This window comes from Pteronotus mesoamericanus, unplaced genomic scaffold (assembly GCF_021234165.1).
Source record: "Pteronotus mesoamericanus isolate MK-2021 breed Mesoamerican mustached bat unplaced genomic scaffold, CSHL_Meso_final contig_101, whole genome shotgun sequence".
NCBI classification, from domain to species: Eukaryota; Metazoa; Chordata; class Mammalia; order Chiroptera; family Mormoopidae; genus Pteronotus; species Pteronotus mesoamericanus.
Window position 1 is genome coordinate 27,235,161 of NW_026555001.1, and position 139,828 is coordinate 27,374,988.

At 53.3% G+C, this 139,828-nt stretch overlaps 2 protein-coding genes across 8 annotated transcripts; one reads left to right on the forward strand and one right to left on the reverse strand.

Annotated features, from left to right (window-relative positions):
- Positions 1 to 6,878: 6,878 nt before the first annotated feature.
- Positions 6,879 to 80,338, forward strand: KIDINS220 (kinase D interacting substrate 220). Of its 7 annotated transcripts, none has more exons than XM_054569908.1 (31): positions 6,879 to 7,034; positions 13,162 to 13,305; positions 14,525 to 14,623; positions 15,618 to 15,716; positions 19,671 to 19,769; positions 20,906 to 21,007; positions 23,427 to 23,525; positions 25,222 to 25,419; positions 27,589 to 27,687; positions 27,955 to 28,053; positions 29,377 to 29,475; positions 30,333 to 30,510; positions 33,071 to 33,235; positions 34,153 to 34,332; positions 35,082 to 35,247; positions 35,740 to 35,891; positions 36,053 to 36,342; positions 37,485 to 37,625; positions 38,322 to 38,565; positions 38,729 to 38,817; positions 40,162 to 40,306; positions 41,405 to 41,567; positions 57,542 to 57,720; positions 58,729 to 58,955; positions 61,545 to 61,658; positions 62,375 to 62,431; positions 67,819 to 67,851; positions 72,274 to 72,402; positions 74,008 to 74,106; positions 75,015 to 75,251; positions 77,497 to 80,338. In XM_054569908.1, exons 2-31 carry the CDS (start codon positions 13,198 to 13,200, stop codon positions 78,742 to 78,744), a joined length of 5,337 nt encoding a protein of 1,778 aa, XP_054425883.1. In that variant the 5' UTR covers positions 6,879 to 7,034; positions 13,162 to 13,197; the 3' UTR covers positions 78,745 to 80,338. The 7 variants fall into 7 exon arrangements, with proteins under 7 accessions (XP_054425883.1, XP_054425891.1, XP_054425900.1 ...); XM_054569916.1 differs by having other exon boundaries at positions 20,909 to 21,007; XM_054569925.1 differs by lacking the exons at positions 62,375 to 62,431; positions 67,819 to 67,851 and adding an exon at positions 66,224 to 66,259.
- A 17,256-nt stretch (positions 80,339 to 97,594) lies between these two features.
- On the reverse strand, positions 97,595 to 99,936 carry ID2 (inhibitor of DNA binding 2). The gene is made up of 3 exons (XM_054569974.1): positions 99,468 to 99,936; positions 99,079 to 99,142; positions 97,595 to 98,333 (listed from the first exon to the last, which is right to left on the reverse strand). The coding sequence occupies exons 1-2, from the start codon at positions 99,813 to 99,815 to the stop codon at positions 99,086 to 99,088; spliced, it is 405 nt and encodes a 134-aa protein (XP_054425949.1). The 5' UTR covers positions 99,816 to 99,936; the 3' UTR covers positions 97,595 to 98,333; positions 99,079 to 99,085.
- Between the last annotated feature and the right edge of the window lie 39,892 nt (positions 99,937 to 139,828).

Consider the following 139,828-nt stretch of genomic DNA (forward strand, 5'->3'; position numbering starts at 1 on the left):
GTCGCCTTTTGCTTGTAGCGTTGCAGAACCTCCCCGCTTCCACTTGGCTGCACTGACAGGCAGCAGGTGGCTTTTCTGAAACAGCCAGCCAGGTCCCTGCTCTGTCAAAGCCTCAGGGAGCTCCCCTCTGCCCTGCAGTGACACCCTCTTCCTTGTGGCTGCAAACGCGCTGCGGCCTGGCCTCTCTGGTCTCATCCCCTCCTGCCCTTGCCCTTGCCCAGGCCCAGGCCACTCCACCTCACCAACGTCCTGCTGTTCCCGGAACACGCCCAGCTCACTCCCACCCTGGGACTTTGATCTGCTGCCCCAGCTGCCCGAACCTTCCCCCTGAGGGCATTGCCGCCTCCCTCGCCCCTTGGCCTTTGCCCCTGGGCTCCTTGCCAGTTACTCCACTTCCTCTTTCTTGGCGGTACAGAGGGCTGCCTGCAGAATACACAGCTTGTTACTCGTCGGGTGGCCGTCTGCCTTGCCCCTTGGGATACAAGCTCCAGGAGGGCAGGTGGCGGGGCCTCACCCCCACTCCTCCCTTGTCCTCACTCCGAGGCCCAGGAGGGCGCTGATTGCACAGTAGGCGCTCAGTCGCTGCTGGCAGAGTGAGCGCGTTCCCTATTTGAGAGGAACTTGGCGCGTGAGGAGGGCTCATCGGTGGGAACATATGGATGAACAAATGAGCGAACGCAGGCTGACCCCGCCGTTGGGGGGCCTCCGCTGGGGCGTCCGTCCTACGGCTTTCCCGTTGTTTTCTCGTGAGCCGCCTCCCGGTGGGGCTCCAGTGGGCTCTCTGTGCTGGGGTCACCGACGCTTTGTGCCACCTGCACCTTGCTTCAGGCTGAGCTCTCAGGTGTCTTGGTGCACTGGTGTCCCACCAGTGTTACCCGCTCTGCTCCCACGCCACTCCCCCCTCCCACACTGTGGTTATACAGTTGCATTCGCCCAATTGTCATTTTTTTGACAATACGTCACTCGCATCGCTGCTTAAGTCAAATGCTTCTGCCCATAGAAAGCTCTGGACAACCTGCAAGGAAGAACCAGCTCAAATCTTATCTTGACCAGAAAGTCCTTCCGGCTTCCTCCAAATGCATTAATCTCTTCCCTTTCAAAGCATGTATCAAAATGTCCAGAGCAAACCATAAGGAGAACATAGAAGAGAGGAAATACGAAAAAGAGAGTAAGAGACATAGAGTGTGTGGTTAAAAGGTCTAGCATGTGAGTGACCGGAGTCCAGAGGGGAGAAGAGAGAGTGTCAGAAAAATGGTGCTGATGATCGGCATCAGTTGCTACGAACCCCGAGAAGGGTCAGCGGTGGAAGTTCAAAGGGCCAAGAAGGATAATCCTGGAGAATTTATTCTAGAAAATATTACAACTGATTATAAAGTGATGGTAATTTGAAGTGTCGTATTGGTTCCAGGATATCCAAATACATTTTTTATATATCTTTATTTTTAACATATCTTTAGGGAGGAAAAGCTGCTTGATAATTTCAAATGCAATAAAATGAAACTAAATTTCATGATCAAGATAGGAAACAGGTGAAATTTCAAAAAACATACCAACTAGCAGATTGGAATTACATAGTTTTTATGGCGCAGTGAAATATCAATTCACAGACTCCTAGAACTGAAGGGTTAAAAAACCAACAGGGGACCCACTGCAACCCCCTCTCTCTGTTCCAGCCCTTCCCCCGTTTATGGAAATCTGTGCCGATGGGTGAACCCAGGCTTCGGAGGCTAATGGGGATTCAAGGTGCCCGCTTAGCCAGAGTGAGGCCTCCCTGGTCATAGGAAGAGTCCCAGATTTTCCAGAAGAGGAGAAAGAATAATCTCTTTTTTTAAAAAAAAAAAAAGATTTTATCTTATTTTTTAGAGAAAGGGGAAGGAAGTGAGGGATAAAGGGGGAGAGAAACATCAATATGTGAGAACTGTATTGATCAGTTGCCTGTTGCATGCCCCCAAGACCTGGCCCACAACCCAGGCATGGGCCCTGACCAGGAATCGAACCGGCTGCCTTTTGGTTCACAGGCCGGCACTCAATCCACTGAGCCACGCCAGCCAGGGTATGAACCTCTTAAAAACTTAATGTTGCCTCCAGAATATTTTTGGTGTAAAACTCTGGACGAGTGTGGTGGTTCAGTCAACTCTCCTGACCATGTGGTGCCCGTTGTCACCTCTTAACATCGTTCCCCTGACCCCAGCTCACCTCTTCCTCTCCTCCAGCGCCTTGCTCAGGTCCGCCCACCCAAGAGGCCCCGTGAGCCAGTGGGTCCTTGGGTCCTAGGCGGTGCCCCCCTGAGCGGTGGTGATTTCTGTTCGGGTATCACCCATTACCTTACCCAGGTCACCCTCTGGCGAAGAGGGGCTCCGCATCTTCAGTGTCCAGCGAAGAGTGAGCAGCTGGCCATGACAGATGCTGGGGCAACGCGGTGGGCGGGCAACGTGGAAACGCACGTGCTCTGCGGGCAGCCTTGTTGGACTCGCACTGAGCCTGCGCTCGAGTGAATCCCAGGTCTTGCCCTGACCGGTGTGGCTCAGTGGGTAATGAAGGGTCGCCAGTTAGACCCCATCCTGGTCAGGGCACGTTCCCAGGATGCAGGGTCTGTCCTCGGTCGGGTGCGTAAGCAACCAATAGATGTTTCTCTCTTTTTATCCCTCCTTTCCCTTCTCTCTAAAAATAAAGTCTTAAACAAACCAACCTGCAGTCCTTTTCACGTAAACTAATGTGAAGTCAGTTACAACTCTCTTCGCTCCACTCTCCCTGCCTCCCTCTCTCCCCGCCCCCACCCGCTCTTGAATCCAGCGTTCCAGGGCTTCCTCTCTCCTGTCACCTCTCCTGTCTGTCCTTACCTCTGTGCTGTCGTGCATCCCTCGTCTTCCCCACGCCGCCCCGGAGATGAGGGAACAGCCCTCCGCGCGTCTTTTCGGCAGAAGGGACATGTGGTCACACGGGGCAGGGGCGAGAGCGGCAACGACGTCATGAGACGTGAGAGTGACGGCCATCATCAACTGGAGCAACGAAGTGACATCTTGGGGGGCCTCCCTGGGACCTTCTCCCCTTTCAGTAATGGATGTTTCAAATAATGGCTTTGGTTAATAAAAAAGTTTGTTTCAGGTCTCCATTTAAGAAGTCAGCGGTGAGAGCGTCGGAGATCGCGCGTCTTCAAATGTTTCTGTACTTTTCAAATATTTCTTAATGAACACGTTAGCCTTTTATAATCCGAGGAAGACACTTTAAAAGCAGGACAGGGAACACGACATCCTAAGGTTTCTACGGAACATCCTACCTGTGATGACATTGAAACCGTGGGAAAGGACCGGCCAGTGGTCACCGCCAGGCCGGCATGTGGCCGCTGCTGGGAAAAGTGGTTCCGGGGTAGTCGGGGGCAGGGGACCGCCGAGGGGAATGGGAGGGTCGCCATGCTTTTCTTTCTACAGGAAACCGCTGGACAGGTAGAAAAGCCAGACTCTTGGAGCGAGTTCAGTGATTGGCTGAAGCAAGAAACCCCGAGGAGGCGTCTGCCAGAAAAACGTAGGCAGGTTGCACCGACCGTGAGAAGCCCGTTGAAGTGCAGGGGTGACCCGTCTGAGCCCAAGCTCAGGAGGAAGCATTTCAGTTCCACAACAGTTACACCACTGCAAGGGAGGAGCCTCAGAGTCCCTCTGGGTGGAAGGAGCAGAGAGCACTTAGCAGGAGTCAGGAACTATTTATCATCAAAATAGATGCAGCTCACTGGATGGAACCGTGCAGTTGGGGGAGGAGAACAGCACACAGTAGGGCTGTAGAGCAGCTCCGTTCCCCTCGGCACTGCTCTTGCACAAGCTCTGTCTCCTCACTTCCCACCCCGATGAGATTTTGAGGACATCTCAATTTTTGTAATGCTTCTCATTGCTCTTAAATCAGAAAATATTATCTAGCCATGTTTGGTCATTAAAATGCCTTATTTTAGCCCTGGCTGGTGTGGCTCAGTGGATCAAGTGCTGGCCTGCGAACCGAAAGGTCACTGGTTCAATTCCCAGTCAGTCAGGGCATACGCCTGGGTTGCGGGCCAGGTCCCTGGTACGGGGCGCGTGAGAGGCAACCACACATTGATGTTTCTCTCCCTCTCTTTCTCCCTCCTTTCCCCTCTCTCTAAAAGTAAATAAATGGAATCTTAAAAAAAAAATCTTTAGACAATAAGGAAGGTCTCATTTTAGTAATTAAATGTCTGGCCTGGCATAACAAAACCCCTGGACGTAAGGCTTCTCCCATCCCCAGTTCAGACCTGCAACAAAGCGCGACCCTCCTGGGAGAACCCATTCTCTGCCCTGGCGCGTCTCCTCGAACCCACCCTGCTGCCCTCCACAAACGCTGCGGATAAGGGAAAGCCTGCTTCTCATAGCTTCTTTCCACGTGTTGTCTGGGCTGCTATAAACCATTTCTAAAAGAACAGCTTGTACCCTACACTGAGCATCTTCAGGGATTTTATTTGGGGGGAAGAGGCAGGGAGGAGGTTCGGGTGGACAGGCGTGTGATACGTCTCCAGGGTCTGGGGCTGAATGTGTCCCGCTCTCGACGGGGCTTTGCAAGGCTCTTGACTGAGAACCCCGCCTCCCCATGCTGTGCAGTGATGCTGGGACCACCTTTGTGCCCCCATTTCCCTTGCTTACTCTTGGGGCCCAGTGCCCCCAGGAGAGGAGTTCTGCTTGTGCGGGGTCACCGCCCCTCAGGGTGGCTCACACCTGCGTAACCCGGTGTCCTGGGCTAGCCTCACACACCAGGCGATGCTGCCGGGATTACAGATAGAGGGTGGAGGGACGGGCACTGGGGGCGCAGGGGGTGAGGCAGGTTGGGAAGAGGAGGATCACCAGGGGACCAGCTCTTCTCAGAACGGTGTTTCTTCAGGGGACAGGTTGAAGACCCTGTCTTCCTGAGCAGTCACCATGTCACTAATCAACATACTGCAGAGAGACCTTCCAGTCTTCTGACCCAACTCTGATGCACAATTCACACTTTCCCTTTGTGTCTACCAACAAACTCGCCCCGAAAACCCATCAAATGCCTTGCTGACTCTTCTGATATAGAGGAACCCCCCCCATCTGCGGTGGACACATTCCAAGACCCCCATTGAACACCTGAAACCTTGGATGGTAATGAACCCTATATATGCTATTTTTTCCTGCACATCCATACCTATGATCAAGTTTATAAAACAGGCACAGTGAGATATTAATGATAAAATAGAACAATTATAACAATATGTCGTAACAGAAGTTAGTGAATGGCTGTAGAGCCATTACCAAGCGAAGTGACTTGAACACAGGCTACCGTGACAGCCAACCTAGCAGCCTAGAGGACGGCCGAGGGTCAGGGCGTGTCTACAGGGTGCGTACGCCGGGCAAAGGGGTGATTCCGGGGTGGCATGGAGCGGGCAGGCTCGAGGGTCGATCCTGCTACTCAGAATGGCGCAGGATTGAATGCTTTTTTGGAATTTTCCATTTAATATTTATGGACCAAGGGTGGTTACCAGTAACTGAAAGCCAGGGAAGTGAAACTGGATCAGGGGGAGCTGCTGTGCTTGGCTTTATCTACAGTACGGGGTCCCATCCTGAGCTGCCCATCCCTGTGGAACCACGCATTCCAACTCCCTGTAGCTCTCAGAATCAGTGGTTGCTGAAAGGCCGCCAGCTAACCCTGCGAGGTCCTCGAGAACGGTTGGACGTTAAAAAGAGATGTTCGTCTTTGAGATCCCTGCTTTGGACCAAATGGGGTCAAAACCCACGTCTGAGGGTGGTGTGTCATTGGAATCAGCTGGGGAGATATTTCAAAATTCCCAACGAGGGTCAAGTGTTGATTTTTATAGAGGTCCACAGATGTTTTTGATGTGCCAAGGTTGGGTCTTGAAAAGCAGCTCCCAATGGAAAAAGGCAGCAACGAGGAGGGCTTCATCAGGTGTCGGTGAGACACCCACGGAACGATGAGAGCACCCCAAGTGCATGACGGGCTGGTAACCGGTGTGGTTTCCGCCTTAAAGGCTTGCCAAGGCCAGACGCTGTTTTAAACAGCGTGAGGGGAATTGGTGTGGAGTGAGCATGGAATGAGCGGGCGAAGGCAAGTAAACAGGTTAAAATCCTCTTTAAGACGTTCTTCTGAGTACCTACTGCATCCTCGGTACGGTGCAGTAAAAGGTGAGTCCAGAAGGTGGAATGACAAATCCGCTTGAGGTCACCCAGGGAGCTCATGGTAGAGGGGACGGTGTAAACTGTATCCTAAAGGACAAAGAGGCTTCATCCGTTGGGATCAGCTGGACGCAGGCAGGGAAGAACGTCCGGGTGGGGGAACAACACTGGAAAAAGTGGAGAGGAGGAGGAAGAGAGCGCATGGCCCAGCGTTGCAGATACTGCTGATGCGGCCAGCCTGCGGGTGGGGCAAGTCGGAGGTCCCCTCTGCAGAGATAGGGGTTGAAGCCACACCCCGGGGGCTCCGAAGGGGGTGGGAGGGAACGGGGAGCTGGCAGGACCTCAGGACCAGGAGTGGGGACCCCACGCGCGTTCAGAGAAGGCAGAGGCTCGCTCTGCGGCCCCGAGGAAGGGATGTGAGCTGGCCTTCATTTGCAATGTCTTCCGAAGTTACAGCTGCGGTGTAAGTACATCTGTGTGCAAGCTTTGGTTCTGATGGTGAATGGGGAATATAATTAACCATGACCAGAAAAGTGACGTTGACAGTGAGGCGAATGTTGCCCGCGGCACTTGCCAAAAACGCACCTGTTGGAGGCCAGAAGGAGGGTGCCGAGGGCGGCAGGGACTCCCGTGGCCCCGCGCCTCGCCCGCGCCTCGCCCGTCTGGGCCGCCGCGCCCTCCGGGGGCGTGGCCACCCGCAGACCCGCCCCACCCAGCCCCGCCGCCACGTGATCTGTCAGCTCGGAGAGACACAGGAAAATGGCCGCCGGGCGTGTGGAGGGCGACGCGCTGGAAGCCGCCGTGTCCCCGTTTCCCGGGGTCTAACAGCGCCTGCGGTAAAACGGGCCCTTTCCGGCCGAGCTCCCCTCGGCCGACTGTGAGACGGTGAGTGTCGAGGTCGGCTTCGCGGGATCGCCGAGCGGGGAGGGGGCGAGGCCGGGGAGCCGGGGGCGGGGGTCCCCGCGAGTCCCCGGGAGCGCCGGGAGGTCTCGGGCTTGAGGCCTCAGGGCTGTCTCTCCGGGGCCGACAGGCTCCTCGGGGCGGGGGCGGGGTGTGAAACAGTTATTTTCCCGGTGCGGAGCCGCCGCCGGCTCCCCGGCCGCCGCCGCGGGGAGTGCCCCGCCCCTGCTCCCCGCAGAGGCGGGCGAGCGGCGCCTGTGCTGGGGCCGCGGGGCCGGGGCCTTGGTTTTCCCTCTGTGCTCTCCTCCCGGGCTCCAAGGCTCCGTGGCTCCATTGTCCTGTGCCGGCCTTCAAACGCCTGGCAGCGGAGTGGCAGGCCATCGATTTTACGCCTTCCTGATTTATTGCCACGGAAACGATCTTTTGGTCGACCACCCACGTGAGATCATTTTTCTTTCAAGCCGTTTTGACACACGGAAACGACGAAGACCATTTTGCTCCTAATAACTGTGTATGCAGCCCCCTTGGCTGGCCGTCAGGGGCGCTGGTTCACAGGGAGCCTTGTCCTTGGAGAGTCCCATTCAGCTGGCCCCGGGTGTGGCCAGGCCTCGCCCCTCCGCACCCGAAGTGGGGTTCGCATGCATTTTGTGGGCGCCCACACTTCGGCAGCACTGGGGGTCAGGCCCCTGAGTGTGTCTGAAAGCGCCGCAGGGCGCCCGGTGCAGAGCGGAGGTCGGGAAACGCCTCGCCAGGGTGGGTTCTTTGTTCTCCAGCCTGGCCGGCTCTGACAGTCAGGTGTCCCTTCTCTTATCAGACTGAGATCCTAGCGGGAGAGACGGCTGCCAAATAAGCATATAGGTAAAGGACAAGTTTAGAAAAGGCTGTGAGGGGAATTACAAAACACCCTAAAGCAAAGGACCCCGTGACAGGTGGAGCCCAGGTGACGGGGCCACAGGGAGAGGGGAGCGAAGAGGTGGTCCCATTCTGTGGGTGTGCGCGGCGGCCCGTGTCCTCCAGTTCACAGGGGCCAGGCCATATTTTAACCCCTTGTCACCTAACTGTGCAGTTACCTAAAGATGGTGAAACTTGGACCCCGAGGCCAAGAAGTGGCCCACGGTGAAAAACATTGAATAGCCCAGTCAGGAGTCCACCCAAGCTGCCCGGTTCCAGGGTCTGTGCCTTTTGCACTGTACTCAGCTGCACTTGCGAAGAAGGCCCTTTTGAAGAGATAACATTGAAATGAAGGTTGGACAAGGCTCATGTTTTTGTCTATGTTCAGATGTGATTTCCAAGTGGCTTTGGTTTTGTCTTGACGTCACGGTCGGAGTTACCTTCTTTGATGTTGGTGTCCTGGGAGGTTGTTTATGTTCCCCGAGGACACAGAGGCCTGACCGGAGGGGCTGCTTTTCTCTTTCTGGCCCCTGCGATGAAGGCGTCCTGCTGGAGGGAAGGTGGGTCCCACGGGAGCCGAGGGCCGATGTGGACAAGGGTGAGTGGCGTGGGAGGCTGGGTGGGGCAGGTAGGAGCAGGCTAAGTTTAGGTGCCCACAGCGGGTGGAGTTGTCCCAGAGGTGGGACCCGGCCCGCCTTCAGGAGACGGTGCTGGAGGGGTGGACGCTGTCCGGGCGTGTGTGGAGGATGGGCGTCCTGGGAGGAGGGGCGGCGAGTGCAAAGGCCCGGGAAGAAGGCGTGGGGCAGCCGCGGCCTGCAAGGGCGTTAGTCTGGCTGCGGCGGGCAGTGTGGCGTGAGTGGGGAGCAGGCTGGGGCACGGGCGGGAGGGGAGAGGTGTGGCCGGGCGGAGGGATGCGGCCACACTGTGTGGGCTGCTTGCCCCGTCACTAGGCAGAGCTGAGCGCGGGAGTCCTCACCGCTGCCGCGGAGCAGAGCTTTCTGGAGGTGGGAATTGTGGGACCGGATCTTCACAGCCGCTCTGAAAGGCTTGTAAGGGCTTCAGGTCCTTGACTAAGGTGGGAATGACGGAGCCATCATCTTCTGGTCTCCGGCATGGATTTGTTGCGGGGGGGGGGGGTACCTAACGGAAGGCCGTTAAGCATGTTTCTGCTTACTCTCGCTTCCGTGTGGCAGCTGGACTGGATGGGGGGAAGGCAGGTGAGCAGGAGGCAGGACACACAAGCTGGGAGACTGTCATGGCGGTGCAGGTGTCGCAGGGGACGCGTTGAGGGCCGGCGCCTAGGCCACAGCAGTTCCTCTTTTCTGGAAACAGTGCCCACACAGTGCGACCTTGTGACGTCTTCCCAGCCCTGTGACTGTGACTGGGCGACTGGTTCTGCGTTGGCGCCTGACACGACCTGGGTAGTCAGAGGCTTTTTGTTTTGGGACTTTGGGATCTGGGAACAGATCCAGACTTTCCAGTTTTAGACACTGTCCGATGTGGGGCTGCCTCGCTGTGGGCGGCCATGTCCCCGTCTGTGTAGAAGTCAGTCTAGGATGAAAGTGGGCTAAGCCATGCAGAGCGAGGGTTCTACTGGCACCCGAGGTCCAGTGGCGCCTGTCGTTCCCACAGTGTGGTTATGGGAAATAAGCCAGAATCCCTAAAATAAATATCCTGCTTTGCTTAAACTAGTTTAACTTTGTCTCTTATGCTGTCAGAGGTCTCAGTGTAGATGGTGAAGGCCCGGAACGAAGGCCCTGAGCGCGGGGCTGGCGGGTGTGGGACACTGGGCGGCAAACTGGACCGAAAACGGTGACCGCTCTGCCTTGGAGAGCGAGCAGATGCTTCGGTAGAGCGGGTGCGAGTGGCTTTCACGGTGGAGGGTGCAGAGGGGCAGGGGCGGGGGCAGACGTGCTGTGCGGAGCCGATGGCAGGCGGGGCCCCTTCGAGCGCTGCCAGCGCTGGGCTGGCTGGGGGGGGGAGGGCTGGTCACAGGGAGCGGTGGGTGGGGCCGGCTGGCGCCTGACTGAGGGGTTAGGCTCGACCCTGCGGGGAGGGCAGGGGGATGAAGGTGGTGCGCGTCGCCGATGAACGGTACCGCAGGTCTCTCGCTGGGTTCCTGGGGAGAAGGAGCACAGTCTAGAAAATCAGGGAACAGGGTTTGGAAGGAAACCAGAAATCACAGTAATGCCATTTCAGATTTAAAGATGTGTATATTTTAAATAGTTGAGAAGCTGTATATGTAGTCTTTTTAGCTATTTTTTTCCTTCCTTGTTAATATATCACAGACCTTTTTCTGTCAGTACATATTTAGGAAAAATTTGATGACTGTATATTTTTCCACTGTGTGAGTGTATCATAATTTCTGTAACCCTCCACCTCTAAGGTTTTTGTACTTAGGACTAAAATTGTGTTGTTTTTAAAATCTTTCTTCATGTTTCTTATGCTTTTGGAGTTGATTCTTAGAATGAAGTTACTGGATCAAATAACATAACTTTTTTGATGATTATTTAAAAGTGAGGTACAGTTTCCATACAGTTCACTCTTTTTAGTGCTCAGCTTCGAATTTTGACAAAGCCAAATAATTGTGTGACTGCCACCACAGGCAGGACACGCAGCAGTCTAACCCCCCAAGTTCTCCTAGGCCCTGTTGTGGCCACCTCCTTTCCCGCCTTTAAGCCTGACAGCTTATGACCTGTCTCGGTCCTACGAGTTTTCCTGTTCTAGAATGTCACGGAAGTGGAATCGCAGTGCAGTGGTTTCTCTCTCCTGGCCCCACGATAGCCCACCCCCCCGCCCCCGAACCACGTTCAGCGCGTCCGCAGGCCGCCCGGAGTCTCAGTGTGCTGCGGGACCAACTTGGCGTTCAAAGTCTCTTTGGAATCTTGTCCGCTTAAAAGTTCTAATTCGCATCATCTAAGTCCGCAGCAGTGAGGCTCTGGGTATATAGTCCATAGCACGGGGACAGGCCCAATTCCTGTCCACCTGCGAGCCTGTGAACCGCAGGACAAAGTTACGCACTGCAGAGTCCAGAGGGGGACAGGCGTGGCACACCAGGCATAGGCCCTCCTGTTCAAGAGTCTCCAGAGGGGAGGAGGCAAGGAAAGTAGGAGTGGAAGAGGAGCCAGGCGGACAGAGGGCCGGTGCGGAGTCCCGGGGTGGGGCAGTGACCCGGGCGAGGAGCGGCAGGAGGTGGGGTCCCAAGGGCAACGCCGGGCCCCTGAGACTAGGAGAGCATGGGACTTGACTTTGAGAGGCCGTCGGAGGGCTGTGAGCCAGGAAGGGCGAAATCGGACTCGGCCACTCGGGGGCGTTCTGCAGCCAGCAGGGGCAGCGGCAGCGGCGGCACCAGGAGCTTGGGAAAGCAGCAGGGTCGGGGCGGGCCCAGACCTGCTGCCCGAACCTCTGGGGGCAGGGCCCGTCGCCTGTGTTCTGCAAGGTCTCTGCGGGATCCTGATGTAGGTTACGGTGTGAGAAGCTCTGGGCCAGCCCCATCGCCCAAGGTCGCTGTGTCTGCCTTGCAGAGGATAGACAGTGGGGAAGGTGAAATGAAGTAGGAAGAGCCGTGGGGATCTAGGTTAAGGTTGCGGTGGCCTGGACCAGCGTGGCTGTGATGGAGGTGGCGAGGTGTGCATTGTATTTCGTAGCTTGTGCTAAGAGAGTGACTCAGTGTGAGAGGACAAGGCAGGTAGGTCTAGACAGGCTTTGGTCTTGGAGGAAGGGAGCTGGAGCCGCCCCGCACTGAGGCGGAGCGGACAGCAGGGGGAGCAGGGGAGCCCTTTCGTTTATTTGGGGCCGGTGTCCTGATGGGTCTAGACGTAGGGGTTGGGAGGAGTTAGATTGACACGAGTGTGCAAGTGTGCGTCTTGGAAAGACAGATGGGATGGGCATTTTGACAGCCTGTAACTGAGCAAATCTGAGCCCGTCCATGTGGCGTTTACTTGGCGCATGACCCTACAGTTAGTGTTGAGGGAAACTGGCTTTTACATACAGGATTCCAGCCTGGCCCCTGGGGACGGGGGTTAGGGGGACGCGTGGGGCGTAGGCTGGGAGCACTCCTGCTGGGAGCCCTGTTTGCCCAGGGGACCCAGCACTTCCCTCCCTCCCCACCAGGCGATAAGCCACAAGCGTGCCCGAAGTTCCCCATGTCCTCATCTGTCCTTAAGCCAGCCGTGTACGGGTTTTTCCACCTCCTCTGGGACGCGCTCCTGTGGGTTTCAGAGTCGCCACCCTCTCGCAGCAGGTCTCCCTTCAGGATCTGGGGTGCGCTGACCTCAGCCTCCGTGTAGTGGTCTGGGAAAACATATGCCGTGTGGCACTGGGTCATGGTGGGGTCCAGGAAGGCAGCGTCCCAGGAGAGCGGCCTCTCCCTGTGCGCTTTGGAGACGCGAGGAGAGTTCAGCACTGCGGGCACCCCCCACAAATCTGCGCCAGGTCAGGCAGGTCCCGGCGTCCCAGCTCCCCAGGCGGACTGCCCGCGGGCCCCTCCCCCCAGCTCCGCCACCTCCCACTGCAGCCCTCGCGTCCCCACCACAGCAGCAGCCCGTGCACGGAGCTGACCGCACCCCGCGCAGCGTCTTGCTGCCCCCTCTCCCAGACCTGGGGGCCCGGATTCGCGGCCCTCCCTCGCAGCCACCCTCCTCCCTACCGGCCACGTGCCCGCTGCGGCTCCCGCTGCTGCGCCCTCCCCAGCTCTTGCCGCCCCCCACCCCCGCCCCAGCCCCCGTCCCAGCCCCCGCCGCCCCCCTAATTTTCAATGCTGGCCGCAGCTTCTGCGTGGCCTAATCTCCGTCCCTCCTGTCCTGGGCGGCTTGTGCTGGTTCCTTGTACTCTTCACCTTCCTTCGGCGGCCTCCTTTAGTCAGGGCAAGAATCCTGCGTGGCACAGGGGCCTCTGCCAGCCTGCCTGTCCTGCTGGCGCTGGAGAAGCTTCCCGCCACCTCCCTGAGGCTCCTAGAGTCGCTTCCCTGTTACCCTGGGGCAGTAGCACGGCCATTAACTTGCCTTTTGTAATGCAGAGTAGCCGTATCATCCGCTCTACACCGCACCCCCATGGGCTGTGGGGAATATGCTCTACTTCGGGGACCCCTTACTGCACCCTGTTACAGGCTGAGCTAGGGCGCCTTGTCTTCCGTGCTGCCTGTGGTGGTGTATCTGTACAAGTTAAGGTTAGACATTTTTTTTTAATCACAAATTATGTGCATTTAATCTGCTTTTAACAGGCATTGGAATAAAGATAACTACAGCTTTCTGCGAAAATGTCAGTTCTGATATCACAGAGTGTAATAAATTATGTAGAAGAAGAAAACATTCCTGCTCTGAAAGCTCTTCTGGAAAAATGCAAAGATGTAGATGAGAGAAACGAGGTAAGACCAAGTTTCTGAAATTCAGATCTTTTCGTAACTGCTGCCTATCCGCCGCTGGGGGCAGGCAGTGAGCCCGGGGTGAAGGCTCAGCGGGAGGGAATACGGGGTTCCCGCTCTTGGTAGTGTTAGCATAGAATTATGACATAGTTTCTTATAGTCAAAGTACTTCAAATTCCATAGTTTGGAATGCACTTGAACTTATGTAAATGATTGTGTATTGCATTTAGGTTTAGGGTTGACTTTTTTGCAGGTGGAATAATGAATATTCAGGAAGTTTGATGGCTAAAATCTAAAATGATTCTAGGAAGCTGTAGAGAGCTTCTAGACCCAATTTTTCTATAAAGAGATTAACCAAACAAAATCAGGAGTTTTTGAAATATTTTCTTTAATGGAGCTCTGGTTTCCTTTCTGAGTTGTTCATTCTACACACCATGGAATTTTAAAGATCCTATCTCTTTAAGAGAGCGTTAAATAGGTCATGTGTTCTGTTTAATAGATAGGGAAGTATAATATATATTTACCACTTTCATTAACTTATATTAGATATTTCTGTTTGACAATACAAGTAAATAAAATGTTGATTTTATTTCATCTTGAATGGCCAAGCTGCAACATTTTATGGACTAATAGACTTTTTATATGAATTTTTAATGGAAAAGTATGTGTTTGATTTATAAAACAGTAAAAATAATTTTGTTTCTTAAAACTGTATTTTCAATGTAGTATAATTCTTTTTTTGCCAGTGGATAATAAGAAATGATTTTAGTTTTCACATATGTATGTATGTGTATATGTGTGAACTTTTCTCTCTTTAGTCCTGATGATTCATCTTATATATATATTATTAAAACCACGTTCTATATCATAATCTAATCGGATTGTTAGAATTTGGTTACCATAGATATCCTAAGATTTTTTTATGTACATTGTGGTAATTCCTTTTCAGAGCCTAGTAATATATTCACTGACTTTGAATGAAATTGCAGTGCCAAAAACATTACTCATGCTGTTGTAAAAAGAAAAAAGTTTTATTTTTTCTTTGACTGTTACGTCATTAGTAAACTGGAAACTTAAGATTTCGAGGGTATTTCTGAATTAAAGAAATTCTGTAAACAGTGCTGAACATCCCTCATGGAAATGTAAGCGTGGTGCACGGAACTGGAGTCGCCGAGCAAGCACCACACCTTTACAAGCTCTTTGTGTCTTTTCTGTCCCCTAGTGTGGCCAGACCCCGCTGATGGTGGCTGCGGAGCAGGGCAGTCTGGAGATAGTGAAGGAGCTAATTAAGAATGGAGCTAATTGCAACCTGGAAGACTTGGTATATGTTGAAATAATTTGTCTTTTTCTTTTCCTTAACTTTGCTGTTTGTTTTACAAAGTGATTGAAAAACAGTAGGTCACAAATTACACTATCAGTTTTAGAGCATCTTTGCCTAAAATATGCTAAGTTAATTTTTTTTAAAAGGAGAGGAGTTTTTACTTTGAAAGAAGGCTCTCAGGACTTTGTGTTTTTATATACAGATGGTGCTGGCTGAATAGGGAGCCCATGCGCATGAATTAAATGCCTGCCCAACGGGGCTCCCTGTAAGGGCGCCTCATGGTCGTGGGTGTCCTTATGTCACCCTTCACCTGCACTGCGGTGGCCTGGAAGCCCTGTTCCCTCCGGGAAGCGCTCCGCTGGGGCGGGCCGCAGTTCACCGGCTCTATTGCCCAGGAATTATTCTTTGGGGTCACACAGCTGAATCTGGCTTTTATCTCCGTTTTAAAATGTTTTTCACATCTCTTTTTAAAAATTTATTATTTTAAATTGATGATTCTTATTGAATGGTCATTTGAATTAAATGACACTCATGAATCAAAGTTAGGAGAGCATTCGCGCGGCCTTCGTTTAAGAAATGAAGAAGGCTGGGTCCCTCACCAGCACGCCGCCTTCCCGCTCACCGCCTCGCTTGCGTCTGGCCGCCGGCGCGCGCCCTGACATCCCGGCAGCGCCGGCGCGCTTCGGCACAGAGCGGTCGCAGGGGTGGCTTTGAGGCTTGGACAGTCGTCTTCTCTCCTGCCCGGAAAACACGCTGTGAGGTTGCGAGTCTGGTGAAAAGACCGAAGCAGCGGCCGTGGCCCACTTCTGCCCCTGTGGTACTGCAGGCAGGCGCGACCTCTCCGGGCCGGGGCGCCCTGTCATTTGGGAGTCGGGAGGCCCAGTCGTGTCAGTTCGGTATGATCGTTTGGTAGGTCCGTTCGACTTTCTTTTTCCTCGGTTTGAAATGTTATTTCTGGTTTTGAAGCGGCAGCATTTGTGTTTGTGTGTTCAAGGATAACTGGACGGCACTCATATCGGCATCCAAAGAAGGGCACGTGCACGTGGTGGAAGAGCTGCTCAGGTGTGGGGCTAACCTGGAGCACCGCGACATGGTACGTGCAGGCCTCGCGCCGCGCCGCCGCTGCGCTGCCCTCGCCCTAACAGCCACCCAGACGTGCGCGCTCTTGGGCTGCGTGCGTGTGGGGTGCTGTCATGATGTTTTTAGGATGTGGGGCTGGGCATTGAAATGACCATCAAGAGTGTCTTAAAACCCAGATGGTATAATACGTCTCGTTTAGAATATTCTTAGTCATCACTTTTAGAGCTTAAAATCCAGAAATCTTGTTAAAAGTTCTCATTACCCTTTAATATGTCACAGTTTTAGAGCTTATGAGAGAATTGTTTCATTTAAGGGGAACTTTAAGAGGGACAAAGAACAGGTTTTAAAATATTTTTTGTCATTTAGTCATAATTTTCATAATGATATTTATAAATTTATTTTTCAAATGTAATTGTGTTCTGTCATGCTAGCTATATACATTATAAGCTTAGCAATATGATTCTTAATTATCTTAGCTCTTTTTGGATCTTGGCATTTGCTTAGAGCACAAAAATAAAGAAAGGGATTATTTCTGGCTTATTTGTTCTGCAAAATGTTTACTCTTTTCAAAAGTTAATTTTAACAGTGGGAGAAAGAAAGGAATTGATCTGCCTTGATATATAAAACATGTATTACTTTGCTGGTGATGTTTTCTGAGTGCGGAGGGTCCGAGTTTTTGAGGAACTGCAGCATTGCACCATCTTGCATGTGACGTTGTATTGTACCTTGTCCTCAAAACAGTCCTGTGGGCCAACGGTGAGTTTTGCGGTCAGCGTACAAGGCTCAGGAGGTTGAGCCCAGAAGGAATGCCCTTTGCCCAGAGTCGCTCAACCACTGAGCAGTCAGGCTGAGTTTTGAACCCATGTGTGCAAGGGAGTTAGGAAGTGTAAAGTATACGTTACAAAGGTGTATGAACTTTGTAAAAAAACTATTCCTTGAACTTTCTAGTTCTTCATATTTCTGTGTCTCCCAAATAATTATCACAACACATTTTAACATTTAAAGAGTCTTTATGTTGGGTTTTAAAACACCAAAAATTGGGGAAACTGAGGACTTTCTCCCTTAGTAGTTCATGTTGAGGGGCCCTGACCTCCAAGGGCTGATGAGTGGCAGGGGCCGCTGGGCTGGAGGGAGGGCTGGCCCCAGGGTGGGCCAAGAGAGGAGGGCCACCAGGCGGGGTGGTCTGGGGTCTGGGAGTTGCCTGGGGCGCAGTGTCAGGACATCGAGTGAGGGTCCTCCCTCGACAGGACCCCAGCGGTTGCCAGACCACAGCTCCTCCTGAAGGCGGCTGGTCCCAGCCTCTTCACTTGGCGAATCGGGGCGTAGTCATCTCAAGGTGGAGTTTGTATCTCCCAGGGTCTTGCAGACGGTAGGACATGGCTCTGCCCAGGAATTCTGCACGTTAAAATATTGGTGTGTGTGAGACCTGGCCCGACTCACATGTCCAGCTCTGCAGTTTGACTGACATTATGTCAGCCTTTTTGTGTCTCTCACAGCATCGGCACTTTTGAAGACGACTTGTCTGGCATTTTTAGAAAGTCTGTCAATTTGGACGGTGTGGCGTTTCTCATGATTAGGTCGAGACTGCTTTGTCGGGAGGGAAGGGTAGGGTGCCACAGAGGGGACAGGCCCTTCTCAGCGCACCACCGCTGGGTACGTGTAGCAGAACGTGTCCCTGGTGATGTTGACCTTCATCTCCTGGTGGAAGCAGTGTCTGCCAGCCTTCTTGCCTGTCACATGACTATTTTTCCCTTCGTGGTTACTAACTGTCTGGGGGAGGACACTTTGATACCATGCGGAATGGCCCGGTTTCGATTAAGCGCTCGGTGATTTGTTGTAGTGCCCAGCAGTGATTCGTGCCTGCGCAGCTGTGCCAGGGGCACCATCCTGGCGGCTTTTCTCTTTCCCTCTGTCCCTCTGCGCTTCCTGACCGCGGTTCTCCTGTGAAGAGGCGCTCCCTCTGTCTCTGTCTCAGTAGATGCGGACTCACGAATATTCCTGTTATTCTGTGAGTTATCATTCAGTTCCCCACCTAGTTTTTGCTCAGGCTGGTCCAGCGTGGGCCATTGTGAGCTTTCGCACCCTTGTAAGATGCCCTGTCCTTTCATTTTTTTACATTTCCCTTAAGCACTTCCTTACTTCCTGGCACTGCAAGGCGCTTCCAGCCCAGGTGCCCGAGTGCTTTCCCTTGCTTGCTTTCCTGAGCGCCAGCCCTGGAATTGGTCTTCCAGGGGAGCTTGGCCCCTGTTACTGGCAGGTGGTGTTCAGAAATCAGCATTGAGGTATTAAGTGTGCTTATGGCTCCTGAGTGGCACTGGTCTCAAAGGAGAGCCATAGGACATGCGCCTAGTTACTGACTCCTGCATGCGCATATGCCTCTGTCTGTGTCTCGCTGTGTGTGTCCGTACGGATACATTTCAAAAAGAGAGCAGGTTGAGCCTGCCAGCTTGGTCCGTTGTAGCCTCCTCCCTTTCCCTAATTTGTGGCTCTTCTCTGATGGTGAGAAACCTGCCTCTCATCATCTACATGATGCATTTGCTTATTTGTTCAACCCTGGAATACAAATAAAGTAGTTTCAGAATTTCTATTCCATATCTGGAGAAAACCAGATTTACCTACTAAGTACAGTGCTTGTGTACGGTTGTTTTTGGTTTTAGCGTTACAGTAGTCAGTTAAAATATCGTTTTCCCAAATTACCTAGGCTCAGCTTCTAAGTAATTACGCAGGGTGTTTGTAGTATCGTTAGATCCATTTGTCCCCGTCTGTATCTTCCCGTGTTCTGGGGGACTTTTTAAAAATTTATATACAGTAGAGTTCACTCTCCGTGGCTTGTGCACTCTCTGGTTCCTGACAAACGCGTGACGTCCTGTGCCCGCCCCCGGCCCCCACGGGTCTGCGCCGAGCAGTGTCGCCTCGTCATCTCGTCACCTTGTCACCTGTGCCCTGTGCTGCTGCCGTGTAGTCAGCCCCTCCGTCCCTCCCCGGCCCCTCGCCGCCACGGATCTGGTTTCCTGTCTGCAGTTTTGCCTTTTTCGTTTTAAATCTCTTTTTTTTTAGTGATGATAAAACAAAATCAGAAGAAGTAAGTGATTTATGTTTCGGAACCAACTGTGAATTCGTCCAAATACTGATTTTAAGAAAACAAAACATTTGTTTCTTACTATAATTTTATTATATTGGTCTCTTTTATTGAATTGCATTATAGCTAAAGAGAAAATTACTCAAAGAAAGAACGTTGCCTCTGTAGCACAGAAAACAGAAAGTTATCATGCCGCTAGTTCACGCTGATGGCTTCGCCTGCCCTGGACGCCCCGCTCCACAGGTCACTCACGGCCTGAGCGCCCTGTGCGGCCCAGGACCCACGCGGAGCGCTGAGTGCGCAAGCTGTGTGCGGTCTCCGGGTCCCTCTCCGGAAGTCTAGACTTGAACAAGGAGCAGACTCTCTCAGGACAGAAACGTTTCTGAAGAAAAATTTTTAAACAGCTAAGATAGATCTTGGAGAAGGTCCGACGTGAATGCTCCACATTTCAGTTTTCATGATAGAGTACTATGTTTGGAGAATTATTTCTGGACTTAAGGGATTGGAGTTCTTTTAGGTACTGTGGTATACAGGGCCCAGCAGACGTAAGGCCTGCTTGAGTGGTTGATAGGGTAATAATATAGGTGTAATAATTCATAGTTTTTCTTTGAACATTTCACCTAAAATGTCATAGGGTATGCTGGAGTGTGATAGTGTTATGTTACAGAATTACATGCTTAAGATTTTATAATAAAAGATTTTGTAATAAGGGGCGTTATTCATGTCGGACCCTGTATTTCTCTGGGGAGCTTGGGAATTTAAAACTACATAGCAGTGCCTTCATAAAGCGGCGGTTTAATAAATAATAGTCACAGAAGGAACTTCAGTAATGGTGTTTCTGTGCTTGGAGACGCTCCAAAATTTCATTCCCGCCACCCTTGGTTTCAGGGAGGATGGACAGCGCTTATGTGGGCGTGCTACAAGGGCCGCACGGGCGTGGCGGAGCTGCTGCTCTCTCAGGGGGCCAACCCCAGTGTCACCGGCCTGGTAAGTGCCCAGAGACGCTCGTCGGTAGGGTGGTGGGGTGCTCTCCCGGGGAGCTGGTTACACCTCAGACCTGACAGTGAGTAGAAATGACCTAGATGGCGGACCTTTTTATTTTTTTTTAAATTATTTATTTATTTTTTTGGTGGGGGAGAGAAAGAGAGGAAGAGAAACATTAATGTGTGATCAATACATCGATCTGTTGCCTCTCACATGCCTCCAACTGGGGATCTGAGCTGCTTCCCAGGCATGTGCCCTGACTGGGAATCGAACCAGTGACCTTTCAGTTTGCAGGCCGGTGCTCAGTCCACTGAGCCACACCAGCCAGGGTGACCTAACTCTTCTTGAAGTGAAGAATGAAGAATGTGATTTTTTTTTTCTTAAGCTCAGCTTATTTCTCAATTTTTATCAGCAAGAAGGAACTCCTAGAGCTTAATGTTAATTATAACCATATAACTTTTCAAAAAGGAGTTTTAAATCCTAAAGTCATCTTACCTGTTTTCTGTGGGCACGTATTCTTAATCTAAACTTTTTAAAAAACAAAATAGACATTTTCTTGTGCCTTCTTACAGACGGTGACATGTACATTACTACTGTGTGTGACACTTGATCTCCCACTGCAGATTAAGAGACTTTTATTGGTGGAATCCTTTTGTGATATATGTATATCAAATCATGTTGTACACTTTAAATATCACGATTTTACCAGACATAGCTTAATAAAGCTGAAAAAAAGAAACGTATCCAAAGTAATGGAAGGATTATGTAAGAAAAGTTTCACATTTCCATTGCTAGACTTGCCTGTTAGCCAGATAATTACATCAGATGTGTTCGGTCTGTAAAAAACTAAACGTGCTAAGAATATTTATTTATTTAAGGTTGAATGCAACTTAGCTGTCAATTACGTATTATGAGTATCTTGTGTTTTTAAAGTAGGGCATGGTCTATAACTTGATTTTTAAAATATTGCTATGTGAATGGTCTGAACTTTGATTTTTAAAATATTACTTTGTATTATCCTATTTGTTATTTACTCTTCTTAGTAAACGCATGCTGCAAATATCCACCTAAAAGATCTTTCCTCCCCTCGTTCCCTGCCCCCCTCCCACCCTTCTCTTTCTGTACCCCCCGCCCCCCAGCAGTACAGCGTCTACCCAATCATTTGGGCTGCAGGGCGAGGCCACGCAGACATAGTGCGTCTTCTCCTGCAAAACGGCGCCAAGGTCAACTGCTCCGATAAGGTAGGTGGGCTGGGCCTTTCCGGTTCCCCTTGTGTGACGGCCACTTGGTGTGTCTCAGCTGCAAGTGTTTTCATACCCCCTCATGAGGCTGTGGGGCACGTCTTCCAGGAGTGCGTATTAATGTGTTTTGTATAGATATATGCACCTCGTAGGTGGGCCCTGCTGTGGTTTTTTCTATCCTGTTCATCGTTCTCAGGAAAATACACAGGGAGGATTCGCTGTCTTCCTTATTTGAAATTTTCTGTTAAAGCTTTTCTTCCTTCCTTTAGTCTTGTCTGCTTTTTGTGTTGTTGCCTGAGTGATCTTTCTAAGATTCAAGTTACCGCTCTCTCATGCTCAACACCGTGAAGACGCCAGCGCCTGGAATGACATGCGAAGACTGGCCCTGCCCCGCTTTCTGCCGCTTCTCTTGCTCGCTGTGCCACACGGCCACCTCATGAGCGGCTTCTTACGAGGGTAGCTTGTTGGAAAAGCTTCCCAGGATGGGAGAGACCTAAACCAGTTTGTAAAAAGGGAGAATAAAGACAAGACTGATGACATGGGAAGAAATCACTGAGTGTGTTTCTAGATGAATCCAGGAAAGTAGGATCCGCAGTACACGTACAGGGATAAATTCATTGGGGTCAGAAGCCAGGATTTGAGGAGAAACGGAGGTGTTGGGGGAGCTCTGAGTACCGTCTGCCAAAGTACCTGCCAGATGTCAGAGCGGGGGAGGCCTTGGCGATGTCCGTCCAGGGGCCTCTGGAGCCTCTGTGGCGATGAGGCTGAGAGGGGCTGGTGAGGAGGGGGAGGGGCCAGGCTGACGAGGTAGAAGTGATAGCGGAGCCGCTGGTGTCGCCCGCCCGGCGCTCTGAGAAGAGGGAAAGCGAAGTGCAGCAGGCGTTCCCAGGGTGGGCGCTCCATCATCTGTCTTTAAAGATGCTGGAGGTTTTTGATTTGTAGACCTAGGGCAGGCGCTTCATTCAGCCAGGGAACACTCTCTCCATGAAGGAAAGAATTTAATTCCGAGGGAAGATAGATGTGAGAACCGGGGAAGCTCCTCCAGGATCCCTTGGTCGGTCCGAGCCTGCTCCAGGGCCGTGGCCTCGACCCCTGCCCACCTCCCGAGTCCCGCCCCGTCGCCAGGCTCCCGCGTGGAGGGCTGTACCGGCAGCCTTGGGTTCCCGCCGTCCGGAGCCCCGTCCAGCGGCCAGGGGCCCAGGGCTGCAGCTTCTCACAGTTTGGTTCCTGGGACGCTTGATGTCCAGGGCTCTCCAGCCTTTTGGCGTCTTGGGGCCATATCAGAGGAAAAAGAATTGTCTTAGGCCACACATTAATACACAATACTAATGAAAACTTACGAGAAAAAAAAAGGATTTACGTAAATTTACGGTTTTGTGTTGGGCTGCATTCCCAGTGGCTGTCCTGGGCTGCACGTGGGCTGCGGGTAGGACTCCCCTGGGCGGGCTGCCTTGGACAGTAACCACCAGCCGCATAAGCTATTTAGACTTAAATCAGTTAAGAAAAATAAAATTACTCAGTTTCCTATTCAGACTTGCCACATTTCAAGGGCTCCAAGGCCGCGGGTGACGGGTGGTGGCTGCTGTGGCCGTCGCAGAATTTCAGAGCCCTCCCGTCAGCACAGGAAGCCCCCTGGCGGGGCCGCTGCAGAGCGGGCTCTCGCGGAGCGTTCCTCCACGTGCAGTCTCCCAGGCAGGAAAGGTCGCTGTGGGCGTGCATCTGCCTCGTGCCTCCCAGGCTCCCCAGAGGTGAAAACAGTGCTGTTTCACGCGCAGTTTATATTCTTTGATGCCTTTTGAATCACATTTCAGCAGAAGGTGCTTTCCAGAGCAACGTCTAGGCTGCAGTTTCCTTTGTCAAGTACAGGGCGGACTTGGGGCGCGGTTAAGCATGCGGCCTCGGCTCCGCATGGTGTCCGGGCCGGGCCGGCTCCAGCTCCTCTGTGCTTCGGGACTTCGCCCGGGACTGACTGCTCAGGGCCTCGTTTGCCTTTGTGGGCAAGTGCGACGCTGCCCCTCTTGCTTATTCTAGCGATAGGGGTCACAGGAGTGCACACGCACAGCTAACTGCTTCCTTTGCGCATAGTCAGGCTGTCGAACTTCCCATTGTATTTCATGAGATGTGGGAAGCAACGAAAGCGTGTTGAAAATTAGAGTGTATGACTTTACGATGGAAAAATTGTCAGTGATTATAAAAGGTAAAGTTGGTTAAAAGATATTTCCTGCTGTGGTCAGTCATCTATTCCGGAGAAATAAAATGCGGAAAATAGGATTCAGCTGCGAGTAGCGAGCGTTATGCTTGGTGTAAGCGGTGATCTAAGAACACTTGATGTATGATTTTCATCAACGTTCGCGTTGAAAGCTAGTTTCTTTTCACATACTTTTGGTCGTAGTTTTAAATGTATCGTTTGTTTTCATAGTATGGGACCACCCCTTTGGTTTGGGCCGCACGGAAGGGCCACCTGGAATGTGTGAAACACTTACTGGCATCCGGAGCTGATGTGGATCAAGAAGGAGCTGTAAGTACCTTTCCTATGTTACCCCTGGTAATAGAGACGTGTTTTTAGTTTTAAGAGAGAGAATATTTTCCTTAGCATATAGCTAGAGAAATGTCCTACAGTTTGTAAATGATACTTAGGAAAACAGGCATTTTCTTGCTGTTATCCTCATGAATATGTTATAGATACTATATACTCTACATTTTTGCTCTTAAGGATCTATTGCTAATGCACACAAATTTTGGGAGGCTAAAATTATAAACAATAGTGTTCAGTGATCTTAGTGTAAATTAAAATGGTCTCAAATAGTTTGAAATACATATATTGTGGAAAAAGTTTTGTATTAAAATTTACATATTTACATTTAAAAAATAATATTGTCTTTTTTTGTATATTTTTAGTTGAGTTATTTTTCTTCTTCAATAGACAGATTTAGAAATCAGTGGTCAAGACCTAGAGAGCTGTAGAATTGGTACAAAAATGCAACCAGCTCACGGTTACTAGTTGCTCCTTGAGCCCCCGCTGTGGAGCCGGCCAAGTGACGGACATGTGGGAGGCTGGAGAAGCTCCCTCCCCCCCCGCCCCACTGCTTATTCCTTGAGATGATAGAGTGTGGTCACAAGAAATGACATTATACATAAGGAACAATGAACACAGACAGTCATTTGTATAACTAAGTATTATGTGGGATGGATTGTAAAGGATTCTGAGAAGAGAGACACCAGATCTCTGGCTGCAACTTTAGAAAAGTGAGCTCCAAATCATCCTTGGCTTTCTAGCACAATGTCAACTAGGTTCTCTTATTCTCCATATTGGCACAAGCTGCCAAATGCTTCACCTTCAAGGAGTAGGTGACATTTTAGTGCCGGGCGGGGACTGTGTGACTCATAGACAGCACGGCAGTCTCGCCGTTGACTTTCTTCCTTTCTGGACGGTTTATCCAGTGGAGGAGCGGCTGGTCTGCTCGGGGAGTGACGGCCTGGGAAAGGCCAGGCTGGCTTTCGGTGCGAGGGGCGGGGGCCGCGCTCTGGGGGCTGAGCGGCCAACTGGACTGGTTCTCTAAGTAAAGGGTGTGACATCCCAAAATAAAGCAAAACCTGAAGAAGTCACTCCGTACTTCTAGTAATGAGGCAGGTTCTTCTATTAGGTGATTCACTGTTGTAAATTAGAAGTGCAGTTTTTAAAAGAACCTCTCAAATAAGAGTTTTTGAAAACAGGGTTTTCAAAACCCTGTAGACGCAGTGAAAGATAGACTGTGTTGTGCTTTTATTCAAATACCCTGTGGCCATCAAGTCGTCGTTCTCAGGTTTTTCTCATAGATTTTATTGTAAACCACTCTTTGGTTGGACCCTGAAAGACCTTACTTGGGATTATTTAGTTTACAGTGAGTTTAATTTGGAATCAGCCTGTCAAATGCCTGATACTTCATTACGTCGCTGAGAGGGTTCATTTGCTGTAAATGAGGCCAAGTTCAGATTGTCATTTAAAAAATTGAAGGTCATGACAGTCCCGTTGACTCAAGAGAATTAATCTCTTATCAAAAATAGAAAATATGCTTCCTGGCCATTTTTGGTATGTTTCTGGTTATTTATATTGACACGTTATTATCAGAAACAACTGCTAATAAGCCACCTTCTTGAAAACATCACTTTATTTTTATGGCATAAATCATGTTTTCTAGAATATACTAATTTTTTGGGCTTGTTTCTATGTTTAGAATTCAATGACTGCACTTATTGTGGCTGTAAAAGGAGGCTACACCCAGTCAGTAAAAGAAATTTTGAAGAGGAATCCAAACGTGAATTTAACAGATAAAGACGGAAACACAGCTTTGATGATCGCCTCGAAGGAGGGCCACACCGAGATCGTGCAGGACCTCCTCGACGCCGGGACTTACGTGAACATACCCGACCGGGTAAGCCGCCCGCCTGCCTGCCCGCCCGTGTGTCTCCCGGTGGCGGCGCTGCTGGAAGAGCGCCGGGACTTCACCGCCCTTCACCGTCCTCCAGCACGGCATGCGTTCCTTTTAACTTGAGTGTTATTTCCACCTTTAGGACTAGTAAGTTAAACACTATTCAGTCATTGTGAAGGATGATCTTTTTGACTTTGTCAAATGCTGTTGTCATCGAGAACGTTACATGTGCTGTCGGTCTGTACTGTCCTTGAAGCGTGTTGCTCCAGGTGTCCTTCATGGCCTCTGGGCTTCCAGTACCCCCTTACACTTAGAATTTCCCAGCTCTAGCCCTTGCTCTAACCTCTTCTCAGAAGCCTGCACTTGTGGACACGACTCCATGTGAACCCTCTGCTTTAGTGGGCTTCTTAAACTTCTGGCAAAAGAGACGTTTTGTTTGTTTCTTCCAAAACCTGCTTTCCCGCGGCCCTTTGCCTCAGTGAGTGGCGCCGCCTCCATCCTGTCCTGAAGCCCGAGTCCTGCGCGCGAGCCTCGGCTTCTCTTCTGACCACACCCAGTTCCCCAGCAGGCTCTGTAGGCTCTGCCTCCAGCGTGTCCTCCGTTTGTCCACGCTCCTTCAGCTCCAGAGCCGCCTCCCTAGGCCAAGCCCCCGTCTCCCATTGTGTCAGCAAAAGGATCTTGACAGGGTTCTCTCGTGGGCTCTGATTTACTCTCCACGCGGCTCTCTTTAAAGCAGTGAGTCCACGCGTACTCCTTTGTTTAAAGTCACCCGGGCTTCCTCTCGCACGTCTGCAGTGTGTAAACCCCATGTGCCGCTGTCCCTGCTGGCCCTCCGCCCTCCCGCTCTGCTGCCCTGCCCGCTCCTCCTGACGCCTGTGCGGCAGCGCGGCCCGGGCGCGTCCGTCCCCGCTCTTGCACGCACTGGGCTTGTGGCTGCTCTGGGGCCTGCGCCTCAGCCGTGCCCTGCAGGGGCGCCGCCCTTCACGGCCACCCCAGGGCTGGCTCCGCCTCGCGACTCCGTCCCAGCCCAGCTAGTACCTCTGCAGAGGGGTCTCCAGCCACCAGTCCACAGGAGCCACCCAGCCGCTTCCTGTCACGGCTCTGTATTTTAACCTATTTCTGTGGTATTCATCTGGTTTTACATTTGTGTTTACTTGGTGTTGCCTGTTTCCTCTGGGCTGTCCATTCTCCCAGAGGTGGGACCTTGCCTTTCTGTGTCCCTAGCCCTAGAGCAGTGCGTGGCACATCGTAAGCAGTGAAGTATCTGTAACCTTTTATTAATTTCTGGTCTGGAACCATTGTAATGATGCTGGCATTCTCCACTAGCATTTGTCTGCCTTGGGTTATTTCTGCTTCTGACGTAGTAGTTAAGATGCTAACCATGGTGCTAAACTTAATAATCCTCACGGACCTGCGTCTTGATTTGGAGCCCATGGGGCCCACTCAGGACCGCGAGGAGCACAGCTCACGGCTTAGCCAGTCCAGTTACAGCTAGCACGTAATTTGGCGGTTAGAAAAATGTCCGTTGCTGAAATAGCCATTCCCATGATTTGAAGCAGTGGGAAGATGTAATTAATAATGATCGTTGCTTGGTGAGTATAATTTCAGGGCAGAGAGGAGCCCTCAGAAGGTAATGGGCACCCCGGAGCCTGTTGTGGGGGGAGCCAGCCTTCCACGCCGTGCCCGCCGCGCCAGGTGGGCCGGGATGCGGCTGCGGGCCCGGGCCTGCCTCCCCCAGGCAGCGCAGCTGCAGGCCCGGGCGGCCCGGCCTCGCGGCTCTGGCTGTAGAAGCCACGGCTTCTGGTGAGCAGCATCGTCCTGGGGGTTTGGGCCGCGTCATTTCTGGAATGTTCTTCTGGTTTCCTGACAGCCGTGGTGTCATTTCTTTAAAGTACATTTGTAACGGAAGGTCACACTCAAAGAGAACAGCTTGTTCTGGGTGACTTGTCTTTCTGAACTTTGGTCCTGGAATTTCAGAGCCTGCACTTTGAGGTTTGTAGTCTTCTGTGTCTCTCTCTAGGGGATTAGCTAAAATTCTTCTTTGCTTAGAGACACGTTTTCTCCAAGAAATTTTCAGGAAAAACCTGTGATACTAGTACACGACTAACCTTAACTTCTCACGGGCGTTCACTTGTTCCCGTCCTCACTTCACCTTGGTTCTTGCCGTCCTAGAGTGGAGACACGGTGCTGATCGGTGCTGTCAGAGGCGGTCACGTGGAGATCGTCCGGGCGCTTCTCCAGAAGTACGCGGACATAGACATTCGGGGGCAGGTACGTGGGACTGGGGGGCCGTCGCCGTGATCTCTGAGCCTAACGGGCAGCGCGTCAGGGCCGCCCTTGAGGCCGTCCTGCCAGCTTGTTTATGGAGAGAGACTTGTAAACCTTAATACGGTTAATAAATGCCTTATCGTTGCGTATCACTGCCATTGCTGTGGGGTTGCTGTATTAATGTTGTTAGATCTTTCATATTTACCGATAGCAGTTTTTAAATACTGTGCCTTGCATGAGGCGATTGTGAACTTTCTCTTTCTGGCGCAGGACAATAAAACCGCTCTGTACTGGGCTGTGGAGAAGGGCAACGCGGCCATGGTGCGGGACATCCTGCAGTGCAGCCCGGACACGGAGATATGCACGACGGTACGGGCGCCCCTGCGGCCCCAGCCCTTCCGGGTGCCGGACGGTGGTCCTGCTCACCTTTCTATTTGTCTTGATATTAGAATTACACTGTTTTTTACTGCTGATGTTCTATATCAAGTTGAGGAACTGTATCCTTTCAGATTTGTATCATATCCTGTGAATACATATTCACAGGAAAACATGGTGTGCAATTTATTACTTTAGGTGACTGTGTTCAGAAAATAGTGTCAGCTGTTGGTCCGCTGTGGACGGGTCACTTGCCCAGGATTCTTCCATGCTCCCGTGCGTGGAATGCAGAACCCATTTGCTCTGCAAAGGCCACTGTGAGTGGCTGTGGGCTCCCAAACCAGCCCCTGCTGGTCCAGTCTGGGTTGCTCAGATCTTGTGAAAAACACAAAACCATGTCAGACTCAGCTGTCAGCTGGCTGTGCTTGGCCTTCTGTCTGTGGAATGGCTTTCTGCGGGGAAGACGTATTTGGAGTTCTACAGTGAGAGACGGCGGGAACGCCTAACGAAGGACGGGAAGGGGCGGGCCACGCCGCCAGTAACACAAGGCTCTAATCTGTGAGAGGTGGGGACAGCGTTTCCTAAGCCAGTGAGAAACCGGTGATGGTGACTCAGTGCCCCGGGGCAGAGAGGTTCCTGGGCCACCTGCTGCTCTGCAGGTGGTTCCTTGATAACCTTTTCTTTCCCCTCGGGTTGTGTGTGTGTGTGGGCCACCGTAACCCCCTGCCGCGTCTGACCAGGCTTCTCTCCTAGTCCAGCTCTGAGCTATGCTCTCCTCTCATTTCCTTTCGTTTTGAAAGGAATCATGAACTCTTGAGATTTTCTAAAAGCACGCTGCTGTGTCAGATTGTTCTCCCTGCCACACGCAGGCATTTCAGAAAATAGAAGCAGCGCAGGTACAGACGTTGCAAAACTCTGGACACTGGCCTGCCCGGACAGGCAGGCGGCTGGGCTGCGGTTGGCGGGGGCGTGGTGAGGAGGGGCGTTGTCTCGGGAGGCGCTGCCCCAGCCGTCGGCGTGGGACTTGGGATGGTGGCGGCAGCAGCAGCGAGGGCCAGGGCCCTGTGGCCGCAAGTGGCCAAGATGGCAAGGGGTCATGTCCCATGCTCAGCTGAGAGACATCAGATTATTTTGATACAGAAGAATGGTTTGAAAGAAAAAGCAGTTTTCTGTTAGTTTTTACAACTGTGTTTTCTTGGGGACATTTCTAACATAGACTGGTACCAGAGGCAGGTAATTGAATCCTTACACATGCGTTTATGTGACTTGAACATTTAGGACACTATCAATCTGGCAAGTTTTCTTGTGTGCCCACAGGATGGTGAAACGCCACTGATAAAGGCCACCAAGATGAGAAATATCGAAGTGGTGGAGCTGCTGCTGGATAAAGGGGCTAAAGTGTCCGCCGTGGACAAGGTGAGGCATCTGTGTGCGGGGCGCTGTTGGAAGGTCGCTGGTAGCCTGGCCTGTACATTCACTGGGCAAGGTGTCAGGCGGCAGTCGTGCAAGGAGACGGTGCTTGCCGGGGCCTCTCCGTCGGATTCTAGCGCCGTGGCACCTCCCTAGCGGCTCCACGGCGTGCGGAGCAGCGGGTGGGCTCTGTGTACCTGCAGGGAAGCTGCTTCAGATGAACCCGTGCTGCTTGTGCAGAGGGGGCTGCCGTGAGCCCCGTATGGGCGGATGTCACTGTGGCTCCAGCTTCTTGCAGATGCACAGCAGGGAAGACCTCAGAGGGGCTGGAGGAGATAGACTCTCAGAGCAGCTGGCAGCACCGTTCCAGCAGGAGAGGGGGTTCTGTCCCGTGTCCCCGCCTCTGACATTAGTGGGGCTGTGGCTTGGGTCGTGAAGCTTCCAGACAGAAGGGGGGAGCCTGTGAGCCAGGACACAGGCTGGCGAGGGAGAGCGGCTGGCGCCCGTGGGCAGTGAGTCCTGCCGTGACAGGTGGTCGCTGGCCTGTGCTGGGAGTGGGCCCGGGCCGGGAGGAGCTGCCGGGAGGATTGTCACGCCTCCCCCTCAGTGGCTTCAGGGGAGGGAGGAGAGTGGCCTGCACTTCCGAGGGCTGCGGGAGAAGCTGCCCGAGGAAAGCTGGGCAAGGAGCAGGAGAAAGGGAGTGCGGGGGAAAGCGGAGATAAAAACCCACATTATTCGTGTACTTCACGTGAAAAATATGAAGAGTTCAGATTTTCCATTATTTTATAGAAACAGGACAGTTGTCACTGCATATTCTGTATTACAAAGTATGAAGGTTCGCGTTTTCTGCCACTGTTTTGCAGAAAGGGGACACTCCCTTGCATATCGCTATTCGTGGGAGGAGTCGGAAACTGGCAGAACTCCTTTTAAGAAATCCCAAGGATGGAAGGTTGCTTTATAGGCCCAACAAAGCAGGCGAGACTCCCTACAACATCGACTGCAGCCATCAGAAAAGCATTTTAACGCAAATATTTGGAGCCAGTAAGTACTGGGTTTTGTTTCTGACCAAGCTTTTAAAAAATGAATGTTCTATGAAAAAATTTGGAGACCAACAGCAATTCTGCATCTGTCACTTAACTGGAAATCACAAAGGCTGAGAAGTCACTGCTTTGTTGTGGACAGATACCCCTTCTGGACTGAGGCTCTTTCGCACATGCTGCACTTTCTCAATGAGGCGCCCAGAGGGGCCCGTCAGCTCGTGAGACCTGAAAACCTAGCCCCTCTCTCCAGACCCCTCCGCGGCAGTCTCCCGCGTAGACCTGGGCTTCCAATAGACGCCGCGGGGCTCCGAGGGTGGCCCAAGCCGCTGCGGTTGTCTGCCTTCGCAGGTGCTGGGCCACCCGTGGCTGGCCTGTTCTGTCCCTGTCCCCGCGAGGCGCTCTCCTGTTCACGTCCTCTCTGTCCCCGGCTCCTGACGCAGCCGCCGCCTCAGGATGCTCTGCCTGACCAGACACAGGCCCTGCCTTATGAATACCTGAGCGTGTGTGTTTACATTTTCTTCTTTAATACGTGCTGTATGTGGCTTGTTATCCTGTTTCTTTTAGAATTTTCTCCCTTCCAGATTCCCAGCTGCTCAGGGCCCTGACTGTTTCTTTTCTTTGCGTCCTCTGGAACATCTAGCATGATGCCTTGACGGTTGGGCTAAAGTCGTTTTTGATAAGAATGCACATGAGAATGCAGGCACTCACATGCGGTCTTTTGAAATATGGGACAACTCTAGTAAAACAATTTTTACTTGAAAATTAAGAAAGAGGTATGTTATCAGTGTATCTAACAAAGAAACCAACAGGCAAGAGCAGAATCCTGCCACCTTCTGCTTTAGCTTCTCACTGCATATTGTTTGTAAAGAGGATTTTTGTATTTTAAAACATTTTTAATTATTATAATACATACTCATTAAAATTCAAGAATGAAGACAAATATAGTGTCAATAGTACAAATTTCCTCACTCCCTATAGCCTGATTCATAATTGTTTGAATGACACTTCAGAATTTTTTTGCATTTCTAAAAATGTTCTATACCATATCTATAAATTTAAAGAAATCAGGTCATACCATATTAGGAAAGTTTTTAATAATGAACTATATCATATTTTAATTGTTGTATAATCTTTCACTTGTATTTTAATAGTTCATTCAGTTCTCTATGGATGAATATTTGGTTTGTTCTCCTGTTAAAAGCTGGTGCTGCAATGAACGTCTTTGTACATACATCCATTAACCCTTATTTTAGGATTATTTCCTTGGAGTAAGCTCCCCGGAGTACAGCTGGCAGGGTGGTGCATGCTCGCAGCTTCAGTAGACTTTTAAAAATGCCCGGCGCCCCCCCCCCCCCATGGCCGTCCGTGCAGGGCTGTGCTCTGCACCCTGCTCGCCAGGCCGGGGAGGAAAACTCAAGTTAGTTTTCACTGTGAGGTTATTGTGAGGGTGCAGCCCTTTAATATGTCCTTGGCTATTTGTAGTTTACCATTTTTCTCTTTGTATCCATGTTTTTCTTGAGTTTTCAGTATTTTTAAAAATGGATTTTACGTGTCTTTGCACGTTATGGATGTTGGTCCTGGATCTAGCCTGCCTGTTGTACCCTCTCCCCGGCTGCTGCGTTATGGCACTGTGTGTGTATTCCCCATCCAAAAGTCGCACGCTTCTTTTTAGTTGGGCAGTCTTTTCCTGCACTTCTCGCTTTAGTATTCTGTTGAGAAAGGCTTTTTCCAGTGGAAGATTTTAAAAGTTTTTTCTCCTAGCATTTTTATGGTTTTACTTTTTACATTTAATTCTTTAATGTTTCAGAAACTTATTTTTATTATACAAGGTACAAAATGTATGGAGTTAAAATTTTATTTTTTAAAAAATGGATGTCTAACTTCTTAACACCACTTACTAATTCATACTTTTCCACTGATTTGAAATGTACTTATGTTCATATCCTATGTGAGTTCTATGGTGTTTTAATTGTTGTATCTTTATGGACAACTACTTTTTGGTCTTCTTTAAATTTTTTTCTAAGCTACTCTTACATGTTCTTGCTTTCCAATTTTTCAAAACCTTCTCATGGTTTTTTTTCTTTTTTATTGGAATTGCCTTAAAGTGATAGATTAATTTGGGGAGAATCGATAACTTTAAGTCCTTGAACCATAGTGTCTCCTTTTCTCTGATTAACTGTGATTTTCTTCAGTAACGTTTTGAAGGTTTATTTCCGTAGCTGTTACACATATTAAACTTGTTCCTGTGGACTGCTTTGTGTTTCAGTCATATTTCACTGATTCTAAAGTCCGCCCTAGTCCACATTTCAACACCTCCGAAATGGGAATCTCTCTTGTAGCCGATGGATAAGAAAGCATGTATCACAACTTGGCATCGTTTTTCTTATTAGTTGTGCATAATCATGATGCACCTTAAGATCAGTGGGTATCTTAAGTCCTGTGACATGTGGTGTTTAAGAATATCCGAACCTGTGTTTACACAGGTCTAACCATTTGGAATAAGTGTTTTCCTCTAATGAAATAAACAGTCGATGAGAACGGACGTCTCTCTCTCATCCCAGGGCACTTGTCTCCCACGGAAACGGACGGGGACATGCTGGGCTACGACCTGTACAGCAGCGCCCTGGCGGACATCCTCAGCGAGCCCACCATGCAGCCGCCCATCTGCGTGGGGCTCTACGCCCAGTGGGGCAGCGGGAAGTCCTTCCTCCTCAAGAAGCTGGAGGGTAAAGGGCCGCCGGCGCAGTCCGGCGGTTGTATTTTTTATGAAGTAAAGAAAAAGAGAGGTTTACTTGTGGGTACATGTGTTGCACAGTTTACTAAATTGAAAGGGGCAGGGCCTGACTCCCCTCGAGCCGACCTCGACGCCCGCCTGAGCCCGCTTTCTACAGCCAAGGCCCGGTTGTGCAGGGGCCCGGTGGGCCCCCGGGGGAGCGGGGCTTCTGCCCCCGCGGCGTGTGGCCCCACGCCCGGCGCCCTCGCCTGCCGGCCGCCCGCCCGCCCTGCCCTCGGGCACAGACCGGGCCCTTTCCCCGGGGCCGTCCTGTACCGGGAGCTCCCTAGACAGCTCCGCGGCCTGCTGCCCGGCACCCACGTGCGTTCCTCGGCGAAACCTCACTTACTCTTCAGGGGCAGGTTCCCGCACTGCCTGTGACGTTTTTACCACGTTTTGTAGACAGAACGACTTGTTTCAGGCTCCTCCGGGCTCAGCACACAGCTGCGAGGGCTGCACCGCTCCGACGTGGCCAGCGGGAGGGGCCGAGGAGGGCGCCTGAGAGAGGGGCGGGGGCGGAGAAGGCGCAGAGCAAAGGCACGACGCCAGTTTTACACCTGGAGACAGTGCCTTGCTGCCTGTATAACGCAAACCGTAACACCTAAGCACCAGCAGAGCCTCCACAGATGGCCGTGTCTGAAAAAGGATTCTGTGCATCTTCCACAGGGAGCCGGAGAGGGGGTCTGACGGGCGGGCGCCCCCAGGGAAGCTTAGGTTGGTGGGAGGAGAGCGTTGGTTCCAGTGGCTGCGGAGCAACGCTTCATCCAGGGGCTTAATGAGGGCCCCTGTTCTAGTGAGGAGAGTTCGGGTCGAGTTGGGAGCTGCACTTCTTAAGGCGGGGGTGGTACTTCCACCCTGTTTCTCCTTCAGATGAAATGAAGACGTTCGCAGGGCAGCAGGTCGAGCCCCTCTTCCAGTTCTCGTGGCTGATCGTGCTGCTGACGCTGCTGCTGTGCGGTGGGCTCGGCCTGCTGTGCGCCTTCGCCGCCGACCCCGCGCTCGGCGTGGCAGTGTCCCTGAGCTGCTTGGCTCTCCTGTACATCTTCTTTAGTAAGTCTCTGCTTTTTATGTCTTTGAGAGATGTGGAAAATGCCAAGACTCGTTGTTTTACTTAAAAGATTCTCTCTCTCAAAACCTGTTTTTCATAATTAAGTTAGATAGTTGATCTTTCTGCTGTTTTATAAGCTGGCCTAAAGGAACATTGCCCACAGCCTGGCTGGAGTAGCTTTAAAAACTAGTGCTCCGCTTGTTAACATTGAAGCAGAACTCTAGTTTATTGTACTTAGCTTTTTATATGTTAATTAATGACTTATATTTAAGTCTTTTTTGAAAATAAGTCTTTATAGCCATCACTGGCATGCTCTTGAACATTTTGACCATGATTGTAATTACTTATTTTATATAAAAGCCAAGTTAAAATACAGTCCCTGTCCTTGGGGTGTCTTCAGTTGTAAGAAAGGGAATAAATTTATGGTGGGAGCAACTGGTGACTTCAGCAGCCGCAAATAGTGATAAAGCCAAATTATTTACATGGAATCTGAACTAGGTGATGTTTCTGTCTAAGGCATTGTCTTCCTTACATCATAGTTTAGTCTGTTGACTTCCCAGTTTTCATACACCTTCTGTGTAGTGGTGGAGGTTAAATAATTGGGGGACTTTTTCAGGTGTAGTTAGGAAATGGCATAGGCCATGAAAAATTATGTAAACCTATCTGTCGTACTTGATATTTGTTTGGAGAAAAGAGGCTGCTTGACTAATGATTCTTTCGGATAATTATTTTTTTAAACTGTGTGTTTTAGTTGTCATTTATTTCGGTGGACGAAGGGAAGGAGAGAGCTGGAACTGGGCCTGGGTCCTCAGCACCACGTTGGCGCGGCACATCGGCTACTTGGAGCTCCTCCTGAAGCTGATGTTTGTGAACCCTCCCGAGTTGCCAGAGCAGACCACAAAGGCTCTGCCCGTGAGGTGAGTTGGTCCTTTCGATGGAAGTAGCTTTTCTTTTTTTTAATCTTCAACCTGAGGATATGTTTACTGATTTTTAGAGAGAGAAGAAGGGAGAGAGGGTAAGAGAGAAACATCGATCAGTCCCTCCCGTACAACACCCTGACCTGACCGGCAGCCTTTTGGGGCGCAGGACCACCTGAGCCACCCAGTCGGGGCTTGGGGCGCTGCCATTTAATCATATTGCGGGGTCTGTCAGGACGTCCGATTCCTGCCTTTCCCCTCTGCCTTTAGTCAGGATTCATATAAATTTGCTACATGTGACTTTTTTATTGTTTTTCCAAAGAAAAGTGTGTGATCAGGTGTTAGAAATGGGGGATACCTAATTTCAAGTTTTTTCCCACCGTAGAATTTTAAGTGCAGTGTTTGGAAGGAGATGTAAGAAAGCACAGGGTGAGTGGTGCATGTTGCGGCAGCTCCCTCAGCGGCTGAGGGACGTCTCTTCCCTTCCCCAAGGTTCTTGTTCACAGATTACAGCCGGCTGTCCAGCGTGGGCGGGGAGACGTCCATGGCCGAGATGATCGCCACCCTCTCAGACGCCTGTGAGAGAGAGTTTGGCTTCTTGGCAACCAGGCTCTTTCGAGTGTTCAAGACTGAAGATTCGCAGGGTAGGACTTCCTGCCTCCTCCTCCTTTGTGTGTGTAGGGGTTCAGGGTGCGCTGCAGACACAAGGTGAACGTCAGGTTGTCATATGCTGTCCCTGCAGTGATTAGGGCTTTCTAGGGACTTGCTATGTCAGTAACTGTTATGACCATTTGTTGTGTTACAGGGAAAAAGAAGTGGAAGAAGACGTGCTGCCTCCCATCCTTTGTCATCTTCCTCTTTGTATTTGGCTGCATTATCGCCGGGATCACTCTGCTGGCGATATTCAGAGTCGACCGCAAGCATCAGACGGTGAACGCCGTGCTCATATCTATTGCATCTGTGGTGGGCTTGGCCTGCGTGCTGAACTGTCGTACCTGGTGGCAGGTGCTGGACTCGCTCCTGAATTCTCAGAGGAAGCGCCTGCACAGCGCCGCTTCCAAGCTGCACAAACTGAAAAGTGAAGGATTCATGAAAGTAAGCGTCCTGTGGCTGTTAGAGAAGAGCTATGCGGTGACCGTGCGCCCGCCTGCGTCCGTGGCCACTCGGGCTTGAGGGCCTGTCCTCTCTGAGCGTCAGAGTGTGCGTTTGTTTTTCGTGTCAGTCCAGATTTTTCCTGTGGAAATACGTATCTGAAGTGGGAAAGGTTATAACAAGGACGTGTGCTTCGTAGGTGGTAATTCCTACCTGGTAATAGAGGCTCCCCCGGAGCAGCGATGTTCAGCTGCGGGGCTACAAGAACTTTGTGACCATGCAGTGCCCGACTGCTCAGCCAGGGGCACCGGCCTCTTTCCCTCAGACTGTCAAATGAAACATAGCAACAGCCAACACAGTAGCCATCCAGTGGGAAGCCCTGTCTTGAATCATAAACGTATTGGTCACGTAATAAAGCTGCATCTTACTGGTCTCATTGCATAATAAGACTGCATCTGATTGGTTAGTTCTTGGTATCAGAAATCCTAATATACAAGTTTAGGCTCCTGTTTTTTTTAAAAACTCACTTGTGAGCAAAAAGAGTAGGTAATTACTATTATTTTTGTGTAAATCAATCAAAGTTATACTATTTTTGTCAGATTGGCCAAAAAGTATGTATTTTTTCGTGTGCCACAGAATTTAGTAATTAGTTTATGTGTGCCATGAGATGAAAGGGTTAAAAATCACTCCTCTGGAGCTTGGTAGAGTGGGCATATTGAGCCACTAAGGCAGAGAACGGCTGTACTGCCAGAGCCGCAGGGCTGAGTCCAGCATCTGCAGCGCCTGCCTTTGACTAAGGTCACGTCCCATCGGGAGCCAGCTGCAGTTTGATCCTTGGGATTTGCATTCAAATCTCAGACATCAGACATTCAGCGCATGTGATCTTGGGAAGAAGTCACTCAACCCAGTTTAATTTTTAAAGAAAAGGATACGACAGGACCTACCTCGTTGTAAGACTAAATTACTCTGATTTACGTGGAGTCGCTTTGGAAATTGTGAGGCACTCACTATGGTTTAAGGGGAACCGGGACCGGCAGTGAGGTCTGTGGGTTCCTTTCCTTCCCAGCAGACGATGTCCATCAGGCTTCTCAGGGCATGTGCTGCGCTCCCCCGTGTCTTCAGGGCTGTCTGTCCTCTTCCGCCAGGTCCTGAAGTGCGAGGTGGAATTGATGGCCAGGATGGCGAAGACCATCGACAGCTTCACTCAGAACCAGACACGGCTGGTGGTCATCATTGACGGGCTGGACGCCTGCGAGCAGGACAGAGTGCTCCAGATGCTGGACACCGTACGTCTCCCCACCTTGAGCTGTGTAACCGTCACCTGTGGCAGCTGGGGAGTGACTTCAGGAGTAGCTCACATGGAACCAGAATAGCACTTTTTCTTTTGTAATAATAACCATTTTCATGCCGAAACATAGCAAGAGTAAATATTTCATCCCAAACAGATTGAAATAATTTTAACTTAATGGCAGAGTGAAGAGAAAAACTGCACGGAAGGGCTCTGAAGGTCATCGCGTGGCCCCAGCGTTTTCTTGCCAATGGTTAGAGTTCAAGTGGGAGGGAGGGCAGGGAGCCCGCAGAACCTGCGGGTTCTTAAGGCCGGGCATGCCAGGCCTCTGTAGGTATGTTGTAAGCGCCAGTGTGGGACTGGGCAGAGCCGGTGTGCCCCATGCCTTGTGTGTGTTCACAGGTATCTTTCACGTGTGTTCATCTTGCCTGTTATGTGGACCACACATGTCTAAAATAGGGCAGGGTTCACTGTTTTCCTTGGAGGTTTTACTACTGTCCAGTGGTGAGAAAGCGTTGGATGGTTAAAAACCGGACTGAGACTTCAGTGACATTTGTTTTCACGTAGAATAATACTTTGATAAAAAATAGTTTTTAAACAACATAGTCATCAAAGGGTAACAGATTTTGAGGAGACTTTTTATTACTTTGGGTAATTTAAAATTTGTCATGATCATACATGTCTCCTACCACAGGTCCGAGTTCTGTTTTCAAAAGGCCCATTTATTGCCATTTTTGCAAGTGACCCACACATCATCATAAAGGCAATTAACCAGAACCTCAACAGCGTGCTCCGGGACTCCAACATCAACGGGCACGACTACATGCGCAACATCGTCCACCTGCCCGTCTTCCTCAACAGCCGCGGGCTGAGCAACGCGAGAAAGTACCTCGTAACTTCAACCACAAATGGAGACATTCCGTGCTCGGATGCTGCAGGTAAAGGTCGAGTTCTTCGGGTCCTTTGGGAGGTACATAGGTCAGTAGTTTTTTATGGCGACTCCCCTTTTACCTTGACAAACCTAGCTGGCCCTTCACTTCCCTTGCGCCGTTGCATGCGACAGCGTGCTGGTGCAGACGGTGCTCTGGTCTGTTGTTGAAGGGACACAGGACGACGCTGACAGGCGGGTCTCACAGAATAGCCTTGGCGAGATGACGAAGCTCGGTAGCAAGACCGCCCTCAACCGACGGGTAAGACGCTGTTGGCTTTGAGCCACGTGCTTGTGTTGCTGTTACTCGGATAGAGTGAAGGTGATGTCACTTGGCAGTCTTCTGTAAACTCAACTCATCAAGTAAATTTTGTCACTGAATTTCCTTTCCACTTCACTGGTTCTCAGGGAGTGTCTGAACCTACCGCCATAACAGCTATAAATTATACAGCAGCCCTGTCCTCTCCCCGCCTGTTCTCAGCTGTGTGCTGCTACAGACCCAGCCTGGTGGCACCCGAGTCCCCGAGGGGGGGTCCCACGGCCCTGCCGAAGGTGCCACCCAGTGGGAGAGCCTGCATCCACCCTGCGTGCCGCGGCCCCGCAGCTGTGGGGGAGGAGGCCGCTCGCGGCAGGCAGGCCCCGGTCCAGCTTCCTGCTGGCCTCCCTCTCCCCGCGTGTGTGCGGGCGTGGCTGTCTGCCGTCCCCGCGCAGTGGTTGTGTGCCCTTCCCGGCCACCTCATTTTCCAGGGAACGCTCTAGTTGTCCCTATCGTATCCCATTCCTTGATTGGCACTGTTGTTGGGTTTGTTCGGGGTTTTTTTCCTTTTGGTTCTAAGTTTGTTATCAGTAAATTTGGATATTTTACATTTAAAAATGTGTCTTCAGTGACACTTTGACATTCTGACTTTACGTCTCCCCCCATGCAAGCATGGGCGCACAGTTAGTGTTACAAATGAGAGCCGATGACGCGGGCTCCAGAGCAGCGTGTGGCCGACCGATTGGAAGTTCTGTCCTGAGAGTGTGCGCCCTCGCGCTCCCTGTGGTGCGTGCACTGTCCGTGGTCCACGGCCTTTGGTGAGAAGGCACCTTGTTGTACCTCTTCCTCCTCTCGTAGTGGCATTCCTCGCCCCGCCCTGCCCGGAGGAGCCCCTTTAATTTATTTAGTTACTTTAATTTGGTGCCTTTAATGCAGATGTGAGGATAGCTAGAGCAGCCATGCCTGTTAGATAGTTGTCACACATTAAAAAATAAAAAAATGCTGAGTCCTTTAAACAAGGAGTTATTTGCTTTATAATTTCAGGATTCCTATAAATCCTGAGCTCCTACAAGAGTTCGAATCGAATTCTCTTCGTATAATTCTGCTTGCCTACAACCTTCAGGGCACTGAGCTTTCTTCCGCTGTGCGGCCATGAGCGCCCCCCGCTGTGCCCGCCCCGCAACAGCTGTGCCTTGGCTGCGGCGCTGCGGGGGACTGGGGAGCTTCCCCCTCGGGCAGTAAGGACGCTACCTGATCAGTGTACAGACTTTTTGGTGGTGGTGTCATAAACACACATGGCCTTCTCAGGACACCAGGTGGGCTCACTCTCCCTGATGGTGGCTGTTCCAGGACACTTATCGGCGGAGGCAGATGCAGCGCACCATCACCCGGCAGATGTCGTTCGATCTCACCAAGCTGCTGGTGACGGAGGACTGGTTCAGTGACATAAGCCCGCAGACCATGAGAAGGTTACTGAACATTGTTTCTGTGACAGGTGACTTGTTTCCTACTGTCTTCTTGTAGAGAATAAGCTTTCATGTTACCAGAAACAAAGGCACATGCTGTGCTTATCTGTTGCCATGGCTGAATTCCAGTTTTATTTGCATTAAGTATATTTAGTAAAACCAGTGTTAGTTTTGACAACAAAAGTCAACTGTCAGTTGTGCACTGTTATTTTACAACTTGACGATTTAAAAAACCTTTTCTGCCACCTCAAGTTGCCTTGGGTACCAGGTAAAGGACCCTGTCCCCGACCTAGCAGGCCAGACGCCCTCCGAGGAAAAGGCGTCCGGCAAGGGTCGTGTGTTTGTGTGAATGAGCCGAGAGGCTGGAGGGTACGGGAATAGCTGGGAGAGGCAGGCGTCTGTCGGGAGTAGGGAGAGGGATCGAGCCAAAGCAGCCCGGTCTTAACATAGAAACAAGCTGAACTGACAACGATCAAGTAAAACCGACAGTGTGTAGAATTAAAAAGCAATGATATCTGCAGTTTAGAATCCCAACAAAGCAGGGGTGACAGAGGCTGCGAAATGAGGTGTTGGCTCTAAAAGCTTGAGGGTTGCAGCTGCCACGTGTAGGTCTGCCCCTGTCGGGGCGCTGACGGGGTGCTCAGAAAGCCCTGGGGAAAGGCTGCACGTTTGGGGACTACGTAAACGAGGTTTGTAAACATGTGGGAACTCGCCTAAACTGAAGGTGTGTGGGGTTGCACGTGCATATTTGGTTCCTTTACGATCCAGCGGTGAGCCCGCCCCAGGTGCTCCGTGTCCTGCCGGGCGGCCGTGGGTACCGGCACGGCCGTCTGACGCACGGCGCTGCGTGTGTGTGGTCAGAGCTGTGTGGTCAGTGCGACACCAGCAGGAAATCACCCCAAAATTACGTTAGAAATAAAGAGAACTGGGTTGAAGCCCCAGAAGCTTCCCAGGAGAGCTTTTGGATTATAGAAGCTATATATATATAGTTGGTTTGAATTTGTTGTGTAAATTAAGTGGCAAATTTTAAAGATTTAAAGTTAAATTATTTGCAAATATGCGATACGTTTTGTTTAGCACAGCATTACACATCTACTAACTTTCAGATGTCCTTGCACACCCTGCAGGGAGGTTGCTGAGAGCCAATCAGATCAGTTTCAACTGGGACAGACTTGCTAGTTGGATCAACCTGACCGAGCAGTGGCCGTACCGAACCTCATGGCTCATACTGTACTTGGAAGAGACTGAAGGTGTTCCGGATCAGATGACGCTGAAAGCCATCTACGAAAGGTACTCTGATCTCTTCATAGTTCACTGTATCTTAGATTGAGGTGACCTTTCAGGAAAATGTTAATGCATTTAAAGCAAAATGAGTACAAAATGCTATGTATAAAATGGACGCTTCCAAATTCAACTCATGATTCTCACTCATTCTGTTATACTTCTGGACTTGTATTAGTACAAGTATATATTACATCATACAGCTCTGTCCTGGCTGGTTGTGGCTCAGTGGATTGAGCACTGGCCTGTGGACTGAAAGGTCGCCGGTTCCATGCCCAGTCAGGGCACATGCTTGGGTTGTCGTCCAGGTCCCCAGTGGGGACATGTGAGAGGCAGCAAATCAATGTATCTCTCGCACATCAATGTTTCCCTCTCTCTCTGAAAACAAATAAATAAAGTATTTAAAAAAATAGAATTTATAGCCTTATTTGGATATATTTTTCGTTTTTCATTGTAAGCTATGTGATCAAATGTTTAATAGTTCTATTGGCTTTCTGAATTTATATATAAGAAATGCAATGCTTAAAACATTATTATTTGTTTCCATTTTATTTTTTTATTCTATGTGTCTTCATAGAATATTAAGGAAGTTACATTTTCCAAATCATTAGTACAAGTAGTTTCTCAGCTTTATATCTTAAGAGTTTTACGAACTGTGAATACTGATTGGAAAACATTCTTTGTCATGGCTGGTCTAGCTCAGTGGACTGAGTGCCGGTCTGTGAACTGGCGGGGGGGGTCTCTGGTTCGATTCCCAGTAGGGACACAGGTCTGGGGTGCAGGTGGGTCCCCGGTGGGGGGTGCTCGAAAGGCAACCACACATTGATGTTTCTTTCCCTCTTTCTCCTTCCCTTCCCCTCTTTCTAAAAATAAATAAATAAAATCTTTCAAAAAATTATTTGCATTACATCATAAAGGAATTTATTACTCTTTATATTCAGACACTTGAAGTACTTTTAAAATTTCTACTTTTGCTAAATTGATTACATTTGCGTGAAAGACATGCAGTAAGGCTAAGTGAAATGTCAAGTATGTAAAGTTTTAAGAGTTACCAATTTATTACCAAATTCAGAACTAAAATTATAATCCTTTTTGTTCACCAGAACACTTAATACATTCGAAGTTTTCAATTACTACTCTAAATAAACCATCTCTTAGAAAAACTATAATACGAAGTAACTATACAATTTTATAAAACCCAGTAAAATTGAAACTACTATTTTGTAAATGAAGTATTAAATCTGACAAAGCGTTTAGTGCATAGTTCACGTATTAAAAAAGATTTCACAGTTTTCTTTCCTCAGGATATTGTCAGCATGTGGTTTTCCTTGTTTTCCAACCCTGTTTTCCACTCCGTGGCTCGTTCAGCGTGTCTCACCTAGATGACTAGTCCGGAATGACGGGACGCGGGGCGGCAGGGCGAGGCTGCGGGCGTGCCAGCAGGCGCAGTGACCCGCCGTGGCCGCGGCCGCAGGCCCCCAGCGCGGCGCCTGCCCCGTGACGGCTTAGGAATCTCGTGGGAGGCGCGCCTGGTGTGTAGCAAAGCTTTGCTTTATTTCCTAAGCAGACATTTGCGTCTTAACGCAGATACTGTGTAATTATGAACGTTTGCTAGAGGAGCACAGGTATTATCAAACAGTTAAAATAACTTTTTAAAAGTTTTAACTTAATAATAATTCACACCAACATACTGGGATTTATTTTTCACATGGCAGTTTTTATATAAAGCTCTAATTAGCGTGGACAGGTCATCTTTGACACCTTATTTTTTCCCCCTGAGAAGGTGGTGTTATTTTTGCATAAATAGATTAGAGAAAACGGCAAGGCTCCATTTGGGAACGAGGAGCTGGGTTCTCAGATTTCGTTTTGCCTGAATCGGTGTTGTTCTGAGAGCCACGTACTTGGTTTCAAGACATTTGAAGACGCGGGCAGGAGAGCTGGCTGTGGCCCTGGGCCCTCGCCGGAGGCGGAGGGCGGGTGCGTAGCACCGGCGTCGTCCCCTTGCGCTGCGTGTGCCTCGGCCGGCCTTCCCCAGCGCCAGGTCCTCCGTGAGGCGCCTTGCAGTCCTCCAGAGTCTTTGTGAAGCTCAGGGAGGCGCTCAGAGTGGCTCCCTGTTGTAACAAGGAAAGCGGGGTGCGGAAAGTTTAAGGCGCTCATGGCCACTCAGCTCCCGAGTAGCAGAGCTCTTCCCGTCAGGCCCTGGGAGCACCCGCACCCGCCCTGTAGCTCTGCCGGCCTGCGGGGCGGGCGGGCCCGGGAGAGGGGCGTCCGTGTGGGAGGGGAGCATCGACAGGCTGCCCCAGCGCGGGGCCAGGCCCGCTGCCCCGGCACGCGCGCTGACCGGGGATTGAACCGGTGACCTTTCAGTTTGCAGGACGACGCCCAACCTACTGAGCCACCCCGGGAAGGGCTGTGTTTATTTTTTTCTGGGATGATGGCAAGAAGACAGATACAAAGAGAATGAGGACTAATTTGATCTCGTTTTAGAAATTATCCTTTGAATATAACATGTCTTCCTGAAATCTTGTTTCTTTTTAAAGAAACCAATAAATTTAATAGAAGATTGAACAATAAAAAGATAGCTTAGAGTGAATTTCTGTAGGGGAAGTACTTTGTTCAAGTAAACGTAGGTTATTGGGTGTTGGCTGGATAACGAGATGGCGGCCTCGCCGGCCGCGTACTCAGTCTGCCGTTGCGGACCCTGGCCCGTGGTGGGCCTGCCATCGCCAGGTGGGCTGGGGGCGGCGGGAGGTACCTTTTTTTTTTTTTTTGACAAGTGAGTATGTCTTATATGCCTGCAAATACTTATATAGAATGTTTTGTGGATACTCTAAGGAAGAGAAAAAGACAATGTAGTAAGAACCTTTGAGCATTCATGAAGAAATTGACTCAATTAAATTTAAGATAATTTGAATGAAAAACTATGGGAAGACAATTGGATCAACATACTGAAAAATCATATATTGGAATATATTAAAATAATATCAATGACTATTTCTATTAACTAGTTCTTTAATGCTATTGTCTGTCATTTGAATAATAAAAAGTGTTATTTACAGCAGACAAAAGCAGTGGTATGTAATTGATACTCGTTTATTTTATTAAAGAAGTCTGATTTGCTAAAAACAATCAGAAAATAGTATTTTTAACATTGGTAGTAAAATTTTTTAATCCATAAAAAGCCTCATTTATTTTTATAGCAATTTGATGACACATCTGCACGCTTTATTCGGCTGAAAAAGACAGTGTTGGTTCTTGGTGTTTGGTAAAATTGCTTTGTTAAATTGTTTTCTAAATTGTTCAACTTTTAACAAATGACATTTGATACTAACACTGGAAAGCAATTTCAGCTAATTTAGTAGATCCCTCTATAAACCACTGGAACATTAAGATGACATACTGTTCATTCAAGATTATTTTAATTGGTACAATTATTGTAATTTTCTTGCAATTATGTGTTGAGCTAAAAGCTTTTGTCTAGATCATTTGAGGGGTTTTTTTTTTGTGTTAACATACATTTAGTAAGAAAAAAGGGAGTAAAATAAAAATTGTAGATAAAGATTTTGTCTACTTTGTATTATATAGCATTTTAGGCAACCATTGAAATATTTTAGCTGTGAAACTTTATTTCCTGTATTTTTCAGTAAGCATTTTAAGCATTGATAGAGGTTTTGAAAAGATCAATTTTAAGTTTTCTTGAAGATAATGCTTAACATTTTTGTTTTGACACTGCACAAGAAATCTTTTACTCGGGATGAATGGTCAGAAGTGTTTTGTGATAAGGGTAATGCCAACCTTTATTGTGGTATTTCATTTTGATTTTCAAAACAATTGAATAAGCTTTGAGAGAGCCTGAGAGAGGTAGCCATCTTTCATTTCATTGAAATAGCTATTTGTTGAATAGACACTTCAGTATCTTTAAATTATTCAAGTGGTGGTATTTCCGCACAGGAGACACTTTTATAATAGAACATCATCTCATGGTATTTCTTCCTCACAGTCAGCCAGAGTTTCGGTGGGTTTAATTCGACCCCTTCTAGGTTATCTCGTGCCTCCCCTAGCTCTCACTAACCACCTTCCTGTTTTCTGCATGCTCTGCATGGTGACTCGTGGGCCCCCCATCATGGGAATAATCGGGGCCAAGCGAATAGCATGAAAAACTGGGCACTCGTTAGTTTACATTGGTGAAGAAGTTACCTCCTTTGCAGTACAAACTGTATCCTTTGTACTGATGGCTTTTCTCTTAATTTACGTTTTGAGATACTGTAAATATTTATTCCAAACACTGTTTCATGCATGCTGTTTTGTTTTTTATATATAGTTGGGATCTTAATGCAGTTCTGTCTTCTTGATGTGCTGTGCCTTCTCTGTAGGCAGTCATGTTGTCATCAGTCAACATTAATTACATTACTGTCTTGTGTGTAAATACTGGTTTCATCTTTAGTCCCAAAATACACTTATCCTAATGTATATGTAATGTAAGTACTTTCTTCAGGGGTTCAATGTTTTTTCAGTGGCTTTGTCTCTTGATAATGATGATCTGATCTTTGCAAATCATGAGCTAATTGTCCATGTAGAAAACTAAACAGGTTTGTGGAAAAAAATATCTGAAATAGAAATCGCATTTTATTTGGATAGACATAGGTAGCATTTGTATATTTGTCAAGTTTAATATGAAGATTGAGCCTTCGAACCATGAACAAAGACGCCTGTAATTAGATGTAATGTTGACAATTCAAAGCGTGCATTTCTGGTTGGTCATTGTTTATTTTTATTTATTGTCTTTGTGGAATGTAATTGGAAAATCCAGGTTCCTAAAGATAAAGAAGAAGGGCGGGATGTTTTAGTTTATTTTGATGTAGCTACAAAGCAGGCCTGCTTTTGTTTTGGAGGAAAAAAATGGAGCAGGTTACACTAGACCTGTTTCCCTGGTCATCTCTCTTGCCACGTCTCCGCTTTGTTGTGGCTGCCAGGCTGATGGGGGAGCTCGGTGTGCGAGGGAAAGTCGCGGCAGGCGGAGCTCCGTGTGCACCCGTTTGCTTGGCGCGGAGGCGCAGAACCCCTGTTGTGGGCCAGGCGCCATTTCAGGAATGTGGCTGCATCCACGGACAGACAGACAGGCACGAGGCCCTGCCCTCTGGAGTAAACGCTGCGTGGAGTGATGGGTAATGACGTCTCCCACACAGGACTCGACAGCACATCAGAGGATGACAGGCACCGTGGGGACATGGAAAGGGGACCAGAGTCAGGGAGCGAGGAGCACAGAGTCCGCGCTCCACAGAGGCTTAGGACAGCCCTCCCCGTGGAGGGCGGTGTCCAGCAGGGTCGAGCAGCGGGCGGCAGAACCAGCTGTGCAGCTGCCTCGGGGAGGCGTGTGTCGGGAGGGGCGCGTTGGACAGCTTCTGGGCCCGTGAGGGGGGAGGGGCGGGGCATCGACAGCTTTGGGGCCACCGTTGTCAAGACTTGGGCTTTGGCCCTGAGGAAGATGGAGGCCCGCTGCGGGGTCTTGGAAAAACTGCGTCTATGCGCAGAGCGCTCTCGGTTGCCCGTCACTCGCCCTGGCACATGCCGGTTCTGGTTGGGGACCCCATTGATGGGCCCGTGGGAGCGGGTCGCGAGGCTCGTGTGCTGGGAGGGCGTGGGGGCGGACCTGGGCGGGAAGGAGCGTCCGTGGGAGCTGTGCGGGGAGTCGGCGGCAGGCCCGCGGCGCGGCGGCGTGCGTGGCGGAGGCCGCGCAGCAGCGGTCCGGGGACACCAGGCGGCTGGGGGACGTGGCGCGGCTGAAGGAGGCAGGTCCCGAGTCCTGCTGCAGGTCTGAGAGGAAGCCAGCCGTCCTCCGCTCCTGCAGGAATTCAGGGCTCATGCCCTGGGCCTTCATGATGGTTTTTGATTTCTAAAGGTTACTTCGTCTTTATTTTCTAATAAAATGATAGCTTTGTAAGCCTGCTCTTTGGGTCATTTTTTAAAAAAGATTTTATTTCTTTATTTTTAGAGAGAGGAAGGGAAGGAGAGAGGGAAACATGAATGTGTGGTTGCCTTGCATGTGCCCCCCACTGGGGACCTGGGCCGCAACCCAGGCCTGTGCCCTGACTGGGAATCCAACAGGCGACCCTTTGGTTTGCAGGCTGGTGCTCAGTCCACTGAGTCACACCAGCTGGGGCTGAATCTTTTTTTTTTTTTTTTTAATTGCCTTTTTTCCCCCTTGGGCTTGCCAAAGAAATACTGAATTTGATTTCTGAGTGGTAGAAGAGGGAAATGATGATCTTTGCATACCGAAAGGATAAGGAGCAAGGATTGGTCAGAATTCTGTGTCCGGGAGCCAGGTCTACCTGGGGTCCCAGAGTCCAAGCGTGGGTCCCGCCCCTGCCCACGCCTTCTCCCTGGAGCTCCAGCCGCCTCCCCGCACTTATCTCTGGCCCCCTGCCACCCCCTCCCACCCCATCCTTCTGGCCTCATCCAACAGGCCGCCGCGCCTGGAAGCCTTTGTCACCAGGCACGCCCTGTCCTGTAAAGTCCCTTTAGATGTGCTCCTTGTGCACTGGTTTGTTCTCTCACTGCACTTACCATAGCTACTCTGCTATAAATATTTGCATTGCTCTTCCTTTAATATTTGTTTCCTGAACCAGACTGTTCACTTCATGGACTGTAACTTCCTTAAACCTTGCTGAGCTCCTTTCTTCTAGACATTGCTGGCCCGGAGCAGTCAGTGGTGGGTATTTCTGGAAGAATAAGAAACATGACGCGGACACTTGTGCTGAGAAAAGCCCGCGCCAGGGAGGTGGCTGTGGCTGAGAAGCCACGTGTCGTTTTGCAAGGCTGCTGTTCACACAGGCACTTACTCTTTGGCTCTCAGCGCGGTGGGCTGTCCCCTGTGTCATTGTGCCAGCATGTCCCTGGCTGGGCCCACGGTGAACTTCTAGCACACGGGGTTGGATGGAGATCACGTATTTCAGCAAACACCTGATAGTTTCTGCCTTGCCGCAGGTGACTCCAAAATCAGTGTGTTCATGGGCCCTGCCCTGTGACTTTGTTTAGTTATATTTTTTAAGGTTTCTTAGTTACCATCCTTTTGTTAAGGCCATCGTTCGGAGTTGCTTCGCATCAGCACGCCTTCACGCGGGTCCCCCTCTCTCCAGTCTCTGTCATAGGTGGTTGTCAGTATTGTTTAAACAGACTGTGTGACAGAGCTGGACTCCATTTTAGCTGCGTTAAACATTTCGACTGTGTTCACGAAACAAACATTTATGAAGTTGATTGTGTGCCGGGCGCATACTAATGAGCCCGGGCTGGTGTTCCTTCCGCCCGCAGCGCACACCAGGCGTTGGGTTTCACCCCCCCGAGGTTCCTCCGTGGCCTTGGGAGGCGAAGAGCAGGGGGTCACGGGGTCCCACCGGGGGCCAGGGAGCTTCCCCCGGGGACGGCCTGTGTGTCCCTGCACAGCGTTCAGGGAGGCAGACCTACACTGCTTTTATTTTTATTTCCAGATATTTTTGTTAATTTTCAAATGAAATCTTGCAGTCATTTATTATGTATCAGTGGGAACGTAAGAGCAGATAGAAATTTTTCCAGAGGATTGAATTTTTCTTTTCTATAAAATACAAAGCCTCTTACCAACATATGTAAGACCCCAAACAAACGCTGTATTCAGTTCTGATTGTTTCTGGTAACTGCAGTGGGTTTGTGTGGAAAGCGTACGCTCCGTGGCGCAGCTAGCACTGACACAGCGGGCGCGCTCGCCAGTCCCAGCCTCCATGCTGTTCTCATGGGTGCCTAGTGGCTGTAATTCTTTCCTAGGGAGCGTTCAATAGCTTTTCATAGTATACAATTCATTTTTAAAATATATTCTCATCTAGCCCTGGCTAGTGTGGCTCCGTGGACTGAGAGCCAGCTTGCAAACCAAGGGTCACTGGTTCAATTCCCAGTCAGGGCACATGCCTGGGTTGCGGGCCAGGTCCCCAGTAGGGGGCGCATGAGAGGTAACCACACAGTGATGTTTCTCTCCCTCTCTGCCTCCTTTTCCCTCTCTCTAAAAATAAATAAATTAAATCTTTAAAAAATATATATTCTCATTTAAACTTGTCATGATGCCATTTAGTATTTTATGCTAATGTAGAACAAAGAAAGAATTTTAAATTTTCCAAAGTTGTGTTTCTAACTTCAGCATGAAAATCTCAAGACTATTTGAAAACAGAAATAGCAAAATCAGTTTCTCTAATATATGTATTTTAATGTTAAAAAAATTACCCTGGAGATTTATAGTTTATTTTCTACTACAGTAAGAGCATTATGCATGTTTACATTTAAAAAATAAATTTGATTATTGAAGGATTCAAACGTACCAAAAATTTAAATATGCCATTAAAGATCAAGTAGAGATTGAATTTTTTCCTGATATTTTTTCAACAGAGGTTTGTGATCTCAGAATTTCAAGTCAACATATTTTTAGATTTTTCACAATATAAGACTAAGCAAAAGTAACGTACAACAAAAACGGCAGCCAAGGGACACGCCAAGATGAGGCGCTGCGTGAAGCTGGCTGCCCGAGGCCCCCAGTAGCAGTGCCCTAGAAATCCACAAGGTGGCAGCCTTTCCCTACGAACATCGCTGGCACCGGCCGCCGGGGAATGAGACCTAATGCATTTTGCGTTCTCCATTTCATCAGAAAAGAACAGAGGAAACATGAGTTTAATGAATATTTTAAACTCTAAACTTCAATTTTCATTTCTATTTTTTTTAAATGGCTTCATAGGACATTTATAAGCATTGAGAATCAAGATTATAGGCAAAGGAATAATTATCCTATGGCTTAGTTTTTATTTAATAGTACCTTTTCGTCCTACAATTATTTTAAATTAACTTTTGGGAAAAGGGTGAATATGAAAAAAGAGGAGTTTTTAAAATTGATCTTGCAGATTTGTATTTACATTTAGAAATATTGAATCCTAAACATTGTAGAATTGGGGTTCTATACTTATTAGTCTTTAAGATAACTTGTGGAATGTTTCACTTTCCCCCGAGACACACTCATGGGCCGCGTTTGTGTTCAGTGCCTTCATTCTCTATGCCTGTTACTCAGTTTTATCTAAAAATGTTTGCTTTCTCTACATAAGTAATGTAAAACTTACAAAGACCTGTTAAAGGCAACAATAACATGCATTTATTATCATTTGTTAGCACCTTGTGATACCATTAGTGCTTCTCGAACAGCTCTGGAAGTTGGATTCCATTTACTTTCATTGGGCTATCTCTAATACCGTACCACAGTGCAAACTCCTGGTAGAAGACAATGGGCTTTGCTTTTTTCTTTTTTTTAAATGACAGCTACTGTTTCCGTATTGAGGCAGCTGTGAGTTATTTTGCGTCTCTTAACCTCTTTGCTGAGTCTTCGTTGCTGGGGCTTGACGTGATTGCTTGTTGTTCTGAAGCACTATGACCGGAGCCTTTGCACACTCGCAACTGGGCAGGCTTCCTGCTGCAGGTCACTGTTGTTCAGGCTTTTCCCTAAAGCAGAATGACTATCAATTAATTGACTTAAATTATAACATTTCTTAATAAATTCCGTTAATGAGAAAAATGAGCCGTTCTGAAGAGTATTAAAGTTAAAGCGTGTGCATGATTTGCAATGCTGCATTGGCTTAGACATCTCTTTATTTCTCTACTTAGGTTCAGTAATAAAATATCAAGAAAATTTTAAATCCTAACTACATGCAAATGTTCCCAGTTTTTAAACTTGCTTTGCATGGTAGGATGTTTGCAGCTAATCTGATGCAGAAACTTGAAAGATTAGTTGGGGATTTTGCTTCGCAGGGGAATCACCAAGATACTCTTAGAGCTGCGTCTATTTCTCATCATTAGCTGACGCGTTGGGCCTGCCTCTCAACTTGGCCCCGCCAGCTGGGTCACTAGCTGTCGTGCGGTTTCTAACTGGTCGTTGCAGTTGCGCTCCTTGCTCTGGCATGCAGGGTGGAGTGGTGTGCTTGCTTGCGTGGTTTTGTGGACAGAAAAGTGTTGGTTTGGATTAAAAGAAAACCAGTAAAGGAACTGACATTTGCACATGAAGGCAGAGAGAAACTATTTCTAAGCCTGCAAAAAACTGATACAGAAAACCAGGTGACCTGGTAACACAGGCTTATTGTGTGTTGGTCTTCTTCAATGTCTTAAAATGTAGCAACATTGTATTTCATTATGTGTAAATTTTTTTATTTTTCAATTACAGCTGACATTCAATAGTATTTTATATTAGTCTCAGGTGTGCAGCATAATGGTTAGACATTTATGTAATTTACAAATAAGCCTAGTCCCCACCTGGCCCCAGACATAGTTATTATTATATTATTGACTGAATTCCCTAGGCTGTACTTCACATTCCCCTGGGTATTTTGTAACAGGTTAGCTCTGCCAATGATTTCTGTGGTAACTTAGACCCCCCTGCTCTCAAGGTTTGCGTTCTTTAACCCTAATTAGGCCGTCTTTGAACACCTAAGCCAAACACGTTAAGTACCTGACACCAGGAGCAAGTGAACCTGACCATCAGGCACGATTATACACTCAGCGTGCGTGTTGCTTCGTTGCTCCCTTGCGTCGTCGCTGAGCGGAATGCTTAGAAAATGCAACCTTTTGTCGGCCTCGAAAGCAGGTGTTAGGGCAGACACCTGACCCCACGCACCGCTGCCTGGAGAACCAGCTCTGACCACCCAGGCAGAAGCCTCTTTGTTTTCTCTTCTACCAAGTTCTTTGCCCTGTGAGTGCAGTCGCGCGCTCAGCCCCGCCTTCTGTAAGTGCAGCGCTGGCTTCGTGACTCAGGTACTTGTGTATCTGTGGCCACAGCGAGGAGCGTGCCCATCTCCCCGCCCTCCCAGGCTGACGTCCTTCCCAGCACGGCGTGAAAGGTGACTCATGGGACCGTTGTCCAGCCCCTTCTAGAAGGATCTTAGGGGTGATGAGAATGTGTGCGATGCCGCAAAGGCAGCGCTCAGAGAGGGGGGTACGCCTGGAAATACCTACATTAGAAAAGGTGTGTTTTCCGTCCACAGCCGAACCTTACACCTTTGAGGAACCAGAAAGAGAACAAATCTTAGGCGTTTCAAAGCTAGCAGAAGGAAGGGAATGAAGATTAGAGCGGAGGCCAGTAAAATAGGACTATAGTGACAATGGTAAGAATCAATTAAACCAAAAGTTGTTTCTTTGCAAAGATCAGCGATGTTGACAAAACTTTTGCTAGACTGAAATAAAAGAGAAGACCACAAATAACTACAGTCAGAAAGTATAGACATTATCATCACTCTTACAGAAATAGAAAGGAGTGCAAGAGAACGCTCAGTGAATGCAGAAAGGCATCCCACGAAACACAGCGCCCTGTCCAGGTGAAAACACTCAGAAAACTGGGCATGGAAGGAGCTGCACACGCGATAAAGGGCATTCATAGCAGATGCGCAGCCACCGCCGTGCCCGGCGGTGAAAGGCTTTGTTCCCCGCCAAAGACAGGAACAAGACAAGGAGGCCTTGTCTGCCTTGGATGTGTTGCCCCTCAATTCGTATGTTGAGACACCCTCGCCCCCGCATGGTGATGGTGTTCGGAGGCGGGGCCTCTTGGAGGTGAGTAGCTGTAGACGAGGCCAGGAGGGTAGAGTCCCCCCGAGGGGCTTACCTTGTCAGAAGAGCCGTGTGCCAGCTGCACACTTGGAAGAGGGTTCCCATTGGATCCCGGCCCTGCCGGCAGCCAGGTTTGGGATGTCCCGACTGTGAGAACTGCGGGAGGTCAGTGCTGTTGTGGCCACGCAGCCTGGGGTGTTCTGTCGCCGCAGTCTGAGCGCGTCGAGCCACTCGCTTCCGCAGCTGCTTCTTGGCATTGCGCTAGAAGCTCAAGCCGGCGCAGCCAGACAAGAAACACACCAAGCTGGAAAGGGCAAACTAAAGTTACCTCTCATAGCAAACGGCATGGTCCTGTATATAGAAAGTCCCAAAAATCCACAAGAAAAAATTCTAAGCAGCAAGGTTAAATATTTGCACACTGCAAACTACAAAAATGGACAGGTTAAAAATCTGAAGAAGTGGAAAGACTTCCTGTGTTCATGGATAGAAGACTAAATATGAAGATGTCAGTATTACCCAAAGTGGTCTACCGATGCAGTGCAACCCCTGTCAAAGGTTCAGTAGACTTTAGACAGAAACAGAAACCTGGTCTTCAAATTCCAGTAAATTACAAGGGAACCCAAACAGCTGAAACAATCTCAAAAGGAAGACCAAGTTGGAGAACTCTCAACTTCAAAACTTACCACAAAGCAACAGTAGTCCAAGCAGTGCGGCGCCGGCAGAAGGGTACCGACCAACGGGACGGGCGAGAGGGTCCAGAATAAACCTGTCTGTCTGTGGCCAGTCGGCTTCGATGGGGGTGCCAGCTCCGTTCGGCGGACAAAGATGGGCCTCTTCAGCAGGTGCTGCGGGACCCCTGGGCAGCCCCACGCAGAAAGGGTGCATGCAGTCGGACCCATTTCACAAAAGTTAACTCAGTCATCCTGCACCCTCCCAAGTTCAAGGGTTTTTTTCCCCCTCTTATCAGAAAGAATTGAAGTGAGAATTATTTTAGAAGGGTAAGTTCATTGGGACCGATATATTTTCACGTGTAGTTTACTTACTCCGCAAGTGTTTATTAGCCCAAAGAAACAAGGTAGCGGCCGGCACAGGGCACCAGAGGTACAACGGCAAACAAAGCCATGCTGCTCCCAACTTGACTGGAATTAAGGGCATTTACAGCCAAGACGAGGAGGCAGACAGTACCGAAGCAATTCCTCTAACGAATATCGCGTTCCCGTTGTGACTTGTGGGCCGCGTGAAAGCGTCTGGCCTACGAGGCTCGTAAGAGGGAGGCGCCTCCGGGCTCGGGCAGGGCTGCGCTGCAGAGGGGGAGCGGCGCCAACCACCCGGTGAGACGGCGGAGCGGGCCCCTGTGTGGGCTTTGCTTGTCTTCCCACAGGTGCTGCGGGCTCGCCAGGGGTGCCATTCTGTCTGCTGCTGCCGGCCCTTCGGCAGCAGAGCAGGGTGGCCGTTTGCTGTCTATCCCGTCGGTCCCCGAGGACTCCAGACGGGCTCTGTGCACAGCGCGTATTTAATGAACGGGCATCCACTTTGGAGGATCTGAAAGTCTACCAGAAGTTAAATTTGTTTCATGGTGATAAAATTCTGAGACAGTTAAGAGTTTTTCCTGTTCAAAATTTTTAGGAAAATTTATCTTAATTTTTAACCTCTTATGATTAAATAATGACATTTTAGGCAGCGACTTTTAGATAAAGTGTGATAAGTGATGCCATCTCCATAAATGATGCTCTTAGAACCTGTTTATATTTTGATTTTAAATAGAATTTTTTTCCCATGTAATTTAAAACCTCATTTTGAATGGAAGTAATAGGAATGGCTTATGTAATTTCTGCCAAGGCATTAATATGGACTTTCTATAAACCACTGTCATTTATAATCAAAATGCTTTTAATTTACACTGATCTTGGCATTAACAAGTACTGCTGGATTGCTTTTAAGCTGACTGGGAACCCACTCATGCCTGAGGCTTTATAAAGCTTTCTGTGGGCCCTTTAGCTGCTGGCAACTTTAATTCACGTGACTCATAATACTGAGAATTTAAATTCACTCTTAATTGAAAAGTGAAGTTACTTAAATTCTTTAAATACTAACCTTTGGAAAAAATATCTGGAAAAAAAATAAAGGCACATATGATTTTGGTGACGCACTGCCAAAAGATTATCATTTGCATAAATGCCTCTTTCAGTAGAAGAGTTCGCCGTACTAAGCTCAAAGGTCAGAGTAGAGCCCCGGTCTGGACCGCGGTGGCAGACGGCCGGCTTGGGGACAGCGGGGTTGTTCTCCATGTTGAGAGCACTGTTCACATTCAGGCGTAAGCAGAGCTGGCATCGAAACTCGGTTAATTTGCTTCATGTGATTTGTCAGCTGTGTGTTTTTATCTAAATCTTTCTAGCTTCTCTTCTTAGTATTTTATGTTAAACTCCTGAAATAGACGAACTACCTTAACTGTTTATGCTCTGATTTTTGTACACTTCTGCAAATGATCCTGTGCAACCGTTCTGCACGGCTACCATCTCATTTTAAATACACTTAGCCATCAGGTTCAGTGCCATTTTATTGAGAGGTGATCCCATTTCAGAGGGTATTTCTACTTTGTGCACGTGTGCCTGAGTCTGTAGAAGGGACGTCTCGAAATTTATTAAGAAAAAGTTGCCACCCCTTGCTTCCCACCAGTTCCCTAGTTTTTTCTCGTTTGCTAATTGTGTTCTCTGGATTTTCCCTTGTAATATTGGGCTCCTAGCCAAATGCGGGGTCTCGGCAGCACAGTCCTAGTCCCAGGGAAAGAATGTGGCTGTGACTGGCGTCAGGGCAAAGTCCCATCCCGCTCGAGAAAGAGCTTGAGAAATGTAACTGCTCCTCTGGAACTGTGCTCAGTAAAATCCAACAGGTGATATTCTTGACTAACTGGGAGTGGAGCATTTTGCAGATAGCTCCAAATGCACAGTGATTTTTAAGTAGCTTTATGAGGTACAAGTGACATAAAATTGTACAACTCCACGAGTTTTGACATGTTTGTATTTACCCACAAAACCATCGCCGCCATCAGGAGAGGGGGTGCATCTGTCACTCACAGAAGTCTCCTCCTGTTCCCTGGGTGTCCCTTCCTGTTTGCTCTCTCCCCGCACCGGGCCTCACAGGGAGCCCTCTCTGTGCTCCTTCGGTCACTGCAGGCTGGCTCCCGCCTCTGGTTGCAGGTGGCGAAGACCTGCAGCTTTGCGCTCTCTGGGGGCTGTATCCTTTCCCTCCGTGTGATTTATCAGGACTCTGATGCACGTTGACAGCTCACCCCTTTTTTCTGCGACATCCATTATGTGGATGGACTGCAAGTGAGTCATCTCTTCCTCTGTTAGCGGACATTGGGGTTGTTTCCGGTTTTCTCCTCTGCCTCCTTGTCTTCTCAGCTGTCTTTCATATTTTCTACCTTTATTTCTCTGTGGTGCACTTTCGCCTATTGCCTCAGATTGGCACCTGACCTTGCGTGTGGCAGGTTGAACCACATGGGATTGTCAGTATTTGACCATTTTGACTGAAAAAATGGCAGTTTTATATAGTTGGACAGAATGAAGTATTTCCTAAGTATTTAAAAAATTTTATTTAAATTTTTTCCCATTACCGTTTACCCTTCTATACCCTCCCACCTGCACACACCCCACGCTGACGTGCCTACCACACTGTGGCCCATGTCCAAGGACGTCCTTTTTATGTTTACAGACGCAGCCTGATACAAAGTTACATAGAGACTCAACCATGTAAAAAACTCTGCATAATGACTGTTATTATGATATTTAATTACTAAGTGGCACACTTTAGTAGTTATGTCTAATTTCACTATTTTTCTGTACTTCTCTGCCCTATGAATATGCTTAAGGAGTAAGCATATATTACTTTTGCAATAGAAGATAAAGACTTTTTCTTTTTTTTTTTAAAAGGAGAAACCCGTGCTAACTTTCTTCTGGTTTGTGTACTTTGTTTAAGTAGCATTCTTTTGTTTCCCCTTTGCAAAGGCATGGTGCGCCGCGATGCACACAGCGCTCGAGCCATCCGGGTCTCTCGTGGCTGCAGGCGGCTGTGCACGCGGCTGGAGCCCACAGCCCCCGCGCGGAGGGGCAGCTCGCTGCCTTTCCCCCAGAGGGTCGCTGGCGCGGGCGGCGCCTTGCGTTCGTGGGACTCCCCCTCCTTCGTTCCCGGCCCAGGTCCGGCCTCTGTTACCTTAGGAGTTACCTTAGTTGTACTATGCCACTTACTTTGTGTCTTTTTCTTTGAAAAAAATTCAAGGACCCCAAAGCATGTAATGTGTTATTTCTTTTTATAACGAATTTTGTTATATACTGATTTTGCCTTTCTTCGGGTGACATTAATGACCTTTTTCACTTGTTTCTTGTTTGAAGAATATCAAAGAATATTCCAACAACTAAAGATGTGGAGCCACTGCTTGAAATCGATGGCGATATCAGAAACTTCGAGGTGTTTCTGTCTTCAAGGACCCCAGTCCTTGTGGCGCGAGATGTGAAAACGTTTCTGCCGTGCACTGTGAACCTGGACCCCAAGCTACGGGAAATCATTGCTGGTGGGTAGCGGCGGCAAATCTCGTTTTTCTCCTCTCAAGCCCTCAAACATTCTCCTGTTTTTAATTTAGCTACGTTAAGTTTCCCCGCTCCCGCTCCGTGAAAAACCAAGAAGCGCTGAGCCCCGCGCTGCGCAGGAGGATTAGCACCGAGGATTAGCGTCGGGGTCCTGGGGTCCGGGCGTCCTTTCGGGGCTGTCGGGAAAGTGCCGCTTGTTCTGCGCACTTTCCTGGGGCCGCGCCCACACACCCGAGGCCCTGCCCCCAGTAAGAGGCCCTTTACCGTTAGTCCCGTTAGTCCCGCTGTGACATGCCAGCCTCCTGTGGTCTCTGTGTCACCAGTCCTCTGTTCGGAAGGAGGCCTTCCCCCGAGAGGTACGGAGCGCTCTAGCCCCCTCTCGAACCTTGAGCCGGCGGGACTCTGGGCCGCGGCGCGAAGCTCTGCGGCTGTCGCGAAGCTCTGCGGCTGTCGCGAAGCTCTGCAGGTGTCGCGGGCCGTTCCAGCGGCGCACGCACGCCTGCCTGTGCTGACGCTCAGGGCTTCGGTGTGGTCGGGCAGGGCTGGCCACCGTGGAGCCCCGCGTTGGGAGCGCCCCTCCAGCCCGCGCTCTGTGCTAGGCTCCCGCTCGCTCGGCGGCGGCCGGCGCAGCCCCGGCGGGCTCTGCGCTCGCTGACCCTAGACGGCGCGGGCTCTCGGCGTGGCCAGCGTGTCGCAATCTCGGGCCTTGTCAGAGCAGCCCAGCGCGCCTTACAGGGCCCAAGGAAGACGTGCAGTGTCGCTCACTGAAGCGGGGCGTCCAGGCGCCGGCGGCCCCCCGTGCGGCGGAAGCAGCCGCTGTGCCTGGGAGCTGCGCGCCTTGGGGTGGGTCCGCGGCCGCGAGGGTCCTGCGCGCCGCTTTACCCGGGGCTCCCTGGCGGAGAGACAGCTCCTGCCGCCGGCAGCGGTGGCAGCGGGGCTGACCGCCAGCGTCCTGTTTTCTCCCGCCTGCTGGCGATCCCTCCGTCTTTCAGACGTCCGAGCCGCGAGAGACCAGATGAACATCGGTGGGCTTGCCTACCCCGCGCTCCCTCTGCACGAAGCGCCCCCCAGACCGCCGTCGGGCTACAGCCAGGCTCCGTCCGTCTGCTCTTCCTCCACGTCCTTCAATGGGCCGTTCGGAGGCGGGGTGCTCTCCCCGCAGCCGCACAGCAGCTACTACAGCGGCATGACGGGGCCCCAGCACCCGTTCTACAACAGGGTAAGGACGGCGAGGACTCTTCCATGGCGCGACTTGTGCTTATGGAGCCTGTTATTTTGAAACTATACTTAAGCTTTAAAGTTGGGAAAAAGTTAAATTTGAATTCAGTATACAAGGGGGGACCCCAAAACCCTGGAATTACCTCCTGGAGGGCGGGCCCCTTGTAGTCCAGGCTTCCACCGATAGGAGGAGCCCATCTGCCTCAGTGCACCAGCTGGCGTTGTTGTAAGAGGCTGCGTTCAGCTTCAGTGAAGTTTTTTGAAGACTCTTTCAAAAAAGTGTATTTGCCCACTTCATGATGGGTGACTTATGAGCGCCCCTGCCCACACCACGCTGAGTGTTCAGCAGTTTTGGGCCCAAATCGGCAGGACCCCCGTGCCCTACCCTCCCTAGTCACCCAGTCTCACCTTGGATGACTTTTTTTTTTATTTTCTTGGATGAAAAAAACCTTCAAAGGGAAACGTTTTGCCGATGTGGAAGAGGGGAAACAAAAAATGGCAGAAACCCTAAAAAGCATCTAAATTGATGAGTTCAAAAATCGTTTCGAGCAGTGGAAAAGGTATCTCAGTAGGTGTATTGCATCAGATGGAGAGGACTTGGGAAGTGACTAAAGTTTAAAAACATGTAAGAATAAATACACAACTTTTTTGTAAATAAATTCCAGGGTTTTATTGGGTCCCTGCCTCGTGCATGTTTTAAAAATCAAAAGAATTTCAGTGGGTTCTAGATGTCGGTTGAATCTGAATATTAGCACGCTTTTTGCTTTTATTTATTATCTTGATAAGGAAGTGAACTCTTCAGAGTCAGCAGAGACTGGCCTGTGCTTCAGAGGGATCTATTTGTTGATAAAAGTTTGATTTGTTATGTTTTGTATAATAACTTATATTGGCATTTAAAATAATGATAAACACAAATTTCTACAGTTCAATAAACCTATATTTACTATATATTATAGTTTTTAAACGTGAGATAAGAACAGAAAACACACTTGTGGGACTCAGATGTTATTACCAAATGAGAGCACTGTAGCCCGTTTCTAGAGTCTCATTTCAAGTGATCCTCAGTCACATGTAACGGTTTACTTAGTGTAAGTGTGATAATTTCTGTCTGAAAGATGAAAGTGCAGCTCATTGCCACAGTGTGTGGGCCTTGCCAGGCTCCGCAGGCCTGTACTGCCCGCGCGGTCCTGGGAACACGGGTGTCTCCGACGGGAGAACGGAGCGGGGACAGAGCCTGGTGTCAGGCTTCCTGGGACTCCTTCTTTGGTCCACTGCAGTTTCTTTTTCTTTTCTTTTTTGTTTTTGTTTTTGTTTTGTTTTTGTTTTGTTGGTCGTCTCCCTTTTTAGTCTAATTTGAGAAAACATAGGGACTAATAATCTAGAAGCCAAGTGCATGCCTGTGTAAAGTTCATATGAGCTAGGAAGAAAGAGAAGTTTAGAATATAGCAAAGAAGGAATTCCAGAATTTAAACTAAATTTTCAGTTTGAGAAATGTTGGCCATATAAGTAATTAATTACACGGTTCTAAGAGGTCCTCAAAATGTTTTCCCATTCTTTTACTCTGACAAGGAGAAGAAAGTGCAACAATAGCATTTTATAATGTATCCCATCCCTGTGAACTTTAACTGCGTGGTAGACCGTTTGAAATGCAGGTTTTGTTTACCAGTCTTAAAATCTGCTGTAATTTTATTTAAAAGGCCTTCACTTATCTTTAAATAACAGTTAATCTTTTGAGACCATGAACCATCTAGGCTGGGACCTTGTGTTCACTAATTTTACAGGAATGACAGTCACTGCTACTTTAATAACTTACTATTTTCAAAATACTTAAATTTTTCTCATGTTTTTAGGGCTAGTTGTTTTTTTGCTCTAGTTATTTGAGGTTTTTAGTCTGAAAGTAAAAGCAGAATAATTTCCTTAAAATAGCAGGAGTAATAAAGGTGTTACTTCAGTGTAATGAACCTTGGGGAATTTTAATCATTTTTTTTTAGCCTGTGTAATCTGATAGTGCCTGTTACCAAGAAGCTTGTTGCAAATAAATGCTGTAGTTATAAATCTCACCTGGACAGTGGACTCCCCATTTAAAAATACGCTGTTCTTCAGGAGACAGAATAAACTCTAGGAACCTAGGTTAACAAAGATTCTTGGAGTCCATGTGAGGGTGCCTTCATATAATCAAGACTTTTTTTTATCTTAAGGCTTAATTTTTTTTTTTTGTAAAGAATAGCTTTCTATTAAGATTCTATTTTGCTTTTTTAAAAAAGAGATTGCGAGTTAATATTTACAAATCACTTAGAGCCTGACACACAGTAACAAGCCCATAAAAGAAACTCTTATGTCAACTTACCAGGTGTAAAACTTTTGTTGCTTAAAAAAAATGCTTTTATTATGTCAACAATATAAAAATTTAAACAATATGTCAAGTTTGGGTTTCATAGCTTATAGAATATGAGTACGGCTTTTTTCTTTTGTCATTTGCATTAAAAATCTGGAGTCGTATTTCATTGGTCAGTTTCATTCGATAACTCTCATCACATTTTGATTTCTGTGATTGTTCACCCCATTCTTTTGTTACGTGTTTTCTCCATAGCCGTTCTTTGCCCCACACCTTTACACGCCACGGTATTACCCTGGCGGTTCCCAACACCTCATCTCACGTCCGTCCGTAAAATCGAATTTGCCCAGAGATCAAAGCAGTGGCCTAGTAAGTATAAAAAAGGGTAACTAAAGTATTAATCTAATAACAAACATTAGAACATTAGCGTTATTTCCTTTCTGTAGTGAAAGAGTGCAACTTATTTTATAAATAATTTTAAGAAACATAAGCTGTTACTAACGTAAAATGTATTTTGCTTTCATATCTGTGAAATATCTGCGGAAGGAAGGGACTAGCAGCCTCAGTGGGGATATGCTGAGTTGTTTACAACCAGTGTTTCTAGTTGATAATGTAGTGTTTCTTATCAGACTTGAGCGCTAAACCTTTACCTCTCCTAATTTCAAATATCTTTTTAAAGGATATACGTATATGGTATCTTTATCTGTGTTATCTCTATGATGTAAAAATTAAATGATATATTGAAAGAACATTTTAAGCTAATGGCAGAAATTAAATAGGATAAGGAGATTATTCAGGTGTACTATTGATCCTAATTCAAAACCAAATACATTCGTTTCTAACACTTTAGGTGTTCCTAATGATAAAGTTAGTTTAATAATTTAAAAAAAAGAAAGTCCCTGTTAATATATTTTTCTAAATTAGGAGGCAAAAGCTATAGGCCCTAACCTTCTGCGTGAATTTTTAAATGCCGCCACCGGTCCCCCCCAGGTGTCCGTGTTTTCTGTTGTTGTTGACCCCTGTGCCGCCCTCCCCCGTGTGGCCCGCCCCTCGCCGTTCACCCACACCCTCTTCTGTGTTGGTAGGAGGTTATCCAGGAGGACGCGGCGGAGGGGCCGGCCTCGCCCACAGCCTCCTCGAGGGTAATGTGCTGTCTGCGGTGTGGCGCGCGTGGGCTTTGCGGCAGGAGCGCCTGCCCGTCTGCCGTGGCCGCAGTCACTAACTCTGCGTCCGGGGTGTGGCGGCTGCTGGGCAGAGTAGCTGCTACTAACCGTCGTGCTCCTGGATTAACTAAGAGGTTAATGCCCCTTCCAGCTGCTCCGCGCTTCCCGTTCTCAGTGACGTGCGGTGGGTTTCACTGTCCGGTCAGGGAGGACCTTTGCAGCCGCTGTTGGGGCCTTCGGTTGGTGGTGTTTGCTCCTTGGTGGTTGGCTGTTTCCACCTTGGCCTGTTTTTCGTGAGCCTGCATTTAGTGCTCCCCATGGAGGCTGTTTCTGAAAACACTCCAGATCACCCTTCAGACTGCAAAATGGGATTGTGAGCTAGGTGGTGCTGACCGGAAGTGGGTGGTTAGTGACTCAGTCTTCATTCCGGCGTCCGTGGCTTTTGAAGCCTTAGTGTGAGTGTAGCACCACTTTTTTTTTTAACTGTATATGCATATTTATTAAAATAAAACTTCCGATAAACACAGCTAGTTTGAAGGGGATTATTTAACCGCCCCTCTTTTCCCCTAAACACCTTAAAGTGGATTTAAAAAAATAAGCGAACAAACTTGTATAGGAGGTCACTTTGTATAGTTCTTATTCAAGACTTTATACTTAATAAATACATTTAATGTGATGAGCCTTAAAAATCTTCATTTATTCAATGTGGAATTTAAGAACCCAAGTTGTATTTTAACTTCTACTGATACATTTACTGGACTATTATGCCCATGTGAACACGATCAATTTAATCTGAAGCTGTGCTGAGCTGAGGCGTAGCTGTTGAATTAATGGGGTAAAACACTGCTTTCTTAGCTTATCCATAATGTTTTAACTTAAAACATGCATTCGGATAGACAATAGTTTTTTTTTAACTTTAATTTTGAGTTAATGTTAGAGAGAGAAAGAGAACCATTTTGGTGTCTTCACTGAAGGGCTGATGATTCTTTTTAAACCATTAACATTTTAGCTGAAGTATGTGAGTGAATTCACTCATCCATGAGTGACAGACACAATAAAACATAATGGTTCTGTTTGGGTGTTGGAGGAATCTTTAATCCGTGGATCATTGCCGCCATATGCAAGAATGACTTTTAGTTCAGTCAGAGAGTCGTTGATACATGGATTCATGCATGCAGTGCAACTCTCTGAGCTGAAACTCCGCAGCAAACTTTTGATGAAAATCAGATACCGAAGAGCGTAGCGGCCTGGCGACCCAGACGTGCTGACCGGCGGTTACCCCCGTGCCGGGAGTGCGCGCAGCCACGCCGGGTAGGGGCGGCGGCGGCGGCGTCTTCGGGGCCCAGTGAGGGCGCGTTAGGCGAGGCTGACGTGAGCCTTGGGGAAGGAGAGGAGGGCCGTCCTCAGGTGGGTTCAGAAGCCCGTGACCGCAGAGAGGTCTAAATGGAGCCGTGCCTTTGTTTAGTGGAATAACCATTGTTTGCTTTTTTAAATACTGAAATAGAATTTTGTGGTCTGTTTAGTGAATAATAGACACTTACAGAGCTTTATTTGCTTTTAAGAAATTAACAATGACAACAGCTTGTAAAATGTGTTTTGTAGAAGACTAGTAAAAGTAGACACTTAGTTTAAGGCCGAAGTCAAAGCAGTGGTGGAAATGTGGACAACCGTCTGTCTGTCGGAACATGGTCCGGGATCTCCGTAGTTCGGAACCAGCCTGGACGTGGTTGAAATTGTTTCGCCGTCACACCTCACGGAGCCTCCCAGTCCCGCAGCAGGAAGCTCCCTTGCTTCCGGGGCAGCGGGACTGCAGACCTGGCCTGCGTCTCCTCGCCCCCTGTCACGCAGATGGGACACTGGACAGGAGCCGCTTGCGCGGAAGTCAGGAGCCGCGTGCACAGTTTTTGACAGATTGTCATTACAGACACAGAATAATGAGTTTTAAAAAATGGCAAAAAGGCCAGACCATAAAGTGTTAACCAGCTATGGTCTTTTCAGTATGGGTGGTCCCATCTTTGTCACCACGGGGCAGCTCCGATACACCTGTATGAGGTAGGGCCTTATGAGAGTCACAGGGTTTTCTCACATGAGGGAATATTGTAATGGTTGTCTCTTGGGAAGGCCAGCCGAGACTTACCCGATAAGTTACAGATACGCCCGACTGTTTCACGGAGGTGAAGATGTGACATATAAGCCTCTGTGCTAGCTTTTTTCCCCTGTAATTTTATAATAGAGAAAATACATGCCAAATCTTACAGAACCAGAAAAAAATAACATTGGATGCAAAATGTGTTCCCCAGAATATTAGAGCTGGAAAGAAGCAGTTTTTTTTTCCCCCTCTTTCAAAGCAGAGAAACCTTTTTTGGAAACGAAACCTTAGCCAGAACTCTGGTTTATAAAACCAGTAAAAGGAGAGCCCAGGCCCCTGCCTCGTACTTGGCCTTCTCCCCTAGGCGCTCTGAGGGCCCCAGTGCCCCGGGCGCGGGCCTGTCTGTGGTCCGACACTCAGCCGAGGCCCGGGCTGGGTGACCGACCGTGCCCCGGGAGCGCCGGGAAGCCACGGGGCCCGTGCGGTGCTGTCCTCTGTGCGCCTGCGCGGCGACCCTGGCCGGCTGGTTGCCCCCCAGCCTCCCCGCGGCCCTGTGCTGGGGCGCACAGACCGTGCATGCTCTAGGCACCGAGTAGTTGTTCTTACTGCCGCCCCAGGCCAGATTCTTCGCAAGGAGCTCTGCAGACTCAGAAACCAAAACTGTTTCATGTTTGAGAATCTCTGTCTCAGCACAAGCGCTCCAGTCAGCTTAGGCAAGCTCAGCCTTTTACCTGCTCGGGCTTCCCTTGCTGGGAAGGCGTCAGCCGCCCGTCTTCTCAGGCTCCGCAGGGCTCTTGGTGGTTTGTGTGCCCCAAGTCTTTCTGCACTGTGAGCGCTTCCCAGGCGTCTGCCTGGTGCCTTCCTCCAGCCCAGTTCCCTGGGAGTGCGTGGCATTTGGCCTGCTTGGGGACCCCTACCAGAGGGCCGCCAAAGAGGTCCGGCTCCAGCCAGGCCTCCTCGGGGCGCTTTGTCTAGGGCTTCAAAGAGTCACTCTTAGGAGTATTGTGGTCCGCATGCATTTTCTTAAGGTGGCATGTGTGATTCCCCGAGAAACGCTTTTCCAGTGAAGGAATGACAGGCCTTTCTTTAGCCTTTTGTCAACCTGCTCGGTGGAGCACAGTGCTCTTCCGGTGCCTGTGTGGCGGTCTGGCTCAGCGGCGTCCAGGGTGTCTGGCAGGCACTGTCCTGGGGTGCAGCAGGGAATGGGGCTGATGAAGCCCCGCCCTTGGGGTGGGGGTGGTGGGGGGCAGGCACGGGCACGTGCGGGAGAGCGCTCAGCCCCGCTCACCCGGCCTTCTCGGCGCAGGGCGACCCTAGGCCTTGGTCAGCGCTGTGTGTTTAGGCCACTGTTCTACCTTATTGAAAAGCCGTGAGAGTAAGTGGCACAAAGTGCAATTGTACAGAACTTCAGAATTGCACAGGCGGTGTTAAAACTGTGTCCCAGTTTCCTGTGGGCCATCACTTTTAGAGATTTATGAAAATTACTGAATTAATTAATAAAAGTACTAAAAATGAAGGTCTCGGTTTTCATTAAAACGATCTAGCCAGTGGAGTGACCGAGCACAAAGTAAAGAAAGACGGGGCTCCGCTGTAGATCATCCCTATTTCCACCACTGGTTTAGAGCTTGTAGCCTGTTTTCAGACAAATGCATGTCCCTATTAAGCTGTCTCTCGTTGTCCAGAAGCAGACTTGGACGGGAACGTTAAAGATGCCACAGGTGAGGCGCGGGCGCGGGTGCGGGCCAGGGGCACGGGCGTGGGCCAGGGGCGCTCGGCGGAGGCCCAGGACAGGCCTCCCTGTCCTCCGCTCCCCACACGCCTCCCACAAGGCTCTCGCCCTTCCTGAGTGGTTCAGTTCTTATTGTTCTGTTACAGTTTGGGAAAGAATTAACTCTTTTTTTTTTTTTATAATATAGTGAAAAAATTATATTCACTTCCAAGTGGAAAGCCCTTGTGCCAGACTTCAACTCAAAGAAAACTTTTTCCTAAACAATAAATCACAACTAAGTTGACTGAGATATCTTCAAGGAAATATGATATTGTAGTAATGATGTTAAATTCCTAAAATATAGTTAAACGTTAAAAAAATAACAAAATCATGCTCATTGCAGTTGTTTAATACTTTTGTTTTTTAAAACATTGCCCTTAAAATGTGGCATTAACCCTCATCCGTCAACCTTGACCTAATTATTATGTCTCATGTATTTGAAGAGTTAAGTTACATTTTCCAACTAGGTTAACAATAGCTTTCTTCTGCGTTTTGGGTTTTTTGTAGTAAACTGTATTTCCCTTAGCACTCCTTTCTTCATATTTTTCCTACTCTCCACAGACAGGCATAAGAGCTCCCTAAAAAGCCTCCTTATCACAGGTCGATACGTAAACTAGCAACGAGGTTCCCACGCAGGGCTGGGATAGTGACTACGCAGGGAGACGCACACCCGACGTTAGCCAGCGGAGCGCCGCCTGCCTCCTGCGAAGGCAGCGCTCCGGGGCAACCGAGTCAGCACTGTCTGTCCTCTCGGTGGTTTTCACTCTTGTAGGAATGTTTGCCATCCGCCTGATAGGTAAGGAGAGCAGTTCCTCGCACTGGGTCTGCTTGGAATGAGAGTTTTTACACTACTGCCGCCTCCAGCCCGCAGCCAGGACAGCGACGTTAAGCGCGGAGGGAAGGCCGGTGCTTTTCGCCGGCGTGGCTGTGCCGTCTCCAGCTGCCAGGCTCTGAGGCCCTTTCTTTTTAAAGGGCATTTTGGTGCACGTGTATGTACCTCCTGCCTCATGAAACAAACCCCAAATTTAAAAAGTGTGTTTTTGAGCATTAACTATAGTGTAGCTAGAGAATATTTCATTTTATGAAGTGATCCTGTGAATTCCAAGTATTTAGGTCTTATTAAATTGGTCTGCAATAAATCACTGCAATTTTAAATCAGAATGCTTAACAATTAACTTTGGATTTGTATGTAGTAGGATTATTGACTTTTCGTAACAGATTTGATTTACCAGGCTTTCTTGTTGAATGCATGGCAATGATTTATTCTTTTAATAGAATATAAATTTTGAGAGTGCAGTTTAAAAATTACCAAGCACGTGTTAACGAAATTAGGCGGCTGTGTGCGTGTGTGTGGGTGTTCCCTGCCTCGTGCAGCTGTGGGGGTGGTTTGTTCAAAGTTCGGGGGAAATAGAAGGGATGGCAAAATGCTGATTATGTTTATTACATATATTTGTATGTGATGTTTTCCTCAAAGCTGTGTCCTTCATTCTGTTTTATTCTTTTTTAAAGCCGTGTGACTCTGGGTTTAACAAACAGAGACAGGTACCGAAACTTTCAGTGAAATCTTCGCTATCACACCACTAGAGGCAGTCGTGGGCAACCTCGTGCGGGCTGTGCGTAATAACCTGCGCTCGTAGCTGTGCCCTGGGTGGGTGGGACTAGCTGCATTCAGCCTTTGCATGGCACTCATTTCTGGCTACTTAGTCCTAACTGTCCTTAATAAATCTACCAAAGATGATGCTTCAGAGTATAGTTTTAATCTACTTACACTATAAAATTACATTGTCACATCAAGGTAATTTTAGTCTGTTTTGTTAGTTTTGCCTGGAGAAATTTTGACTTGTGTGCATTTTGGAATTTATATTTAACAGTTTAAACACACTAACATCTTCTGCATTCAATTTTGTGTGTTAGGAAATTTTTAAAAAATATGTTGCGGTATATGCCGAAATTATATGTTTTCAACTTGTAACAGGTAATTTTCAAATCAGAATGCATGATGAACTTTAAAGTGTTACCATTCTATGCCAAAGTATTTACCTGTAGAATTATTGCATATGCCTTTTCCTTATCACTTTTGTACTCTTTCTCCTTCCTTTGATTGGATTTCCACCAAAATTCATTATTTTGGTTACTTTCATTTGGTACCAGAATAATTCTATTATATATGATTATTTTAGAAAAGACCTGGCAGGTAATGACCATTTCTCCTTTTTTTCAAAGAAGCATATTATAAAACTTTAATGTATTGATAATTTACCCTTTATCTTGATAAAGCTCAACTTACAAGTACCACCTGAGTCAGATTATAGCTTTGATGGAATTACAGGGATCCATGTGTGTGTCTGTTTTTCTCTTAAAAAGCTTCTAAAAATCATTCAGAGGTAATACACATTTTTAATATAATCTTCAACAATAGAGAAAATATATTTTAAAATAATTGATGAAATGTAAGTTTTAAAGGAAATCATGAAAGTTAACTTATGTGAAGGTTTTTGTTCTAAAGAAGAAGTCCTATTGCCCAACCCTCAGGCAGGCTCCCCACGCAAAGCACGCAGCCCAGCGTCCCGCCACGCCCCGCCCCGGCTGACAGTCCGTGTGTGTCACGTCTGTTCTGCTGGCCCCTCTCAGCGCAATCAGAAATGGAGCTCTTTTGTGATTTAAAGAAAACTTCTTACTCTAACATAATTTCAGACTTAACTATAGTATATTTTCAAGAGCAGACATTAAAGTTGATACAATACTGTAACTAAACTACAGGTTTTATTTGAATTTCACCATTTTTTCCACTAATGCCCTTTTTCTCATCCAGGCCCCAATTCAGTTGAGTTTTGTTGTCTCTCCTGAGTTCTCTACTCTGTGATAATTCCTCAGTCTTTCCTTGTCTTTCATGACCTTAATTAATACTTTCGAAGGACGCTGGTCAGATGTTTAGTGGACCATCCCTGTATATGAGTTTAGCTGCCATTTCCTCATGATTCAAAGAAGCTGGACCCCTAAATTCAAGATGCTCACAGAACACATAATTATCTCCGCACAAGGAGACTCGTCCATGACACATTATCTCAAAACTATCAAAAGTTAATGGCAAATAAATTCTGTATTCTGGGGGGGAAAAGACTGTATCCTACAAAGAACACCCCATTAGAGTATCATCAGACTTTTCAGCAAAAGCCTTAGAAGCCAGTAGAGAATGGAATGGAATACTTGTAATATTGGAGGAGAAACCACCAGCCAAGAATAACACATTACCATACATCATGATCAAGTGGGGCTCATTCTGGGGGCACAAGGGTGGTTCACACATGCAGATCAATCCATATCATATACGACATTAACAAAATGAAAGCTAAAAATCTTATGATTGTAACAATAGAAAAAAGCATTTGATAAGATACAACCCATTCATGATTAAAACAGTCAATAAAATGGGTTAGAAGGGAAGTACCTGAGCATACTGAAGGCCGTATAAGACAGACTCTCAATATCACACGCAGTGGGGAGATCCTGAAAGCATTTCCTCTGCATGAGGACCGAGACAAGGATGCCCACTCTTGCACTATTCTTCAGCATAGCACTGGGATTCCTAGCCAGGGCAGTCAGACAAGAGAAAGAAATGAAAAGCATCTAAATTGGGAATGAAGAAGTAAAACCGTTACTATTTGCAGATGACATGATTCCATATATAGAAAACTCGAAAGACTCCACCAAAAGACTTTTAGAAGCAACAGACAAATACAGTAAAGTGGCAGGATACAAAATCGGCACAGAGAAATCTGTTGTGTTTCTACTTACCAACAACGAAAGAAGAAATGAAGAAAACAGTCCCATTTACAGTTACAGCAATGAGGATGGAGTACCGAGGAATGAACTTACCAAGGGGAGTGGAAGACCTGTGTTTAAAAAACAGTTACTTATAAAGACATCCGCACCCCTGTGTTCACTGCAGCAGTATCCACGGTGGCACAGACATGGAGCAGCCTGAACACCCTTTGGTGGATGGCTGGATGCGGGAGTGGTGCACGTCTGCAGTGGAATTCCACTCAGAGTGGTGACAATGTGGTAGGATTTTGAGAGCATTGTGCTAAGTGAAATTAGTCGGGGGAGAAGGGACAAGAACCGTTGGTGTCACTCATATGTGGGATACATTTAAAAAGCAACAAACTGAGTGATACACCAGGATGGTAGTTACCAGTGGGGGGCGGGGAGGCAAGAGTAAAGGGGGTCAGATACATGGCGGCGGAAGGAGATGAGGCTTCGGGAGGTGGGCTCCCAGCGCAGTGTGCAGAGGGCCCGTTAGGAAGTTCGGCACCTGGAGTTCATAGAATGTTCCTCACCAGGGTTGCCCCGATGGATTTAAAAATGCATAGAAAGCATTGAAAATGTTCATAGTGCGTAACTGACATTGAGTGTTGGCTGTATGCATCCAGGCTGAAAATGGAGCCCTGCATAGGTATGAAGACTAAATTATTGAAGTAGCGTGTTTTGCTGTTAGTATTTTTGAAGCAATTTAACCTTGGACTACATAATATGCAGCATATTTTGAATTTATATTTAATAAAAACAAACGGAATAAATGTGTTTGATACAATGTACTCCAAGTCATTAATTTCCAAACTTTTGTAGGCCTATCTCCTTGTCAACTTGCTAAGACTCCCTGACTCTCGTAAAATCACTACCCCAACTGTCTGTTCAATATGGTCTCATTCCCTAGCTATATTTATATTTACATGTAGTATAGAGATATGCTCTGTATATACTATATGTTTGTAGATTTATCAGCTCATAATAGAATAATGTGTTATGCTTTTATATGACAAATAACATTGAGCAACTGGCTGAAAATGTTTAATGACAGGTAGTTTTGGCTGTTATAGTCTAATTTTGTCCTGAAAATGATAAAAGAGGCAGTAGAAAATATAAATTTACATATCCTTAAGGATAAGATAAATTTTATCATTTTAAGATTAGATTGAATGGTAAACAGGATAGATCACTTGGGAAAATGTCTTTATCCTCTCTCCTGGTTGGTTTCTCTCTCTCTCGTGGTTATCATTTATATAAACTTCTCAAAAATAGAGCAAGGAACTTAGGAAGTTAAGACCTGCTCTGCCAGGGTTCTGGTCCAGATCCACCACTAACTAGTTCTCCATTCTGTGACTTTGAAGATAAAACGAGTCCTTCTAGACCTCAGTGTCCCTACCTGTCATTGAGGAGGTTCTTGTGTAACCGACCTCAGGCAAATACTTGTTTAGTACGTCACCACATTCCGAAGAGGGTTTCCTTCTAAGTCAGTACTAGAAATACTGGTTATTTTGACTTTTCTTTTGAATGAGACCAAATGTTAATGGGTCGTGCTTGCTTTCACATGTTAAGAAGTAATTCTGCTATTTTATGTTTACGTGGTTATTGTATAGATTCTTGAGGGGAGGTTTTAGATCCCTTGGATTTAAAATATGATCAGGATCTGAAAACATCAGCTGCAGGAGACTATGAAGTTAGTCTGTAGAGAGACTGAAAGCCGTTTAGGTACTTTTTAAATTACTTCACTGATTTGCCTAATGTATTTTTATATGGAGGCATCAGTAATTTCCCCCCTTTATTCCTGTTAATTAAAAAAAAAAAAAAGCCCTGTCACCAAGGGCTGCCCCATTCTCTCCAGAGGTTAGGCTGTGACCGTTTAAGTTAGCCTAGGCTTGGTCCATGGAATGTTCCGCGTTCTCGGGAAGTGTTCTGGGTCAGGCTGTGTGCTGTGATAAAAGCTGCTCCTTAAGGTGTAACGGCAGACAACTCCATTCCCCAACGACACTTCCCACACTACCCACCTTGGTTTGTACTGCAGTGGAAACGTCATTGTGAATCAGAACATTTCACAGTGTCACTTCCTGAGCGTTGTGGCCACGTGACTGCCCGTGTCTGACCTTGCGTGCCGCTCATACGTGTGTCCTCCCATGGCTGTTGCAGGGGCCGGGCCCCGCCTCGGGAATGGTGTCGCTGAGCTCCATGACGGTGGACGCCGTGTGCGAGAAGCTGAAGCAGATAGAGGGGCTGGAGCCGAGCCTGCTGCCGCAGTACTGCGCCACCATCCGGAAGGTGCGTGCCCCGCCCTGCCCGCCGGCCAGCGCTGCCAGACCCGGAGCTCCGACCCGGAGCTCTGAGGGGCAGCCCACGGTGTCCTGTGATCCCTTCACTTGTTAATGGAGGAAAGAATCAAGTGGCTGTGTTACCATGGTGCTTTATCAATGACCTGATACAAGTAAGAAATGCCTGACTGAGGACTGAGAGCTCTAGGGATTTCACTCTCAGATAAACAGGAACTCCTCTTTCTCACATGCAGCCCAGGACACTTAAAGGCCTGTTGTGTTCCATTTCCTTTCATTGTAGTTACTTATTTGTGGCTTAACAATTACGAAAGCAAGCCGCACTGGCTTCATTTCCCCCAGATTCTCATTTTTCTGCCTTGCAGGACTTCTGATCACATCCAGTTTGGCCAAGCCCCACAGGTTTGGGGTTGCCAGGCTGAGACACTGGAGGAGGCTTACATTCCCTAGATCTGACTCTTGCGGTGCTAGCGCTGCCGCGGGATGGGAGAGCGATGCCGGCCTTTTAGAGGACGGCTTCCTGTTCCCCAGGCCGACAGAGCGCCCGGTCGTCCAGAGTCGCTCTCCCGCCGAGGTGCCCTCCGTCTGTGGAGAAGCAGAGGGAAGGCGGACACGGGTAGCGGGCCTCGGTGGTTCCGCGCATTAGAGAACACCGTGTTGGGGGCGCCGTCATACTCACTGCCCCCTCCGTCCTGCCTGAGCTGTTTGGGGAGTGGCCCTGTCCTCGCAGACCTGATTAGTGCTGACCCCCGTTTGCAAAAGCGTCCAGCTCCGCCCCTCGGAGGGCAAGACCGACTGCTCTCCACTGGGCCAGTGTCAGGACGCAGCGAGGCCCCCGCGGGAGCCCCGGCTGGGGGCTCTGTTCCTGTCATGGCGGCGTCCCCCCGCTCAGCACTGAATTGTGGGGCAGCTGGCTTCTCTCTGCGACGGGCTTGGGTCCTGTCGCGGGGCCTGGGCACGGGCCTGCTCCTGCAGCTCTAGGCGCAGGTGCTCCGCAGCTCACCAGGCCAGAATCAGTAAGCCACCCGTTACCAATAAGGGACCTTCCATCGTTTCTTACTGGGGGGAGGCTAGAATTGCAGACACTGGCTCGGGACGATCATTCTGTGTGAATTTAGTAGAGTGGGTGGACATGTTATATGTCTGAAGCTATCTGCTGTGACGGACAGGTTTGACAGCGCCTGCTTGATGTAGAACTTGGTCAGGGGCCGACACACAGAGGGACAGACAGCTTTGCCCCCGCCCAGCAACTAGCATTGGCGTTCACAAGGTTAGGGGAGAAAAACTAACAGCTCTGTTGTTACTCCTGGCAGGGGACGCAGTTCCGGAAATAACTGGGGGGCTGGCTCTTGGGTTGGTCCTGAAGAGCAACGTGTTTCCCTTGAGTGCCTGAGACACTCGGGAACAGGGAGGTGGCTTACGTTGTTCAAACGCACTGTGTTTGTTACGTTATTAAGATGGGACGAAACCTCTTTCGGTCAAGTTTTCTAGTCTCTAATGGTTTTCTTAATGCTATATATAAAAATGTACTTTTAAACCACTAGTAATGTAGAATATGTTGCATTTCTTCTGTTTATTTGTCTTTGTTTTTATTCAGGCAAACATAAATGGCCGTGTGCTAGCTCAGTGTAATATTGATGAACTGAAGAAAGAAATGAATATGAATTTTGGAGACTGGCATCTTTTTAGAAGCGCAGTAAGATATTTTATATTTACAACACTGTATAAAACATGCGCCAGTAAGTGTTGGTCTAAATTGATAGATTTCCGTGTTTTTAAAAAGCACATGGAAATTGCACTTTACACGGCCGCCCAACCCTCATGTGTTCTGTTGGGCGGAACATCCACAGCAGCACGTGGCAGCCGTGGCCTTCAGGCGTTGCACCGGGAATTTTGGGAGAGAGGCCCCTGCTCGTTCTGCCCGCTTTTGACAAAGACCCTGTCCTTGACCTGCCTCTAGCCAGGCTCCTCTCGGCCTTGGTGTCTGTCCTCGTCTGGCCCACGTTGCCCGGTTACAGCAGGAACCATGTTCGGTCGGTTTAGAAAGAACCGGCACTCGGGTCTGCTCACCTCCGCGTGGGATCAGATTCCTTGCGGCCCACCTGCCCCTGGCCCCGCCTCGCCCGGCCCCGCTGTCCCCCCCCCGCCCCCGCCCCGGCAGTTTCCATCCGCGGGCCCCGCCCTGCCCCCCGCCACCGTGCCCCTGCCCCCACGTCTGTGTCGCTTTCTGCCTGAGGCCTCTGCGCCCCTGTTGCCCTGGCTCCGGAGCACGGCCTGCCTCCCCCGCCTCAGCCACTGCCCAGCCCTGGCTGTCTTGGACACCTCCTGGTGGCTTCTGTCCTTAGGTTAAATTTTAAACTAATATAAGAGCGTAGTGGTCAAATCAGTGTGATTACAGTAGGGTGGTCACTGCGGTTACTTCTTTCAGTGGCAAAGTGAACGATGGGCAGACGGCGTGGACATTCACTGGCGGAGAGTGTGCCTTCTCATGGCCGTTGCAATAACGTTTTAATGTTGTAATGTTTTAGTTTTGAATAATTTCTGGACCTTCTAAAATGTCACTTGTCAGTGTGGATGTAAGTGGTACTTCTCTCCTTTGTGAAGGTACTAGAAATGAGAAGCGCGGAGAGCCAGCTGGTCCCTGAAGACCCCCGGCTGCTCACCGAGAGCAGCAGCGGCCCCGTGCCCCCGGGCGACGCTGCCCGCCGGGCCTCGCACAGCGAGCTGCCGCACACCGAGCTGGCCGGCCAGACGCCCTACACGCTCAACTTCAGCTTCGAGGAGCTGAACACGCTCGGCCTGGACGAGGGTGCCCCGCGTCACAGCAACCTCAGCTGGCAGGCAAGTGCGGCGCCGTTCTCCCGTTACCGCAGGATAAGGGCGAGATTTGTTACCAGGACTGTGTCAGCGCGTTAACGTCATCACTCAGAAACGGTGCTTCCCAAGCGCCTGCGTGGATAAGACGGAGAACTCCGTGTTCTCAGGGAGCTGTGAGGAAAAACAAGGCTACTTTAGAAACTGATAAGGACTGCGAAAACAACGAAATAGGTAGTGGCACGGAGAGCGAGCAGGGGCCGGGCTGCCTCAGTTCGGGCCGTTAGCGGGGGTCAGTCTCTGGCCTGCTGCGTTCCTGTTAGAGTCGTTAATTCTTGGTTAAAACACACCTTTCCTGGAAAATGTGCCACATACTGTGCCTTTGAGCACCATATTTTGGTTTTTCGGTACACAAAGAGAGCGCTCACAGGTATTCACCTTTTTATTACCCGATGTTCAGCTGCGTGAGCTCGTTCTTTGGACGCTCTTAGAAGAGGGCGAACAGGTGGGATCGGGAGTAGAACCAAAAGGGAGAGGCCGTGGGACAGTGTCGGGGAGACGCGGGGGCAGAAAAGAGAGAAGGCAAGCGCGGGAGGAGAACAGCAAGCAGCCGCCAAGGAGCGCCAGTAAGAGCGCTGTTTGGGGAAAGCCGCGCTTGCTGGGTCTGCTGTTTTTAAGGATGGTTTGTTTAGTTCAGTAGTAAAAGTGTTTTCTGTTGTTACTGTCTTTTCCTACATGCTATCTACCTTATTTCTGTAAGCTGGGAAACCATTATATTGCTGGGTGTTGGCAAAAATGAAAAAACCCCGTCATTCCACATTGTGACAGATCCACTCGCGCCCTTCGGCCTCTGTGTCTCGGCAGCAGTGGCTCCTCCTTTCCTGCCCGGACTCCCTTGCACGTGTCCCTGCTTCTCCACACTGGTGTTTCCTGCCGTGGCCTGGAGACTCCGCCTTCCTGTTAATGCGGCAGTTTTCAAACTGTTTTCTGAAAAAGAAATTTTGGAAACCTTTTACACTTTTAAAAATTATTGAAGACCCTAAAAAGTTTTTGTTCATATAAGTTTTATCTGTCAGTATTTACTATACTAGAAATAGAAATGGAGAAACTTTAAAAATATTCCTTTATTTAAATATTAATTGCCTATTAACATTTGTATGAAAAATGACAATATTTTCTAAGACAAAACAAAACTTAGCAGAAACGTTACTGTTTTGCAAACCTTTATCATGCCTGGCTGAGTAGGAAGCAGCTCAGTGTCCACATCTGGCCCTGTGCTCAGGCTCTCGTGACGGCGCCCGCCACGGAGAGCGGAGAGGCAGGCGACGCCTCCGTGCCGTGGGGAGGGGGTCCAGACCTGCTGGGCCCCCCTGGCGGGGTGGGGGGGTTGGGGAGGGGGCGCAGCGCACAGCCCGGGGCCGCCACAGGCCGAGTCGGGGGCTGGCCCTCTGCCCCGGCCAGGACCCTCCGCCTCGCTCCTTGCTTCCTCCTTTGCTCATGTCCCTGCAGCTCTTGTGATTCTTTTTCTTCCAGTTCCCTCTTCTTTTTCCTAATCTGTACTTTTTACTCCTCATTTGTTAGCTTTTCTGGGATCAAAAACCCGTCTAAGCATAAAACTTCACATTGTAAATCAACCTTTTAAAAATACCCCCGGCCTGTTTGCTGGGGCCTGGCCGTCCACCCCGGCCGGCCCGCCTCCTGCCGCGTGCGCGGCCCGTGGTCGCCTCCCCGCTCTCTGTGGCTCTCCCCGCTCTGCTCCTCTTCATGGGTTGGGTTTTTTTTGGCATCTTGAGCACATTTTTTTTTACTATGAATTGAAATTTGACAGAACTGTTATATCTTACAAATTGAAAAAGATTCTTTTTAACATACATTGTAGATATGAGTATTTTGTTTTTGAGATACAGCTTAAATCTAATCTTTCTGTGGTCTAAAGGGAATTTTTCCATTTTCTCAATGAGGGTTACTTTTTCCTTAAAGAAAAGGTAAAAGTTTGAAGTTATAAAAACAAGTGCTAAGATATATTTGTTAATACAACCTTTAATTATACTTAAATATTAATCTAATTTTATTAAAATTTGTATAATGCTATTTAGAGTAAAATTGTCTAGTTCACAGCTTTTGTTCACCTGTATTATGCAGGATTCTTTTAAAAGAATTTGGTGGGTTGAAGACTCTAAAAATTACTAAGCGGATATTTGGGGGGGGGTTTTGTTTGTTTGTATTTTTGCTTGCTTCAATTCCCAAATTATTTTTTTTTCTGTCTTCACAGTCACAGACTCGCAGAACCCCAAGTCTTTCGAGTCTCAATTCCCAGGACTCCAGCATTGAAATCTCAAAGCTCACTGACAAGGTGCAGGCTGAGTATAGAGACGCGTATAGAGAGTACATTGCTCAGATGTCACAGCTAGAGGGGGGCCCGGGCTCCGCGACTGTCAGCGGCAGATCCTCCCCACACAGCGCCTATTACCTGGGTCAGAGTTCATCGGGGGGCTCCGTTCACTCCAACCCGGAGGCAGAGAAGGGGAAGGACGGGGAGCCCAGGCAGGACGACGGGAGGAAGTCGTTCTTACTGAAGAGGGGGGACGTCGTGGATTACTCCTCGTCGGGGGTCTCCACGAACGACGCCTCGCCCCTGGACCCCATCACCGAAGAGGATGAGAAATCCGACCAGTCAGGCAGTAAGCTCCTCCCGGGCAGGAAGTCCTTGGAAAGGTCAAGCCTCTTCCAGACAGACTTGAAGCTCAAGGGAGGGGGCCTGCGCTACCAGAAACTTCCGAGCGACGAAGACGAGTCTGGGCCCGAGGAGTCCGACCACACCCCGCTGCTCAGAGACGACAAAGGGAAGAGGGCGGAAGGGAAGGCGGAGAGAGTGCCCCGGTCCCCGGAGCGTGGCGCCGAGCCCGCCAGAGCCTTCATCAAGGCGAAGGACTGCCTGTCCGACGCCCTCCTGGACAAGAAGGACTCCTCTGACTCCGGGGTGAGGTCCAGCGAGAGCTCCCCCAACCACTCGGAAGCCGCCGACGACGCCCAGCTGGAGAAGGCCAACCTCATCGAGCTTGAGGAGGACGGCCGCAGCGGGCCCCGGGGCGTCCCGCACAGCCTGAGCGGTCTGCCGGACCCCGTCGTGGCGCGCATGTCCATCTGCTCGGAGGACAGGAAGAGCCCTTCTGAGTGCAGCCTGCTCGCCAGCAGCCCCGAGGAGAGCTGGCCCTCCTGCCAGAAAGCCTACAACCTGAACCGCACGCCCAGCACCGTGACCCTGAACAACAACAGCGCCCCGGCCAACAGGGCCCTGCAGCACTTCGACGACAGGGAGGGCACCCGGGAGGCCCCCCAGGTCATCCTGAGGCCTGCTTCCAGCTCGGCGGCCATTCAGAATGAAAACCTGAAAAGCATGGCGCATAAGCGAGGCCAGCGCTCAAGCTACACGCGGCTCTCGAAGGACTCCTCTGAGCTCCTCGCGGCGGCCTCCTCCGAGAGCACAGGCTTTGGGGAGGAGCGAGAAAGCATCCTTTAAGGTGGGCACGCCCGGCGGGACAGCAGTGCCGTGCCCGTGACGGAGTCGGCTCCTGTGCTCGTCGTTGCTCTTCGCGTCATTCGCAAACAAGGAACGGCGAGGCGGCGTGTGGTGACGGACACGCCGCACGGCCGGGAAGTGTCGGAAGGCTGGTGGGCCTGTCCACCGCCACCGGCTTTGTAACTAGAAGCTTAAAAACGCACTGTTACACTTGTCATTGGAACAGACCCCATCAAAATTTTTGAGACAAGATCTGAGCATAAAGATAGGTCAGATTTTTTATTATATGGAAAGGGTTTAATTGGCTAAATAAAGGCAGCTCGAGGCCCTTGTGTAGCACTTTCACTCATCAAATGTTTGCGGGAAGGCCCGGTGTTGGGTGAAGCAGAAGCCGGTTTTGCTTGTAAAGGATAAGAGATAGGAACTGACAAAAGATTGAGAACCAGAGTTCCACTATATAAATAGGCAAATTGCTTATCAGAGGGTTTTTAAATTTTGAGTAGAAAGTAGAGGGTAAAGAGGGCTTTAAAAATGGATGAGAAAGTGAGTTGAAAGTGCGCAGAGCGGCGCCCGAGGCCCTGAGCTGTCCTGAGCTGCAGGGAGGGAGGCCCACGGGCGGGCCCGTAACCTCCCTGGCCCGGGCACTGCTCGCCATCCCAGAGCGGCCCCGCCACCGCCGCCTGCCTGGGAGCCTGCCCCAGACTGCACCCGAACCTTCGAACTGGTTCTCAGCGGCCCGGCGGGGAGAGCAGAAACACTGCGTGTCCTTTTCTGGAGGGCCAAGGAGGGCGTGCGCAGCACTGGGCCCGGCTACATGCCTACGGAGGGAGAGAATGGGCAGCCAGTGCGATCCAGAAGGTCAGCGGCAGATCAAGTGAATCCAGAGCTTTGCCAGCCGCGCCCAGGGCACTGTGACCAGCCTCGTTTGTCCCCAAGTCAGCATGTGAATGCCCGCGGGGGAGCGGGAGAAGGGAAGGAGGAGTTTTTTTTAAGTTTAAAAACATGTACCAGTGAGGGTAACAGAGTAAAGGCGATCCCATATAAGTTTCCTGTGGACCGGGAACAGACCCCATTGCTCTCTGCCGTTGTCCTGCCGTTTTAACGTAGCTGATTCACATGGAGTCAGTTCTGGCTGCGTGTCGTCAGATTATAGATGGTGCGATTGTAGATGTCGATTCTCTAAATCTAGTGATACATTTGCGATGTTCTTCACTTCATGGATTTTTATTTATGTGCTGGATAAATTATTCCTTGACCAGTCATTGCACTAATAGTTGCTCCTTGGGGTTTCGTTGCCTTGGTATTGGGGTGCAACCACCCTCACAAAGCGTTCCTTCAGCATGACCTTGACAAATGTCCCAGCCAGTTGAAAAACCACAGGATGTTATTGACATTGTGTATTGGAACGGTGACACTTTAGTATTCATAGTGTTTATTCATTTGCAGTGTTGTGTGGTTAGTGATTATTTCGGGGCAATATTTTGTTTCTTTCTGGGTAGGTAGATGCACCCTAATGTCATTACAGTACATTTATACTGTTTGTGAAGTTAACACTATAATATTGTGTACAAATAGATTTAGAAAACAATAAAAAATTGCATGCTCTTCTGATTCATGAATTTTTATTCACTGCAGCGATAATGCTTCACATTTTGATTAAAAATAAAGTAATGGGGTGTGTGTTATTTCCGATGTCCCCAGTCTGCTAAGGATGCTCAGGTTCAGGTGCCAGGCGCGCGGCCAGCCCGCTGTTCTCAGCTCCCCCTCCAGCCCCCGGGGCTCCGGGTTGTGCGTTCCTGGGCCTGCAAGAACTAGGTTGCCCACCTCCTGGGAGGGTATCAGTTGCTACATGAACATCCTGGAAAAGGGTGCTTTTCCACACTTACTGTTGTCACACCGTCCTGCCCTTGAACCTGTGTCTGTCTGTAGCGGACAGCGCAGTCTGGTTCTCACGTCCGCGGAACTGCGCCCCGCTGGGCAGAAAGTGGCAGAAAAGAGAATCTCCGCTCTGTTGTGTGAGTCCTTTAGGTCCTGTGGCATTCAGACCCTGACCCCACTTCAGAAGCCATCATACAACCTTCACCCGGAGTGGCTCGTTCTGTCCGCAGAGTGACACGAAGCCAGACCCGGGGCGCGTTTCCGCCAGAGGGACCGGAAACGCAGCGGCGCCGTGGCTCTCGATGGGCCCTTTCACAGAGCTGGGGGTGTGAGGACCAGCTCCAAATTCTGGGAAATCGAAGCAGTCATAACTAACATTTCCATTATTAATGGGAGAATTTGTTTTGGTGTTATATTTTACTTACATGAGTTTCATACAGCAGTCACGATAATTTTAATTGCCTAGCCAAATAATTTTAGGACCTTATTTGCTACAATTCTTAACATTGAGAACTTCACACTATTTGCATGTTGTCGTGCTGCAGTAAAATATATTTGTAATCATGATCCATTTTCTGACAAATACTAACCATTAGAACATTTTTTTGGATGAAATCAAATCCTTATTCTAGTGGCTAAAATACTAAATTTAAACCGTATTAAGACTGCATAATTTTTGGTAACACTAGGAATTCTCAGCCTATTTAGAAGTATCCCAGAGCTGAGAAATCCCTGAATTCCTGGCTAGTTTTGAGTAAGTCAACATAACTACCAGGAAAAGAGGACCATTGGGCACTGTCCTTTTACTTGATGGGTAAGCGAGGCTGCGGGACTACGTGGGTAACAGGAACCGTGCAATACAATTAACTCCTTTGGCCAGCGGGCTCCTTGAGTCCCACCTGTGCTTCTGGGCGGGGGCTGGCACCTGCAGAAGGGAAGGGACGGGGTGGGGGGAGGCGCGTCTGCTGGGCTGGGGAGGCTACATGAAATGACAGCATTTCTAATCTCCAGCTTGCGGTGGGCCCTATTCTTCCCTACCTCGGCGTTTTAAGCATAGACCATGACTAGGCAAGTGAGCTGAAAACCAGAAATTTCTCTAGCACTGAGCCCACACTGGGTGGACTTTTCAATGCCTTGTCACTTCAGAAAGGCTGAGAATCCTTGGCTGAGACTGATTAGCTAGAGAGAGTTTAAAATCTTACGTAATTGTAAACCCTTTCATGCCTAGGAAAAAGTTGCCACCCTTGAGATAGATAGATCTTCAGAGGACCCCGTTTAAACCAAGGTATGTAAAAAATCAGTTCTCAAAGTCCAGTTTTAAGCCAGCTGTTGGAAACAGTTCTCACCAATGAGATTTCTGTTCTCTCCATTTTAAGAAATAGAGTTATGTGAGAACTTCTAGAATAAGGGCTGGAAGTCCAGCACTTCCACGGCCGGGCCGGGCCAGGGCAATGACCGGTGGGTGAGGCCCAGGCTCGGTGAGCGGTCCGCAGAGCAGCAGGCTCCCGGCCGCCCTGGCGCGGGCTCCACCCTGATTCCCAGAGACAGGGAGGCGGGAGGAAAGCAAGGAATTGATCAGAATAAAGGGTTATCCCCACACTAAGGTCAGTGATTTGACCTTGCTGGAGTGAATGAAGACTGACCAAAATTGGGAAAAGCACGAATTTTGTGATAGTGTAAAATAAAGGTTATTTTAAAGCCCACAGAATATTTTGAGTCTGTCTGTGGAGTACAACTAGCAGTCTTTTTTTTTTTTAAATCCTCACCCTAGGATGTGTTTATTGATTAGAGAGAGAGAGGAAGCGGGGGTGGGGGGAGAAACCGATCGCTCGCCCGGGGCACACATCCCAACTAAGGACCGAACCCACCACCCAGGCATGTGCCCCGCCAGGAGACGAAGCCCCAGCCTTTTGGTGCGAGGGAGCCAGGGAGCCACCGGCCAGGGCCAGTCGTTTGTTTATAAAGAGGCTTAAGTCTTCTCCGAGGCCAAGCGTACTTCCTACAGTTCTTCACGCTGGTGCTGTGTGTTAGGAGCCCTTTCTTAGTTTTTCCAGGATTTTGGCAAAACACAATGTATCAAACTGGTTTAGTAGAACCTGAATAAACTACATTTCACTTGTAAAAAGAATGTAGAACTGCGTGCTGCATAGTACTCAATTTAAGAAGCTGTTGGGAATAATTAGGACCACCTGGCTTCCTCACTGTCGTTTTCTAATTTTAACCAATACTTTATGCTTATTTACCTCATTTTCTTTCAAGGCAGCGGGGCTCTAGGTCCTAGCGCCCCGATGGTTCGGTGAACTCTTACAGTGGCCCCTCACCAACCCCACGGGGGCGAGGAGGACGCAGCCGCCACGCAGGGACCTGCAGCCGCGCATGGGAGGAGACCCGCTCGCCTCGCCGGTCGTCTTGGCTCCCAGCAGGCTTCACGTTCGCATCCGTTGTGATGAGATGTGCCTTTTCTAAGATTTTAGGTAAAAGCCCAAAGGTAGAGCAAAAAGCACGTAGATAAACGCACATAACCCGGCAGCCTGATCTTAGAGCACGTTGGGCGAATGTGGAATAAAAAGTTAGGCGGTTTTCAGAATTATCGTTCCTGACACGTGCACTTTTAAAACTGTTTCTGAGAGTTTGTAGACGGCACATTGTTATACGTAATGCAGATTAAACTTTATTTTTAAAGAAAGTATTTTATTTTTGAGTTCTTTTGTTTGTCTTCCTCTTTCACCTGGGTTCTTTCCACTCTTTTTGTGTCTTAAGTTTTTGTTATGTTGTGCGTTCGTCCCACAACGTTTTTACCATAAAACACCCTTAGAGCAGCAGGAGAGGAAAGACCCTCGTGACGGCACTCAGACCCGGCTGGGCCTCATGTGGTCAGGAGGCCACGCCGTGACCGCCGCCCTTGCGCGCGGCGCAGTGGGCCTGCGTGGAGAGGCTGCCCGCACCCCGCGCCGAGGCTCTGCCCTGGCCCGCCCCTCCCTGTCGCCCCGGGAAGGCTCTCTGCCTGGAACTCTGGGACTCTGGAGACGCCCCGCGTGGCTCTAAGCTCCCAGGGGAGGCACCCCCCGCCTGGGCGGGCGCTGTGATTTGGAGGGGGAGGCTGTTCGCTCCCCAGGCCGGACCCCAAACACCTCGTGGCCCGTCAGCCCCTCGTCCAGCCCTGCGTGGGGACGCCATCTTAAAAAGGCATGCGATTGCGGGGTCAAAAGTAAAATGGTTTGGCTCCATGTTTTATTTCAGGGCATTAAAAATATTTTCAGGTACAGCAGCGATGGGATATGTTGTCATGTTACATGTATCTTTCATGTCCTTTAGTAACTTAGGGATGAGCCAATTCTTACATTTTCCACGCTATGTTTTCATTTTCGCTTTATTTGCTGTACAGTCATTGTCTGCATGTTCTAGGGTAGAGCTGGGGTCTCCGAACGTGCTGCCCATGTAAGAAAGCTGAAAGGCTTTTTAAAAATCTGTATAGCCATGTGAGTTATATTTATAGAGGAAACGCCCTTTTTCTTTAAACATCAAACGTATTTGTCCCTACTCATTATTCTGGGACAGCATTTGATGTTTGGTTAAAAATCCATTGACCCTTTTTTAAGCGTCCTCTATCCCGTGGGTACCCGCGGGCTAGGCCGCTGCGTTGCCTCGGTGCTCACCGCTGCCGGCGCGGTCCGTGGGCGGCCTCGGTCGCGTGGCTTCCACGCACTCACCCTTCTGCCAGTGCTGGGCTATCGTCCCAGATGGCACTACATTTTTATTCATATTCTATTGAACAGAATTGATGCTTAATGAATGGTCATGGGTAAGTATTGTGTGTCTGTTTTAAAAAGTCACTACTGCAGGGAATTTTATTTTTTTAGTGACTCTGGTCGCTGCCTCTTAAGGAGAGAAGAAAAGAGAACAACAGGCAGAGTGAGGCTGTTTGCCTTTCTCAGTGGCAGCCGGTCACTGAAGGCAGAAGCCCTTGGACACATCAGCGCGGGCGGAGGCCGCGGACTGAGGCGGCCAGGCCACGGTCGTGGTCTGCACGATTTCCTGCCTGATGATTTGAGTGCTCGCTTGAGCCAGGCGTGGTCAGAAGCGCGTCACATGGATTAACTCGTAAAATCCCGACGGTAGTACCACTGTGACCTCTAGCGTACAGCTGAGGAGACAGCACATGCGTTAGATTTTCATAGCTGCCCCCTGCAACCCTGGAACTGTGTTACCTTTATTTCGGAGAAAACTGAAGAGTGGGAGTTGGAGCCGAGCCCCGCCCCGCCCCGCCCCGCCCCGCCCCTCGGTCCACAGCCGTAGCCCGAAGAGAAGCGCAGCCCCGGCGCTGACGGCTCTGCCGCAGCTCTGGTCCTGCCTGCAGGGCCTGGGACGCTTCCCGGGGCCTGTCGCTGCCACGTCGGCCCTGTGCAGCAGCTTCCACGCCCCTGGCCACAGAGGATGTCGGTGGAGTGTATGGAGCACGCCCGAGCCTCCCTGTGCAACGGCCCCTGGACCACGGCCGCCTGGCACCTGGGCAGCTCGGGGGCCCAGACCGGCGGCCGGCCTGCGCCCTGGCGTCCCCGTGCCCTAGAACGAGTCTCCTGGCCGCCGCGGCCTCACCGCCGGGCGCTGCTGACCCGGGCTCCGTCCAGCGGAGCCGGGGGCTGACACCGGAGCGGGCCCTGCGCCCCGGCTGTGCCTCCTGCCTCTCCCCGGAGGCACATGGGCACGTTGGCAGGCCCTGGGGGGCCCTGGGGGGGCTCCGCGGCTCGTGGGCTGAGAAGGAGACAGGGGCCATGCAGTCCAGCCCCGCGTTCACCGGCGAGGGGTTTTACGAAGCGGTCGTACCATCACCGATGGTCTTGTGCTGCACCGAATGCTCTGCTCTCGCACCACCTGAAGCTCCGTCCTGGAGCTTCACCTTCGTCCTGGCTCCGGCCGCTGTCACCAAGTGCCACAGACAGGGTGGCTGGTGAACAACCGACGTCCGTGTCCCGCAGCCCTGGAGGCCGGGCATCCGAGGCCGCGGGCGGCGGGTCTGAGGCAGACCTTGGAACCGCCCCACCAAACCGACTCCCCACGCTGGGCTGCCCCCCTGGTTGGTGTCCCCGCTGCCGCCCGCTCCCCGCCCCTCGGCCCGCCAGTCACAGGCCCTGCACTCTCCTCCGGAGCGTCTGTCCGTCCGCCCCCCAGGGTCCCTCTGCGGGAATCCAGCCGTCCTGCCTCCTGCCCTCCCCCTCTTCATTCCAGTCCGCGCACACGTGCCCACGGAGCCTCCTCAAGCGCGAGTCCGTCCTTTCCCACTCACTAGTGGTGATGACTCTCCCGTCACTCAAGGTAACCAGCTCTAGTGACCTCTGAGGGACATTCAAGGACCTTGAAAACATGGCCCCAGTTTCCCCCCCGGGCAAATCAATTTCCAAGCCAAAGCCTTGCACTTCCCTCGGTTTCCCTGAATGCTACGAAGACCTCCGCGGCGTGGACTTCCCAGCCGGTCTTTATTTTTGTGAGTTTGTCCTCAGCCCCCTGCCCTCGTGCCCCAGGCTGGCTCCCCTCGTCCGCCCAGGCTGGAAAGCTGTTGCTTCTGGCACCGCATCTCCCACTGAAATGCAGTTGTCTGGGGTGTCCCTTAAAGTGCAGGAACTCCTCACAACCCCACGGTGTGCCCCCCGCGCCTCCCTGCCTGCAGCTGCTGGGCCAAGGGGAGACGTGAACTTGGTGTGCGGCCAGTTAGCAGACTTTATTACTACAAGAGCTGCAGTTCAGGTGAAAAATAATCACATCTCACGAATTTTAGGTAAATGTAATGCACAATAAGTGATTAAGCGTATTGTTGTGTAACTATGGCAACAGCAGGGTCCTGAGTGTGGTGACATACAGAAGCATTAAGGTCTTCATAGAGACCTCGGAAGAGTCACGTCTAACACCCTTAATCTGTAAATTAAAAATCGGCCTCCGGGCGTCTGCCCGCACGTCGCAACTTGCTTGGACGTGCTGCAGCATTAATCTCAGCATTGTCTAAATTAATCTTGTTCCGGCAGCCTTAAAAAATAAAAGAGTGAATCATTACGCAGTGGCTTACGTGGAACCCAATGTTATTTGGAGCGAAGAATTACCGTCAAAGGGGAGGTAAAGACAAACGGTCATGTGAAACGTGAGCACATTGAAAAGGGGTTTGATGGGGTTGAAATGAACTAAAAGTGCGAGCGTGGCCTTGAAAATAGAAGACATCGATGACCAGCCACGTAAACCACCCCTCGACCATGAAAAAGCTCAGAGCTGCCATTCCAGCCGAGCAACAGGCCCTGGGAGGAGGGTCAGCATCTGAGGACGAATGGCGCCCTGAAGGGCACCTTGAACACAAGGAAAGACTTTCCTAAATCTGCGCCGGGAACCCGAGTGACGAGAGGAGAAATCCGAGGCGTAGCAAACTCCGGCCTTTCTAGGGAAACTGAGCCAAAACAGCATGGATTTGAGGGGAGCAGCCGCTGGTGACGAAGGCGGCATTTCCTCTGAGACCCAGAAAAGAAGCGTCCAAGTTTGCACCGGAAACTCACAGCGTTCCCAGGAGGCCCAGAGGCGCACACGGCAAAAGCGCAGCCCGCGGGTGGCTCTGTTTCTCCGCCACCTGCCGGACTGTCAAACCCCGGGGTTGGAAGTCCGCTGCGTCGTCATACACACAAGCTGAGGCTACAAAGGGTGCGTCACTGAGCAGAGCGCCACCTGGAGTCCAAGGCCGCGGCCCCGCCACACCCGGGCCCGGCAGAAAGCGGGCTGTGTGGCAGGCAGCTTCCCGCGAAATCCCTCGCCAGGTTTAACACTTGGCTCGGCCGTTCCCTGGCTGTGTGAGGACGTAAGCACGAGCTACACGAAATCAGGTCCGCGGTGCCTGCGTTTAGAGATCCAGCCAAGTGGGTTTCTCTGTTACATGATTTATCGGAACCGAATGTCTATTTTGAAACTCCAAGAAGAGAAAGCGTCCTGTGATCCCTTCCGAACCCACCCCGCCCAGAAGCCCGCTTCCCCGGAGCAGCGCGGAGGGCAACACGCCCTGGAAGAGCCCGCAAAGGGCCAGGGAAACCCCAAAGGAGCCGGGGTTGTATTAGCCAAGCACCCCCACCACCGAGCAGGCTTACAAACTGGGGAGACACCGAACGGTTCCCGGCAGCAGAGCCCCGCGGGCCCTGGAGTGCGGGACACTTACGGGGGGCGCGGCGGGGGGAGTCCTTGTCCTCCCCGCCCCCCAGGCGCTTCGCCAGGCACGGGAGGGGCGGGGCCCCGGGCGTCTCCGTCCTCCCCGCCCTCACAGGCACAGGGGAGGTGACATCGGCAGGTGAGCAGGCCCAGCAAACACTGTCATCCAGGAAGCAGGTGGGGGAGGTGACACCCAGGGCCCGGTGCTCCTGGGGGGGCACAGACACCCTTCCCTGAACAATGGGGGCTCGTCCTCCCGGCCGCCTCCCCCAGAGAAGGCGGCCCTGTCGGGCGGGGACAAGTCACCAAGTGTGAGACGCGGCAGCGGAGGCCCTGGCCCACGGAACTGCACACGCAACAAGGTTCAGGTGGCGCCCCGCCGTCAGGCGTGTCCTGCCCCAGTCTGAAGCGCTCACGGGAGAGAGACGTGAAGCTGAGGACACCCTCCCCTGTGCGGGGGCCCGACGCAGAGGTGGCAGCGGTGCCCTCCGCCAGCCGTCTGTCCGGGGACCCACCGCTCTCGCATCCCGAGGGGGTCTGTCCTCCGCAGCGGCCGGCCCTCAGCTCGGCCTTCGCTGCACGCAGGCGGGGGGGGGGCGGGCTCCCGTGTCAGGGGGAGGCCCTCCGGGGTGAGGCGTGACCGGTCCCAAGGGCAGGGGCGGTGTGGAGGCCGCGCTCCTCCGCCCTGTCTCCTGCCAAGGGCGGGGGTGGGGAGTGGTACGCGGACACCAACTGAGAATGTAAAAGCCCACCACGGAGACGCTGAACGGTTTCCCGTTTGAATCTGTGACAAGATCTAGGACGAGTCTCGAAAAGAGGGGGGCGCTGCCTGGTTAGACATCATCTGTGTCGTTCTAACCCAGATGACCTCATGCCATAATCACAGGCCTGCTCGGTCCCTTGGAGACAGCTAGGGCGCTGGGGCGCTCTCCCCGCCCGCCAGGCTTCACGCTGGCGACCTCGGCCGCCGTGGCCGCCCTCAGGGGCACAAAACGGCAGAGCGCGGGGACAGGCAGCCGCTGTCCCACCCGTGTCTCCGCCTGAGAGCACGTGCGCCGCGGTCCCTGAGCGCCAAGCTGGGGTGTCGAGCAAAGACACGGGCCCTCTGCGCCAGGGTGCTGTCAGTGTGGGGACCGCCACCACCACACCGGAGGCCCACACCCACACTCGTGCACACACTGAGTGCCGGTCATTGCGCCCCTCGCGGTTTACCCGGAGGAGCTGAAAACTTACACCCAGGAGAGGCTGGCACGTGGGTGTTTCTAGCAGCTTTATTCATAGTTTCCAACATGGGTGACTGTGACTATCAAATTGTGTGACGTCCCAGTGGGTGCACTGAAGAGAACACCGTGATAATTTTGTGTGAACTTGTATTCTGCTGTCATTCAAAGTTATAACAAAAAATACCGTGGCCACTTGAAAGTGAGCAAATACGTGGTTCTTCAAAATCATTTCAGGAGCTGACACCAACACAGTGTTTGAAGGTGTGATTCTTAAACCGTGTGATGCCCCACCTTTCAGACCACGCACGTCCAGGCAGCCGGCTGGGCGTCCCGGTCCGAGGGCACGCGCCCTGAGGCGCAGAGGGAGAGGCAGGCGCAAGCAGTGCCGCCTCTTGGGACCCGGCCTCGCAATCCACGGTGCGTCCCTTCTGTGGATTTCGCGTGGTCCAGCCCGGGTTCAAGGCTGGGAGACAGACTCCGCCCCTTGTTGCAGAGGAGCACGTGGGACCAGAAAGAAATGTTGTTATCGGCCACGTTTGGAACATGAAACCTGCCACACATCACGGCAAGAATAAGCAGGACAGGAAATGCTTTCCTATCGTCCCACCGAGGCAAAGAATGGATGGAAAAGAGCGCTGCTCCGCGCCGAGGCGTCCAGCCCGATCTTGGAGAACGGCTCCTTTGCAGGTGAGCACTCCGTGCGGGAGCCCCGCAGAACTAGGGACGTGGCGGGGCTGGAGGGGCCCCCCGCTTCTGGGGACCGTGCGCTGCGGAGGCAGCCCGGAGGGCCTGGCGAGCCTGGGGGCCCTGATCCACGGGCGGCCCCCGGCGGGGGGGTTCCTGTGGGGCCGAGAACCAACCATCTTGGTTGAAAATATTTGAGATCAAGTAGATACTCTCCCTCAACACTGAAGCCTTCGACGCACTTTCAGCCTGTAATTGTCTCCACGCCTCGCCCGCTGCCCGCCCCCCCGGAAAGATTTTCACTTAGTTGGAAAATGTCAGTTAAAATTTGCACCCTTACTATATTGAAAAAGATGTAAAAAATAGAAATGGCTTTCTTTTCCGACGCTGTCACCATCTCTCTCCTGCATATGGCTTCCAGTGAGAGTGGGGCTTTTTTCCCTTCTATTTCACTGCTGATTTGGCTTTGGAGTCTCACAAAACTTGGGCTCCTGCCTGTAGCTAAGAATATAAAGGCCTTGCACAGAAACGCTGAAGTGTATAAAAACCTGCCACGCGGGCCGTCCTCAGATCGCACGCCAGTGTGAGGTCTGGGCTCCAGCTCCCCGTCTCTGCCCAGCTAGGCGTCCCCGCCACCCTCCCGGTTCCGGGCGTGTGGAAGCGGTCCTCTTGTCTGCTCCACCGGTCACTGGGACGGGGCGGCGCCGCCTCCAGTCGCGAGGATGAAGACCGTTATGGACACTGTGTGTAAGTTTCCAACAACGGACATACTCCCCCCTGACAAGCTGCGGGGGGGGGGTCAGGGTGGGAAGGGGTCCTGAGCTTTATCCTTGGTTATTATACTTTGTTACTGCATTTACTGTTAGCATAACCATTTCAGGTCCAAAACATTCCGGAGTATGGCTTGCTCGCTCTCGCTCTCTCTCTCTCTCTCTCTAACCTTTGACATATGCCAAAATTATCCCAGACACCGTGGAAGTGGAAATATTATTTGCCTTAGTTCAAGCTTCCATTTATAGCCAGATACTTATTCGTCTGGAAGTAAAATTTGGGAAAAGTAAAATGATCCCATGAGCTGGGATGTTCTATGGTATGTGGTTTCTTAATATGCTACTTCTTTCTCGGGTTAAGAAAACCAAGCCAATTGCGGCCCAGTTAGTAAGTTCGAAACACACTGGCCGTAACTAAAAGGGGCCCATACAAGGCGCTGGCATCTAGGCATCTCAGCCACAGGAGGAAATGCCGACAGGGTTCCCTAACGGAGAGTTTCATGACAAAGCAGGACTCGCCTGGAGGAGTAACGGAGCCCACAGCACCCCGCCGCTTCTGGGGGCTTCGGAGCGGCGGGGGGCGACGCCGGCCGCAGGAAGCCAGCCCTTCCCCGGGAGATGGGCCTGCAGGGGGCAGCTCCTGCTCAGAGCGCAGGGTCTGTCCTGACCGTCACCAGCGGTGGACACCGCGCTGGCTCTGACCCCGGCTGCCGCCCTAGCCCCAAGCTCCTAAGAAAGAGGCCCCGCGTGGCCTCCTGGTGTTCCCGCCCCACACCCTTGTGGTCCCCGCCCGCGCTGTACCGCGGTTGGTCGTGGACACCCAGGTGGTAGCACGTCACCTTGCAGACGCGTTTATAAAGTGACTTCTGCCTTTGCTTGGACATCCTCTGCCTCGCTCTGGGGGACGCCGCTGCTGTGCTGCGAGCAGCCCCGCGGAGGGGCCCGCGTGTCACGGAAAGCGAGCCCTCTGGGCAGCGGCCCGTGGGGACCGGAGGCCTGCCCGCCGCCCAGCGCGGGGCTGGGAGCAGGTTCCCCGGCGGGGACAGCCTGGGGGCAGCCTGAGCCCGGGCCTCCCAAGCAGGCGGCTTCTCACCCGTGACCCTCGGAAAGGGCCAGGTAATGAACGTCGCTGTCTGAGGCCGCTCCGTTTTGGGATCCTGCGCAACGAGCTACCTAGACTGATACCGAACTGAATCTCTGTTCAATTCGAGTCTCGGGGCGCCTCGAGTGGAGTCCCCCTGAGCCGTAAGGGTTTCCCGTCACACACGAGGAGTCAAGGCGGCGGCAAGCCCGGCGTGGGGGCCGTCCAGAGTGGTAGCGGAGTGACGCGGCCAGCGAGGTGTGAGGCGCTCAGGGGGCCGCTTCTGGAAGGGTCTCCCCAGGCACGGTCGGGCCCACGCCGGGCCTGACACACTCGGCCAGGAAACCTTCCCAGTCAGGACATTTTTAAATCAGAGGGACTCAACCAGTTTGGATTAAATTTAAATTTGAGATTTCTCGCTCCTTCAAATATTTCACTTGAGGGGATTAAAGTTCCAGCTGACATTTTTATGAGTATTTTTTCCCCCGGGGAGGCCTTGGCGAAACCTGCTAAAATTAGAGCCGTGAGCGTGGCCTTTCCTGCCCGTGGCTGGCGAGCTTCCGTGGGATGTATTTTCTTTCTTTCTTTCTTTCTTTCTTTCTTTCTTTCTTTCTTTCTTTCTTTCTTTCTTTCTTTCTTTCTTTCTTTCTTTCTTTCTTTCTCTCTTTCTCTCTTTCTTTTTCTTTCTTTCTTTCTCTTTTTTTTTTTGAGACATAAGAACTTTGAAGGAATGTGTGAGTTTTAAGAACTTTCTTCCAGAACTGGTGAAACTTACTTAGAAGACTCTATTTGTCAAATAAACTGTATGGCATTGGCCCTGGGTAGAAAAGCCTTTGAACCTCGGATCATATTCTAAAAGGCTGGAGCAGGGACTCGTCTGCCCTCACCCAGTTTCCCTTTTCTGGAGTATTCTTTAGCAGATACCAGCTCTCACGCTGCTTCGCCTGTAAACACTCAGTAGGCATCTCCAAAGCACAGCCATTTTCTTACATAACAGCAGGCTCGCACCAAGCAAAACTCATCAACACCATCGAAGGCCGATTCCTTGCTCCCGTTTCTCCGGCGCTGAAAGTCACTGTCCTTTTAGAGCTTAGGGACTCAAAGGAGGTTCACTGTATCGGGCTTTTTTCTTTTTCCTGGCATCTCTTTAGGGTGATTTAATCCAGGGCGGCCTCGAAGCCTTTGGTGTGGGGGCGGAGCCGCCCGACAGGGAGTCCCCGTTCAGGGCTTGTCTGCGGCTTCCATGCGTTTCACCTGCCTCCCCGCAGACAAGATGCTAGGAAATGTCACAGTATTTCAAACCCAATTATTTAAAAACTTCTTTCCTGAACACACTTCGAGAGTGATGCTCCGCCTGCCGTGCGCCGGGGGCCCTAAGCGCCCGTGGTTTTAGTGACTGACCCCTGGGTCAAGTAATTGCTCTCGCTCTCTCTTTAAAAATGTATTTTTGATTTATTTGCCAAAGTGCTAAAAATTGTATGAGGACATTGTGAAGGGTAAGGAGAAAAGATGGTAATAGTCTAGAATAAATGCTTCTTCTAACAAGGACTGCTTCTCTTTTATCTGTAAAAGATGTTTCTCAAATGGAGAATACTATGATTCATTGGTTAACCCTTTAGACAGACTCTGTGCCCAATGTCAGAGATGACAGGACATCGAAGGAGCGGCACGGTTCTCACCTCCGGGATGTTTGCAGCCTCCGTGGACAGGTCCCCGTCGCTGACCTTGGACACTTGGCAGCCCATCAGCGCGAGCTCGAGGGATCGGATGACAACAGAAGTATTTCCATGGCTTTTTCACAGGCGTGACCTTGGCTCACCGGCATAAGACGCTGTGAGAGGACTGTCCCCGCCGTGGGCGGGGGACCCGCCGAAGCTCAGAGCGCCTGAGACGCGCCCTTCCCGCCAGGGCGCCGGATGCCCAGCCTGAGCACCCATCCCCCATCAGGCGCGGACAGGCACCTATTCCCTCCCGTTCCCGGGGCGCCTCCCTGCTCTGCAAACAGTGTCCAGGGACGCACAGCGTTTGAAATGGTCGTGAAGTCCAGCTTTTCTGTTTTAATTTTTGTCGCCTGTGTCTTTGGCGTCGCATCTAAGAAATCACCAACAAGTCCAATGTCATAAAGCGTATGCCATCTGCTTTCCTCTGAAGGTTTAATAGTTTTGGCTATTACACGTAGGTATTTGATGCATTTTGAGTTCATTTTTGTGTACAGTGTTAGGTAAGGGTCCAACTTCATTCTTCTGCATGTGAACATCCAGTTTTTCCAGCACCATGTGCTGAAAAGCCTGTCTTTCTCTATTGAATGGTCTGGTTATCCTTGTCAAAAATCATGTAACCACACATGTGAGGGTTTATTTCTGGGTTCTCTGGTCTATTCCATTGGTCAATATGTCTGTCCTTATGCTGACACCATGCTGCTTTGATTAATGTAGCTTTGTAGTAAAGTTTGAAATCAAGAAGTGTAAGGTCCCTGACTTGGTTTTGTTTTTTTTTCCCCCAAGATCGTTGTTGCTACACGGGGTCCCTTGAGAGTCCGTGCATAGTTTAAATGGACGTTTCTATTTCTGCGACAACAACAAAAAAAGTATGGATTTTGACAGGGATTGCACGGACTCCGTAGACCGCTCTGGGTGGTATTGACATTTTAACAATATTAAATTCTACAATTCATGAACATGGGATAGCTTTCCATTTATTTATGTCTTCTTTAACTTTTTTCAGCAATGTTTTATCATTTTTATTGCACATCTTTCATCTCCTTGGTCAATTCCTAGTATTTTATTCTTTTCGATGCCATTGTAAATGGATTGTTTTCTTAATATTATTTTCAGATTGTTCCTTGTTAGTGTATAAAATGCTCTAGTAGGTTTTAATGTGGGTTTTAACCATTTCATTTAGTTTTCAATTCCAGTAGCTTGTGATTTTCTTATGCTTTCAATTAGTTTTTTGATCTCTTTAATCATTTTATCCATCCTTATTTATAGCTTTTATAGTGGTTCTTTGGTTTCTAATCTGTCTTCATTGTCTCTACTGATTTTCTCATGGCACACTGTTTTTCAGAAGCTTAGGAAAATTTTAAGTTTTAAACTTACTTTCAGCAAGCCACTAAGTAAGAGAATTTGGGGTGGGCTGCGTTGAGGGCTCCTTTCTCCAGGAAGTTTCGTGTTTGCTGCTTGCCCAACACCCCAGGGACACCACCAGCCAGGAACCCATTTTTATGTTAATTTGTCAGCTTTAGAAATTCTCAGACGAACCCCCTCCTCAGGAAGGCAGCCCCAGGGTGCTTGGTTTTCGAGGCGGCCATTTTTTCCCCCGCCTGAGCTCAGGCAGACACAGCTGAGGTCGCCGGCCCTGCGCGTCCTGCGTGCTGGTCTCGGCTCCCATGCACGTCCTGCTCCACGTGGCTGCGAAACCTTGCCTCCCGCTCCCGTGGGGCCGTCCCCACGAGCTCAGGCCACAGCCTCGGCGCCCGTGCCCGCTCCTCTCGCCCTGACTCCGAGTTCTCTCTCCGCTGGCCTGACGTCCTGGCCGTCTCAGGCCGGCGCCCCACAGACCCTCACGCCCCCTCCATCTCTGTGCCCTCCCAGAGGCCCCTTCTCCGGGGCCCAGGGCCCGGACCCCGACGGCTGCGCCCCTGGTCGCTCGCTTCTCGTCTCCGCGCCCAGGTTTGTGGCAACGGAGAGACCGCATGCCTGCCTGCCTTTGAGCCTCTGTCTATGCTCTGTGCTGGGAACCCAGATGAAATGTGAACTGGCCTGCACGTTTGTTTGAGGTTAGTGTGACCTTGATTCCAAAACCAGGTGAGGACAGGAAAGCAACGACGGTTCTATTTCTAGTAAAAGATTGGCTAACAGAACTCAACAGTGTTGGCTTGTTCAAGCAGGGTTTATCAGAGGCACGCAAGGAAAAATCAGGGTACTACGCTAATATCAGTGCAGTAAAAATATTTACCAAACTCACGCCCATATTTTGTTTTACGATTTTCAAAAACAAACAGCTTCGGAAGCCTAGCAGTGAAGGGTTCCTCCTAGAGCCATGCCATGCAGAATGGAGAAAGCTGGGCCTATTTTCCTTAAATCTGGAGGAACTTAAGGACACCCCTGCTCCTTTACCATTATCTTGGAAGTCATGGTGAATGTTGTGAAGCAGCTCAGAAAAAAACTAAACAGAAAGTTAAGGAAAAAGGAGAGAAACGGTCTGGCTTTCATTTGACTTCACAACTCATTTTTCTCCACAACTCATTTTTCTCCACAATGCAGGGTCACCCCTTGGAGGCCAGAGGTCGTGTCTGATGCATTTATTAAAATCCAGGTCAGCAACCCAGTCCTGAGTTGGTGGTAGATGCTAGTTTACAGCAAGGATATGAAGTAGTGACGATGAAATAAGGTTCACCTGTGGGAACGACTTGCACGTGCTAGAGAGGTCATCTTTCATGACATCATCCTTCATTTCAAAAGACTGTGCGGCTGCTCGGGCGCCCAAGCCCCCTCCCCCGCTCCGCGGACCCCCCCCCCCGCCGCTCCCGGGCCGCCTTCCTCGCTCCCGCCAGCAGGTGGCGCTCGGCCTCCACCGGCCGGGCCCCACAGGCGGCCCGGCTCCGCCGAGGCGCGTCCCTTCCGAAAGGTGCCGCTCTTCCTCGACGCTGCTGGGCTCCTCGGGGTCCCCGGCTCCCGGCGACCGCGCGGGTGCTCGAAGCGGCCCCGCCCCGACCGCGCGGCTTCCCCGAGAAAGTCAAGGGCCCCTGCAGGAAACCGTCCGCCAGGGCAGCCCTCTCTCCTGTCCGCGCGCAGGTCACCCAGCTGGTGTCTGCGTTCTCCTCCCTACTGTCCCCAGAGCAGAGGACCGGGCTGGGGGCGGTGACTGGGGCCCGGGCTCCCGGCCCTTGCCCCGCGGCGGCCCAGCCCGGCGCACGGGGCAGGCTGACGTCAGTCGACCCGAGCCCTGGTGCCGGGTCCGAAGGGCGGCCTGTGTCGGGGTGACCCTCTGGGCCAGGTGCCGTAGCCGAGCCCGCCCCCGCCCCCGCCCCAGAAGCACGAGTGTCAACAACGCCGAAGGCCCGGGGCTGCGTCTGTTCGCCGCGCAGCGGGGTCCTCGGCTAGGGGATGGATTCCGTGTCCGGGCCCGGAAGCGCCGCCGGCGGGGCGGCGGGGTCAGACTCAGCAGGGCCACCCACGCATCTGCGCGGCTGGGCCCAGAGGGCGGCCCCAGGTGAGACGCCACCTCTCCCTGCCGTCGGCCGCCCTGCCCCGTCCCTTCCCCAGGTCAGCCCGCCTCGGACTGGCCTTCCAGAACCTACTACCCGACCGTCGCACCCCTAGGGGAGTGTCTCCCAGTTTGAGAACATAATATAAATACATGAGTACCTGTGAATTTTAAACACGCATCTGGATTAACTGCCCATTTTAAAGCAGGGTCCGAATACTGCCACGTGAGGGCCGCTGCGGCCACGGCACGTGTGCACTTTCCTCCCCTCCCTCCCCCGTCTCCGGCCCTGGGAGGCCAGGAGCGCAGCCAGGGGTGAAGGGCGCTCGCGGAGCCACCTGCGCTGCGAAGTGCGCCAGGCCCTGCTCTGCCTCCCGGCAGCGCCCGGCGGGCCGCGGGTGCAGGCAGGCGGCACCGGGAAGCCGGGAGGCCAGTGCGTCCAGTGCTCGCGCCCCGCAGCACACGGGTATCCCGGCCCTTCCCCTCAATCTTCTATCGCGTTGTGAAGGTTATGGAGCCTTTTCTGTTCTGATGAGCAAGCGTCTCCTTTACTCGGTAAGCGTCTTAGCACCTATCCGCACAGGTAGCCCTATTTTGAATGAGCAACTCCTCCTTAGTTTGAAACTCAGCCACAAGGCCCAGGACTAATTTTCCCTGGGGAACTATGAGAAGCTGGTGTGCGTCTAACCTTCCCAGCCCTGAGCACCCATCAGGTAGGAGTCTCAGTCCCCGAGCTACAAGGCCCAGACGGTGGCGGAAGGGGTGAAGGGATCCAGTAAAATGGGGGTGAGGTGGGGGGAAGAGATCTGAAAAATCATCCAGAATTCAGATATTGACTCCAGACATGTTTTATTATAATCTTACACAGTCTACATAGATTTGAACTGGTATTGATTCGGGTTCAGTTATAACATAGCATGATAAAAATCAAAGCGCTGGTCGTCTGAAATAAAGCAAGCAATCACCATTCAATACACACACTTGATTTATTTTGTATAAAAGGTTAAGTTTACAACTAAACTTTTATAAAAAGTTTAGCATGAATAAGTACATCATTACACTTTGTATGCAGAAATAGACCATCTCTGCCACTGTACAAGAAAACTCTAATTAAAGAGTTCACAAGGTTTCACTCAATATATATATATTTATATATAAATATATACACAGCATTCAGTAGGCTTGCGTCAAAAAGGTAATTTCTGACAGAAAGACTTCATTTAAGTAACTGAATACTGGATCCTTCTGATATTCACGCTCCACCTTTGAAAAAAGGCAAAGTCTGCTTCAATTGGGCAATTCCTTGTGATTTTTAACGTTTTTCGCTCCCCATGGTGGGAATAGTATATAAAGAAAACCTTCCAACTGCAGAAAGGGCATTAAGAGTCTTTTTCATAAATAGCTACTATCACAGTCCAGGTCAGAGACACCCTGGGAAGGATGATCTGATCCTTCTTAGTTTTGCTTCCATTTTTTAAAAAGGTCCATTCAACTTGTTGTCCGCCTTGCGAAATGGTTGAAAAATAAGTTCTTGTGGATTTGTTGTTGTGCAAAGGGGGGGGAAAAAGTCATGAACACCTGCAAAAGATTGCGAGAGAAAGGCGAGTTTAGGAGAATGCAACCTAAGGGCAGAGGCGGCAGACTGGCGCCAGGGAGGAAGCCGCAGTTTGAACATTTAACCAAACACTCAAAGATTGGGCAAACCCTGGCGTCCAGATGCGACACACACACTCAGCCTCGACAGCGCAAATTAAACATTAAAATAGCAGAGGCTCAAGGGAAAAACTTCCCAACGCAATCTCCTATTTGGATCTCCAGCAGCAGTGCTCGCAGGCGCCAGTCTGCTTCTTGTAACAATTATTTGATTGAAAACAGCCCTTTAGTTAACAGATAGGGAAGCCGGATCCCACATCACAGGGCTGGCTGAGGTGCAGGGTAGCAGTGCCCGCCTAGCCGGGTCCCACAGGGCTCCAGTTTGGGGAAGGAGGATCCCTGTGGAATTTGTGGCGATAAGATTAATTATACGGAGGTTAGTACCTCATAGTACCAGAGCGGCCAAGGCATTACATTCCAGACAGAAGCCAACACACAGTTTGTTCCACCACCTTCATAGCGAGTTATTGGCTTTTTTTTTTTTTTTTTTTTTTAAGGAAAATGTTCTGGGATCTTGAGTAACCAGGGCTAGAAGCTCCTACATGCAGCCCCTGTCCTCACATTCATCTACTAAATCAAAATTTTTTACTGATACACAAGTATCCCTGCACCCACGAAAACACACTCCGAGGGGCCGTTTATCCAACGGGAGCCACGAGCAAACACTCACCGTTTATTCAGCCACAGAGTGCTTTGCTGTCGTTTGACATGAACTCAGAAGGGAATTCAGAAGCCTGCGAGAGAAAGGGGATAAAAGGCACGATGTTAGACAATCCTACGGAGAAAGGGCCTCTCTTTTTTAAAGTAGCCCACAGAACAGCAAGTTCCGTTAAATGTGTTTATGCTAGAATTCAGATCAGAGATATACTAACATGTCAGAACTTAAGAGCAATTTCACGCACGGCTCAATCTACAGCAGATTTGTAAGAAAAATAAAGTTAATTAGCTTAGCTGTTAAGTCACCGACTACAGTCGTCTGGACAATGGGGTATGCCGGCGGCAGCCCAGGCGACAGCCGGGACGCGCAGCAGCGAGCCGGGGGAGCGGGGCAGGTCTTACCTGCAAGGACAGGATGCTGATGTCCGTGTTTAGGGTGGTCAGCGGCGTCCTGGACGCCTGACTCTGCCCGGGTCGCTGGTGGTGCAGGCTGACAATAGTGGGGTGCGAGTCCAGGGCGATCTGCAGGTCCAAGATGTAGTCGATGACGTGCTGCAGGATTTCCATCTTGCTCACCTTCTTGTTCTGGGGGATGCTGGGCACCAGCTCCTTGAGCTTGGAGTAGCAGTCGTTCATGTTGTACAGCAGGCTCATCGGGTCGTCCACCGGGGTTTTGCTCCGGGAGATGCCCAGGCTGTGGTCCGAAAGGCTGTTTTTCCTAACGGACCTCACTGGACTGAAGGCTTTCATGCTGGCCGCGGGGAAGGAAGGAGAAACCTGGAGGGAGCAGGCTGCCCTGGAACTCAGGCCGCCGCTGCCGCCGCCTGCTGAGCTTCCAGCGCTCGGCACCGGGCTCGGCTCAGAATGAAGCCGGGAGCGCGGCGGGGCGGCTTTTATCTGCATTAGCCGGGGCCACACGATCCAGCTTCCCGGCGTCCCCATTGGTGAAAGGAGACGCGTCCATCAGACCGGGCGAGCGCCCCCATTGGCGAGCGCGGGCGCGGGGCAAGAGCTCGGTCCTTCCGCGTTTGCAGCCAATCCTCGCGGGGTGGGCGGGGCGGGCGCGAGCCCAGCTGGGGTGGTAAATAGAGTACAGTACGCGCGGGGCGGGAGGGGGCAGGGGCACTGGGAGGAGTGGAGGGGCCTGGGAGGAGAGAGGGAAGGGCGGGGAAGCCGGGGAGAGAACGGGGTCAGTAAGAAGAGGAGGTGGGGGAGGGGGCGATCTAAGTGTGCATCTCAATTCTAATTCCAACGACGAGGCAGGACCCTCGCCCCAGGGTGTACCCGGGCTCCTGGGTGCTCTCGGCAGCCCTGGATTCGCGGCGCCCCGGGCAAGTTCTGCGCGGGCGAGGCAAAGCCGCAGTTCCCGGCGACCCAGGGAATGTCATCTAGATAAAAAGCATTTCTGCACAAAGGAAAAACGCAAATAAGTTTGGCATTGGCAGTGACGTTTGTAGAGTGACTTCGGGCTTTTAAGGAAAAGCTTTGTGGAAAAAATAATCCCCGCGGGCATTCGAGGACAGGTTTGGTGCCCGACCTTGCAGCCGAGCGACGCGGGGAGCGTTATGGTAAACTCGGTAGGATTGGTGCGTGCTTGGGGCAACGGAGCTGAGCGCTCAGGAGCTCTGAGATGCAGGACGCTCTGGGGTGCCGTTTCCAGAACTGGGCAGAACTATTATAATGACCCTACTAATCGGAAATCATTAGGATAATTTGCATATTGAAGCTGTATTTACATACACTGCCCTTGAGGCTGCGGGTCTGTGTCCTGCAGTGTAGGTGGCAAAGTAATGTAATTAATTATGCACAAATGGTGATTGCGGGTGTCACATTCCAGCACCTACAGTATTTTTAAAGCTTTGTGACAGGTAGGTGGCCCTTGCCATTGACCGACATCTTCTATTTTTTTTTTAAATTCTGTTATGTATGAGGTTTGGAATCTTTTCAGCAGTAGTAATGAATGCAGCTTAAGGATATTTTCCTTCTTTTTTTTCCCCCCTGTAAATCTTTAAAAACTCATTCCTGCGGTCTACATTTTAATAAAAGTTTGCAGTTCTTTATTCGAATACTTTTCAGTTAATTCACACATAATTCCGGCATAGCTGAAGACCACAGTAAATTAGTTCTGTATTTCGAGCGTGCTACTCCAGGATACAGTCAACTGGAAAGCCCGTGAGCATGTGGTTTATTTTTTTGTCACGGTCCCCACCTTTTTTTGTCCTGATCCGCACCTCCTTTGCATTTAAAAAGAGGAAGGGGACAGAGCTGGAGAAACAGCAGAGCTTAACAATGGGGAACCAGTATTTTCTCCTTCAATTAATGATTAATTCCTCAGCTGGCGGGCCAGCCCTGAGCCTGCCCCAGCGCTTCTCCTTCGGGAGGCCGGGGCGGGAGTGGGGGCTGGCGGGGGCGGGGGGGCGCTGAGGTGGATGTCACTTGCGGAAAACCCAGCCCCTCGGTTTTGCAGGATGGAGGTGGGCGGTTTCCTGACCAGCGGCGAAATCAGCGGAGGGCCTGGCCCGGGCCAGCGCCGCCTGCCTCTGCTTCCTGGCCGCGGTCGACGGACAACCTCCCCTCCGACACTGAGTCTGGAAGTGATTGAACGCCCGAGGCCCCCGCAGCTCCAGCCTTTGATGGACGTCGTGTGCATGTGTTTCTGTCACAGACGTGCCACGGGAACAGATTTTGTTTTGACACTATTTGGGTTCGTGATGTTATACTTTGACTATTTTACAACAATAGCCAATGTAAACAAACATCTTTGGGATTCTCAGATCATGGCTTGGGATTCTTGGACCTTGCAGCTCCGGGACACCGACGCGTCCCGAGCCCTTCGCGAGGTCTCCGTTGGCGCCCCACCCGCCCCCGCCCCCCACGGCCAGGCTCCGCTGGGGGCCACGGAGAGCCTTGGGGCGGCGTGACGCGACACACTTGCGAGGTTGATTAGGGCAGTGCCTTCTCCCGTGGCCGTTTTTGTGCCCTGATGCAGTAAAATTGCTAAACAGGGTGAAAGTTTTCTGGCGCTTCTTTCTTTAGCTGCCCTGTCAGAGGCCAGGCAGCCCGGTGGTGTCGACTCCGACTCCACGGGCAGGCTCCCCGGCCCCGCATTCACGTAAAGATCATTGAAAGGGGATTATGAGGCTGTAGAAGTTAATGATTTAAAAAAGACCCGAGTCACGGGACTGTCTGCCTCGGCAAGCCCAGGACGGACGGAATTACCTTTAAAATTAGGTCTTGGTGGGGAAAATGGGGCCGGGGCACTTCGGGGTGGGGACAAGGCCGTGAAAGACCTGCCAATGGCTGTCCCGGCGGATTTGCATGGAGGCCTCTCAAGTTCAAATGGTCCCAGCTGCAGAGAGGGCCCTGGATCTGCGAGATCCGTGGGTGGTGGGAAGGTGTGAAGGGCTTCCTGTGGGGGCGGGGTGAGGTGGAGACACCGCCCCCCCATTTAAAGCCACACACCGGCCCTGGGAGTCCCCCCAGCAGGCTGGCGGGCCCCCACGGACGCCCCTGTTTCCAGCCAGGCCCGGCGCACTCGCGGCGAGTCCAGCCCCACGCGTTAATCAGAAGCAGCCCCGGCCCGGCGCGCGTGATGCAACGGGGGGCGGGAGGGGCCTGCGGGGGGAGGGGCGGCCTCAGGTCCTCCCCGCACATCTGGCCCGATTGGGAGCGCTCGCCTTTCTTCCCCCCGGTTTTGTTCTCACAGCTGTGTCCATTCCGCCCGTGACCCCCCGAGTGATCCCTGACAGGTGATGAATTGGCAGCGGCGGCGGCGGCGGCGGCGCGCGGGCCAGGCCGCGGCGGGGCCGGAGCCCGAGCCCCGGAGCAGACTCTCTGGCGCCAGGCGCGTGACGCCGCCCATTCACGCCGCCCGGCAGCCTTGTCCTCGCGGCGCCGCTCAGGCGGCTGCCATGGCAACCGCGCCGTCACTCAGCGCGCGCGCCCAGCTGATCAATGCCTGGGAGGCCCGGCGGTCCCAGGCTCGCCCCGGCCCGGCCGCCCGCCCGCGCGCACCTGCAGCCGCTGCACGTCTTAAGTTTCCAGCGATTTGGGGAAAGGAAGAACGCAGAGGAAAAGAAAAGGGGGGCCAGGGGGAGAAGAAGAAGGGGAAAAAAAAAAAAGCCGGGAGAGGGAGAAGAAAGAAATCTTCCTTTTGCCGAAGGAGGCATAATGGGGCGTAGAGGTTGCCAAAGCAAAAGGTTTTGCTTTAGTTTGTTTTTGCAACCGAGGTCTGCAGGGCGGGGCTGGCGCGAGGGAAGGGCGGATGGGCAGAAGGTGGCTGCCCTAGCGGATGGCGAGATTTATTTACTGCTTTGGGTCCTAGCGGGGATGACCGTGAGGCTGGGCTCCTAAAAATACCTTCCAAAGATCCCCCTCGCCCCCACTGTCCCCCGTCTTTCTTCTCGGAGCCCTCGAGGTTGCACTAAACAGCACCGGACTTTTCCAGAACAGCCTCCCTCCACCGCGGGCTCGGGGGAGGCAGGAGGGCGCCCCGGGCGCTCCGCGTCCGCGCCGTCGTTACCACTGCAATGCGGGCGGGCGTCTCAGCCCCTTTCTGATGCCGCGTTTCGACCGAGGACAGCAAGAGGCCAGGAAGGTCCGAGGCAGCCCACGACGCAGACGCCGCCTCCGTCCGGGCTTTATCTCTAGGGAAAGTCGCCGCGGAGGGCCAGGTGCCAACCTTCCCGACAGTTCCTGGCGCTCGCGTCCCTCCAGGGGGCCCCTGGGCAGGCGGAGTGCTAGCAGTCACTGCCTGTCGTGGGTCCCGGGGAGGCGTTCCTGAGGCTGGCTGTCCTCCGCTGGCTCCGAGTCAGGGAGGAGGGCACGCCTGTTCCCGACCCTGTTATCTGGCTTAGCAGAGTGTGTGGTGGTTTTCGAGGAAACAGCATGTGGATTACAAGAGGAATCAAGTTTTTGCTTGCCTTGTTTATTTAATATCTTGGCAAGAGGGAGCCCTTGCCCTCAAACCAGATAACCGAATTTGGGCTTAAAACAGCCTCAGACAGGGGCAACGAGAGGGGAGGAAAATGAGCAAAGCCACAAAAAGCAAACAAGGGGATGTTTATTTTTCTCCCTCTGGGTGTTTTTGAAGACCTGCCTAAACTCTTACTTCTTGTCTCGCACAGCTAATTGCGTGAACCAAGCGCTTCGGCCACGGCCAAGGCTTAGCGGTCCTGTAGCCCGAGCCCCGGCCCCGGCCCCTCGAGGATTCGCAGGGTCCTGGCCGCCCGCAACCTCAAGACACCCGGGAAAACGCGAGCCGAATCCAGTTCCGTTCAGGCGTACGCTCTCCGCCCGGGGAGATCGCCTTTCAACTCCCCGCGTTCAAAGAAAGCAAAGTTGGGGGAGTTTGGCGGAGGGGCCCAGTTAACTACCAGCACAGCAAATATTTAGTTACAAATGCTGTGAAGTGCCCCGGTTTGTGGCTGTGTTTGGCTTCCACAAAGGATTTTCCGGGGACTTTTGTTCCGGTCACCAAATGAAAAAAGAAAATTAACTTGAACGAGAGATAACGTCTTGGAAAACAATCCAGGGCCGCCCGCGAGCTGGCGGGCGCGGGGCTGGCGTCACCAAGTCTGCACCCCCGGGGCGCGCGGCTCGGGTCCATCCCCGTGGGGAGCCCGGGTCACCGGGGTCCCGGCTGCACACACATCCCCTCCCTGCCTCTTATGCACCCAGGTTCCTGGGGCTAACCACTGTCCTGTGGGAACCTGCGGCCGCCCTCCCCAGCCCGCCTCAAGGGCCGGCTTGTCCGGAATCGAGCTGCATCCTAATATTCTAACGCGGCACCAAAAGCAAAACCCGAGGCCCTGGCCTCTGAGTCTCTAACAAGAAACACATTGTGCTTTTTGGCCGAAACCACGTTAGCGCGCCACGCGGATGCCTCGCGCCAAGTCCATGACTTCAGTGGGGAGGAACCCGCCCGCCCCGCAGCCCCCTCCTCGCCGCCGCGCCGCGCCGCGCCCCGGCCCCCACCCCCCGTCCCTCTGCCTGATCCGGGGCTCAGGTCAGGGCCGGGGTGGGGGTGCGCTCCGTGGACACGCGTCCTGCGCCCTGGGCGCTCCCAGCGTCATCAGCGCGTGAATTCTAATCACTGCCCCTAAGGTGGGCTGGCAGCGAGACTTTTGTTTTTAAAGTAGCCTGACACCCTTCTCTTTCCCCCGCCCAGGTCTTTGAGGCTTTCCCTCCCAGATACTGGCCAGCCCCCACCGCGCCTCGCGACTAGTCGCTGACCTCCTATCCCAGTTAGAAATCCCTGAGGGTTCTGCCAGCCGCACGCCTGTCACCCCCGTCACAGCTACCCTGTGTCCAGGGAGGGCGGGAGACCTCGGGCTGCATCCCCTGGGAGGTGAGCGCGGCCCCGGGGCGTCCCTGGTCAGCGCTGCGGCGGGGCGGGGGCCGGGGGCTGGGCGCTCTGGCCATCTTCCCAGTGCGCCGACCCTCCGAAGCCAGGTGCCTTCCGCCTGTTTTGACACCGCGCTGACCGTCAGCCGGACCCGGAGGACAGGCCGTGTGACTTCAGTCAGACGTTTTGTTTCAACCGTGCCCTCTCCCAGTCTGTGGGAAGGACACAGACATTCCGTTTCAAAGGTAAAGGAGCAACACAGCGGCCCTCTTCACGGGGAGGTTAAACATTCACACTGGCTGAGACTAACCGTTCACAAGCCCGCTCACCGTGCATCCAGAGTGCTCTTCCCTTTGACCCCTCCCCCTCCTGCGGGGTTGGGAAAGGCGGGAGCGGTTCTCATCCTACGGGGAAGAAACTGAGGCACAGGTGAACGGCAGGTCCCTCTGGGGCCCACACTCCCTAGGACAACACCCTGTGATGCTGCGTAGCGGTGTGGCCTCTGCCCCAGGTAGTGGGATTGATTGCTTTTTTATTTTGAAATTTGTTCCAGTCCTGCTGGCGGGATTGCTCAGAGCCAGGAATTTGTAAAACACTTTGTTCTCACCTTCCTCAGAGTTCACATTGAGCAACTGGGCTTGACCCTTCTTTAACAAAAGGTCAGCTGAGATCCGTGGACTTTTCAAACCTTAGTGGGTGCAAGAGTCACCTTTCCACAGTCCCAGGGCCACCTCTAGAGTCTTGGATTCAGGGAACAGCCTCGGGGCGGGCCTCATGGGGAGATGCTGGTGCAGCCCTGCAGGGGCTGGGGCGCATCCCCTCCTCCAGACGCCCCGCCCCCGCACCGCACCCCCGCAGTTGCTGTGGTTGCCCGCTGGGTGATGATGAGCCATCTGGGACCCCTTGAGGAGCCAGACATCCGTTTTTGAAAACCTCAATAGGACAAGGACAATTTATTTACCCCCATTTTCCCTTTTTCTTCCTGCCTGTTGTCCCGGTACTCTCTCTGATGAATTTCCTTGCTGTTTCAAGAGCACCCTTTAGACCTTCTTTTAGGGTAGGTGGGTTGTTGACGAGTTCTCTTTTAGTCTTCCTGCATCTGAGAAAGTCGTTTTCTCTCTTTGAGTCCTAAAGGCTATTTCTGCTGGATCTAGACTTCTAGGATTTCACATCTCTTCCTTCAGCCTTTGATGTGTGTACCATTTCCTCCAGCCACCATTGCTCCTGATGAGAAATCGGCTGTCATTTGAATTGCATTTTCCTCTTCGAATGAGGAGCTCCTTCTTTCTGTGCTTCCTTTATTTTCAGTTTTCAGAAATTTGCCCTTGATATAGCGTGGTGTGGATTGATTTGTGTCTTTCCAGTTTAGGATTCTCTCAGTTTCTTGACTCTGTAGGTTTATGTGTTTTGCCAAATTTGGAAAGTTTTCAGCCATTATTTCTTCACATATTTTTTCACCTCCACTCTCTTTTTCCTCTCCTTCTAGGGCACTGATGATGCGGAATGTTAGATCTTTTGCTACAGGCTCACAGGCTACGCTCTTTTTTTTAAAATTAAGTTTACTTTCCGTTGCTCAGAATAGGTATTTCTAATGTTCTATCTCCAAGTTCACTGATTCTCTTCTCTGTCCTCTCCGTTTGCCTTCTGAGCCCATCCAGGGAGTTTGTTTGTTTGTTTATGTTGGGCTATATTTTGCAGTTCTAAAATCTCCATTAGCTTTTTCTTTATGTCTTTTCCTTTGCTGAGATTTTTTTTTGTCATGTTCATAATTGCTCATTGAAAGACTTTTCTGATAGCTGCTATAAAAACCTTATCAGTTAATTCCAACTTTATGTCAACTCAGTGTTGGCAGCTGTTGGTTGCCTTTTCTCGTCTGAGTGAACTTTTCCTGGTTCTTGGTATGACATGACAAGGGGTTTTTGATTGAGACCTGGAACTCTGAGTGCTGGGGTATGAGAGTCTGGCCTGACTTCAGCTGCTATCAGGGCAGGTGGCTGCAGACAGCACTCTGGCTGAGGGGGCGAGGTGCCTCCTGACCGCTCCCCGCGCAGCCTCTGCAGATGTGGTGGAGGCAGAGGCCTCTTACCTCGGGAAGGTGGCGAGCCCTCTCTGAGCCACCCTGTGAGCAAGGAGGATGGTGCCTGGTTCCCGTGGGCGAGGGTGGAAGTCCAGGGTCCCACGTGGTCTCCTGGATGCTGTTGACGGGGCTCATTGCCCGCGAGCGGAGATGAAGTCCTGTGCTCCCCACTCCCCCCTGCGACCAGCCCACTGCGGTGGGGGACGAGCAGAAGCTGCATGTGGAGGCGCAGGCTCCGCCTGGCCTCTGCGGGTGGGGGGTTAGGGCCGCGGCTTCCTTGGTGGGGCTCGGTTAGGAGGGCTGCTGTCTGCGGTTCTTTTGTCTTGCCAGGCTGCCTCTTTCCCGGTCCCTTGGCTGTCCCTTGGTGTCTGGGTGCCTGTATCTCCAGGCTCGGGCCCAGGATACCTGAAGAACAAGCAAAACCCAGAGAAAACACCACCACGACGTTTCTAGGGTGCCATCGTCGCTAGCCTGTCTGCCGTTCTCCCTGTCTTCTAGAGTCTTCTGCTGCTCATTGCATATCTAACATTCAGGGCTTTTGGCTCTGCTTAGCAGGGCAAAGAGGGAGAAGCACGTTGACTCTGTCTTGTCCAGGACTGGAAGTTCCTCTATGTTCGTTGTTAAATAAAACAAAAATACAGAGCAGTGATGCTTGTCTCAGAAAAATGAATCACATGTCTCTGCTTTGAATGTGCCTGGCACTTCTGCATTCACCTCATACCGTCAAGTCCTGGGTGTTAAAAGGTACCACTTATCTGATGTCTTAGGGGACCTGCCGGCCATGGGGTCCCCGGCGATACGAGGGCCATCCTCGCTTTTGGCTGGAAGGGCTGGTTTGAGCTCTCCTGGTCCAGGTATGGCTCATCCCACGAGCAGCTTTTAGGGGAGCCAGAGAAATCATCCCTCCCGCCCCCCGATGGCAGGGTCCTCTCGTGCAGCCGCCTGCTGCTCTGGCCTCCCCCCGTGGCACCGCCCACTCGTGGCCAGGCCACCCAGGCACTTGCGTGCAGGGAGGGCGCCTTGTCAGAGGGAGGCAGCTTTGGTGTCTTTGTCTTACCTGAGGAGCCTTGAACTATGCAGAAAGCAGGGCAGACGGGGGTTAGGAGGGGAAACGTAAAAATCAGGTATTGGGGTGTCTTCCTGGGGAGGCATTGTCACTGGGAGGCGCAGTCACGGGGGTTGGTCCACGGGCACAGAAAGTGTGTTATACGCATGTATCGTTATCCCCAAACGGAAGCGAGAGGAAACATGCAGGACGCTGTTCTCGTAGGGCTTTTATTAACGCTTACATGAGTTAATGAATGCGCAGGCAGAGCGGGTGAAAATGTGTCAGTAGTAAAACAACAAAGTTGGTCTTAAAAAGCCACCAACTTGTGAGCAACCAGAACTTGCCTCAGCTGGGTGAGAAGATAGGTTTTCCAAGCTCCCGAAGGGCAGCCAGCGTGCGCGGAGCGCGGGTGAGAGAGGCCTCAAGGTCAGCGTCTGCCCGAGAAGGGTTTACTGACCGCCCGGCTGCCCCGAGCAGGCTTCTAGGAGCGTAGGAATCATCAGTGAACAAAAAGGACACCCGCCTCCCGCCGCCCAGCAGGATGCTACCTTGCGGTGGGAAGACACAAAAAGACAAAGTTGGTAACCCACGCAGGGTGTTAGGTGAGGAAGCTGAAGGCAGGGAATCTGGAAGGGGTGGGGCAGTGCGGGGAGCAAAGGTGGTGCCGGTCTTGAACAGGGCGGCCCCGGTCGGCGGCATCGCGGCGGCGGCGGTGGCGGAGCGGAGACCCGAGAGGCGCGCCTCACAGCTCACACTGCTCGGAGGGCAAGGGCAGCCCAGGAGGGGAGGCGGGCGGGTGCCCCGGGACTGCCGAGGGCGGAGGGGCGCAGCGGCAGCGCCCGGGGGCCGGGGAGGGCGAGTAAGAAGCTGAGACTCGGAGAGGTTGAATAACAGGTCGGAGGCCACAGAGCCTCCCAGTGTCCAGAGCCGGGCAGAGCCGGGGCGGGCGTGTCTGCTCTCTGCGCTCCTTTCAGTCTAAGATAGGGACACCAGCGAGGGAAGCTATTCTCACGTGGAGCAGAGTGACACCCACAGACAGCACTTCCTGTCTGCTCAGGACCCGAACGTCATTGGGGCAGCAGTGGGACTTGGCTCTTTTATTCTTGAAAGCACTGCCCAGGAAAACCTGGCTAGAATGATCTGGAAGCTCCTGGACAAGGTGCATGTGCAGAGCCTGACCCCTAAGAAGCTGGGGGTGCGGTGAGGAACAGGGCCCGGGATGTGGCATTTTTCACACAGTCCCTGGGGAGTCCCAGCCCCCAGCTGTCTAGCAGAGGAAGCAGGCAACCCCAGATCCTGGGTTTCAGGAGAGCGCTCCAGGGGGTGAGCAGAGTGGCCCTTTTCTGGTACAGCGGAGGCTCTGACTTCTGGGGACATCGGAGGAACCACAGGAACGAGCCGCTCAGGCCCCACTCACGGTCCACTTAAAAACATAATTCCTTACCATTGAAATAAATGAGATCCTTCCCTCTCGAATGTACGCCATACAATGGCGAGATCAAGCACAAACCTTGGAAACAGCCAAATTTAAGTGATCTTTGCATTCTGATGGCGATAGAGGCCTGCTTTTCGTTGTTTTTGCTGAATTCCAGGGTCTTCGGTCCGGCTCCTCGCTCGGTGGTTACCTCAGCCACCCGCCCCTGCGGGAAACGTCCTAGGAAATGCACAGCAACACGACGTTGTGATTTGCGGGGGCCGCGGTGGTTCGCCCCGAGTGGAGCCCTCAGCTCTGCCGTCCGCCCTATCCCTCCGCCCTCCCCGGGGCCAGCCGTGCCCCAGCCGGTGTAGGTGGCCCTCCCCCGCCGGGATTCCTCCAGGTGACTGACTCACATGACTCAGCAACCTGACCTTTTCGGGGAGCCAGGATAGTTGGCCACACAACCAACATATGGTAAACATTCACAGTTTAGCAAAATCATTGTAAATTAAACACACCAGGAGGAAAAGAGAAAGGCCCCGATTTGCTCACAGCCGAACTGGAGAGATGAGTTCAAGGACGCAGAGGACAAGGTGAAAAGCCATTTTCTCCCCGAGGCCGCAGTCTCCACTGTGGGTCCTGAGGGGCAGGGGCCGGAGGGGGCTCCTCTCCGAAAATAAAATCACGCGGAGAAGGTAACAGCTCGGCTGTTGGATGTCACGGCCCCCATGGCTGTAACAGCTTCACGTGCTTGGGGAGAAGGCACAGTTTCTCCCAAGTTTTTAAGCCAGTCGGCCTTCAGCTCCTCCTCTTTTCAGTGGCAGGAAAGGAAGGCCGTGCAGAGGCTGGGGCGGTGCTGACGCGGGGCCGCATCCCGGGCAGGTCTGAAGGCGTGGGTCCCCGTGGTGAGGCCCCCCCGGCCCCCAGGGTGTCGGGGTCCCTGTGTGAAGCCGTGGCTCGCAGGCAGCCCCTGTGAAGCCGCTGGCCGTGCCGGCAGGCCTCCCTCCGCTCGGCGCCCCCGTACCCCAGCAGCCCCCGCAGGGCCTGGCTGTCGTGAAAATGCTCCACGTTGAAGTCTGTTCGCTGAGCCCTGTGTGAAAATGAAAGGCTGGCGCCCCCAGTTCTGCCCAGATCAGCGGGAACGGGGTGACAGACGTCCGTGTGTGTTTGGGAAACATTCGGCTGAGCAAGGAGCCCGGCCCCCGCGCCGCGTGCAGACTGATGTGGCCGTTTACAGATGGATGTTGACCACCAGGGACTGGAACCCAATGTGACTTGATCCTGCAGGGTTTCAAGAGAAACCCAGTAACTGATCGCCTCTTACAAAACTGTGATGCTCACGCGGCCTGAGTTTCATTTTGTTGTTTAATTTTTAACTGACAGTAACTCCTCTGAGGTTGCACCTTTGGTTTTTGCCCAGTTCTTGGGCAAAGGGGAAATTTGCTCTCAGCGCCCATGGCGCGTGTGTGCTGAGACAGGGAACACAAGGTGCAGCCTGTCTCGGCTCCCCTGTGGGGCTCACCAGCAAGGCCACGTGGGTGCCACACACCCGAAGTGCGTACCTCACTCCACCCGCCCCAGCGTAAGATGATGATGAACAAAAGACAGGCATGTCCTCGACATCGTAAGAAACAAGACTTGGATGCATATCCTTCTTTCTCTGGAATGAAGGCTGATGCCAAATTCTGAGGGACCGGCCTGACACAAATCTCCTTCCTCTAGGAGACTCTGCGCTGGGCTTGAGGGAGACACCAGGCTGCTGGCTGGGTGGTGCCGCTGGGCCGCAGGAGGGCCTGGCCCAAAAGGCAGGGAGAGGAAGGGGCCAGCGCGACCGCTTGTAACCTGCTGAGGACAAGGCTGGAGGATGGCAGGCTGGGCCTGCCGTCACACTCCGGACGAGCGCGCGCCCCACGGCCGGCAGGGGAGCAGGAGCGTGGGGGCCGTCGCCCGGCCGGGCCGCTGCGGGAGCCCTTCCCGCTACCTTGCCCAGAGGTCCTACATGTCCAGAAACCCTAACTTGGGATGTCATCGCTGCCGTTTCCAAACGGCAGGGGAGAACTCGTTTCCCTTCTCATTAGTGTTAATGTCAGCCCTTTGAAAGTTTATTCCCAGGGAGCATCCTACGATGCGCTGAAATTTCTGATTTATCAGCCAATTCAAATCGGCATTTTTTGGAGCTAGTAGGCGGGTCCACAGTTGCTCTGGGAGCTGGAAACTGGCTCCTGCAGGGATGCCAAATGCAAAACGGTAAGTTCCAGGGCACAGGTGAGCCTGGGGAGCGTGGGGCACGGGATGCTGCTGGAACTGGCACAAAAACGAAGACCTGAGCGTTTAGCTCCCCGTGTGCCTCTAAGACAGCTCTACTCTCCACTCCTACAGGCTCCTCATCCAGCCAGGACAGGGTTGGTTCCTCCCTCGCCTTCTCAATGCCATGAACGTTCCTCTTGCTGAGCTAATGATCTTCTAAAGCAAGATTAAGAGATTGCGGTGATTTCATCAGAGGAAAGGTTGGGAGGGATCGAGGAGCATCTTTCAGGGCTCTCGGGGGTTACGGAGGTGTCAGCCGGCTCGCTCATCTTTTCCGCACAAAACCGCCCAACTTCAATCCAAAAAACCAGTGTGGTGGGCAGCAGTGCATTACAGGACATTTCAGCCCACGTGCAAGGAAACAAACCAGGTCACAAAGCCAAGATGCTAGGCTGAGCTGTGACCAGCAGATTCAGACCAAGCCCCCTTCCTGAAGGGGACACACGCTAAGACAGCATCTGTGGAGGAACCGCGCCCTCCTCTTTCTGAACGCGCTGGCGGGAATGGTCAGGACGGGGCGTGCTGAGCAGTTGGTGTTCCGGGTACACAGAGAGTCCAAAGCTGGTGCCACACAGTCAGCGTTCCACCCTGCTTTTGGCTGAAGACGGGGTGAGTGAAAGCGGTGGCAGAGAAGATGCAGATGGACAAAGAGTAATTCTCGTGACAATCAGAGCCTCTGCGCCTAGGGCAGCAGGCGGCTGAGTTATGTCATTGTCACACAGCTTTAAGAAAAGACTCATCAATAAACTTAGCACCTGGTGCCCCTTGGGGGACAGATGTGTTCGTTCATTCATTCACTCACTCATTCATTCATTCATTCATTCATTCAACTTGAGCATCAGGGCTGTGGCAACTACTGAATAGGAGCCTAGGAAGCAAAGATGAAAGGTACAAATTTGTAGCTGAGTCAAATGAACCAAGGGGTAGGTTGTAATGCAAAATGGTACGTTGCAGGGGACAGGTGAGCCTGGGGAGCGTGGGGCATGGGAGGCAAGATTTCCTGGGAGGCGGGCCTTGCCAGGTGGCAGGTGTGGCGGGGGTTCTAACCTAACGGTGAGGTTAGGTAACAGGTGACACCCAGCATGCCAGGGGCTGTCGGAAATGCCTCAGGTAGTTACCTCACTTGTTCCTTCCTCCAGAGGCGGGCACTGCTGTTTTCCCTTCGGCTGTGTGAGCGTTGGGTAGGGAATTCAAGAAAAGAAGTGGGGAGGGGGTCCCAGTTGGGGGCATTCAAGAGCCTGCTCCGACAGGTGGGAGCTCAGGACAGGCCACGTGTGGAGTGATCCTGGGGGCCGTGAAGCTCCTCACACGAAGCACTCGACGTAGGTAGGTAGTGGTGATTTTGAACAGGTGGGTAACAAGGCAGGCGTCGGTCTTCATGGAGCTCCCTGGAGTCTGCATGGCGGTTCCCCGGAGCGGGTGGAGGAGGAGAAACTGGTCAGCAAGTGAAGACTGCAGTGAACGGGAGGGAGGGTGCATCAGAACACTCCATCAGCTCTGCCCTTGTTTCAATGAACAGGCTGAGGCTCAGACTGGACCTCAGAAACGCAGCGGGTACGTTGCGTGATTCTAACGCAGCTTTCTTCACTCCGAGGTGAGCAGGCCTCTCCCACACCACAGAAACTGAGTGCCGTCTTTGGTCTTCCCGCTTCTCTGATTTTTGTCTAAATCTTTCCACCCAGCCCTGTAGGCTACAATTGGGTCTCTCTCAGGGTTGCGGGAGGGACAAACTCTTGTCTCTGAACTCGTCCCTATGTGTTCTGCTTCAGCAGGCATTTGTGGGCTGAGCAGAGACCAAGGCGCCTGGCTCACAGCTCACAGTTAACCAGTGGCTCTGGGAGCGAAGCGTGGAGTAGTGCGCCCGTGGCCAGCCACCGTGGCTGCTGTGGGGTCTCCGGAGAACACTGTGGCCAAAGCGGACAGCAGGCCCCCGCCGGTTGGTAGGATCTCGGGGCAGAGCAGCTCCCCGCAAACCCGTGTCCTCGGTGTTGTACGGCCAGGCCCACGAATTTTAAGCAAAATTCACCGTAAGCAACTAGGTATTTAAAAGGTGTAATTCGGTCACTTCACTTCTACCGAACTACACCTTTTAAATACTTAGTTGCTTACGGTAAGTTTTGTTTAAAATTAGTTGAAAATCGGAACCTACAAGAGAACTTTGAAAAAGAAGTTCACTTCCTGGCCGGGATCCAAGAGTCAGAAACTCCAAGAGCCAAGATAATTATCTTGACAAGTGAAGGAGGAGTCAGTGGTGGCAGAAGGGGAAGGGGCTCGACCCTAACTCGCGACGTCCTGGGAGGGTGCAAAGAGGGACGGAGGTCGCCGAAAGCTGTGTGTCTGTGTTTGTGGAGGGGGGATGCTCCCTGTCCAAAGACGGGGCCGGGGCGCAAGCTGCGAGGGACCCCAGGGGCTCCTGGCGGCCGCTAGTCCCACCCCCGCCTGTGCCTTTAAGGAAAAGCGCTGGGCACCCCCAAAGCCGGCGCTGCTTCCATCCTCTTCCTTCGCAACGTGCAATCTAATTAATTCCCACGTTCAGCCGCATCCAGCGCCGTTCGAGACGCCAGGCGTCCCGGTCCGCCGCGCTCCGCTCGGCGAAGCCCCGCCCCCGCGATTGCGCCTTCCTGCCCGCGGACGGCCGCTTCCGGCAGGGCGCGCGCGCTTCCGCCTCGGGCGGCGGAGGCAGGGGCGCTGGACAGCGTTCGAGGTGACTGGAGGCGCGCAGCGGCTGCAGCGACCTGCGGAGTGGGACGCGCCGACTCTGCGGAAGCGGGGCGCCCCGGGGCCGTGCGCCGGCGGCGGCCGAGCCAGGGTGCAGGAGCTGGGGGCGCAGCCTGTGTCCCTGCGCCGTCGTCTTCCTTGCCTTCGCCCCAGGAGTGAAGGGGATTACTGGTTAAAAAACAACAACACGTGCACAAATACCCCCAGCAGTGGACACATAAAAGGTTGCCTTTTAACAGCGGCAAAAGGCGAAATCAGCAATACTGGTCCTGTCTTAATGGGAGAAATGCAGTGTTCTGTTCACCACAGATTTTTGCGTTACTTTGGGTTTCTTAGGTATTGGCATTGGCATTGAAGCCGGGTTTGTCGTCATCACCGAGCTGTTGGACGCCCCCTTTGATTTTGCGCTCACACCCTCCCTGCGGCCTCAGCCCCGGGGCTGACCTGCTGAGCCCCCACCTCCTCGGCGTTACCTTAGCGCAGGCTTATTCCTGGAGGTAGAGAAATAGCCTCGCTCTGGCCTCCCCGGCCCTCCGCGCGACCCCCCTCTCCATTCTTTGTCTGACAAAGGCTCATCCTTCAATGACCTGCTCAAAAGTGCCTGTCACTGTTAAGCCTTCATAGTGCCTCCCCCCCTGGGAGCGCCCGCCTCCCCGGCTCGGACAGCACCCACAGCACCCGTGCTCCCCGGCCCTCGCCTGTGCGCTCACCCCCATCTCCCTGTGGGTAAGTTTTCCCCTTGCCTGCACCCAGATGGGGGGCTCTTCAAGGTCGGGCATCTCTCCCTCTCTCTCTGTTTTCGTAGGATGTGGTCGATGGGCACCCACGGAACGTTAAAGTGGAATTATTGGGTACTAAGATGGTTTTTCTTGGTATTAACCGGAGTTTGAAAAAAGTAACTGATCCAGTGTGAGCCCTGGGCTCTGTTCCTGTGCCCGTGGGACCCTTTCACTGGCCTTGGCCATGCGGTCCAGTGATGGGCAGTCTCTGGTTGGTGGGTGTGGGGTGGGGCCGGGGCAGGAAAGGGGGTTGCACCTGGGAGTACAGGCATTTGGAACCTGGAGAATGCCATCGTAGCAGGAAGTCCAGCAGCCGGCTGGGGAGGTGTTTGGGAGGGCAGCCACTGTGTGCCGCTCACTCAGCAAGCGCTGGCCGGCCAGCTAGCGATTTGATGGATAATGGGGCCGGTGGTGGGATGGGTAGGAGGGAGGGGCTGTCAGGGAAGCTGGTGAGCCGTGCCGGGGGCGGGGGGCGGGGGTGGGCAGCGGGGGAATGAGAGGCATCGTGTGGGCACTAGAAGAGGGAAAGTGATGAAAATGTGACATTTTCCCCAAAATGGAATCTTCCGAGTGATCTGAACATACGTTTTCTCTTTAAACTCAGGTCAAAGAAAGGAGGAAGTGTTGTGGAAAGGCTATGGGTAACTCCAGCCAAAATAACTTGATCATGTTTTTAGTTTTACTGCTCTGGGATATTTAAGGAAGACAAATAGGTTTTGTAATGAGGCTGCGGTGCACAGACTGTTTGGCTATTAAAAGCTGGACTTCCGGAGAAGCCATGATTTAGGAAGGTCATAAAAAGGAAAAAGCAAAAAACAAAAACAACAGCGGTAAATCAGAATCCAAGAAACAGGTCAGGCCCAACATGATGGCCCCACATGATGGCCCCACGCAGCGCCCACGGCCGCTACCACCAGTGGGCACGGGTCTGGGGTCTGGGATTGGTGGGGCCTACAGGGACGGAGGTCCTGGTGCCCGCGCTGAGGCCTGGCCCCCGGCTGGGCACTGTCTCCTCCGTGTGGCCTCTCCGTGACTCCCCCACCACCTGGTCACCTACCCTGAGTTTCTTTGGGGGCCATCTGCAGCCCAGCGGGCCCCGTCCTCCTTGGGGGCCAGCAAGTCACCTGCTGGTGAAAGGGCAGGTGGGACGGGCGTGAGGCTTTTGTGGAAGGAACACATCTGTGAGGCCCCTGAGGGGCAGGGGTGAGGGGGGACCGGAGCAGGAGCTGCGGGGCAGGAAGGCTGTGGGGGGGATGCGTTGGCCTGGGAATGACAGCCCAGAGGAGCCGTGTCCTGGGGGCCCGCCGCCTGGGGTTTGGGAAGGGCAGGTAGTCCTGTGCGCTGCTGCTGCGGCTGCTGCGGCTGCTGCCGGAGGGGTGGGTGGGGGGAGGGGCAGGGGAGGCAGGCCACCTGCAGGTGGAGGGGCCAGCCCAGGTGAGTCAGGGCTGGCTGAGACCCAGAGCTCCCTGTGACCTCGGAGGAGGCCCCCCTGGCGAGGCCTGCCTGGGACCAGCCCCGTCTGGCGGTGTCCGGGCTGAGGTGGAGCCGGGTGAGAGCGCAGCTCCCAGCTCCCAGCGCCCAGCAGCTGCGGCTGCAGAGCCCGTGCCGTGGCTGGCGCTGGGAGCACTTGGCAGTGGGGGCGCAGCTCCAAGGAAGAGGCTGTGTTTCAGGCTCTGGGGGCGCTGCACTCCGGGTCGTGCCCCCATGTCACACACAGGGGCAGCTCCGGCCACCCTGCTGCCGGCTGGGCAGGGCCGCCCCCCCCCCCGCCGCCCCGACACCTGGGGCCCCCACTGGAGCCTGGACCGGAAGGGCCGTTTGCCTGGGGCAGGCTGAGGTGTGAGGGAAAGGAAGTTCTGAGTCGGTAATGAACCCCAGGGAGTGTTGGGGAAATTAAAGAACAGGGGTGTTGTCCTAGGTCCAGAGTTTCTTGTCATCTTGGGAAGAACCCCCGAGGCTGGGGACACAGGCGGACTTCCCCTGCATCCACCCTGCCCCTCGGTGCTCTTGCCGTGAGGAGGGCCACAGACGTGCTGGGAGCACGGGGTGAGGGGCGGGGCACGGGACCACTTCTGGGGCTCGTGGGGCCCTGGGCAAGGGCACAGCCAGGGTCCTGCCCTGCAGTCTTCCCTTTTGCCTCCCACCTCTGCATCCACATGGCGCCGTGAAAGGGTCTGTGAGTGGCCTGTGGACCCCGAGCCCTTGAACCCAAGCCCCTTCCTGATGCCCTGGAGAAAGCTGGCGCTCGGAACTTGGGGTGTCCTCTCAGGGTGTGGCTCCCCGGGCGATGTGCCCAGGGAAGAGGCCTGCTCACGGCCTGGAATTGGGTCAGGCCCTATGGGCGGGGATTTCCGGAGTCCCCGGTCCCCAGGGCGCGGTTCGGAGGGAGGGGCGTGTGCCCGCGGGTGTGGGTGGACCCTGCACTGGTGCCGCAGCTTGAGCGGTGGAATAGAACTGCGTCCCGTCCCGCAGCCCCCGTGCAGGCACAGCGGGGCGGCTCCTTCCGGGCCCTGAGGGAGAACCTGCTCCCGCCTCCCTCCTTGGCTTGGAGACAGCACTTCCTGTTCACGAGGCGCTCCCCCCGCATGTGTCGGTGTCCCAATTCCCCTTTTCTACAAGGACACCGGTCCTGGTGGGTTACGGCCCACCCTCAGGGCCTCCCTTTAACTTTTTACCTGCAGAAAGACCCTGTCCCCAGAGGGGGTCCCCCCCACCCCCGAGTTCCTGAGGGCTAGGGCTCCCATGAGAATTTTGGGGGAAACAGTTCAACCCACAACATACCTGTAGCCCAGCGGGGGAGAGCCCAGCCAGGTAAGAGTGAGAGTGGGTCCCTTGAAAACTCAGGGTCCAGGACAGGCTCCGGATTCTAACGACGGATGGAAAGAGGTGGCACCACTTAGGAAGGGCAGCGGGGCAGCTCTGAAGAGCCACTGAGCGTGGGTGTTCCAGCAGCCAGACTGGCTTCAGAGCCCAGCTTCCCGGCCCGGGCTGTACCCGCACCAGCAACTCCAACCCTGGGGGGAGCCATGAGCCTTCCACATGTAGTGAGTCTGCGGGGCACCACGCCGGGAACCTGGCTGGGCTGCGGCGGGAGGCCGAGGGGGCGGGCTCCGCGCGTCTGGGTAGGGAGTTGCGGCAGGTTCCCAGGTGGGCCACACCGGGGGCCTGAGCCCAGGGTGTGGCTCGGGGGACAGGAGGCGGAGGAGACCCACTTAGGAGACGTTTCTGTGGGGCTCGTCCCCACGGTCTGGTGGGCGTCCCAGAGGTAGTCTCGTCGCCCAGGCCTCCGCCGTCTGCTTTGGGTCCCCTGAGCCCCCAGCCCCTGGTCGTTGGCACGCAAGAGCCGCTTTTTCAGGGGGGCTAAGGGAAGAAGACCTGCCAGGGGCGCGCTCCCAGGTCCCGGGATGGCAGAACAGCTCATGCGCGACCCGGCAGCTTTGCAAAGGTGTTGAAAGAGAGAAGGGGGTGCTCACAAAAGGCTGGGGCCACGCTGGCCTTGCCTCTGCGTTGCCCTATAGTCTGAGCCTGTGGCTTCCCACTGCCTGTGTGAACCGGCCCTCCGGGGCCTCAGGCTGGCGGCCAGAGTCCGTCTCGTGCCCAGCCAGGAACACTGCATCCAAACCATCATCTGATCTTGGACGTGGGAGAGAAAATGAAAAAAAGCGAGAGCGCCCAGAGCCCAGACAGGCCTGCGCTCTGCCAGGGGAGTGTTCCTGGAACCGCCGCTTCCCGCCCGGCTGCGGGTGGCCCCCAACCGCTTGCAGCGAATGCAGTGCCTACTCTCCTTGGCTGTGTGCAGAGTCAGGGGAGGTCATTGCCTATAGAATAGAGAGACATTCATCTGTCCTCCCAAACAGGGCTCTGCAACCTCAAATCCGATGAAATGAGACCCTGTACCGAGCGGGACACACGCAAGTTGCAGATGGTGACGTCTCCGGATCCCCCCAACCTCTCCACTTCCCCTCCGGGGTGACTGGCCCGGGCCAGTTTAAACAAAGTTCAAACACACTTCTTAGTTGAGCAAATGAGCAAAATTCATGAGCTAAGCCCCCTCCCTGTTTTTTGTGGGGCTGCCCTTGCCGGACTAATTATAAGGCTCTCGGGCAGCAAGCTGCCAGGACCTGGCCGAGCTCTGTGGCCCACCGTTAGCACAGGATCAAACACCACGGGTGCCGGCACCCAGGCCTCGGCATCTGGGGTGAGGCATCTGGGGTGAAGCGGCGGGACAGGGCAGGGAGGGGGAGCCCCAAGGCTGTGGGCGGAGAGGGAGGGAAGGCGCCAGGAGGCTGGGAGCCCACCGCGGGGAGCGATGAGCCGCTGGGGGGAGAGGCGTGGCGGGTGCCGAGCGTGGCCAGCTCCAGACGGCAGGTGCCTGTGCAGAGAGGCTGCAAGGCTCTGAGATGACGTCGGGCCCCGGGGGGTGGGGGTGTGGGCCTGCTGGAGGGGGGCACCCCGAGGGCGCCTTCCCCGCGGCAGGCAGCCCCGGGACCAGGAGGCCCTGACTGAGCGCAGCGGTGGCTGCAGGCATGTGGGGCGGATGGACCCTGAAGGAACAGCGCCCGGGAAACCGGCTGGAGTCGGCCTCCGGTGCTGTTCTGTTCGGGGATGGCTGGCGGTTGGAGGAGGCTCTGTGTCCTGTCGCTTGCCGGTCCCTCCGTATCCGTGTACCTGTTTCAGCGCTCACCCAGTCGGCTCCAGTCCTCACCCCCTGAAACTCGACTTCGCTTTGGGGAATTAGAGATGGAAGAGCGTAAGCAGCCATGAACATGTACAGTTCCCGCCCTCCACAAAACTGGAGTTTCAGATTGTTTCGTGAGGCGTCGAAGTAGTTGCTAATGGAATTAAGGAATCATGAAAAGGACCATGAAAGGTTTGGATGGCACATTCGATGTCGCTTCTGGGCCCTCCCCTGGGTGAAAGGGGGGTGGATTCTCGCGCCCGGCGGGAGCCGGGCAGCCTCCCACGGCGAGCGCTGCAGGTCAAAGCAGCCTGCATTATCCAGTTTCCTTTCTGGCTTTAAAAGTTAGAACAGATGTCACCAGAGAGGACAAAGTGGGCTTCGTCCACCAGGAGGGGCTTTCCTGCCCTCCGTCCCAGGAAGCGCCTTGAAATGCTAATGCATACAGTTGCGCTGCTGGGTTTACACCGAGACGTGGGAAAACAGCTCTGATCCCAACGAAACCTTTTGTTATTAATCAAGAAAACTGGGTCTTCCGAAGCAGAAAAGAGCTGGAAATTAGCAAGGCCACTGGCCATGAGGCCTCAGGAAGCAAAGAACGCAGGAGCGGATTCCGACGCCGTGCAGAGAGGCATGGCGTCGGGCCTTGCTGGGCCTCTGAGGCCCTGCCTTCTCGGCCCCCTCCTCCCGTGCCCGCCCCGCCCCCCCCCCCCCGCGTGTAGAGGGAGGGGGTATTTCTCTTGTCTCAGTACTTGAAAGTCGTGTGTTTTCTCTTTCGGCAATTTCAAGAAGCAGGCTAGAAGCATAGCCATTAACAGCATGCTAATGAAGTCTGCTAAGAAAAGAAAGCCAAGCACCGCAAAATCAGAGCGGAGCGTTTGCTTGGCTAATGGGCTTGATTATGAGATTTTACAGGCCCTTTTATAAACGTGAATTTTATTTTGTGCTGGGGAGCAGGAAATTTCTGTTTGGCTTTAAACATACACGATCACACCACCCACTATTCCTAATTTAAAACTGTGAGCGCACGAGGATGCGGTGTTTCAGGGAGGAGGGGGCGCCCACAGCCCCCACACTGGTCGTGACCCCCGCGCACAGCCTCCCGCCTCTCACTCAGTTGCGAGAAGTGGGAACCGAGGCTGCGCAGCCCTCGTGGCTCAGCTTCCTTCCCTGCTCGGTGTCGTCCCCGTCTGCCCTGGTGTCTGCCGTCCATCCCTCGAGGGCGGGCGCCTCAGCCGCAGCAGGCGGTTCTCTGCCGTGGGGCCGGCTGCTGCCTTGCAGGGTGGTTAGCAGCGTCCCTGGCCTCTACCCACCCAGCGCCGATGGCAGCTGGCCCCCGCGGCGACTACCCAGAGCGTTGCCCAGCTGTACACCGCCTGCCTCCGGGCGAGGGGACCCGCACCTGAGCGCCCCGTTCCCGGCCTGGCGGTGGGCCCGGGTGAGCGCATGCTGCTGGGTGGCGTGGCCGACGGCTCGGTCAAGGGTGACAGCCCGTTACAAACAGCAGGTCGGTGTCTACGTCCAGTCTTCTTGCCCCGTGAGACCAAGGTTTCGCCTCTCCCCGTGTCTTCCAGCCGCCAGCTGGAGGAGGGAAAGCAGGAGGCGGCGAGCCACCCGGAGGGCCCGCGGCCCGGAGCAGCGGCTCCGTGCTGGACACGTCCGTCGCGCCTGTTCTGAGGGCTGTGTGTGACCCCCCCGCCCGGGCACACGGAGCCCTCGTGGGGCAGAGATGTGGTGGCTGCCACGGGGCGCCCGGCCAAACCTCCGGAGAGATTTAAAGTGCGGCTGTGCGGTTCTTCATGTGATGCTCCACCATTCGGTGGGGGCCTCTTGCTTTGGGGAATAACAAGTGAGGAAAAGTTGCCTGCCTGCAGGGCAATAAGCATTCACCTGTGACATCCGTCGGGAGCACACGTTGTATACACATTTCAACGTGTATACACGAAAAGGGAAATGTGTATACAATCTGTGGTGAAGAATTGAACTGCGTCCCAGGCCACCCCCCAGCTCTGCACCCCGGGTTCGCTGGAGGCAGGCGCAGCCCAGAGACAGCACCGGGTGTCCCCAGGGCCGGCCATTCCCCTCAGCGCAGAAGCAATGTGATCACTTCGCGAAGGTTGTGCGCTTCAGCAGGAGCTCGGGCAGAGATCTGAGATGACACAAGGAACAGGAACGCAAGTGCACTCAGACAGCGGCAGCCTGTGCTGATGGCAGGAACAGAGGCGGGCACGGGGGGGGGGGGGGCAGTGGACGCGGAGACGGAGGGGTGGCACCCCCAGGCTGCGGTGGCTGCTGAGCCCCCTGGCCTCCTGCCCCAGGACAGGGCGCTGGGGAGTGCGCTTCTGGTTGGGTCGGAGTTCAGGATCTTGTCCCCAGGGAGGCAGGGGTAAGCGGTAACTGATGCCAGACCCCCGTACACCGGCCCCCCCACCCACTGCCCACGATGCTCACCTTATCTGGAGGGGACAGGGCACTCCCTGTCTGACCCCCCTCCCCCCACCCCCCGCAACAGCCTCATTTGGGGAGTCAACATGCATGCTGTCGTCCTGTGATTGGCCGGCCACTCCAGGGAGGGAATCACACATTGTGGACAAGCTGGAACCCAGGAGATGGCGCAGAGGTTGCTTCTGAGGGACAAAGGCATGTTGCGTTTGAGTCCTTTAACTTCCCATTGAGTTTTGGAACTCAGCGTGTTGGCAGGTCAGGGCCAGAGGCGGGGAGAGGCGCCGGCCAGCCGCCTTTCTGGCCTGGCTCCGGTGGCCTCGCAGACGCAGCGGCGGCCGCCTGGGTAGTGCCCGCTGTTCCCGTTTCTCCCCAGTTACCACCCCCTTCCCTAAGTGCTGAAAACCCATCCTGCTCAAAAGCATCTTCATTTCCTTGCAGGGGTTTAAAAGGCCGCTGGTGTTTGATGCTGGAGCGTGTCCTCCCAGCTGGAGAGTTCACCTCGTAGCGGGTGAGTAAGGAGCAGAAAAAGGCTCCATTACAAACACTTTGAAAATAGTCAGCAAAGGAAAGGCAGCTGGGAGGGCAGGCTCTGAGCTGAGCTCAAAGCCCCGAGGGACAGCTAATGAGGACCATCGCGTTCGGGCAGAAGACAGTGCGGCGCAGCGCCCACCGGGAGGGCGTGTTAGGTTGCCCGCCTCTGGTTCCTGCAGGTTGCGGAAGGTGGCCTTTGGGCCCTGCAGCTGCAGAGGTGTCTGTTTTCCAGGGACGGCTTCTAGGGGATCCCTTCAGGGATATCTCCTGGGGATCTCGCAGGGTGTGTGGTCTGTCCCCACGGCAGAGGAGCTCGCAGAGGCAGGAGGGGGTGGGGACAGGGAGGTCCGGGCAGTTGGCCTGTGATCGCGGGTGTGCAGAAAAGTTGGCGTAGCTGGGGGGCCTTCACAGTTTGGAGGCTCAGAGAGGTGGCGGGGGGCTTGGGGGAGCTCCTGCAGGGGCGACCCCAGGGCTGCGGGGCCTTTTCTGACGGGTCTGGGTGCTCTGTCCTGCCCGTCCTCGGGGCTCAGCCCAGGGACACTGGGCAGAGGAGCAGCTGCTGCAGCTTGACACGCAGTGTGGGGTGAGCGTGGCACAGCGTTGGTTTTCAGAACCTGCCCCCGCCTCTGAAAATGTCCCTCGCAGCCGGGGACCCACGGTCAGCAGGGGCCCAGCCACCGAGGGCGCCTGTGGATGTCCGAGGCAAAGCCTCTCTGTGCTCTGGGGGCTCCGGGTCACCCCAGTCGCCGAGGAGGACATCTGGCCGTGGACGGCCTCCAGGAGCGCCACTCCTCTTGCCTCCCGGGGGCCCGGGCGCCCCAGTGGCCTCTGCCAGGGGCCGCGCAGGGGAAGCTTGTCTCTACAACTGCTCCGGAGTCGCCCGGTGAGGGAGTTTGCCTTTTCCTCTGTTCTCTCAATTCCCAGCTACGGATGAGGACAAGGGCAAGAGTGGACAGGCTCTATCCCTGACAAAAGCACACAACCCGGCCCAGGCCCTGCGGACGCCCTGCATGGCTGTCGGGGCAAGCGAGGAACAGGCGTAAAAGATGCCGACATGGCTGATGGCGAGTGAACGATCAGGACAGACACAGGGCAGATGACCCTGCGGCAGAGTTTCCGGGGAGCGGGTCCGATGCCCTTTCCATTGGCTGATGAAGTTCCTCCCTGTGCGGCACTCTCACCAGTTCTTCTAAGAGTCTCCCACGCCGTCAGTGTAAACAGCACTCGGTCTGGAGGGGCCCGGGGCCACAGCCGTGGCAGAGACGTGTTAGGGGTGCGAGGGAGGAAGACGCAGGGAGGGCAAGGGGAGGTTTGGACAGCGCTGTCTCTCTCAGGCCTCAAAAGTCAGAGATTGGGGTGGGGGGCGGTGCCGGGGGCAGGTGTGGGGCTGGGGGCAGGTTGAGCAGAGCCCGGGGCGCAGAGGCCCCGGGGGCCCAGGCGTGAGGCGGGGGTGGCGGTGTGCGGGGGAGGCCGTATGGTCGGTGGGTCCTGATTCCTGAGCCCAGGATTCTCAGCCCCCCGGGAACCTTCAAAGGCTCAGGGTCTCCTGTGGCGTTTCCAGGACAAAGTCACTTTTAGGTCACTCGAGTCGGAAGTATGTTTGCTGTCAAGGCCCTGCCTAGAGGTCCTCGGCTGGGGTGGCTACTGAGCCCTCGAAAGTGGGGGCCCAGCAGGGACATCGTCCCTACCCTCGGAGAGGAGTTGGGAGAGGAGGGCGGGGTCGGGGGGACACCATTTTCTCTGTTTAACCGGGTGTCGGCCCCGTGCACTCCGTGGGACCCCCACGTGGCTGTGGGGGTCCTGGGGTCTCTGGCCACCCTCAGCCGGTGACCCCTGGTTGAACTTAGCAAGCCCTTCAGGGACGAGGGGCCTGCGGCCGGCCCTGCGGCTGGATCTGCGCTGGGCTGTCCCTCCCCAGAGAAGTGTTTGCGCGGTCGGTACGGCAGCCGACCCGCAGGTCACCGAGCACTCGGGGTCTCCCCGCGTCTTCTGCCCCCGTCTGTCCTCGCAGCACCCCCGAGGGGGGCTGGTGTTTCCTGGAGGAGAAACTGAGGCTCGGGTTGCTGAGGGGCTTGACCGCGACTGTGGGCCAGCGGGCCGCGAGCCAGGCCGTGGGCTGGACCGCAGACCCGAGCTGTCGGGGGCCGCCCTCCGTGCCGGGGGTGTGCGCGGCCCGGGCGGGGTGCTTGGCGGGAGCTGCCTTCGCCTAAACCTGTGGTTCTGAGCTATTTAAGCACAAGTAGTGTTTCAAGAAGATCGTTACTCATTACAAAGTGCAAGGTTTGCCAGCGATCCCTTGAGCTTAAAACCATATGAATTAGCAGAGATTCCAGGCTTTGTCTGGAATATTCCTGCCCTCACTCTGTTATGTTTTCAGGAGAGACAGGACAAAGGTGGCCTGAACTTGTCCTTGCAAGAGTGTCCTGCGGGTCTTGACAGGAGAAGGTTGAGGAACCTCGGGGGCGGGGGCTTGTTACCATAAAGGTCAGGAAGCCCGGGCTCCGGCAGACACGTGCCCGGTGTGGTGGGTGTGGCCGCGTCCTCCCGGAGGGAGTGTTCGAGCCCTGGCCTCCGGGCCTGAGACAGGCAGCCGGACGCCCTGGCCACGCGACTCACAGCCAGAGGCAGAAGGTCGCTTCCCTGGAGATGGCGTCCTGGCCGCAACTTCAGGCTCCGAAAAAGGAGCAGAACCAGGTGGGCGACCCCAGGGCCCACGGCGGGGACTCATGGCGCCCTGCCCTGGCGCCCCCGGTCCGGGAGGCCCTGGCCCGGAAAGGCGCACCGGAGAAGCTGATGCGCGTTCCGCCGAAACCCTCCCCTGAGGTTCCCTCCCGTAAGACAGAAAAACCCTCAAAACAAGCACCCGGCACCCGCTCGCCCTCTGGGGAGCACGCCCGTGTCTTCCCCTCCCCCTCTTGTCCCCCACAGGCCTGCGTCCCTTCAACTCTAAGGGTCCCCGGGAGACCCGCAACCAGGGGAGCCGTGGGCAGCAGCAGCTCGCCCCGGGCTCACCGCCCGGACCTGTCCCCAAGCCCCCGTCTCCCTGACTTCCCAGTGAGCTCAGGCGCCCTGCCTGGGCTCCGCCGCTGCTGCCACTGCCGTGCTGTGCCCTTCCTTGTCTCACTGTCCCTGGCTGTAATAAACTGTCCCCACAGTCACCTGGACTCGTGGGGTGAAATCTTTCCTGCGCAAAGTCCAGAGCCCACGCACTGCCGCTGGCCCTGGGTAGACCCGTTCTGGGCCGGGCCCCTGTCCCCCAACAGGTGCCTGTTCCTGTGGCTCCCTCTGGTCAGATGGGGTGTTCGCAGCTACAGTCGGATTAAGAGGCGGTCCTAGGGTGGGCCTGGCCCGATGACTGGTGTCCAGTGAGCCAAGGGCATTCGGATGGGTGTCCAGAGGGGACACCGGGAGGAGCGCGTGACAGCGGAGGCGGAGCTCAGAGGGACGTGCCCTACGAGGTCAGCAGTGCGGAGGCCGCTGGGCAAGCCTGCCCTCGGGCGGAGCGTGGCCCTGCCGGCCCCTTGACTCTGGACTTTTGGACCCCAAACGGGGGGGGAACAAATTTCTGTCGTGGCGACTTGTCACGGCAGCCCCAGGGAGCGAGCCCCGCGAGCGCTCCCCTCGCTGTGGAACGGCTCTGCCTTGGGTGCTGCGGGGGCGCTGGGCACGCTGGGGCCGGCTGTCTCTACAGGACGCGGGGGACGGACCCTGAGGGCTGAAGGGAGGGGGGGCCTCGCCGAGGTGGGGACCAGCCCTCCCTTTCCTCCTCCCTCCTGAACCCCCTCTCTGAAAATAATATCTTAAAAAAAGGTACAGTTAAAGAAAAAAAAAAAAAGAGAGAAAATCGAGACTTTGCTCAGGCCCCAGGGACACTGAGAGGGAAGTGGGGAGGGAGGAAAGTGACGGGAACAGTCAGGGTTGTGACTGGTGGCCAGGAAGGGACCAGGGTGCTTCCGTGCGGGAGGGCGGGCGGGAGGGGCGGCCAGGGGAGGCACCAGCGCCAGGCCGGCGGCGAGAGGGCAGGCGCGGGCACGGAGAGCGCACGTGATTCCTGGTGATGAGGAGCGGCGGGGCCTGAAGTGCCGCGGGGTGACTCCGAATCCAGGGACGCGGGTGCGCTGCTCCCGTGGGCGGCCGGGGCCCCGAACAACGAGATGAAGGGCTTAGTATCTCACGAATGCTGGGGGAGGCTGCCCGCACTGGAGGCAGAGTCAATAATTAAGCCGTTGGCGCCGCGACGATGGGCTGGGCTGGCCGGGGTCCTGGGGCTGACCCCGTGCCTCGCCCGCCCCGTCCTGCCCTGTCGGTATGTGGCCCACACGGGAAGACTGCAGGAAGCTCGGACCGCAAGGCCCAAACAACAAGGCGTTTCAGCTTTGGAAGCTGCCAGGACAGGAAATGAGCGAGGCTGATTAGGAAAATCAGTTTAGCTTGACTTGAATTCAGTAGGAGGGGGAGGAGGTGCGGGGGAGGGAGCTGGTCTTTGATGGGGGCTGAGGGGGGCCTGGCCTCCCCTGTGGGGCGGGGTGCTTAGCCCTTCTTTGCCGAAGGGGAAACTGAGGCTCGCTGAGGGTGAGCGGTTGGCGGGAGGCCCTGCAGCTGGACAGTGCGGCCGACTGGGAAGGAGGGGGCGGGCGTGTCTGCTCCCGACCGCCCAGCCTGGCCTCCACGGCCTCCCCGGGGCTGGGGGCGGAGGCTCACAGGCGACGGCAGGATATGGGGCCCCCTCTCCCTTCTGGGGGGCTGTGGCCACTCCCCAAACCCAGCCCTTCTCGCTGCCTCCATCCAGGACGGGAGAGTAGCAGACACGCCACCTCCCGGATGAAGTGTCCTGCAGAAGACACGTCCCCTGTCTTTCTGCCTGCTGGTCACAGGGCCCTGGGCCCTGGGCAGGTCCCTCCCTGGCACCAGAGCTGGCGTGACACAGAGCGGGTGTCGATCCCTGGTGACAAGGTTGACCGACATGTGGCTGAGGCCCCTGAGGCCACCTGGCTCCTCCCTGGAGATGCAGGTGCCTCCTCCATCACAGAGTACCCCAGGGGACGCGCCTGCCTTTGATCGTGGGGGGCAGCATCATGGCCCCCCAAAGACCCCCCCGCCCCGAACTCCAGAGCAGCGGCACTTTGAGTGCAGAGAACCGCATTTGCAGAGAGGATTGTGAAGGGGGCGGTTTTCCTGGATTGTGCTCAGGGGCCCAGTGCGATCGGGGGCCCTCACAGGGCCCTGGTGTCGGAGAGACTCAGCCCGCGCCCGCTGGCGTTGCGGGCGGAAGGGGTCGCCCGCCAAGGGCTGTGCTGGCCCCTAGCAGCGGGAAGAGACAAGGGGACAGGCAGCCTTAGAAGTGCCAGGCCGACCGCAGCCCGGCCACACCGTGCCTGCAGCCCCGGCGGGATCCGTGCAGGACTTCCGTGGTCCAGGACGGGAGGGGTGTTCGGTCCGCGCCACTGAGGCTGTGATCATGTTGGAGGGCAGTGACCGAGAATGAGCACACGGAGGACATCTCTTCTCGTGACACCTCTCCGGGAACAGATGTCTGTGTCCACGTGCGCAGGGACGGAACGTGGCCACAGGGAGCGAGGGACCTGTGAGCTGGCAGGTCCTGGAGGCTTCCTGCCTGTGGAGCGGCGTGGCCGGCCCCGTCCGCGTCGCGCTCGGAGAGGCGGCCCCGTCCTGCTCTGGCTCGCTCGCCCGGGCCCTGCGGACTGGGAGTGGCTCTTTCAGGCTCTGGGGTGGGGGAGCACAGAGCTGGCTCTTCTCTGGACTCTGGGAGCTGGTCTGCTCATCCAGACGAGTGGGAGGAGCGCCTTGGGGTCGGGGGAAGAGCCGGGGGTTGCGGGGGAGAGGGCGGGTGTAGGATCCGAGGGAAGGTCCTGGAAGGGGCGTGGAGCCTGGATCCGCAGCTTGACTGTGTGGCGGGGCCCCTATTCCTTGTTCTCTCTTTTTCCTGGTGACTCAGAGAGTCCCCCCAGCCCCCAGGGGGGACACGGCCAGTGGGGCCAGTGGGCTGTGCTGCTGTGTGCCCTGTCCACTCTGTGCCCTGTCCCAGCAGACCCACAGCCACGTGCCCTAGGCTGCCCCCACGGTGCGCAGCCTCGTGTGTCCGGCAGCTGGCCCCGCAGGGAGCCAGGAGCAGGCAGGGACCTTGGCCTGTGGAGCCGCAACGTCGCCCGGTTAATGTCTTATCCCTCACACAGCGGCCTGTCTCGGAGGATTGACCGGGTTTCCAGGAGCCCCCCGGCCCGGGGAGGGCGAGTTGTGTGTGACCGGAATGGAGGAGCGCGCGAGTTAATGTTTAAGGGAGGCAGGGCGGCGGGGGGGTCCCGGGAGATAACCAGGGCGGAGCAGCAGCCAGCGAGGGGCAAAGGCCGCCCGGGAGAAAACCTTTTAGCTCCTCGATCCCGCGATAAAAGGGTCGCAGCATCCTCTCTGTTCCAGCCCTGCCCTTTAACTGTTTTGGGAGAGAACAACAGTAAGTTATTTGGATGAAGGTGATCATGTTTAGGTACCATTGGAGTGGAAACTTACAAAAGTAGGTAATTTTGGAAAATGAGCTTCTGGGACGTTTCAGGTGGGGGGTCCGTGCATCCCAGCACCTCCCCGGTGAAGCCCACGCAGCGCATGATCCAGTTGCCGCGCGAGGACCCACCATGCGGGGACCCACCATGCTCCCTGAGTCCGGAAGGGAGGCCTGTGATCCGGCAGGGGTACTCATGCGCTGCTGAGGCAGTCCGGTGCCCTCTCACATAAAGCTCAGGTCAAAGCAGAATGTGCAGACAGGGGCGCGCTCAGTGTTTGGTGGTTTCTATGACGACCCCCAGTTCAGAAACACTGAGGCCCGGGAGGGCCGAGCTGCTCGGTGAGTCTGGTGGGGGGAGGGCTCCCGGGCAGAGCCCTCCTACCGCAGTGGCTTGCCCCAGGCCACAGCCGTCCCTCCCCCTCGAACATTGGTCAGAGAGCCCCAGCGCAGGCGCGGCTTTCGTGCTGGGGACCAGGAGAGCGGAAGGGGCAGTTCGAAGTTGCCACATTTTTCACTTTAAAATTTGCTATACCGACTTTGTCAAGTAGAAATTAGAACTGTGCTGAGTTTTGGATGTTCGCACCCCTAAAAAAACCCAGGAGGTGACAGGCAACACTTGCTCACTTTTTAAGGTGCACATTCGTTAGCGGGCGTGTCTTAAAGGCACAGAGCACCGCCCAGGCTGACTGGGGTGCTCATCTTGCTTTATTTCAGAACCACATGGGGGTAATTTCTTTCTCTCAAATGAAAATCATTAGCCCAGGACTTTCAAAAGAAGAGTATAACTGTTGGACCCCACTTGTCAGCTGCCCTGGGTGATAAGTGGTCTGTGGAAGGTTGACTCCTCTCTCCTGAGTGGCGTGCTCACGGCCCGGTGGACGCGTGCCCGGCCCCCCGAGCCCCTCAGGTCCAGGCGCAGCCTCCAGAGGCCGGTGGGAGCCTGGGCGGCTTGGCCTCATGCCGCTCCTTGGAACAAAGTAAGATCAAGTGCCTGGCCCGCTGTCGTCCCCACAGCCCCCACGGGATAGATGACCGTAACCACTAGTGACGCGGGAGAGGCAGGACGCCGAGCTGGCCGGGGCTGGGGCGGGGGCGGGGCTGCTCCTTGCTGGGGGCGCCGCGCAGTGGTATGGGGAGTGGCGCCTCCGTGAATCCTCGGCGCCCGGCCTCCCTGGGACAGGGCGGGTGACTGGCGGGGGCGCTGTCCTGGCTCGGACGTAGCCGTGTGTTGACAAGACTTGGAGGGGGCACTGGGAGGGGCCCGGGTTTCACGGCAGAGAAGGGCACCCCGCTCCAAGTCCTGCTGCCTCTGCCTGGGGCGCCCTGGCTCTGGGCCCCCCCCCGCACGGTGGGCATTCTTGGGTCGCCTTGGAGTCGATTGTCGCGATCGTAGGTCGACTCCAGCTCTTCTCTTGGGGGCCCCACCCTGTTCCCGGTGGCCGAGCACGAGCCCGGGCTCTGGCCCTGCATCCCAGCGTCTCTCGAGCCGGCCGGCTGCCCCGTGGCTCAGCCGCGGCTGCCGGGCTCCGGGTCCCCACGTTCCGCGTGGGCTGGGTGAGGCGGGGGGCGGGTGTGAGAACCCGGCTCCCGGAGCGCCAGCGCACACGGCTCCGTGAGTTCATCGTCACAGCAGGAAAATGGGAAACCCGGGCGCAGCTCTGACCCCAGGGCTGTGTCTGTTCTCAGAGCGAGGGGCCGCTGTGACCCCGAGCTGAGCAGTGGTCCCGGGGCTTCTGGCCCTCTGGCCTTGCCTTCGTGGCCTCCGGGTCCCTAGAGGAAAGCCTGTGCTTCTCTGTCCTGCTCAGCAGCCCCTGGGGACAAGTCCCACATGCTCAGCAGGACACCAGGGCCCCACGGCTCAGGCGCCACCCCCAGCTGGACCTTCTCTCGGTGGTTTCATTCCCGGCGTTGGCACTTCCTGGCTGTGTGACTGTGGGCAGGTGCACAGCCCTCTCTGAGCTTCACCCGCTCGTCTGTGATTGGACATGGCCCCTTCTTCAGAGGGCTCCTGGGAGGTGCCAGGCGTCTGACCCGGGCCTGGTGTTCGTAGATACTTGCGTGTCACTTCTCCGTCACCTCCTCTCTTTAAAACTGCCCCCCCCACTTTCCCGCCTCGGTCCTTGCCCTGTGGTGGCAGCTCCTGTGGGCTCGCTCTCTGGGAGGCGCCCCCCGCGGCACCTTCCTGCGCCCCCAGTTGGTCCTGGCGCCTGGGTCGGCAGGGAGCCCAAGGCACGGGGCTTGGGGCCAGCGAGTGCCCCCAGGCTGACGGGGGCAGGGGCTCCCCCACGTCCACGTGGAGCACACGCGGGCGGCACCTGACGGGCTTCTGAGGAGGAGAAAAACGAAGTTTCGTGTGGCTCTTCAGCTGTGGTTGCCTCCAGCGCCCAACCTGGGGGGGGAGGGAGTGTGAGTGCGTGAGTGTGAGTGCGCGTGCGTGCGTGTGCGTGCGTGTGTGGGGGGTGCGCGGGCGCGTGCGACAGGGTGGGGAGCGGGGCCTGCTGCCTGCTGTCCCCGTCCTCGCGGAGTTGCCCGCGCCCTGGCTGCCGCCTCCCGGGGCGGCCCTGGGGCCAGGTTGCAGGAGCCCTGTGAGGGGCGGCCTGCGTGGCTGCGCCTGCTGCACTGGCCCCGCCCCCCGCCCCCCGCGTCGTCGCTGGCGGTGCTGATGGAGGGCGGGCCGCGGCAGCCCTGGCCACCAGCCCCACGAGGTCCCCCGCTGGGGGAGCGCCTGTCCCGGACAGTCACCTAGAGGGCGGGAGGCTAGAGTGGCCTGGGTCCCACCCTGTCTGACCGCTTTCTGGGGGTGGCGTTTAGGATGTTGCCCAGACTCCCCCTTTCTTTTGAGGGGCTGTGAGGTCAGGGGGCCCGTGAGGCAGTGCCCGGGGAGCTCTGGGCTCCTGACGGGCAGCACCTTGGGGCGGCCCTGGGGTCCTGGTGTCGGTGGGCACCCTGCTGGGGGCTGAGTGACCGAGGGGAGGGCTCCCCCTTGGGAGGCGCTGGCCTGAGGCTCACCGAGGGTCCCAGGGCCCTGCCTCCTCTGGTCAGGGCGACCTGTCCTTGGCCCGGGACGCGGAGCCCGGCTCTCAGCCTTGGGGAGGTTTTATGGGGCCGCCTCTGGGGAGAAACGGGCCATTTCTCTGTTTGCCCACCTCACTGGGGTCACCGCAAGCTTGACTCAGTCCCGATAACACTTTATCACGCCGCTCCCTGCCCAGAGGAGTCCCTGTCCTTTAGGGGCTTCCTATTGATCTTGCAGCTTTATGGCCGTTCGGTGAGGCGGTGAGGACCATGGCCTGTGTGTTTAGCTGTAGAGGTGAATTATATATTAATCAAGACCTCGCCCCCTCTCTCTCGCCCCCCCACACACACACCCCGCCTCTTTCGCGCCCGCTCTGCTCCTGTGGCCGCCGCGACCCTGGTGTGTGAGTGGCGCCCTGGGGAGCCGGGCTCCCGGGCGAGAGCCGGGCTGGCCTGAGGGTCGGCCCCGGGCCCACTCCCCTTTTTCTCGTCGGTCAGACCAGCTTCGTTTTTCTGTTGTGTCTGCTGAAGCTCTTCATGAATTTTCTTTGGAAAAAATAATCTTGTTTCTAGAGAACCTTTGAAAACGGCGGGCCCACCTCCTGGGGCGCTCAGCCCTTGGGGCGTGAAATGGGGCGGGGCAGGAGGAGGTGGGGAAACGCGGTTTCTTCTCGTGCGGTAGTCGGATGCATTCGTTACTGTGATATTTCCCGCGTGAAGGGCGGCACACCTGCTTTCGCCCCGCCCTGCGTGGAGCCCCGCATTTCCACATCCCCGGCCCAGGGAGGCGAGTGGCAGCGTTTGGCGGGGGGCCTGGGATGGTGGGCTGGAGACCGAGGGGCTGTGTTTGTGGGCGAGGCGGCTGGAAGCAGTGCTGGGGGTGAGAGAACATCCCTCCCCAGTGCCTTTGCGGAAGCACGCGCCTCTTCTCTCCTGGAGCCCGCTCTCCCGGGGCCCCTCCGTCCGGCCTGCACCCGTCTGACCGACCGCGGACTCACCCACCACCCGTCTGCCCCACAGCCACCATCCAGGCGGCCCTCACTTCCGAGAGCCCCCCGGTCCCACCCGCCGTCCCTGGTGGCTGTGGGCCGTGAGCAGGGAGACCTGGCGGTGTGTGGTTGGGGTACTGCCTGGAGGCCCGCAGCGCCCCTGGAGCGCTGGCCGCCGCCTGGACCCACAGGGGCAGCCCCTGCTGGACCTAAGGGGCCAGTGGGATGCGACCCCATTGGGTGAGGAAGGTCAGCAGGCTGATGGGGCGTCAGAACTGGGGCGGGAGAAGGCGGGGACAGGCTGTTGTGGGGTGCACTTTCTCTGAGGGGTCTCTCTGGAGATGGGGTGCTCCTGCAGGTCACTGGGCACGTTGTGGGGCTGGGGACAGGGCCTCAGCTTCTAGAGATGGCCAGGCTCAGATCACCAGGGACAAGGCCTGGCCCTCGTCCCAGTTGCCCACAGGGGCCCAGGATCAGAACAGGGTCGAGCGGCGGACTGGACATCTGGGTCGAGGAGGCACCTGCAGACGAGCCGGACCTACGCTTAGCTCTCGCGGAGGTGATGCAGGCGGCGAGAGCCGGCGGGGGGAGGTGCGTGGGCAGCAGCGGGTCGGTCCGGTCCCAGTCCCAGCTACACCTCTGACCTCCTGTGACCTCGGGCCCATTGCTGCCCCTGGGCCCCTGTTTCCTTCGCTGTGAGCTGAGGAGGCCTGCCTAGGGAAGCAGGGGCGCCGCCCGGAGAGCTGGGATTACGTCGAAGGCCGTGGGCTGAAGGCTGAGCGCTCAGCCCCTCCCTGTTCGCGGGGGAGCGGCAGCCGCGGGAAGCTGCTGTTGAGGTCGGGGCTGGAATGTGAACCCCAGAGGCGGGAATTTTAGGGCTGCTTTGGGATTTTGCACTGGGTTCTGTTCCACAGAATTTAGGTTTGTAGGTTAATTATAAAAACGTTACCAGAAAAAAAAGCAACCCTCCTGATTTTTCATGCTTGATTGATCCAGCGGTCGAGCGCCCTCGTCTCTCCCTGCGGGCGTTTGAAGTTTGCCTCTGGGCTGCCCCTCAGCTCTTGGGCGTCAGCAGCGGCCGTGGAACAGTGAAGGCGCACAGTTTCCTTATGTGTCGGGGGCCCTGGTGAAATCCTTTGTTCCTTCACTCTTCTGCTCTTTCATTCATAAACAGACCCTTGGTTAGAAGATAAATGAATAAGTGCTGATCAAGAAAGGGTGTAGAGAGACCGTTTACTAGTTTCATTTATCTCTGCCCTCTTGACCTCTGCCATTTCTGATGAAAAATGATCAAAAGTGAGCCATTGGTGGGATCCACGAGGGAAAGACGTGAAAGAGAGAGCCAGTGCCTTGAGCGTCGCACCGAAACCAACTTTGCACTTGACACTGGTCTGGAGGAATTCGAGAAATTTGAATAGGGCCATTGTTTTCTCTGAGAGAAAAAACACCGAGTCCCATGACAGTGTGTAATGCATCTCGTGAAAGGAAGCACGTTAAAGAAAAAAGTGGCATGTCTATCCCTTCAGACTCCTTGGCCGGTTGATAGGCTGCGGAGGGGCTCCCTCATTTCTGCCCGATCCCGTGGATCTCGGTCCTCAACCCACCGCATAGGCACCCCTGCCCCCCGCCATTTCCTCGGTGAGAGAAGGAGGTTCTTGGGGAGCATCTGCTCCCGGGGAGTCTGTGCCGATAAGGCTCCGCCGCCGCCTCCCTCCTGTGGGGCACCGAGTCCAGCTGTTTTGGGAGCGGTCACGTCCATCTCCCTAGGAAGCACACACCCCCTTCTCTCACGGTGTCAGGAGTGCATGTTCATCCAGGGAGAGGGGAGGCGGCATATTTTGGTTAAGTTCTTTTTCAGGCACAGGGCACGCGGCGTCCTTAGGGCCTCCTGCCCAGGTCCTCCGCCTGCTGGGGGTGGGGGGCCGGAGCTGGCATCCTACTCCCTGTTGCGGCTCCCGCCGCGGCGTCCTCACGGCCCCCCGCTCAGCCAGCCGCCTTCCCCCGCCTCCCTGGCTGCCGGCGTGTCCCCGGGGTGCCCCCACGCCCGCGTGGCTGCGGCCCTGGTGAGTGTGCCCAGGCCTGTCCTGGAGAAAGAATCACCTGCCGTGACGAGCATGCTCCTCCCCTGCACTCTTCAGTGTGACAGCCACTAGCCACGTGTGGCTTGTGAGCGCTTCAGATGTGGCTGGTGTGACCTAGAAACTGAATTTTGGAATTTACCCAATAAAGATGTAAGTTTGGCACGGGTGGCGGCGGCCGCCATGTTGTATAGTGCCTCTGCGTTGCCCAGTGAGACCGGGCTTCTGTTTCCCAGGGACTGAGGGAGGTAGCGGCAGTGAAGGGGTGTGTGAGCCCTGCCATCTTCGACCTGGTTAGTGCCTCTCACGAGTCTTAACCTTCATCCTGACGCGATCTTAGAGCCAAACCAGCCACGCTGAGTTAAAGAGCGGAGGAGGTTCTGACCCTGTGTGGTGCCTGAGCCCTGTCACCTGGGCTCCGTGTGCGAGGAGGTGGCGTTGGCAGGGGTCCCTCCTGTCACCGGCGAGCGCCTCCGCAGGTAGGAAGGGGAGGTGCGGCTGCAGTCACAGAAGGACCTCGGGACCCCTGTCTCGGGGCCACTGTCCTGGCCGCAGCCCGGCTTTGCTGGTTGTGCGAAAGGACCCTGGGCCCACCGGCGCGGGGGCGGGACGCGCGGAGCTCCCAGCAGCGGGCAGGCTGGCCGCCGTCAGGGCGCCCGAACATCCAAGCTGGCCTCCCAGCCCTAGGCCACTTGGCTGCCGGAAAACAGATTGGGTTGGTGAAAACATGCGTGAATGTTCTCACAGAACCCGAGAAAATCACACCTCCACTTGGATGAAAAAAGATCTGTTTGTGCCGCTCCAATAATTACTCCATAACTGGTGGGACAGCGGCCACATGCCTGCGAAGCGGCCAGCGGGGGAGGCGGCCTGCCTCCGTCGCGCCTTGCAGAGCCCCCCTCGAGCCGGTCAGCCCTCAAATGCGCAGGAGCCGAGCCCCAGCTTCCACTCCCAAACAGCGGTCCCGACGTGACTGCTCCCGGAGGCAGGGGGCCGGGGGACGGGAGAGCTGCCCGCAGGTTCCCACCAGGAGTGTGCCCGGGCGAAGGCCACAACCGGATCTTGCGCGTTAGAGGTTCAGTGTTGGGACAGAGACACACACCGGCACCCGGAGTGTGAACCAGGCCACGATTCAACAAGGAAGATTCCAGCTGCAGAAGGTGGGACTTATTGTCGGGGGGTGGGGGTGTTGGTTTGCTGGGGAGACCTCCCGCCCCTCATGGGGACGGCGGCATTCTGCCTCTGGCTGACGCCAGTGTCCACACCTCAGCTCTGGCTCCTGCCAGTGCGACAGTCGGTCAGGCCGGCAGGGTGGCACACGCCCTCCGTCCTGACTTTGGAAGGTGACTGATCGGATCTGTAAGTGTGTGGGCCTGTCCCGCCCCGCCCAGCCCGCAGGCCTGTTTTGAGTGTGTGGTTCAAGAGCTCCACCCCGGGGTCGTCCTTGTCTTGTGGAACCGAGGTGCTCACTGGAAGAGTGACAACCCCTGGGAAGTGTTTCCTTCCCAAAGGCAACCACAGCTGTTCTAGCATGTTCCCCACGATGCTGTTGCTGGAACAGGCCTGTCTCTTGACAATGGCTTTGCGACCCGAGGAGGATCTCACACGTTACGTGTCTTGGTTTTCCCGCCTGGAGCTCTGGGGGGTGGCACGAGGAGCCGTGGAGTGAAGAGATGCAAAAACACTTTTTAAAAATGCTCTGTGTGCCCATTTCAGTTGTATATTAAAAATTTCACTTGTCATCTATAAACAAACAGCTGTCCGTTTACGATAGGCTGTTCCCCAGATGACTGATCCCCTCCCTTTTAAAAAAAAAAATTGCTGATACCGTTTGTGGCCTGGATTTACTGGTTGTTTGGAAGATCTGGGAACGGAAGTTCACCTCTCGGATTTCTTATTCTCACACAGGAGGGAATTTATAAAGGGCAGCTGCGGACTGAAGGAAGCCCTGACGTGATGGAGTTTGGAGGTGAGGCCTTTGGAAAGTCGTCAGATCGTGAGCCTGAAGCTCCGTGCGTGGGGACAGTGCCCTTGTGAAATGAGATGCAAGAGGGGTGATCTGACTCCACGCCACAGGGGTCGCAGCGAGGAGGCGCTGCCGGTGCCAGGAAGAGGCTGCCGCCGGCACCCGCCCACGTGAGCCCGGACCCCGTCTGGCTCCAGCGCGGTGAGTAAGAAGCGATTGTTGTTTACGCTGCTGTTTCTGAGGCGTCCTGTCCTCGCAGCCTGGACTGGCCATGACAAGGAGCGCGGCCTGTGCTCATCACAGCAGGCGCTGTGGCCTCCCCCATGCTGGCCGAACGCGCGGTGGGGAAGTACCGCCCGTCCTGGGTCCCGCTTGAACGTCTGCTCCCAGGGTCCCAGGCGGGGCCTGGGGAGGCTCAGGAGCAGCTCTTGCTGCCGCATTAGACTCTCCAGGCTGCTGATGTGCAGGGAACAAAGGATAGTCGATAAAAGGGCGCGCCCCACTGTGGCAGTGGCAGCAGCTAATTACACTGAGAAGGCAGCCCAGGCGAGAGGAAGGAGGGACGCCATTGCTCCGGAAGCCAGAAGTGACCGTGGCAGCCCTGGGTTCCAAGGGCCCTGCCTCCAGTGCGCCCTCCCTAACCTCCTCCCGCTGGAAGGCCTCTCGCTGAGGACGTCCTTGCAGCGCTATCTGCTCTTCTGGGACATTCGCTGCCGGTGGCTTCCAGCGGGTGATTCTGAAGCCGCCTTATCTCCCCCGGGCCCGGCCTTCGGGGCTGGGCCGTCACAGAACACCTGCTGTCTCCCTCACCCCGGCCCAGGGCCCTGTGCAGGGTTATCGCTCAGCCAAGTGCGGCCCCACCTGGTATCAGACGCCCTCTTTGGAGCACGGGCACAGCGTCCCCCGTCGGCTGACGCCTTGGAAATTTGAAGGGCTCTGGAGGAAGTTGCCGTGGGAAAGCCGTGGGGCTTGACTCCTGTCCCCGTCCCCTGCCATGCTCGGCGGCTTTGTTCCCAGTGTCTTTCCGTGAAGTATGGCCTCTCTCTGCTGGTCACTCTTCCCTGTGCCCTGGTCTGAGTTCTTGTCATCTCCTACCTGGGCCGGGGGGCGGTGGCCTAACGCGGGTCCTTCCTTCTGACGCCCCAGTGCCCTCACAGCAGCGGAGGGGGCTGGGGGGCCTCCTGTGGCCTGCCCCCCCCACCTCCCTCAGTTCCTCTCCCTCCGCTTTCCCCTGCAGCCTCCCTCCAGCCACGGCTGCCCCCTTGCAGTTCCCCAGACAGATCTTCTCGCAGGCCTTCTGGCTTTGCCTGCAGGCCTCCTCTCTTCCAGAACAGCCAGAGCCAGCTCACCAGTCACCTTGGATGACCCAAGACACAGCCTCTCTCCTTGGCTTCCAGGCCCCCCAGGCCCTTTGGCAACGCTCCTGACCCTCTCCTGTGATGACTTTTCCGAGGGTCTGACCTGGCCGTCCAGGCTGAGGGTGAGCAGGGCGCCTGGGCGCGCGTCCCTGCTGTCACGGGGGTGTTAGCTCAGCAGCACAGCCTCTGAGAGAGATGCCACTGTGAGTGCCATCAAAGGCACAGAGAGGTTGGGGAAGCCAGCCAAGCTCACGCAGCAGCAAGTGTCAGAGGCGGGCTGGCTCCAAGGGCGCATGTGTGGCCGCTGTGCTGTGTGGCCTCTGTCATCTACAGTCTCAGTGCTGCGCCTTCTCCACGTCCATGACTTTACCCACGGGATGCCGGTCACCAGCGGCCTGTTGGCTGCACACGTGAGCCCCCATCGATGTTTCCCTGAGAAACCCCTTAGAAATTCTCGGTCCCTTTCTATCTCTTAAGAAGTGAGAAAATAAACT

What these genes read in the sequence shown, in the direction of transcription:
- KIDINS220 (XM_054569908.1), top strand. Translation starts at nt 13,198, where the DNA reads ATGTCAGTTCTGATATCACAGAGTGTAATAAATTATGTAGAAGAAGAA. An exon ending in TCCGTGCTCGGATGCTGCAG is followed by an intron (nt 38,566 to 38,728) that starts GTAAAGGTCGAG and finishes CTGTTGTTGAAG; the next exon opens with GGACACAGGACGACGCTGAC. An exon ending in ACAGCAACCTCAGCTGGCAG is followed by an intron (nt 75,252 to 77,496) that starts GCAAGTGCGGCG and finishes CTGTCTTCACAG; the next exon opens with TCACAGACTCGCAGAACCCC.
- ID2 (XM_054569974.1), bottom strand. Translation starts at nt 99,815, where the DNA reads ATGAAAGCCTTCAGTCCAGTGAGGTCCGTTAGGAAAAACAGCCTTTCG. An exon ending in TCAGCATCCTGTCCTTGCAG is followed by an intron (nt 99,143 to 99,467) that starts GTAAGACCTGCC and finishes TTTCTCTCGCAG; the next exon opens with GCTTCTGAATTCCCTTCTGA.